This window comes from Mesoplodon mirus (assembly GCF_964341445.2).
Source record: "Mesoplodon mirus genome assembly, chromosome: 9".
NCBI lineage: Eukaryota > Metazoa > Chordata > Mammalia > Artiodactyla > Ziphiidae > Mesoplodon > Mesoplodon mirus.
The window spans coordinates 76,446,264-76,590,442 of NC_138985.1; the positions used below are offsets into that span (position 1 = coordinate 76,446,264).

The 144,179-nt window shown below is 36.0% G+C and overlaps 1 pseudogene across 1 annotated transcript; it reads left to right on the forward strand.

Annotated features, from left to right (window-relative positions):
- Window positions 1–15,845: 15,845 nt before the first annotated feature.
- LOC309810275 (akirin-1-like) lies at window positions 15,846–104,959 on the forward strand (annotated as a pseudogene). The gene is made up of 3 exons: window positions 15,846–15,928; window positions 27,974–28,162; window positions 104,412–104,959. The product of its transcript is annotated as an akirin-1-like (transcript).
- Window positions 104,960–144,179: the final 39,220 nt, after the last annotated feature.

Here is a 144,179-nt window from a genome sequence, read left to right on the forward strand (position 1 = left end):
GACTCACACTGTCACCAGTTTTCTTACTAAAACCTAGAGCTGGACTTGACTCAAACCTGCTCATAAATTTTCAGTGCCTTTTCTGTAATGGTCTTATAGGCAAAATCATCCAAAATCTTACCTGGATGTTTTCTTTCAATCTTACCTTTCACTTTTATCACCCAACTTTACTCCAGTCAGTCCCGGGAAGTGGCTGCCTCCAAACAAAGCCCCTACATGCTGTCAATCTTCAGTGCTTCTACTCAAGCTGGTTTCTCTGCCACAACTTGTATTGTTCAATATGACAGCCGTTAAATCTAAATTAATAAAAATTACATAAATTTAAAATTTCAGTTAAAAAACATCAAGTTCTCAATAGCCATATGTAGCTGGTGGCTACCATAACAGACAGTATAGATATATTTCTATGATCACAGAAAGTTCTGCTGGACAGAGCTGGTTTGGAGCATTCTTTCATAGTTTTTGAATAGTTTTGAAATACTGGTTTTTTTCCTTTAAGTTCCATCTCAGAGCTAACTTTCTGTGGAAAATTCTCCCAAAGTAGAATTAATTTTGTCATGTGCCTCTATTCATTTTTTCTTTTAACTTTAGTTCATTCAATCAATTACAAGACAGGTGCTATGTATTTTACTTATGAATATCCCTGCATATAATCCATTCACACATAGGTATATCCCTTCAAGACAGGATCAGTGCATTCTCCTCTCGGTATTTCTTAAGACACTTAGCACAGTGCTTTACTTATCAACAAATATTGGTTTAATTCTTATGAACTAATCAAACTGACCTAAACCTTTCCAGATATTGCTCATAAAAGCTTTTTGAACCACTTCTTTCCTAATTCTGTATTTTTGCTGTCATTATTTAGAATGTATAATCATGTCTATTAAATTTTAAAGGCTTACTGAAATTATTTTGAATCTTAATTTTATCATCTATCTCAATTAAAAATGGCATTTTAATATTATATACAAATTTGATACACAGTTTATTTTATTTCTCAGGGCACTGATTTTTTAAATTTCTCTCCTGGCATCCAAATACACTGATGTAAGCTTCCAGTTCCTTTTTAGAGTTTTAAGATTCTAAAGAATAGATACCATCTCAGTGTAACTGAATGTGCCTATTTCCTTGCATAAATTTTGCTGAATGTCTCCTTTATTTTGATGCTTGTTGTCATTTGCAGAGCCTATTCATAGAGAGAATTCATGCATACAAGTAGAGCTGGGGTGCTTACACTGTTCTTCAACATAGGAACTGGGTCCTTGTTTAATTTCTTTTCCGTTTATTTAGCTAAACATTAATAGATGTTTTGAATAGAGTTGGACAAAAATAACTCTAGAGCTTTCCACTAGTGGTTGCAATCTTCCTAGATGTGCTTCACAGACACTCTTTATGTATTGCTGTTTAACCTGTTGTATACCTCAAATAACAGTACTATCATCTTTCTCAATCTTTATGATCTTCTCCATACAGATTTTAAGGAAGATTCAAACAAACTTAATTTTCATTTTCATAGGGATAGTATATAGACTCTCCAAATGATCACTAAATTATTTTCAAAATCCTGGCAAACTACTGACAGGATCTGAGCTTAAATGAATCCAAGATAATCTTTAAAAAACACCTATTTATTAATACAGGCTACACATATTTAGTGCATTTTGGCTTTGAGGCATCAAATGATAAATTATTTTTCTTTGAAAAAGTTCCTAAAACCACCGTCAAATCTATGGTGAAATCCCATTTCAAAAGTAAGTGCTTGCTGAACTATATGATACTAAAGAGTATACTTGACTTTCACAGTTGGGATAAATAAACAAAATTTGAATATAAACAGCCTCCAAATACTAATTCTTATCTATTACATGTCTCAAATTTAAAACAAAAGTATGTCAAGAATTAAATTTCAAGAGCCAGTCATTAGTTATCTAATCTGCAAAATCATATGATTACATATGTTTTGTTTTTCATGTCTAGTAACTTTAGATTTTTAAGTTTTAAAATAGAAAATGTAATTTTACTTTCTTTAAGCTTTAATTAAGGATGGAATATTCAGAGGTGTCTAACACCTGCTTTATAATAAGTAGAGTATTATTTCGATGCCAGATGGACCAATTAAAATATTCTTTTAGATGATGCAAAATCTTGTGATGTAGGTAATTTTTTTAAACCCAAATTTAAATTTGCACTATAAGAATGTAAAATTAACTAAGTACATATTAATGAAATACCTTCATTTTTACCCTCGAGAGAGTGCAAAGGATAAAGTCTTTTTTTTTTTCTTTTCCAACATGCCCTCCTTCTTGACCTCCAATTCCACTGTTTTAACATCCATTCTCTTGGTTCCCCATGACTATTGCTGCTAAGAAGCAGCTCATATTTTATAAAGAAATGAGTCCCCCAGAACAAAGTGAAAATTACAGGCTTTTAACCTGCAAGTGAGTGAAAATTAAAATTGATAGAAGATAAATGGTATAGAGAAATACAGACCTGATATCATATGTAAAAATACTTTACAAAGACTATATCCTCAGCTGGCTCCTGTTCTTACACGACCTGTTTTGACACAGTTTATTCAATTCACACAGTAGGAACCCCATTTGTAGCTTCTACCTGAATCATCCATCAGCACGTATTTCCAACACTCTCAGGGCACAAGCTTCACGAATAGTCCCTCAGAAAGCTTTGTGCACAGTCACTAACAACCACCTTTCTTACAACCACAATTGTAAATAGCTGATTTTGCATAAAGTGACTGGGTTTCCCATCTCTAGTCAGAAAATAATTTCACAACCTCATTACAGTCAGGCAAAGACGGTGGTTTTATCTTCTGCTTTCTTTTGGCACTTTGTTCATATCTAGTTGGTAGCATTTAGCACTTTGCTTTTAATTTTCCTATTCCATATCATTCTTCCCCAGTAAACTCCAAGGTCCTCTGGAACCAAGGCCTGGTGTCACTGACCTTTATATCTCTGATGCCTGGAACATCAAAGGTTTCTGTGCACTTGGCTGTAGGTTACGGCATATGTGGTTCTTAGTCTCAACACTATGTACGGCTCAATCTTTTTCTTAATCTTTTTAAAAAAATTTTATATTGGAGTATAATTGATTAACAATGTTGTGTTAGTTTCAGGTGTACAGCAAACTCATTCAGATTTGAAAAATGTACGGCTCAGTCTTTTCATACTGACAAATACAATCACTAGTATCTCCACCAGAGGCCACCTGAGGATGGAGCTACCAGACAGAGCTACTGCCTAAATCCACCGCTTGGAGAAACTCCCCTGCTTGTCAGCAGTAACTGAGAGAGGCCAAGTATCAGTTGATTCATATTCAAACAAAGCCTTTTATCACCTGTGTACAATGAAAGTAGCCTGTCGGATGAGCTTTCACCATTTCAACATAGCACCGTTTTGACACCTTGTTCTGTCCCTTCTTCCCACATTAGACTTTTCATTGAGGGTCCTGAAACACAGACTACTTGTCTGTATTTGGTTTGACTATATCTATATATTCAACCTATGATCATAACCTGATGGCTATAAAAATCATGTTTTCAGACCCATAAGAATCTAACTCCCTCTTGAAAGAACCAGGTCTTTATAAAGTCCTTTAAAGCCTAGAGAGTTTAAAGGACTATTGTTTAACAATTGTCCTCATCTGTAGCCTTCATGACATTAGGAACACAATGGTTGAATTGTATGTCTAACAGCATAAGGCTATAAACAAACAAGATGCTTAATGACATCCTGCCGAGCTACAGAGAAAATATTTTGCCAGTGAGATGGAAGTAAAAGAGAAGATCAGTTTTTAACTTTGAACTTAATCAGGAGGTTAGCTTGCTTCACCAAAGATTCAACACAGATTAGAGAATGCATAATGCAGTCTACAGACCATAACACAGAGCTCTAAGATAAGAGAAAGCCAAAACTCCTGGCTTCTCCTAAATATAGAGAAAAATCAACATAGAGTAATATTAAGCCAAGCAGAGAGCCATAAGTAAGGAAGTAAGGAAGCACTATGTGCAAAAAATTGATAAAATTTCGGAATTCAGAATGAACACTGAGCAAGTGCATAAACAAAAAACAAGAACTGTCTGCAAAAAACAAAGTTATTTTATGTGTGTCTGTGTATGCCATGCGTGTGAGAGACAAAGAAACAAAGAAAGAGCAAGAGAGAGAGAATGCCAGAATATACCATGGTATGCACTTGTCCCTACAGAAACAAAAAGAGAAATATGAACTAAAGACTAGTTCTTTAAGACATTTCAAAAGTTCATTAGTGTGGAGGCATTAGATGTTTATCTCTCCCACTACGTATATACGTAGCTTTTATATATATAAAATTTGGTTCTTGTTATCAAAATTTTGTTTTGCTCTTTAGTTACAATTCTCAATTTAAAAAGCTCTCCTCAAAAAGCTACAAACAACAAATGCTGGAGAGGGTGTGGAGAAAAGGAAACCCTCTAGCACTGTTGGTGGGAATGTAAATTGATACAGCCACTATGGAGAACAGTATGGAGGTTCCTTAAAAAACTAAAAACTGAACTACCCTATGACCCAGCAATCCCACTACTGGGCACACACCCTGTGAAAACCATAATTCAGAGTCATGGACTTCCGGGGAAGATGGCAGAAGAGTAAGACGCGGAGATCACCTTCCTCCCCACAGATACACCAGAAATACAGCTACACGTGGAACGACTCCTACAGAACACCTACTGAACGCTGGCAGAGGACCTCAGACCTCCCAAAAGGCAAGAAACTCCCCCACGTACCTGGGTAGGGCAAAGCGGAGAGATTCCCGCACAGAGGATCGGTGCCAATCGGCACTCACCAGCCCCAGAGGTTTGTCTGCTCGCCCGCAGGGGCAGGCGGGGCTGGGAGCTGAGGCTCCGGCTTCGGTCAGAGCGCAGGGAGAGGACTGGGGCTGGCGGCGTGAACACAGCCTGAAGGGGCTAATGCGCCGCAGCTAGCCGGGAGGGAGTCCGGGAAAAAGTCTGGACCTGCCTAAGAGGCAGGAGACTTTTTCTTCCCTCTTTGTTTCCTGGTGCGCGAGGAGAGGGGATTAAGAGCGCTGCTTAAAGGAGCTCGAGAGACGGGCGCGAGCCACGGCTAAAAGGGCGGATCCCAGAAACGGGCGTGGGACGCTGGGGCTGCTGCTGCCGCCGCCAAGAGGCCTGTGTGCGAGCACAGGTCACTGTCCACGCCCCCTTCCGGGGAGCCTGTGCAGCCCACCACTGCCAGGGTCCGGGGATGCAGGGACGGCTTCCTCATGAGAACGCACGGCGCGCCTCGGGCTGGTGCAACGTCACGCCAGCCTCTGCCGCGCAGGCTCGCCCCGCCCTCCGTGCCCCTGCCTCTCCGCGGCCTGAGTGAGCCAGAGTCCCGGAAGCGGCTGCTCCTTTAACTCCGTACTGTCTGAGCGAAGATCAGGCGCCCTCCGGCAACCTACACTCACAGGCGGGGCCAAATCCAAAGCTGAGCCCCGGGAGCTGTGAGAACAAAGAAGAGAAAGGGAAATCTCTCCCAGTAGCCTCAGAAGGAGCGGATTAAAGCTCCACAATCAACTTGATATACCCTGCATCTGTGGAATACATGAATAAACAACCAATCATCCCAAATTGAGGAGCCCTGTGGATGAAAGGTTCTTAGTGCTGCAGCCAGGAGTCAGTGCTGTGCCCCTGAAGTGGGAGAGCCAACTTCAGGACATTGGTCCACAAGAGACCTCCCAGCTCCACATAATATCAAACGGTGAAAATCTTCCAGAGATCTCCATCTCAACACCAGCACCCAGCTTCATTCAATGACCAGCAAGCTACAGTGCTGGACACCCTATGCCAAACAACTAGCAAGACAGGAACACAACACCACCCATTAGTAGAGAGGCTGCCTAAAATCAGAAAAAGTCCACAGACACCCCAAAATACACCACCAGAAAGACAAGATCGAGCCTCATCCACCAGAACACAGGCACTAGTCCCCTCCACCAGGAAGCCTACACAACCCACTGAACCAACCTTAGCCACTGGGGACAGACACCAAAAACAACGGGAACTACGAACCTGCAGCCTGAAAAAAGGAGACCCCAAACACAGTAAGATAAGCAAAATGAGAAGACAGAAGAACACACAGCAGATGAAGGAGCAAGATAAAAACCCACCAGACCTAACAAATGAAGAGGTAATAGGCAGTCTACCTGAAAAAGAATTCAGAATAATGATAGTAAAGATGATCCAAAATCTTGGAAATAGAATAGGCAAAATGCAAGAAACATTTAACAAGGACATAAAAGAACTACAGATGAAACAAGCAACAATGAACAACACAATAAATGAAATTAAAAATACTCTAGAAGGGATCAATAGCAGAATAGCTGAGGCAGAAGAATGGATACGTGACCTGGAAGATCAAATAGTGGAAATAACTACTGCAGAGCAGAATAAAGAAAAAAAGAATGAAAAGAACTGAGGACAGTCTCAGAGACCTCTGGGACAACATTATACACACCAACATTCGAATTATAGGGGTTCCAGAAGAAGAAGAGAAAAAGAAAGGGACTGAGAAAATATTTGAAGAGATTATAGTTGAAAACTTCCCTAATATGGGAAAGGAAATAGTTAATCAAGTCCAGGAGGCACAGAGAGTCCCATACACAATAAATCCAAGGAGAAATATGCCAAGACACATATTAATCAAACTGTCAAAAATTAAACACAAAGAAAACATATTAAAAGCAGCAAGGGAAAAACAACAAATAACACACAAGGGAATCCCCATCAGGTTAACAACTGATCTCTCAGCAGAAACTCTACAAGCCAGAAGGGAGTGGCAGGACATAATTAAAGTGATGAAGGAGAAAAACCTGCAACCAAGATTACTCTACCCAGCAAGGATCTTATTCAAATTTGCTGGAGAAATGAAAACGTTTACAGACAAGCAAAAGCTGAGAGAGTTCAGCACCACCAAACCAGCTTTACAACAAATGCTAAAGGAACTTCTCTAGGCAAGAAACACAAGAGAAGGAAAAGACCTACAATAACAAACCCAAAACAATTAAGAAAATGGGAATAGGAACATACATATCGATAATTACCTTAAATGTAAATGGACTAAATGCTCCCACCAAAAGACACAGATTGGCTGAATGGATACAAAATCAAGACCCATATATATGCTGTCTACAAGAGACACACTTCAGACCTAGAGACACATACAGACTGAAAGTAAGAGGATGGAAAAAGATATTCCATACAAATGGAAACCAAAAGAAAGCTGGAGTAGCAATTCTCATATCAGACAAAATAGACTTTAAAATAAAGACTGCTAGAAGAGACAAAGAAGGACACTACATAATGATCTAGGGATTGATCCAAGAAGAAGATGTAATAATTGTAAATATTTATGCACCCAACATAGGAGCACCTCAATACATAAGGCAAATACTAACAGCCATAAAAGGGGAAATAGACAGTAACACACTCATAGTAGGGGACTTTAACACCCCACTTTCACCAATGGACAGATCATCCAAAATGAAAATAAATAAGGAAACACAAGCTTTAAATGATACATTAAACAAGATGGACTTAATTGATATTTATAGGACATTCCATCCAAAAACAACAGAATACACATTTTTCTCAAGTGCTCATGGAACATTCTCCAGGATAGATCATACCTTGGGGCACAAATCAAGCCTTGGTAAATTAAAGAAAACTGAAATTGTATCAAGTATCTTTTCCGACCACAATGCTATGAGACTAGATATCAGTTACAGGAAAAGATCTGTAAAAAATAAAAACACATGGAGGCTAAACAATACACTACGTAATAATGAAGTGATCACTGAAGAAATCAAAGAGGAAATAAAAAAATACCTAGAAACAAATGACAATGGAGACACGACGACCCAAAACCTATGGGATGCAGCAAAAGCAGTTCTAAGGGGGAAGTTTATAGCAATACAATCCCACCTTAAGAAACAGGAAACAACTCGAGTAAACAACCTGACCCTGCAACTAAAGCAATTAGAGAAAGAACAAAAAAGCCCCAAAGTTAGCAGAAGGAAAGAAATCATAAAGATCAGATCAGAAATAAATGAAAAAGAAATGAAGGAAATGATAGCAAAGATCAATACAACTAAAAGCTGGTTCTTTGAGAAGATAAACAAAATTGATAAACCGTTAGCCAGACTCATCAAGAAAAAAAGGGAGAAGACTCAAATCAATAGAATTAGAAATGAAAAAGGAGAAGTAACAACTGACACTGCAGAAATACAAAAGATCATGAGAGATTACTACAAGCAACTCTATGCCAATAAAATGGACAACCTGGAAGAAATGGACAAATTCTTAGAAAGGCACAACCTGCCAAGACTGAATCAGGAAGAAATAGAAAATATGAATAGACCAATCACAAGCACTGAAATTGAAACTGTGATTTAAAATCTTCCAACAAACAAAAGCCCAGGACCAGATGGCTTCACAGGCGAATTCTATCAAACATTTAGAGTAGAGCTAACACCTATCCTTCTCAAACTCTTCCAAAATATAGCAGAGGAACGAACACTCCCAAACTCTTTCTACGAGGCCACCATCACCTTGATACCAAAACCAGACAAGGATGTCACAAAGAAAGAAAACTAGAGGCCAATATCACTGATGAACATAGATGCAAAAATCCTCAACAAAATACTAGCAAACAGAATCCAACAGCACATTAAAAGGATCATACACCATGATCAAGTGGGGTTTATTCCAGGAATGCAAGGATTCTTCAATATACGCAAATCAATCAACGTGATACACCATATTAACAACTTGAAGGAGAAAAACCATATGATCATCTCAATAGATGCAGAGAAAGCTTTCGACAAAATTCAACACCCATTTATGATAAAAACCCTCCAGAAAGTAGGCATAGAGGGAACTTTCCTCAACATAATAAAGGCCATATATGACAAACCCACAGCCAACATCGTCCTCAATGGTGAAAAACTGAAACCATTTCCACTAAGATCAGGAACAAGACAAGGCTGCCCACTTTCACCACTCTTATTCAACCTAGTTTTGGAAGTTTTAGCCACAGCAATCAGAGAAGAAAAGGAAATAAAAGGAATCCAAATCGGAAAAGAAGAAGTAGAGCTGTCACGGTTTGCAGGTGACATGATACTATACATAGAGAATCCTAAAGATGCTACCAGAAAACTACTAGAGCTAATCAATGAATTTGGTAAAGTAGCACGATACAAAATTAATGCACAGAAATCTCTGGCATTCCTATATACTAATGATGAAAAATCTGAAAGTGAAATCAAGAAAACACTTCCATTTACCACTGCAACAAAAAGAATAAAATGTCTAGGAATAAACCTACCTAAGGAGACAAAAGACCTGTATGCAGAAAATTATAAGACACTGATGAAAGAAATTAAAGATGATACAAATAGATGGAGAGATATACCATGTTCTTGGATTGGAAAAATCAACATTGTGAAAATGACTCTACCATCCAAAGCAATCTACAGATTCAATGCAATCCCTATCAAACTACCACTGGCATTTTTCACAGAACTAGAACAAAAAATTTCACAATTTGTATGGAAACACAGAAGACCCCGAATAGCCAAAGCAATCTTGAGAACGAAAAACGGAGCTGGAGCAATCAGGCTCCCTGACTTCACACTATACTACAAATCTACAGTAATCAAGACAGTATAGTACTGGCACAAAAACAGAAAGATAGATCAATGGAACAGGATAGAAAGCCCAGAGATAAACCCACGCACATATGGTCACCTTATCTTTGATAAAGGAGGCAGGAATGTACAGTGGAGAAAGGACAGCCTGTTTAATAAGTGGTGCTGGGAAAACTGGACAGGGACATGTAAAAGTATGAGATTAGATCACTCCTTAACACCATACACAAAAATAAGCTCAAAATGGATTAAAGACCTAAATGTAAGGCCAGAAACTCTCAAACTCTTAGAGGAAAACATAGGCAGAACACTCTATGACATAAATCACAGCAAGATCCTTTTGGACCCACCTCCTAGAGAAATGGAAATAAAAACAAAAATAAACAAATGGGACCTAATGAAACTTCAAAGCTTTTGCACAGCAAAGAAAACCATAAACAAGACCAAAAGACAGCCCTCAGAATGGGAGAAAATATTTGCAAATGAAGCAGCTGACAAAGGATTAATCTCCAAAATTTATAAGCAGCTCATGCAGCTCAATAACAAAAAAACAAACAACCCAATCCAAAAATGGGCAGAAGACCTAAATAGACATTTCTCCACAGAAGATATACAGACTGCCAACAAACACATGAAAGAATGCTCAACATCATTAATCATTAGAGAAATGCAAATCAAAACTACAATGAGATATCATCTCACACCAGTCAGAATGGCCATCATCAAAAAATCTAGAAACAATAAATGCTGGAGAGGGTGTGGAAAAAAGGGAACACTCTTGCACTGCTGGTGGGAATGTGAATTGGTACAGCCACTATGGAGAACAGTATGGAGGTTCCTTAAAAAACTACAAATAGAACTACCATATGACCCAGCAATCCCACTACTGGGCATATACCCTGAGAAAACCATAATTCAAAAAGAGTCATGTACCAAAATGTTCATAGCAGCCCTATTTACAATAGCCCGGAGATGGAAACAACCTAAGTGTCCATCATCTGATGAATGGATAAAGAAGATGTGGCACATATATACAATGGAATATTACTCAGCCATAAAAAGAAACGAAATTGAGCTATTTGTAATGAGGTGGATAGACCTAGAGTCTGTCATACAGAGTGAAGTAAGTCAGAAAGAGAAAGACAAATACCATATGCTAAAACATACATGGAACTTAAGAAGAAAAAAAATGTCATGAAGAACCTAGGGGTAAGACAGGAATAAAGACACAGACCTACTAGAGAATGGACTTGAGGATATGGGGAGGGGGAAGGGTAAGCTGTGACAAAGCGAAAGAGAGGCATGGACATATATACACTACCAAACGTAAGGTAGATAGCTAGTGGGAAGCAGCCGCATAGCACAGGGAGATCAGCTCGGTGCTTTGTGACTGCCTGAAGGGGTGGGATAGGGAGGGTGGGAGGGAGACGCAAGAGGGAGGGGATATGGGAACATATGTACAACTGATTCATTTTGTTATAAAGCAGAAACTAAGACACCATTGTTAAGCAATTATACTTCAATAAAGATGTAAAAAAAAAAAAAAAACAGCGTCGTTTACCACAATGTTCATTTCAGCACTGTTCACAATAGCCTGGACATGGAAGCAACCTAAATGCCCATCGACAGACGAATGGATGTGGTACATATATACAATGGAATATTACTTAGCCATAAAAAGAAACGAAATTGGATCATTTGTAGAGACGTGGATAGATCTAGAGACTCATACAGAGTGAAGTCAGAAAGAGAAAAACAAATATCGTATATTAACGCATATATGTAGAACCTAGAAAAATGGTACAGATGAACAGGTTTGCAGGGCAGAAATAGAGACACAGATGTAGAGAACAAACGTATGGACACCAAGGGGGGAAGTAGCGGGGTGGTGGGGGGTGGTGGGATGAACTGGGAGATTGGGATTGATATATATACACTAATATGTATAAAATATATAACTTATAAGAACCTGCCATATAAAAAATAAATAAAATTAAATTCAAAGAAAAAAAAAAAGCCCTCCATGTAGGGGCAAAAGTGGACACAACTAGATGTAACACTCTTGAGAATCTTGCCTTAATAGGACATAATTAATGGGAGTACTCTACATTATACCTTATGCCATGAAGTGAGAAGTCTTAAAAATATGGATCACCTTATTTCTATAGGTATCAGTGTGCACAGACGCACCTAGGAAAGTGAAATTCAAATGCATATTCTCTTTATTCACTGGTGATTTGACAGATATTTACTCCAGCAAATCCACTCAAGCCTCAAAAAGTTTTGTTAAAACATAACCCAGGGCTTCCCTGGTGGCGCAGTGGTTGAGAGTCCACCTGCTGATGCAGGGGACACGGGTTCGTGCCCCGGTCCGGGAAGATCCCATGTGCCGTGGAGCGGCTGGGCCCGTGAGCCATGTTCACTGAGCCTGCGCGTCCGGAGCCTGTGCTCCGCAACGGGAGAGGCCACAGCAGTGAGAGGCCCGCGTACCGCAAAAAAAAACAAACAAAAAAAAACACCATAACCCAATAAGCAAATAGAATTCAATTTTCCACTGAAGGGAGTGTATTTATATCCCTCAGTGTTATATATATTGGACTACATGAGCTGTGTGGTCCTTTCCAATTCTAAATTTTTGAACTAAATGCACATTATAGGTATGTGTATGTACATTAGAGTTTCCAAATTACTCTGGAGACAGGAGTTCAAGCAATAATGGCAATTGTCTTTTTGAGATTATCAAAGAGGTCACTCTAAGGACTTGTGCTGACAATGATAACAAGAATCATCAGCACCATATTTAAGTCAGTTTTTTTATAGCTAGAATCAATGCATGAAAAAAATCACCTTAATTTTTTTTTCAAACACACATGAAGGAAGTCAGGAACTTTTCCCCTCTAGAATTAGTCAATATAAAACACCAACAACTAAGCTTTCTGCTATAGAACTATTTTCTATAAGATTAGAATTTATATTGATATGAATTCAAGGTAATTTTTTTCTTATATGTTCTTGCATTATCTAAAGAGCCATTCAGTAAATCATTTTTCTTTCAATTTTATCAACTATACCATCTAATGGTCTAGCTTCATTTTTATACATTTTAAAGCATTTATTCATTAGTAGTAATACATTGAACATCAACTGTATGCAATGCTATTCTAATGAACAGGAGAGCTATGCAGAAATTTGAAATACAGTACTTTCTTCAAGGAGTTTAAACTGATTTGTGAAGTTATCTTATATATAAATTATATATAAACAATATAATATGTGCAATGTATATATGACTAATGTGTTAATACATATACATGTATGACACTAAAATCACAAACATAAAAAAACATTTTAAGGACCAAATAAGTGGATTAGTCACTAGTGCAATAAGTATGTCAGATTATGCATTTTTCACCATGGAATGAAATGGTTAGGATAAGCTTAACAAACAATATCGGAATTAGATTATGCCTTAAAAGTGAATAGACTTCAAATACAATCAGAACTTCACTAGATCTGGAAAACAAATGGGTTAAAATATAGTGTGTCCACAGGGAGATCAGCTCGGTGCTTTGTGACCACCTAGAGGGGTGGGACAGGGAGGGTGGGAGGGAGGGAGATGCAAGAGGGAAGAGATATGGGGACATATTTATATGTATAACTGATTCACTTTGTTATAAAGCAGAAACTGACACACCATTGTAAAGCAATTATACTATAATAAAGATGTTAAGAAATAAAAAAATTTTTTAAATTAAAAATAAAAATGGTAAAAATATATATATATATAGTGTGTCCAAAACATTTTGAAGTTACAAGAATAGACTGGACTTGTCAGGAAAAAGGGAAGAATTGAAAGATTCACTTGGAGTGCAAATTAAATTCAGATTCTGGAGAGTTTTGTGTTCCTAGTTCAGGAATCTTTGGTTGCATTATTTTATATGAAATGAGAAACCATGGCATGTTTTTTCCAAAATAAATTATTCTGGAGAAAATTTTATGAAGATCAGTCATACAAGAATTAGTATTAGGAAAATAGAAACTAGAGATAAAAAAAAAAGGCTCAGGGACTATTTCAAACTCTGTACCTGATGTGATTAGAACCTAAACTATATGTCATTATTAAGTGGAAGAAATGAAAAGGAAAGAACGAATACTTTCAACAGATGTTTTTTGAAGAATTGGCAAGTTTTGGTAAAGGATTTAGCATGGTGGGGATAAAACAGAATAATTCAGGTTTTAATCGTGGGTGACTGAAAAGTGCTTCTATTATTAATAAAGAAAATGTTTGTTTTGAGAGGTAAGAACATCTACATTACAAAAGTTGAGTTTTGGGTCATAATGGATCATCCAAAGGGACACAACAATGAAAAATGATGAAGATACAGAATGGGAGATCAGAACCATAGATACATATGGATAATGACGCCTGAATAAAAGGAAGGGGATTTACTAATAAGATCATTTGTGATGACCAACACTGCAGGCTCCATGGAGGGGTAAAAGACAAAACAGATTTGGGGCAACAAGGAAAGGGAGAAGGGGTATATAGATCATTTGTATTTAAATGACTTAGCAATGAAGACAAGAAATAACAGGAAACACAGTAAGCAGAGATAAGCTTTTAAAATTTTTAACACACTCTATTCATCCAGCACTTACTCATGAGTGAAGATAAAAATCATTCTTATATATGCACGGTCTTAGAATATCTACCACATAGATACTCTGCTGAATATATCGTTTGAAATTTCAGAACAGGTGAAGATTAACTGAAATCCAGGATTTAAGGATAGCAAAATACCAGGAAAAATAACTTACAAATATTGAAACTCTTTAACATATAGGCACATGTCTAAAAATTATACATGTGTGTATGTGTATATACATATATGTGTGAATGTATATCCACATATGTTTATGTATATGTTGTGTCTATGTTTCCAGAGCTTTTAAGAGTCATGAAAAATTAATAAAAAATAGAACTGAATCTACTACCAAATGAGTCTAAGAAGAATAAAAATAACATATCAGAATTTTTTAAAGATGCTCCTGAGGTATAGAGTTGTGACTGTTTGTACATAAAAAGCCCATTTTACATGGTGGTCCAGGACTCCCCAGGTTAACCTGCCTACCCTTAAGCTCTCTTGTGAAGAAGTGTGTGGCCATCAGGACTTCAGCTGAGGAACCAATTCCTTTGATATAATGTCCTGTTATAGCAAATTAAAAGAATAAAGGCAAAAACAAGCAATCTCAGAGTTTGGACTACAGTTTACTCAACTTAGGTATCCACCGTAACCCTAAAACATAGTAGAGTCTTAGTTAATAACTTTTAAGTGGAATTAAAGAACTGGGCCCTATGCTAGCACGATTTAACATTAGAGTGTTTCTGCAAATGTACCATGAAATTAGAGTCTCTTTTTTTTAAATAGTCCTTTCTTTTCTATAATTAATTAAAACTTTAAAATTCTCTTTGTACGAGTTTTATTAGGTGATGTGGCTACACCAAAGGGAGTATTTATTTGGGGAATTTAATGACATGAAATTAATTTCCATTGATATGATTCTGATTTAAAATTCAAGGACATCTGAACAGTAGGTTTGTGAAATGGTGTTAAAGACCTTCTGGCTGTTTCTATCATCAACTTTTTTTTTTTTTCCTTTTACCATCCTACTTCATATCTAGCAAGCATGCCATACATGACCAGGAGTTTGAAAAATAAATGACTGCAGCTGTCAGTGCCTACTGCTTGAATTCTTGAATTCCTTTATGAATATTTGGGCTGCACTGTGTTTTCCAGTAGCAAGCCATTTTGAAAGCAGGCATGATGGTTCTTTCATGTAAATTAATTTCTACAGCGGTAACTTTCACACTTACCCTGGGGCTCTTCTTTGTGACTTTTGCATTTATTTTAAACATTGGATTTTGAAAATTAAAATGTATTTTATTGAGTTTAACTTTTATTGGAGACATCTTGAAATTATTACTTGATCTGCATTTTATTTACTTTTATTTATTTTTTTTCAAAGAAAACATTGCTTTATTAACTGTGTTTGCCAACACACGCGGAGTGCAGAGGGGTCCTGAAGACACAGGCCCTGGTGGGGTCTGGACTCTGGAAACCCCCAGGAGTGAGCAGGACAGGATGGGACTGGGAGCTACCAGGCAGCAGCAACACAGAATCGTGAAGGGCACCCGGGCAGCGGATCTGCATTTTAAAAGCAACTAGTAAACAGGTCCCTCTTAAATAATTGCTTGTTGGTTATTTCACCACTGTGGCATTCTTTATCTGCATAGATGCTTCCAGCACCACTCTCATGTTCACCTCTGCCCTGTCACACTTCATTCCCTTTGCTGTTATTTTTTTCCATTAACCTAAGGAAACTTTTATTTGCATCCATGATCCAGCCCAAATTAAAATGTTCCCTTTTGAGTTGTTTGGAAATTCAGGTTTTTCAAAACTGCGGTGCTCACCCAAGATACTTTATTCTGGTAAACCAAATGTACTACATAATTAAAACATTCTTTCTGGCTTTTATCTAGTTAATCTCAAAATTTTGTCAGTGCTAGGGACCTTAAAAATGTACTCTGGTTTTACTAAAAATAGAAATTGCCATAGTCATTTTATCCTGTTTATTTTCTGTTTATAGTCTTGAAAACTTCCTAAGGACATGAAATCTAGTTTTATTATTGATTCTCTGATTTCTATTTGGAAGAAATATATTTTCAAATAGTCAGATAATAGATATCCTTGAGAAATCTCTCTTTAGAGTTAAGATTCATCAACACACTGTAGAAATGTCTATTTCAGACAGTGATGGTGCTTTTAACTCAGGATTGGCAAATATTTTTTGACAGCAAACATATGACCAAAACTTTACTGGTAACAGAAAAAAATAGATTTGTATAGGTGTACAGTATTTAAAAAAGAAATATATTCCACTTATGGAAGTTTGTTTCATACAAAAAGCATAACTTGGTATCCAGGAGTCAGGTGGAGGAGGGTTCAAATCCTGAGACTGCCACTTAGCTGTGTGACACATGGGGCAAGTTCCCAATCTTTCTCAACTTCATATTTTTCATAGGTAAAATAGGATCTAAAACAGTCCCTATCTTAAAAAGTTTATAGGGAAGATTAAATGAAAAAGTATCTACAAAGTGCCTGGGTAACACCTAGCAGAGTTACATGCTCACCAAGAATAGAAGCTATAAAGAGTTGTAGAGTTACTATCTACACTGATTTGTCAGGCGTGTACTCAAATGTATGTAAACATGCACTAGATGTGCTTACCCAATGATTTTCTATTGAAATATTTTGTCAATTTATATCTCTATGTAGAAATTTATTAATGGTAAATAAATATGATGTCTGACTTCTAGGAAATTCAACTCTGCGGGAATAAATCTTTGAAACAATAACAAGTAAAAGCAACTGGTGTTAGGAGTATTATTTACATTTAGTGCTTGGATAGGTATAATTGATATCTCAGGGTCGCTTTAACTGGAAAATCCCTAATTACCAGTAAATTAGAGTGTCTCTGTTTATATTTGCTGACCATTTGGATGTGTTATTCCATATAGTATCTAGTTATGTCCTTTCTGTCCTATTATGCTACTCGCTTCCCCTCACCATTTTTGTTTCACAATTTGTACAAACTCTTTGTATTACACAGATAGTAACCCTCTCTCTGTCCTTTGTTTTGTGAGCTATTTCCCCAAAAGCTACTGTTAGTCTATAGACTTTGTTGATGATTTATTTTGCTACAGAAGTTCCTAGCTGTGTGATCTGTACCTTAATGTCCTCATCTGTAAAACAGAAATGATAATAACTACCTCATATAGCTGCTAAAAGAATTAAGTTATATCAGGAAATTGCTCAGACTGGTGTTGAGATGGTAAATGCTAGTGTGACTTCCTAAAGAAGATGTAATCAAATATGTATCTCTTTTCCTACATAGATTCTAAATTTCCACTTTAATTTTTAAACACCTCTTATTTTTTCTACACATTCTTGCAGTTTTTTAAAATTTTATATTTTACAGAGCTTTATTTCCAGATGCCTGGACAGTTGTGCTAATACTATTGATGATATAATCTCTTTTTATCCCACTGAGTTGAAATGCCACCCATGTCATTTAATAAATTTGTATATCATGGAATCTGTTGCTGAATTCTTTTCTGTACCGCTAATCCTAAGTCAACACTGTCTTGATTTGATTATAGTGGCTTTATAGTTTTTTGTGTTAGTTATCTGTTAAATTATACCAACTTTTCTTAGTTATTTTTTTAAATTTGTAATTAACATAAATTGTAACAAAAATTGTAAATTACTTGCTCAGTTTTCTCACAAAATCTAGTTTGCATTCCAATTTGAAATGGAATAACATACATATATTTATTTTTGAAGTGACTACTGTAGTTCCTAATAAATACTTGAAGAGTGGGTGGAAACATCATTTCTCTTTTTTTATTGTTATTTATTTTCCTCTTTAGTCTCAAATATATCCCATTCTTAATTTTGCTTTATTACGCTTGACTGAAGGAACTTACTTCCTAGTTAATTCTCCATATGATGTTTTCTTCACCTCATTTTTGTTACCAAAATTTTATTTATTTGACCTGTTTAACTTCATAAGTTGCTTTAAAACTTTTAGGGAAAACAAAGTTTGATGCAAGAAATGCCTGCATATATCCTCACATACATGAAAAGATATGAGAACTTGATAGAGAATTCAATTAGATTTGCCATACATCCTTTACTGGAAAATATATTTAATGGAAGATGGAAACTTTAATTGAAAATGGAATATATGAATCAAGAATATACTAAAAAGTTTGTTATCAGGGAAGGGTACAAATGCCAAACCTAGATTTTAGATGATAACCTAATAACTGGAACAAAATATAATAAAATGTGGGTTGTTAAATAATGAAATCAATTGGGTAAGTGTAAATGAATTTAGTCTATTTCTGTTTTCCTTTATATGCAGTTTTAAATTATATTTTAAAAGCATAAATAAAACCGTATATTCTAAGAAACCCTCTATTGTTTATTAAATGATATGCATGATCACCGATTTCTGTGGTTTTAAATCTCTCTCTACACACACACACACACACACACACATACAAACACGCACACACGTATAGCTAAAGAGACAGCTTAAATTTTCCAATAAAATTTCTACTTTAGCCTTGAAAATTGCCATCTCATTTAAAGAAAGAAAATTTGTGTGAGAAGAGGCAAATTCCCTAGACCCTTCTGCAGAGAGATGAATTCAGGAGGTCTGGTGTTGAAGCACAGGAATCTGAATTTTAAGAACTTGTGGTAATTTAAATGATGATTGAGTGTAACCACACCTTGATAAATAACACACTGTTTCAATTCCTTGGTGAGGTCAGTTTTGTTTTTTTTCTATCACCAGGTCTTTGTTTTTAACTGTGTAGTAGGGATGATAAAAGTATAAGTTTCCTCATTCCTGTGAAAGTTAAACAAGAAATAATGTGCATAATTAGCATAGCAGCAAGCATATAGTATGTGCTCACTAAGGATTAGCTTCTGTTTTAATTAGTCATTTACCATTATGGCAATGTTAACATTACAGTATGATCTATTTATGCATTTATTCCCCTTTGTATTATAATTTCCTGAGGGAAGAAAATATTTCTTTTCTGTATTTGTACCTCTAGAAACTGGCTTAATGTCTGACGTGTCATACATGCTCAGTACATTTGTGTTGAATGAATTAATGAACTTAAGTGTACACACAGAAAATTATCAAAGTTAGCAGGAAGGATATAGAGTGAAGTAGAAGGCAAGTGGGATATAAAAGAACCAAGTGACAATTTGAGATAACAAAATGAGAGGATGGATGCCCTGAGGCAATCCTGCTCTCATCTCCACTCATATTCTGGTTCAGTCCCTATCTGTTCCCTCTGGTCTAGGTCAGCATCCTCATCTGCTCATACAAGTGGACCCCATTCAACTTTGCAGCTTCATTCTGCTTCTGTTATCTCTCCTTTACCACCCTTACTCCCTATATTTGCTGTAATATGGATTTTGTTCCCTTCTACTAAAATAATTATGTCTTATTAGACCAAACATACTACCATTGTTCTTTAAACCGAGTGCCTATTAAAAGCACATTAATGGAAAATTTCTGTAATATAATAATGTTACTAGAAATGTTTCTGTAATTTTATTTCTTATTTAGTTTTTTTTTTTTTCCTTCCAAGAGTATCCTCTATGATACTTTCTTAGGGCACAAGTACAATTAAAACATTTATTAAAATGCATAAAAATAATGAGTATCTATTTACACAACACTAAATTTCCTCAGCTATAGGGAAATATTAAAAGTATTTCATCCATAAGCCCTGTTTTAAAATAAAATACATCTTAATTTTAAATATTGCCCCCAAGCAACCTTAAATATTTTGTTCAAAATTCAAAGAAAATCTATAGATTAATACATGCATCTTAAAATAATTAAGGCGTTTACATCATTTGGGTATTTTTTTTGGTTTTAACTTTTTGGCTGTGCGGCATATAGGATCTTAATTCCCTGACCAGGGATCGAACCTGTCCCTGCCTTGGAAGCACAGAGTCTTAACCATCGGACCACCTGGGAAGTCCAAGGTGTTTACATCATTTGGAATGACAATGAAATTTTTACTAAGAATTAGACTTTGCTTCTAAAAACATTACCAGTAATAAAATATCTGATAATTTGAGTATATAAAATAAGCTACCACTTAATAAATTATTTTTTATTGCACAGAATGATGAATTGAAAGAATTCTTGGAAATTTCCAAAGTACTCTCAAGTGTATATTATAGGCTAGATATATAAATTTAATACATAATAAAAATGATTTATTGAAATTCTCATCTCCCCCTCCATGATGACAGCTGCTGGAAGGAGGTAAACTTGAAATGTAGCAACTGTTCAATCTCTCTCACAAAAATATTTTTCAGCTTTCTCTATGTATATTTTTGTTGTCATGTTTATCACTGTAACTAGTTTATTTCAAAGGAGACTACTTGATATTAATATTTAGTCAGCAAGAATTTTCTCAATGTATATTTTTAGAGGATATGATAAAATAAGGCACTGAACATATGCACGTCATATGCATGTCATATGGCAGATTCAACTTCTAAACCAGCTCCCAGATACTAACACAAACAGAGCTGAGTGGGCAATCATATTGGTGACACTGTGATATGATGTGGTGGCACATTAGTTAGGCTGTGAAACTGCATAACAGATGCAAAGCAAGATAAGCACCTCAGAACAGTAAGCTAAATATTACCTCTAGATCATCTGAGGATGATTTAAATTATGAACAGAACAAAGTTATGTTTAGAGTAGGATTCATTCGTTTAATACATATTTATTGAACAACTACTATGTGTAAGGTGCAATTCTGGGTGCTCATCAATCAAACCTAAAATTTCATCATCTCTGTTCTCAACAGAGCTGTTTAGTGACTAACTACCAACATATCAATCGTTTTTTCCTCTCTTTAACTAGGCATAGGATGACCAACTCATGCCAGTTTTAAAAGTGACCTCCAAGCTAACAGAGTCCAAAATTGTAAGAAGAATAATCAACAATTCTACAGGTAATTTTCTAGGTCCTAGATCTTGATTCTCAGACCTGTGCACTCTAGTTCTGTGAGAAACAGCATCATATATTGGCTGCTAGTTCAAACTATGTACAGCATCCTTTAGGAGAACATTCTGAATTTTATAGAGAATAATGTTACAGAGTGAAAAATAAAAGAATTTGTTCAATTACTACACGGCCCTACAATTGATGTAATGGTTTCAATTCTCAATAGCCAAAAATAATTAATTGTTTTGAAGACACTTACATGAAACCCTTAAACAGTTGGCTTGGCTTTCTTAGATACTTAATATACACAGCTGCACTGCCACAAGATTATTCCTGTGTTCACATACAGTGCAAAGAAGAATCTGGACAACTTTTCTCCCCAGCCCTTGTAGAACAGAAGTACAGGCCAGACAATATGGGCTTAGAATCCAGGGGGGTACTAAGGTCTTTGGAAAACTTCCCATCCACAGTGAATGTACCACTATCTTGTTAGTTTTCACCCTTTTTTTTTTTAATCCTCTGCTGCTGTAACATCTCTCCATTTCTTTCTTCTTTAAAAAAAAAATTATCTTTATCCTCTCATCTGTGGCTTCTTTTTAGGCCTGCCAGTAGCAGTCAATGATACTCATAGGCTTTGTGAATCTTTTCACAAAGGTTTATATTAAAGAGTATTAACTGAGTATGATTGCTCAATTTCATGTTGATTATCATAAGCTTTCCATATATATCCAAGTGTATTTTATGGCCTATTTCCTCAGCTTTACTGACAGCAGGAAATTTTTGGTGAAATTATGCTACCTTGGAATATAATATGTAAGCATGTATATAATGTTATATGTTTGCTGTCCACTTTAGCTAACTAATGATACATTGCATTAGTCTAGTGGCCTATCAGACTGCCCAGGAAGCTGTTAGATAAAGCAGGCCTTTGTTAAATCCACACTGTAAAAGACAACTTTCTATCATTGTCCATCTAATCCACAATCATGCAACAGAAACCTGTGGGCAAATTATAGATTACTTTAATACATTCTAAAGCTTTAGTTTTACCATTTCTTTACTATTATCATTAATTTATAAAACACTCAGTCTTTACAAATTGTTGTTTGTATTTTCTTAAGAATGAATGTTTCTTTTAAGTATTTTTTTTCCAAATCCCACAAATGTAAATGTAAATCTTAGTTCTGATGAATCTTATACACAGCCCATAGGCAAGTGATTTTAACCTTCCCAACCCTCAATTTATTTGTTGATTAAAAGAAGAATAACTATAATAGCTAAACGACAAGCAATGATGGTAGATTTCCATACTATGCACCACCACCAAAGCAAGGATGTTGGAATCTTCTCTAACCCACACACCATCACGGCTTCTCTGCACATCAAGGAGTTCAATCTTGGTTCGGGAAGAGGCACAGAGTGTATATGAACACTGGACAACTCAGTCTTTAATACAACAGAGTCCTGAAACATTGACAGAAATGATCCACTGATGGCTCTAGAAGTTCCTAGCCTGCAAATGAGGAGGAGAGCAAACCAGACTCAAAGAGCAGAGGTTGGTATATAGCCAGATGATTGGCTTCCAAGCATTCCCTGGAGGGCTCTTAGAGTTGATTCCTTCTTTTCCACTTAGCAACACCACCAGGTCTTTAGATCCCCTTCCCAACACATCCTATTCTCCAAAGTTAAACTCTTTTCCTTTCCCTCTCTTGTTGAGCAAATGGGGTACAGACAGAAATCTTTATAGTCATGTTGAGTAAATGTAAAATATAATTTATTAAGAAAATATGTACAATCAGAAAAGCAACCTTGTGTTAACCATCACTCCAGTTCTCATTTTCAAACATAGCAGCAGTCATCGGTGAGGCTTCCTTGTAATGGACATACCATGGAAAGGGTTCCTGGGGTGGGACTATTTTGATGCTGCACAGACTTGTAGGGACAGGCAACAAGGAACACCTGCAAGATTATAAATGTTCCTAGTTGAGGAACTGGCCTTGTTTGAAACGTGGAGCATCTGAGATCAGCAACTGGAACCTGTCATTGTTTCCTTGAACTAACTCAATCTGTTTCTGCTGAAACAGATTTTTACTCAGGTTCTGAAAGGGAGAGGAAATGAGCCTCTACTGATATCCATACTTGTTTTTACTCACTATTATAGTTCATCTACCTCATTTTCTATCTGTTGAGGAAGGAAATGGGAAAAGGAGTATCATCAGTATATTCTTTCTGAGATTTTATTTTCAATCTTCTTTATCAGTGTCCTTTGATTCTCAAGAGCCTAATTAGATTTTTTTAAACATGACCAACAGTAGTTTCTTTTTAATTGCATTCCTCTCTAGACAATGTTTAAAGGGGCTAGAAGTTCCAGAAACAAGGAAAGCATGAAGATAAATACGTCAAGATTTTATCTTGCTATTTCTATTTCACAAAGTTTTTCTTGAGAATTAAATGAGATAAAGTATGTAAGGCATTTATCCTAATGCTTGTTAAGCACAAAGTAAGGGCTTGATTTATTGAAGCTTCATTTCTGTAGCTATTAGTTACAAGTCAAGTTTGTCACGAAATGTCCCTTACATACAGAAATTTAAAATGAATACAAGAGCACGTTTCAGGCTCATTTTAATATAGCAATTTGGTAATAACAACTTCTTTAAATTCAACCACTTTAAGATGATTTGTTGATTTGAGGTGCATCTGTTAATTATCAAATAAAACTGGCTTTGTCATTCAGCCTCTAATACTGCTATTTAATGTCACTGAACTGTATGGAATATATGGGATGCAACACAGAAAAATTAATAAACAACTTAAAACTGTGTATTGGCAATAAACAAGAGTGATATGCAAAGTAAATCAAAATCTAATTTAGTAATAATACTTGTAGTAATAATCTATGGGTTTTTAAGGATTATAAATAAGATATATTTAATACCCTTAAAAAGATCCTAAATATTAGGAACATTTAGTCTCATTTCTTGGGAAAGGAAAGTAAGGGTAGGAGAAAATAAATAAATGGCCCAAATGCCACATAAGTAATAAGTGAGAGGGGCAAGACTCGAGTCTTGATCTACCTCATTCTCTAACTTAATCTCTCACTATTAGACCAAACTGCCTGACATACACTTCGTATTTCCCCAGAACTAGTAGCTTAGAGAAACATTCACTGGCTGTGTTCACAGTGTATTTATTTTCTGATAGTTATTTATTGTGAAATTCCTTATCCTTGTAGTTTTTCTAATGGAAAAAATACACTGGGATGAAAATACCATGGGAATACTGAGGGGTATTTATCTTAATTATTTCTTAGCTCTTTTGGCAATAAATAAGCAAGATCTTTCCCACCTGAAATAAGTATTAAGCATCAGGTTAAGATTAATAATAAAATGATGCCTGAATTCTATGCACATACATGCTTTTTTCACCCATGCTCACTATTTCCACATGAGAGTTGAAGGTATCCAAAATATACACACTATATTAGTCAAGGTTCTCCAGAGAAAGAGAACCAATAGGCTAGATGGATGAATAGATAGATAGATAGATAGATCTAATAAGCGATTCTATTATAATATATTGGCTCATGCAATTGTGGAGGCTAAGAAGTCCCATAATCTGCCATCTGCAAGCTGGAGACCCAGGAAATCTGGTAGTGTAGTTTGAAGGTCTGAGAACCAGAGAGCTGATGATTCCAGTCCAAGTCTGAAGGCCTGAGAACCAGGAGCACAGAGCACAGTAGAGAATCAATGTTCTGGTTCAGCCAGTTAGGCAGAGAGGAAATTCAACAGTCTTCCACTTTTTTGTTCTATTGGGGCCTTCAATGATTGGATGATGCCCATCTCCTTTGCTAAGTTCACCCATTCAGATGCTAATCTCTTCTGCAAACACCCTCACAAACACACCCAGAATTGTTTAACCAGATATCTGGTCATCCTGTGTCCCAGTAAAGTTGACATAGAAAATTCACACACCAAACCTTAGTTCCTCTATTAGTAAAATAAAGATGATAATAATAGCTATGTAATACGTGACAAAGGTGAGTGTACCCACTGTTTGGGACCACCAAAGTACTTGTGAACTACTTTAACTGTTATATTAACTTCATGGATGTTTGAAACTGGGAAAGTACATGTAAAAAATGTTTCAGGGGCAGATCAATGGAGAAAAGTTATTTCAGTAGGAATGTTGGATTTTTGTTCTACCAATTTGAAGGGGAAATATAAGTAGGCATATGTACCTAGTTTATCATTATGATAGATACTATTTTTTCTTTAAGAACATCAATTCCTAAAACTTGCAGAGTTATACTTAGATAAAATGACATAATTATTGGTTTTATACAGAAAATAAAAATGTCATGTTATTTAAAGGTGGCTGTAGGCTATTCTGAGTCATTACATCCAACTCTGAATGACACCATGAATAGGAAATTCTGGGCATTCTGTGGTGACCACAGCAACTTGTTATGGGATGTAGCTATGTGCACAATGCCAACAGGACCTATTTTTGACCCCTTGTGAACATTACCAACTGTCCTTTCACTCAGACCTTTCACTTCTAGATGAGGAGACAGAGAATACATACCCCAAACCCTCACCATTATAGAATTTGGGGCTTTGTTTAAAGATTGATTCTCATTCTTGGCATGTTCTGCACTTACTATTGCACTAAGAGGGATCCTGCAGTCTTAGCATTAATAGTAGTGTTAGTGTCTTGTGATTGCTCTCATCCTTCCCCAAACAGTGGCCCATAAAACAAAAACAAAGAAGAAAAAATTATATAAGCAATAATAGATTAATATGAACCAATTATTCAATGAGAAGGTCCTCTCTTTTAAAATAGGTGCTTGCAGGAAGCAGCCGCATAGCACAGGGAGATCAGCTCGGTGCTTTGTGACCGCCTGGAGGCGTGGGATAGGGAGGGTGGGAGGGAGACGCAAAAGGGAGGGGATATGGGAACATATGTATATGTATAACTGATTAAATTTGTTATAAAGCAAAAAAAATTAAAAATAAAAAATAAAATAAAATAAAAAAATAATAATAAATAAAAAATAAATAAAATAAAATAGGTGCTTGCAGAGGTGACTCTAAAGTGAAATTCTGCACTCTAGGCCTCCCTACATACTGCCTGGAGAAGACTTTCCAGTGTCTCTCTCCTAAATCACATTTGATTGATGAGATCCCATAGTGGAGTTAGAATGCTGTGATGAAATGTTTATGTGAGGTTTTGAGAAGGCTAGGCCTAGAAGAAGAGAAGGTTTGTATTTTTAATTATACAATGTGAGTATAATCTGAGCACTAGAGTGATCAAAACTGGGAACTTTCAGAAACTCAATGGGTTCAAAAGTGGGGTGAGGAATAAGAAAAGTAAGAAAGCAAGCTTCTCATGAAGCTGTTCACTGAAAACAGAGCTGAGAATAAATTCAGGCTAGACCCAAGGAAAGAAGTGAATCGACTAAAGAAAAGCCAGAGTCAAGGGCTTGTCAGGATCCTGGACAGCACCAGAAACAGAAGGCTCTGGCAGGAAACCATGGAAGATTATTGGCCTATTCAAAGCTAGTTGAGGAACATGAGCTGTGAACCTATAAGCAATTCCTGCTTGGAATGTTGTCTGTGCCCCAAGAAGACTTTATTTTGAGACATGTAAAAGCATGCTGGGTATCAAGAGGAGTTTCTAGGGGGAGGATTTAACCTACAAGTTTTTTTAAGCCCTTTAAATAGGCCTGCAGTTGTAGCCCACAGACAGAACTATGTGTCAAGAAAACAGATCCTAGCCCTAGATCCGTTACCATCTGCCTAAGCACTTGTGATTGTTATTAAAACTTTCTGTACTACTTTTCTTATCTCAAAATTAGGAAATTCTTTATTGTTCTAAAATGTCATAATTCAACATCAAGTCCAACTATTGTATGAGTATAAGGGGGCAGTAATTCATTTATGCATATATGACAACTTCCTCTTCAATTTCCACTTTCATTCCCACACCTGTGAACCAGTAGGGGATATTTATATGGTTTAATGCAATGCAGATTCCACTGCTGGTCTTTTTACAGTTGTTAGAGTTGTCTAAAGAAAATTTCAAATGATAAATTACAAATTGATCCTTAGAAAGCAATCTCATAAATCAAGTGTCAATAGCATTAAAGACCTTAACAAGGAAAATAAGATGAAAATTGTCTTCTTGATTTAAAATAGGTTAAAAGAAAAGGTATCTAATTTCAAATTGGTGCTGAAGAAACATATTTCCTCTCTATATTTCATATATTCATTCATTTATGCCTTCATCTAACAAATATTTATTGAGCACCTACAATATGTCTAGGACTCTACTAGGCTTTGGTGATAGAACAGGGAACAAAACAGACAGAGATCTCTGCACTACTGCAGCTCACGTTCCAGTGGAGGGTCGGGTCAGAAGATAATCATAGAATGTGGAGGGTGACACACATTACAGAGAAAATTAATACAGACAAAGAGGATAGGGAGTGGATGATGAGGAGTGGGAGATGCCTCCTTTTACACAGAGCCATCAGGAGATGGGATTTTAAGAAAGGAAGGTAACCTGGGAGTCTGACTTCTTGAGATGACTGAAGTATCCCAGAGTAAATGACATAATTGACATAATCACTTTAGTTCTGATGATCTCACAGTGGTCATTCTGGTGAAGCTGTGAAAGTTGGGGTGAGGGAGCAAGACTCAGGGCCATGCCGGAAGTGTGCAGAAGTCCAAGTACCTCCCTATCCTGCCAGAGTTGATGTGAAGGCTCTTAGGGAGGTACAGGCACTTCTGAATGGTTTGAAAACACTCAATAATCAAATACTTGAATGGATAGGGAGAAGGTAAAAAAAAATTATACTGAAAGTTATTTAAATCAGTTTAATATTGAGGAATAAAGAAGGACATTTACAAATGTAACTATTGAGAGGCTGACAGGAGGACAATGATTCTTAAAACTTTCACTTTAAATGATGTATATACTTTGAATTTAAGTCAGAACTAATGTAAGAAATTAGTAGGCAGGCTTTAAGGTATTAGAAGCTAAACTCTTTCTGCAGGAATGCAAGTTTAGTGAGCATGCAAATTTTTATTAAAAAATAGAGTAAGCATGAATATCTGTTAGGATTTTTAGCAAGGTCTAAGAAACTTCGACACAACATAAAATGTACACTTAAAAGAGCAAATGAGGATCCAAATCTCAAATCTACATGTCCTTTCTATCCACAGAGGGAAAAAGCACATCAAACAAGGCTCCTACTTCTCCCCAGTACTACTATTTATTAACACTACATGTGGACTAATTTCTTGTAACCTGAAGGAAGTAATCATGGGATCCATATTTAATATTTATACTGATTTTCAGCTACCATTGAGAGAGGTTTTGAAGACTTTAGAAGGATCGGAGTGACAACATGCAATTTCCTGATTAAAAACAGGGAAGTAAAAATGTTTCAATTCTCCTACTTCACTGTTGACATTATTCACAAGAGGAAATATTTTGGGGCAATTCAAGAAATAAACTGATCAACTAAACCAAGCAACAGATTTATTGAGAAGCCCGTACACAAAGGAACAAGAAAACAACAAAACAAACAGGCAAACAAATAAACAGAAATACATATACATGCACACACTCACACAACATAAAAATTGCCCCTCTTTTTTTCATGCTTTCATGCTTAGGTATTTGATATCCTCTGCATAACACTCTTCCAAGTTCTAATTAATGCTTTGGTCCTTTGTGAAATTTCGATTTTATGATATGATTTGGTATAAAAGGAAAGGAAACTATGTTTTAAAAGTTAAAGAAGTATACTAATATATATTTCAAATCTTCCAAGATAAAATTGGCTTTTATTTTACCTCTCCACTCACATGTCACAAAGTTGTTTTTAAAATGATGAATTACAGCTCCATAGAAAATATGTTAGATTTTCACACAGAGATCATTCCACTAATGTGATTCAGTCAAGAGATATTTCATCTGTTGTAGTCAAAAAAGAAATGACAGATTGCTAAAGGAGGATGAAATTTTGATTAACAGGAATGCACACATGGCTACATAAAAATGATTTGTTGAGAAATCTAAATAAAACTAATAGCAAAAATATTAAAAGACACAAGAAAACTCAAGTTTTAAGAATCAGTCTGTACTTGATATTCAGGATATTAATTGCAATTTCTATTTTTTAACTATTTTAAACCTTTAATAATTGTGACTGTTTAAAGAATAGTGATAAAGAATAATGATAAAAGTAAAAAAAAGTATTAAAACACCCATTTCTTTCCTCATGATTGCATTCTCCTTTTAAAATTTTGCATAAATTATTATCTTGCTTCTCCGTATAATTTTACCATATCTGTAAGTGCTAAACAATGTATCATTTAGTTTGCCTGATTTTGAAGATGGAATCATAGAGTATATACTATTCTGTTACTTTTTATTTCAATCAACATTACATTTTTGAGATCCAACCACATTGTTGTATGCAGTTTGTTCATTTTCAGTGTCATAGCATTCAATTATATGAATATACAATAATTTATTTGTTAGTTCTGTCAATAAACATTTTGATTATCTGAAGTTGCTTTTTTCATTTTTACTTATAATTCTGCTGTTAACATGTATATACCTTCTGATACCATGAACAAGAGTTCCTCTGTGGAATTTATCTATGATGGAATTTTAGGGTTGTAGGGTACATGCGTATTTAACTTTATTAAGTAATATCAATTTATTTTCCAAAGCATTGCTAACAAACTATATCCTATACCTACAATGTATGGATCTTCCTCTTTCTTCACATCCTCACCCACACTTAATAATGAGGAAAGCTAAATGCTGACAATCTTACAAGGTTAAATCACACCTTTTCATTATTAATTAGCACCATTAATATTAATAACCCTAAGCATATTTTCCCTTGTTTATTAGACTTTAGTGTTTCATTCATGAATTGTCTGTTTGTACTTCTTGTCAATTTTTTATTGAGTCATTTTCCTTTTTATTTCATACATTATGTATTCTGGGTACACTTTGTCAGTCATTAGCATTACAAGTGTCTTTTCAAAGATTCAGCTCTGCCTAGTAACTTTCTTTATAGTGTATTTTGATGAGCAGTTGTTCTTAATATTAAGGTATTTTAAATTAAGATTCATATGTTGAGATAACTTTAGATTAATATGTAGGTGTAAGAAATAAATAGAACAAATAGAATAAATCCAAAGAAATACATATCAGAACACATAAATAGTCAAAGCTTTGAAAATGAAAGTCTTGAAACCATGAGAAAGGACACCTATCTACAAGTCAAAAACAATTCAAATGACAGCAGATTTCTCATCAGAAACCACGGAGTGCAGAAGACAGCGGTACAACATTTTTTAAGCACTCACACACTGAAAGAAAAAAAAAACTGTCAATCTAGAATTCTGTAGCCAGTGAAGTATCATTCAGGAAAAAATCAGCAATCAGTAAATTTTCAAGTAAAGGAAAGCAGAAAACAAAGAATAAAATGGCAGACTTAAGGCCTAGCATGTCAACAATTACATTAAATTGTAAATAGTCTAAATATGCCAATGAAAAGACAGAGATTAGAAGAATGAATTAAAGAGCATAATTCAACTATATTATTTCTATATAAAACCCACTTCAGGTATAATGACATAAGCAGGTTAAAAGTAAAATGAGGAAAAAATATAGCAAGAAAACATTATTCAAAAAAAGCAGGAGTAACTATATTAATATCAGATAAAGTAGACTTCAGAACAAAGATAACCAGAGACAGGGAAGGGCATTATATATATATATATATAAAAGGGCTCAATATACCAAGAAGAAATGACAATTTTGAACAACAGATTTGCAAATTATGGGAAGCAAAAATTGATAGAACTGAAAGGAGAAATAGAAAAGTCCACAATTATAGTTAGAGACTCCAATACCCTACTCTCAACAATACATAAAACAACTAGACAATCAACTAAGTTTCATATTTTATACAAAAACTAACTCAATGGAGAAGGTGTGGAGAAAAGGGAACCCTCTTGCACTGTTGGTGAATGTAAATTGATACAGCCACTATGGAGAACAGTATGGAGGTCCCTAAAAAAACTAAAAATAGAACCACCATACCACCCAGCAATCCGCTCAGTGCTTTTTGACACCTAGCGGGGTGGGATAGGAAGGGTAGGAGGGAGACGCAAGAGGGAGGAGATATGGGGATATATGTATATGTATAGCTGATTCACTTTGTTATAAAGCAGAAACTAACACACCATTGTAAAGCAATTATATGCCAATAAAGATTAAAAAAAACAACTAACTCCAAATGGAATCACAAACCTAAATGTAAATGTGTAAATTTATATGTAAAATATACAAAATTTTTATTTAAAACCATAGGAGAAAATCATTGGTATCTAAGGCTAGTCAAAGAGTTCTTAGACTTGATTCCAAAAGGATGACCTATAAAAGGAAAAATTGATATATTGGATTTCATCAATTTTTTTAAATTTGCTAAGTAAAAGGCTCTGTTAAGAGCATGAAAAGACAAGCTACAGAGTTAGAGAAATATTTTTAGAACACATATCCGACAAAGAACTGGTATCTAGAATACATAATGACCAAAAAAACTGAACAGGAAGAAAAATATGCAATTAGATAATGGACAAAAGATATGAAAAGACATTTCACTGAAGAAGCAATATAGATGGCAAATAAGAAAATTAAATGATGCTAAATGTCATTAGCCACTAGGCAAGTGCAAATTAAAACCATAATGAGATAATCACTACTTACCTATCAAAGTGGCTAAAATAAAAAATAGTAGAATACCAAATGCTGGTGAGGGTATGGAAAAACTAGATTATTTATACATTATTTGAGATTGTAAAATGTTATAGCTACTCTGGAAAATATTTTGGCAGTTTCTTCAAACATTCAAGTGATATACAACCCAAAAATTTCACCGCTAACCATTTATATTAGAGAGATAAAAACTATGCACACACAAAAACTTGTACAGAAATGTTTACTGTAATTTCACTTATAATAGTGAAAAATCAGAAACAACACAGATATCCTTCAACACACAGATTCAGAAAAAGGAATGTTGTACTGTTTCACACACCAGCCTAGATATCTCTAGAGAACTAAGCTAAGTGAGAAAAAGCAACCCCCAAAAGTTATATATTGTTTGATTTTATTTATAAAACATTCTTGAAATGGAAAAAATACAGAGAGCTTGAGAGCATAAATTAGTAGTTGCCAGGGATTATGGGTTGGGAGGAGAAGTTAAGTGTTGTTATAAAAGGGAACATGAGGAATCCTTCTGTTGTTGGAACTGTGGGGTTTTTTGTTGGTTTTTATTTGAAGTGTAGTTGATTTACAATGTTGTGTTAGTCTCAGGTGTATAGCAAAGTGATTCAGATATATATATATTTTTTCAGAGTCTTTTCCATTATAGGTTATTATAAGATATTGAATATAGTTCCCTGTGCTATACAGTAAGATCTTATTTATCTATTCTCTATGTAGTATAATATATAAAACTGCCAAACTCCTAATTTATCCCTCCCCCCTCCTTTCCCCTTTGGTAACCATAAGAACAATAATAAATTTTATCCTCGATATCTTTTGATTATATTTATAGTAAGTGACATTTTTAATTGCATATTCTAAATTTACTTTCCTTATTGAAAAGCAATTAACTTGTGTGTGGATCTTATATTGAGATAGCCTGCTAAACTCACAAATTAGAAGTATATATATAGCTATATATATTACTATATACATATATATCACAGAATTCTGAGTGAATCCTTATAGGATAGCATTATGCTATTTTCCAGGTCTTTCCATCTTTCTCTTCTAATTTATATCTCTTAGTCTCTCTATTCTGGATAATTTTTTTCATAAATAGATATATTAAAATTCAATAACTTTTCTTTTGCTTATATTTAATCATTGTTTAATCCATCCATTAAACTGAATTAAATTTTGAATTTTGAATTTCTAGAAGTACTGTTTAGTTCCTGTTCAAATCTAATTGAATTTGAATATATATTGGAATTTTCTGGTTCTTATATTACTATATTTTTATTATTTTAATCATATCAAACATACTTATTTTATATTCTGCATCTGATTTGTCCTATATCCACAGTTTTTGTGGGATTGGTTCTGAAGGCTTTTGGTATTGTTACTCTCAGTCATGGTGGCTTTTCCCTCACATATTTAGTGCTCTTTGATTGTGATTTCATCTTTTTTGAATTTTACCTGTGCCATATTTTTTTCTTTAGTACTAGGTTTAAAGTGTTAATTTGCCTCTATCTGATGGGTAGGAAAAATGTTGGTATAGGATCTCTTTATAATTTTTGTTTAAGGTTTTCAGACAACACAGCCCATGGGATTATTTCCCCAAAAGTGCGTAAGTGTAGGCTAGTAGTTAGGAATTTTCAAAGGATTCTTTTTCTTTTGCTGCCTTCAACTAGACTCAGTGTCAAATTAGGCAGACATTGCACTAGATGTATCTGCAGGACATGGGCCTCATGTTTATAGTTGTATAGATGATGGGTGCAGCCTCCTCTCACTTGCAAAAGTTGACAATGATCCAACAACACATAAATTTAATGCTTATCTATATTCGCGCTGTTTATTCAGCCACTTGGTTATCTATAAAAGAGTTCAAATTTTTCAACAATGTCCATTTATCTTACAATGATGATGTTTGACTTTATCTGTTCTATTTAACTTTGAATTTGATTTTCTTATTAGTGGTTTGTACTAAACTTAATGGGTCAAAATTTTAAAGTCAGAAATGATTTTAAACTCATCTCTTTACATATACTCTAAATTACAAGATTAAGTGATGTTTCCTAAATGTCAGCCTCATACTCACCTTTCACTCCAGCCTCTTCCCTCAACCTAAAATACTGTCTTAACCTCACACTCCACACAGTCCCACTTGGTAAAAATCTAACACCACCTCAAAGCCCAAGCGAAACATGAAGTTCAGTAAGCACTCCCTTACTGTCTGCTCCCACAGTCACACCACGCTGCCAAGGTTATTTATTTTATTCATATATTTTAAACATTAATAAAATTTATTCATCCTCATTTCAGTGTCAAATCCATAATTAAATACCTGATTAGAGAAATCTTGACCTTTCTTGTTATATTGTAAAGTAACATGGTATAATCTGTTTCCTCAGATGAGAAAGTTAAGATTTAAAATATTATATATAAAGTAAACAGAATCTTTATTTCAAAGCAATGAAAAATGACTAATGGCACAAAAAGGAAGTTGATGAAGAATGACTTGAAGTAGTAACTATGTAACTTAAAATCTCAGGGCATACATTTGGGGAGTAGTTTTTTTTTCATAATGCAGTTTTGAAATGACAAATAAATGAGACTTGGATACAATTCTTTTCAACTATGGCTCTGAGATGTACACTCAGAGTAAAAAAGTAAAAAAGTTATGTTTTAGAAATAGATTAGAAAAACATGAATTAATAGATCTGATAAAATTACACCAGAGGTGTTAATATCAAGAAGTAAAAACCTATAAAACACCCTTCAAAGGGGTACAAAACAGAGCCCTCCCAGATGTTATTTGGAAAATGAATTATGCACCAAACAAGTAAACACCTGAAGGAGAAATATAAACTGGGTGCAATTTAATTATACCAATCTCACTGTGACAAATATAGCAATGGTTTTTCATTAAAACTTATAAAATAACTACAAAGGTTACAAACAGTTCATAGCTTTAATGTTCCTTCATTATCCACTTTTTTCACCTTCTTCTTGTACTTCTTTTATATTTTAAACCATATTCATTTAGCATTCGGCCAAAAGAAACAGCAAGGCTCTCTTGAACCTGCCACCAATGATTTATTAAGCTCATTTTCTATTCATTTGTTTATAGATCAAATGTAGAAAGAAAGGCTCAACATTATTGAACATCTTTAATAAAAAGCACACACACCAAGTATTTAAACTTTGCATTGTGCTACATTAGACATTTTGGAAGAAAGACAATAATTACACATAAGTAATTGCTTTGATGTAACCTCTCAAATCAATACAGCTACTTAGTACAAGGTAGGCATTTATGTATGTTTAGCATTGGCACTCTTTCCAGAGTATGATATTTCAGGTAAATGTGCTTTATTGCAGACATAAGAAAGCAGATAAATGAAGTTCTTATTGACAGCCTCTTTCTCACTTGCTAGCCTTTATAAGTGGGATGTCATTAATCTCCCACTTGCTACAACAGAAGTCTCCACATTGTTGACCATGCAGCCCATTAGTAAAAAGTTTTTGTTTTGGCTACTCTACTTTATAATTTACAAATAATAAAATGATCTTATGTAGATTACAAAAAATAAAAAGTTTTCCAAAGTAGAAATTTTAAATGAATGTGATAAACACTAGCAAAAGAAAGACCTAATATTTTCTTTCTGTAACTTTTTGGATCATCTTGCTTATTCCCTGAGGTATGCATGCACCATTCTAGAGACCATCATTCTAGAAAACCTATGTGTCTCTGTTAGACACCACATGTAGTATATCTACAGAATGTAGGAAACTACAATAAGTGCTTTTCTGGTACTTTCCCATAGAATCAGAAGGTTTTTATTAAGTAATCTTCACGTTTAAGTAAAATGAATCTTTAACAGCATTGCCACATAATACTTTTTTGCCCAGTCATAAAAGCTAAAGTCTCACCAATAGCTGGTGAAAGGATTAATCTTAGGTCCAGCATAGTTATGGGATACTCTACACAGTCCAGCCTATTTTTCATTGTATCATTATTTTTTATATAATGATTGATTTTTCCATTCTAAAAATAAGCACAGGATATATGATCAAGCTAGACTCCAGGGTTCTGGTATATTTAATATTCACATGTGGGAAATGAGTAACTAAATTTTGTCATTTACATGGTTTTACTGTTGGTTTCAGTGGTCCAATATGCAAAATATTATGAGGAACAGTGGTCAGCTGTACCTGTTTCCATTTAACAATGACAAAAGTGATTCTATAAGTTGAATTACTAAAGAAGTACACCTGCTTAGAAGTAAGTTTTAAAATACAAGTTATCAAAATCTAAATTATCAGAATAAGGGGCTTTTAGGGGTAGCTGCATTTCCACTAAAACCTCCCAAAGTTGTGCATTCCTAACAAGTGGTGGAATGATAAAAGCGGGTGTTGGGGCTTCCCTGGTGGCGCAGTGGTTGAGAGTCCGCCTGCCGATGCAGGGGACATGGGTTTGTGTCCCGGTCCAGGAAGATCCCACATGCCGCAGAGTGGCTGGGCCCGTGAGCCATGGCCGCTGGGTCTGCACGTCCAGAACCTGTGCTCCGCAACGGGAGAGGCCACAACAGTGAGAGGCCCGCATACCGCCAAAAAAAAAAAAAAAAAAAAAAAAAAAAAAAGCGGGTGTCATGTAGACTATTCCTGCATCTTAAACCCAGTGTCCTGTGTCAGGGTTTCATGTTACTAATGCTGCTTTTTCATGATAAAAGTAGATCAATGACTCTGTGCAGGTCATACGTCTTAGAGACCAAGATCTCTCTGATGAGTCCTTGATGTACTATTACAACGTCGATGTGATTACTAAAATATACAGTTTAACCAGAGAAAATGAGGTATTTTAGCAAAAGAGAAATACTGATTTCTAACTGCATTTTGACATCAACAATGCAAAGGTAACCAGAAAAAAGAAGGAGCTTATTGTGTTTTATGACAATATATCACTGTATTCCGAAATCCAATTGTGACCATGGGATGCTCCTTTCATACAAGTCCCTTGCATGAAAGTTTTGAGGCACCCACATAAGCAAATGATGCATTGCATTAGACACAGATGTGAGAGTTAATTGTAAACTTGTGGAGGCAACATAAAATCAAGGAAACAATGATTTTAGGATGCAAACAACAATATGTTAGTATGATATTATGTGGTCTATTAAATTTTTTAGGAAGCACCTAGAACCCTAGAATCTTAGAATTTAAAAGTCAGTGTGTGCATCAATTTAATTCAATCTTCTTTTGTTTTTATAGATGAGGAAACTGAGGGCAGAGAGGTGTAATATCTTACTCAAGGTCACAAAGTGAGATAGCACAGAACCTAGACCAAACCCCTGGCATCCTAGTCCTTAGTCTAAAATATTCTATTACCCTACCTACAGCACATTTCTTAGACTATTAAATGATATTATTTTATAACATAAAAGTAAATTATTTTTATTTTAACAATGAAAAGCCACTTGAAGTCCATCTTGGCAAACAATGTTGATTATTTTAAAAATTGCTCTAACTATAAAATAATGAGAATAATTTCTTTCTTATTATCTTATTTTGAGAGGAGTTTCAAAACAGAAGGAATCAACAGAAGGAATATATATTAATATAAAATCAAATATATAAAATAAAAATATATGTTAATAAAGTAAATATAAATAAATATATATATGATTATATACAATACATATATATACCTATACATGTACATATATACACATATGCACACAAACGTATACTACATTCATGAATATCACATTCATTTGAGTGATTATATTTCTATATTTTCAAGAATCAGGTTTTATTGTTTTATAATCAGTCTATAAAATAATAAATGATGAATCTGTGACATATTGAAACACAGAAAAATATATGGTGAGGCAAATTAGGTTATTATTTACAAAGGAGAATTTACCAGAGAAAAAAATGAGGAAAACTGATAAAATAGAAGATTCTCCTCCTGATTAGCAATATAAGAATCTCAAAACTTTTCAAATGAAGCAATTCTTAGAGGTCTTCACTATACTACAAATTATATTTCTAAAATTTCATAACTATGATTGGTGGGAGCCTTCTTGCCAAAAATGAGGCAAAATCAGGCATCTTTAGCAAACTGATAGATCTCTTACACGCACAGCAATTTTGAGGAAACATGAATATAACATTTCTGCAGTTTGCTTCACTATATTATTTTGATACATTTTATTTTAATGTCAGCTCTGATTCCTTCTTTATATTCCAGTGAGATTCATGGCTGCCTTGCTGGAGAATCATAAGCTTTGTTATTGTCCTGCCTTTGAAAATTAAAGAAAAATTTGTTTCAACTGGAAACTCCTAACAGAAAAGAGTATGAAAAAAATATTGCATACATGTATTGTGTGTCACAGGGATTGTATCAGAAAAAAAAATTTCTTTGTAAAGAAATCTAGGTTGTTCAGGTGGGGAAATACTATCTTAATCTAAAGAAAACATTTCCAACAGGTGAGTGAAAATCGTAAGTTAACCTTTACAGTTTTGTGTTCCAAAATTATATAAAGCTGACAAAATAATATTCAGATAGCATTATCACAAAAGTAATGTATCCCTCCATGAAAAATGAACATAACAGGGGAGTACTGTAAGACAAGTGAGCAGCTGCCAAATCCTCCAGTGACACTACTTGTTGACATTCTCCTCAATCCATTTTGCATGGTCTCTCGGCACTTAATGTGCAGAGAACATTCACATTTGCTGGCCCGATGCTTTTCAATTACATCCCTTTGCTTGGCCTGATACTAAACATGCCACCGGGTGACAGGCAGAGCAAGATGAAAAAGACTCCTATTCCGTCTCACTTTTCCTGACCTGCCATGCCTCATGCTCATCCCCCTTTTCGACCCTATTTTATGCTAGAAAGATCACAATCCTTGTGGTGTATTACCCTGAAATTTCTTCAAAAATGTCCCAGTCCCTAAATTGGTCTCCATTCAACAAAGATATATATCCCTATCCCCTAAGTGACTAACAGATCTTTAGACCTCTTATCTATAATTTCCATAGAATATGACCAGTACCAGGAAAATGGTATACTGCCAAATGATTGAAGCACTGCATATAACATCAGTAGTAAAAGCAATACACTGAATTCAGAGGATCCAGATTTTCAAGAGAGACTAAATGAATTATGTATGTCAGTTAGTCATACTGTTCATTGATTTTTATTTTTAAAAATTTAGTAGGTACTTTCACATTTGACCTTTAAATCAATGGACATAACCTCTGGTCATGGATTTCTTTCCCTTGGGAAAAGAAAAATTATGGTACATAAAAATAATCATCAAGAATATTATAGTTATTATCAACTGCTCTACCAATGTAATCAAGTATTCATCTATTTATTTTTATGTGAGAAATTAAAGCACACGTGTTGCTATCCATGTAGCCCATATTAACTAGAAAATAAGAAGACTAAACTGAGATTTATCTCACCTTCAGTACTGGCCCTAATATCAACACATGGATAAATGTTATGCTTTACAAAGCTTTGTTCTTTTTCTTGAACATAGCAATACAAGCTTAGTTTATGAAATAGAATTCTAAAGTTACTTTCTTGCTTGTAAGCTATTCAGAGTTCAGTCTTAAGGCATGATATTTGTTCTTATTTCTCTGGGGGTCTGCAATGATCCCATCTAATTAATTAGAATTCATTATATTAGAAATTAGGGGATAGTTCTTCCTTTCTGAACAAGATCACATAAATTCCAGACTCCCTGTTCTATAGGGATATTATACAGGGGGACTCTATAGCAAACAATGGCTAGGATTTTTAGGTTATAGAATATTCTTGCTTTTTACTCATCTTTATGTCTCTATGGGGAATCGTAAATATTTTAATTTTTATTTTTGGTTAATTCTTTTTTTTTTTTTTGGCTGCATTGGGTCTTTGTTTCTGCACGCGAGCTTTCTCTAGTTGCGGTGAACGGGGTCTACTCTTCATTGCGGTGCGCGGGCTTCTCATTGCAGTGGCTTGTCTTGTTGCGGACCACAGGTTCTAGGCGCATGGGCTTCAGTAGTTGTGGCGCCAGGACTCAGTAGTTGTGGCTCGTGGGCTCTAGAGCACAGGCTCAGTAGTTGCGGCACACGGGTTTAGTTGCTCCGTGGCATGTGGGATCTTCCCAGAGCAGGGCTCAAACCTCTGTTCCCTGCATTTTCAGGTGGATTCTTAACCACTGTGCCACCAGGGAAGACCTTAATTTTTATTTTTAATCAAAAAATGTTCTCTGACCCTCAGTGAGAACTGGGAGTCCCTATAATCAACACATGATTTGGGAGGTCCTGACAGAGCTTTTGGAAGAGTGCAGAAAGGTGATAGAGAAAACACTCCAGGCATTTAAAATTTTTTTTCTGTATTGAAATGCATAATTGCTTTGTGAAGTTTCTGATGTGTTTTGCTTTGCAAACATACTATAATATGTATTTCTTAGGAGTCACTTTTAGTCTCTGTGAGGCTCAACTTTAAATTAATTTCTAGAATCTAATAAATTGTGTTTTTGTTTTATATAACAGTCTAATTTCAGATGATTTATAAAGTTGTATTACCAGAACATTTTGTAGCAATTTATTCAGAATTTTGAAAAACTGGGATAATTTAGAACAATGTATGCAGAATAATCAAATTAAACACAAAAATACATTGGAAATTTAAATTCCATAACTATCAATTAAAATAGTTATTCAATACCATTCTGCTTAACAAATTGACAAAATTAAGTAAAAAGTTAATTCACAATGTTAAATCAATGGTAATTTTCATACATTGAATGTGAACTGAACAATACTAGAAGTAAAGAAACCAGAATGCCATTATAGTGACTGAGAGGTGGAATTATGGGACTTTTAATCTTTCTGCTTTTCTTTGCTTTACAAATGTTCAAAAAACATGAATTAGGGGCTTCCCTGGTGGCGCAGTGGTTGAGAGTCCGCCTGCCGATGCAGGGGACACAGGTTCGTGTCCCGGTCTGGGAAGATCCTAGGCCCGTGAACCATGGTCGCTGAGCCTGCGCATCCGGAGCCTGTGCTCCGCAACGGGAGAGGCCACAACAGTGAGAGGCCCGTGTACTGCAATAAAAACCCAAAACAAGGGCTTCCCTGGTGGCGCAGTGGTTGAGAATCCGCCTGCCGATGCAGGGGACACGGGTTCGTGCCCCGGTCCGGGAAGATCCCACATGCTGCGGAGCAGCTAGGCCCGTGAGCTATGGCCGCTGAGCCTGCGCGTCCGGAGCCTGTGCTCCGCAACGGGAGAGGCCACAACAGTGAGAGGCCCGCGTACCGCAAAAAAAAAAAAAAAAAAAAAAAAAAAAAAAAAACCAAAACAAAACATGAATTAATAAGTTTATTAAATTTTATTTTAAATATAATACAGCTGTTATCTAGGGTAATTCCTTGATTACAGAGTCTTTTAGAAATGATCATTCTTTGGGTAGGAATAACCAATTTCTGAAAGTCATCCCAAGTCAGCATAGTTATGGTTCATCCCCCTGTGTGCTCTTCCCACTCTTTCTGGTCCTTGATGTCCTTCTGCTCCCAGAAGCCGCCTACTCTTGTAATGAGGATAAATTGGACATGTTGGTAACCAAGTGAGCATTTTTCACTATAAATTAGTTCCAATCTAGGTTCTATCTCAAACTAACATTAGGCCTTAAATCAATAAAGACTTTCACATTTAGTTTTCTAATTCCTCATTGTGAAATTTAAAAAAAGCTTTCTCACTGAAGGATTTAATAATGAGCTCTGCTACCAAAAACAAATGCATAAGGTAGTGTTTCTACCTCAAGAAATTCATGCTCTAGCTAGAAAATTAGATACACTAAACAAATAATTACAAAATGGTGTGAAAAACATCAAAACAGATGTCTATTTAGAAGTGCTAAGTGAGCACAACAAAACAAACTATTTTACTTAGGAAGTTTGTGTAAGAAGATGACATTTGGGAAAAAGGAAGTACAAAGAGGAGTGAAATAAAGGAATCTACGCAGCAGGAACAATCCAGGCAGAGGCACAGAGGCTCAAATTCATGAACCATGTTCTAGGGAACAACAAAATTTGTATCGTCGAGGTTGGTGGAAGAGGAAGCTAAAATTTACTTTTAGTTTGCTTCTGATGAATTGGTACAGCATGCTAGCAAGCTGACTTTTGTGCTATAGATAAAAGAACAAATATACATTTTGGAGGTAATCACAGAACAAGGTCCTTTAAAATCTCAATACACATTACTAAATGAAGTTTGCCTATTGAATTGAAGTCTTTTAGGCGTCAATGAGAGGGAACAGGTCCACGGTGAAGACTAGCCACAGTTCCCCAATGCCTATCACTGTGTTCTTCTGTGTAGCAGTAGACACATTTATTCACAGAATCCTTGCTCTCCTATGTTAAATGAACTGGGACTAGGCAGATGATTGCAACTGTGGCAGAAACTGAAACCTTCTCAGTCCTGGGGCACATGTGGCTGATCAGTCCATTGCTTTTTGATTCCTATCTCGTGGGAGTTGTTGTCGATATTTTATCTCATGATAACCACATGATTCATGTTTTAATAATTTTGTTCCTTGTTTTGGTTAGTATTAAGTATCATTTTGGTTAAATAATTCCAGTCAAGAGAATATTCATAGCTCTATAAGAATTGCAGTATTAATTTAAAGATATCATAGAGAAGCTCACCCAACTTTCTTTTTAACTGTACCATTAGTTTAGATAAAGTAAGTTTCAAGGTTCTGTTTACTTCTATTCTTTGATTATGGGTATTAATGGGGAGATATATATATAGATAGATATATAAACATATACACACATATTACATATCAGCATAAAATTGAAGTGACTGAATAAAATCACCTTCTTACCCTCCTACCCAGTGTTACTAATTCATTCATTCAAAAAATATTTATCAAGCATTATTCTAGGCCAGGTAATTTTTCACCCTGGAGGAATATCAGTGAACAGAATGAAATCTCTGTCCATGTGCAGCTCTAATGAAGGAGACAGAAAACAAACAAATACATAAACATATAGCTCAACTCATAGTAGTGGTAAGTATTATGAAAAAAATAAAAGCAAAATTAGGGAATCAACCATGCATGGGAGGGAGGGCTACTTCAGATTGAGTGGTCAGGTTAAGACCTCTCTGATGAGCTAACATTTCAACTGTGTCATAAATGGCCTGGTTTGCAATTTTTTTCAAATAATACTGAGAGTGGAAGAAGAGAAAAAGGCATTAAGAGCATTACAGAGAGCAATTATAATGCTGAACTATAGAATAAATGATGGCAAAGAAGGAAATCTAGGAGCTCTTGCAGAGGTCTGGTGATTGACAATGAAAAAGTAGTGGGGAAAATAGATGGGAGGTCTGAGAATTGCTGGAGCCATAATAAGTTGGCTAGAAAAATGGGAGGTGCTAGACAGCACAGACTGGTTGAATTCAAGGTTTCAGAGATAGTACTGTTTTTTTTTAATTTTCAAAGGCTTCATGTTTATTTATTGAACATGTAAGAGACACTTTCACCACTCCAGAGTTAAATTACATATGGCCTAATTAGAATATCCATAAACAGAGGTAGTAGTCTTATTGGTGATTGTGTTAGTCAGGATTCTCCAGAAAAATGGAACCAATAGATGACTGATAGATAGATAGATAGATAGATAGAGATAGAGGTACAGTCATTTCTTGATATCCACAGGGGATTGGTTCCAGGACCTACCACAGATACCAAAATCTGTGGATACTTAAGTTCCTTATATAAAATGGTGTAGTATTTCCATATAATCTACACACATCCTTCTCTATATTTTAAATCATCTCTAGATTACTTACAATAACTAATACAGTATAAATACTATGTAAATAGTTGCTGGAGCACAGCAAATTCAAGTTTTGTTTTTTGGAACTTTCTGGATTTTTTTTTTTTTTTTTTTTTTTGCGGTATGGGGGCCTCTCACTGTTGTGGCCTCTCCCGTTGCGGAGCACAGGCTCCGGAAGTGCAGGCTCATCAGCCATGGCTCATGGTCCCAGCCGCTCCGCGGCATGTGGGATCTTCCAGGACCGGGGCACGAACCTGTGTCTCCTGCATTGGCAGGCGGACTCTCAACCACTGTGCCACCAGGGAAGCTCTGGAATTTTTTAGAAGATATTTTTGATCTGCAGTTTGTTTGCAGAACCCTCAGATAGGATAGCTGACTTTAAAGATTTAGATATAGATAGATATATAGATATATATATAAAGACATAGATAAAGAGATTTATTCTAGGAATTGGCTCACACAGTTGTGGAGACTGAGAAGTCCCACAGTCTACTGTCTGCAAGCTGGAGAACCAGGAAAGGTTGTGGTATAATTCAGTTTGAGTCTGTAGGTGTGAGAACCAGGGGAACCATGGGTTAAGTTCTGAAGTCTGGACCTCCAACGTCCTAGAGTAGAAGAAGATGGCTGTCCCAGCTCAAGAAGAGAGAAAGGATTTGCCCTACATTCATCTTTTGCTCTGTTTGGGCCCTCAATGGATTAGATGATGCCCACTCATATCAGTGAGGGCAGGTCTTTTTTACTTGGTCTACCAAATTAAATGCTAATCTATTCCAGAAAAACCCTCTCAGACACACCCAAAATAATGTTTTACAGTAAGTCCCCTACATACGAACGAGTTCCATTCCGAGAGCACGTTTGTAAGTCCAATTTGTTTGTAAGTCCAACAAAGTTAGCCTAGGTACCCAACTAACACAATCGGCTATATAGTACTATACTGTAATAGGTTTATAATACTTTTCACACAAATGATACATAAAAAACAAATAAAAAATAAAAAAACATTTTTAATCTTACACTACAGTACCTTGGAAAGTACAGTAGTAAGTACAACAGCTGGCATACAGGGGCTGGCATCGAGTGAACAGGCAAGAAGAATTACTGACTAGAGGAGAGAAAGGAGGTAGGAGATGGTAGAGCTGAAAGATTGTCAGCAATAGGAGATGGAGGGCAAACTGCAATTTCACTCACACCTTAAGTGATTGGGCATGAGAAGGCATGTTCACATCTTTGAAAGTTTGCAACTTGAAGGTTCGTATATAGGGGACTTACTGTACTAGCTATTTGGGCATCCTTAGCCCAGTCAAGTTGACACATAAAGTTAACCACCACAGCAAAGCAGTAGGGACTACCCACAGTTCCCCCAAATCTATTGTCTCCTTCTTTCCTGTAGCTGTAGACTCACCCCAGTTTCACCTAGGCACATAGATACCAAACTACAGTCTATACTTCCCAGCCCTCTCTGAAGCTATCTGTGGCTACAGAATTGATGAGTGCTACCTCTAGATCACCTCTGTAAAAGAAAACTACCTTCCTGGACTCTACCCTGTCCATCTCAAAAAATAAACTCTTGTAGTCTATAATGCAGACATGTGAAATTCAGCTTCCATCTTGAGGATGAGGACACCCCTACAGAGAATGGTATAATGGCATCATGGAAAAACCTGGGTCCCTGAGTGACCTAATGGGCACAGCTGTCCCTCCAAACTAGATCATCTATCTCTTAATTGTTATGTGACAAAAAAACAAAAACTTCTTTTAAACACTGGCAGTTGTGGTTCTTTTATCAAGTCAACTGCTAGTAGTTACCCAGACACCATGCTTCTCCAACTATGGAGTAGCAGCATTGGTGCCGCCTAAGATCTTGTTAGAACTACACACTGTAAGACCCCACTCCAAACTTACTAAATTGGGCTACATTTTAATCAGGTCCTAAGGTGATGCTTATACACATTAAAGTTTGAGGAGCATTGCCCTAACGCTTAAGATTTTGAACATAGAAGTCTAATCCTTAGGATTTAGGTATGAACGTGTCCAGAAAGTGTTAAAGTGGGATGGATAGAAAATTATTGTAATTAAGGAGATTAAGTAAATGAGAATCTAGAATGCTAACAATATATCTATGGGGTGGCTGAATAATCACCTAGACTGATCACATAGAATGATGAGAGGAAATGTTAGAAAAAGGGCGATCCAGATCTAAAATTTTTAGTTAGGAGAGTATGATCCTTAATTCTATGTGGCAACTTGACTGGGCCACAGGGTACCCAGAAATTTGGTCAAATATTTTTCTACATGTGTCTGTGAGAGCATTCTAGATAAGATTAACATTTGAACTGGTAGACTGAGTAAAGAAGACTGTCCTCCCCATTGTGGGTGGGACTTACCTAATCAATTGAATGGGATAGGAAAAAAAAAATTTTTAAGGCTAAGATGAAACTCTCTTGTTTGACTACTTGAGATGGAACATCAGTATTTTCCTTTCTTTGGACTTAAATAGAAAAATCAATTCTCCCTGGTTCCCAAACACGCCAGCTTTCAGACTGGAACTTACCCCATCAGTTCTCCTGGATCTCCAGCTTGCCTACTGCAGATCTTGAGGACTTCTCAGCCTTTAGAATCACAGAAGCCAATTGCTTATAATAAATCTTCATTGGTTCTGTTTCTCTAGAGAACCCCAACACAGGAAGGAAGTCACCAGGAAGACATCATAAATGATGACAAGGAAGGATCATTAAAAAAATCTGAATATATACTTTTTGGAAGAGCTGGGATTTTTGAAGTATTGAGGAAAAATTACTCAAAAGCAATAATGAAGAACAAAGATTTTTACTACCACTAAATTGTTTTGGAATAATTGTGCTATGAGTGAAAAAAAGCAAATACCCCTTGAAATAATTGCAGTGGAGCAATATCTTTGGGATATAGTAATATTTTAACTAGAGCACACTGGTGAAGGGACTATTAATAGAACAGTTTAGGAAATAGGGCTGGTTGGTGATGAGAAATCGTGGGTTCCAAAGATGACCATGGAAGTATTTGAGGGTGAGGGAAGAGAGGTAGGTGGAAGAAGAGTCTGGGTTAGGGGCTATACAACTCAGTATAGTAATAAATGTTCATATCATGATGAATAATAAAAGAGAGACTTCTGATAGTAGTTGAAGAGAACTTAGAGAGTAAGAATGATACACCTCCAAGAAAACTCTTAGAGGAAATAAGAGATCAATTCAAACACAGATGTTTTAATTGGAGAAGAGGGACGATTATTTATTCCAGTAGTTCAAAGAGATTAAGTACACCTAGAGAAGGCAAGCTCTCTTAAGAGGCTTCTCAAAGTACTATGTCAGCTTAGGAATGAGACCTAGTAACCAATATGACCCGCTGCAGGAGGCACTGAAGCTACAGGGAGTTATCAGTGATCAAAGTCTTGTGGTGACCCAGAAGCACTAGGAGAGTTGAAAACTTAAGGGAGGCTAAGAATTCTAATGTCGTTGGCAACTGGACTAACATATGCCAAATACCTGGAAACCACTGCTCTAAAACACTATATAAGTGTATTTGTGTTATCTATAAAGTATGTCAATCCAGAGTGATTTATTCCTGAATAATTCCTGAGAGTTGTTTTGCTCTATAATACATCTATAGGCACATCTTCCTATAATCACTCAGAAAGTAAGTTTTCAGAATGTACTGTTACTTAAGGAACTTCATGAATTTATGAATGGATGGAGAAACATGTAAACACCCCAAATCACATTTTTATTTTGCCAATTATTTGAATTATGGATAGGTAGTTTGGCAAGGATTTTCTTATACCATAAAAGATATATTTTAATTGGAAGCTAAAAGCTATCACTCAACCTTGGCAAGTGGAAGATGCCAGATAATTTACTATTCAGTTAAACTAACTACTTTGAGATATTTATAATAATTGTGCCAAAACACTGACAGAATAATTTTGCTCAAAACTTTCAGCCTTTATTTGTGATTAATCTCATACAGGATTTCTGCAGCAGATGGATTTTTTAAATCATTATTATTGATTTCCCAATCTTCCTTAATATTTATGTGCCAACAGAAACATATTTCTGACTAAGGAAACTAAAAGCTTCATACTTAAGTTATAAGATTAGATGAATCTTTTCACTATCATAACTTACATACCTCTAGTCTTCTGAACCTCACCTATGCCTTGTCTTCATAATTTAAAATACTCAGCTTAATGACTAGTTGACAACACAAAACACTGAACAAGTTTTCAATTCATTTAAAAAAATTATCACAAGGTTATTGAATTAATTGCATGGTTTGAATTTGTAAAATACCACTCAAGGCAACAAAAAATGAGTAATGATTCTAGTTTGTAATAAAATTTATTTTCAAATATTCTCTGTTTGTTTATGAAAAATGAAGCACTGAGGTATTCCCTCAAGTCTTCACTCTGAGTTTAATTGTATTGGCTCTCAATTTAGAAAATCCTTTGATCTTCCCCTTGACATCACCAAACACACCTTTATTTCAGTAAAAGATGTCTTCATAGTGAAATTTTCTATTTATTTTACTCTTTCCACTTCTCTTGCTACACACACAAGCACACACATGCACATAAACACAAACAGATACTCAAAAACAGAGAAAACATAATTTCTGTCTGAAATAAGAAGAAAATTAAAATGAGGCTTGGGTTTATTTTCTCTGCCTTAAGGCCTTATTGCCCTTCCCAGTATAAGTGTTGTTTGGCCAAACAAAACAAAAACATGGTCTTAAAAGTCTGATAGAGTTGGGTTCAACTTTTGGCTGTATTAATGACATACAGTTGGATAAGTTTTAAAACTACTTAGAATCTCAGTGTTCTCCTATGTAAAATGAGAATATATATGACTTCTATTGATACTTGTGACAATAAATTGTTTTGAGATTCTCAACTTTTCCTCTATGGTCCTCCCAAAGGTAAAAGAGAGTAAGTGCAGACAGACCTCTGAAAGTAAAGCTAAAATAAATTCAAAATTTATTTGAAGTTTACATCAATATGGAAGGATACAACATTAATATATGGGAATTCTTAGCTTTCTTTCCCTTTTCCCACTGCATGATTATCTCATCCTCTGCTCTATAATCAATAAAAGATCAAAAGCTATGAGGAGCGTTATACTTAAAAATCAATCAGAACAAAGACTACTATGTCATACCTTCACTTGGAGAGTTGCACGATAAAGTATAAAAATATTATAGGAAGCATATTGTGCATAACTCTGTTGATAGAAGCTTAGATTTGGGGGAACATAATGGCATGAACAAGAAGGTTCTTTGGGGCTTCCCTGGTGGCGCAGTGGTTGAGAGTCCGCCTGCCGATGCAGGGGACACGGGTTCGTGCCCCGGTCCGGGAAGATCCCACATGCCGCGGAGCGGCTGGGCCCATGAGCCATGGCCGTTGAGCCTGCGCATCCAGAGCCTGTGCTCCGCAGCAGGAGAGGCCGCAACAGTGAGGGGCCCAGGTACCAGGGGAAAAAAAAAAAAAAAGGAAGGTTCTTTGCTTTCGTAACTCCCTGGAGTTTTAAGATTTAAGACGCCAAGGAATAGGAAAGGAGCAAAGGTATTAAGAGTAGCAGTAAGAGTTGCATTAATGTTGTAGTGTTGTATTAAGAGTTGTAATGTTTGAAACATTACTGAACTACAGGTCTCCTACTTTCTAAGAATGCTAAGATGATTATGTATATTGCAAAGTGCTCTATATATATTCACTTTTATTTTAATATGAAGTTACTCATAAAAGTCTTTGTAGAAAATTGATATCACAGGAAGGTTATGATTTCAAAGGCCAGCATCTTTGTTAGTAAAAAATTTTAATGAATATCTTACCTGCTTAGCATACTGCTTGCCACACTATAGTGGATTATAAATATTAGCTCCTATTCTGAGTCTATATTTGTGATGATTAATGGTATGTGTCAACTTGGTTAGACAATTGTGTCCAGATAACTAATTAAACATTATTCTGGATGTTTCTGTGAGGGTGTTTTTGCATGAGATTAACATTTCAATCAGTGGACTTGGAGTAAAGTAGATTGGCCTTTATAATATGAATGAGCCTCATTCAGTCAGTTGAAGGTCAAATAGACTGACCTCAAAGCAAGAAGGAATTCTGCAGCAGATGGCCTTTGGACTTGAACTGCAACACTGGCTCTTCCTGGGTCTCCAGTCTGCTGGCCTACCTTACATATTTTGGACTTGCCAGTCTCCATAAACACCTGAGTCAATTCCTTAAAATATATTTATTTAATTATAATATATTTTAAATAACAAATATAAATAAATATATGTATTTATTTATATTTTAATAGATATATGAATACATATGCATATTTATGGATTTTAATATATTTATATACATATTTTTAAATAAATAAATGCATATATATATATATATATACACACAACCTATTGATTCTATTTCTCTGAACAAACCTAATATAATAGTCAATGTCAAAATCATTTACAACCTATTAGAAGACATTGATCCAGTAATCTCATGTAATTTTCAGACTCCTGAACACATTTGAATTAAAATTGGGACCTTTTATGGACTGAATTATGTCTCTCCAAAATTCATATGTTGAAATCCTAATCCCTAGTACCTCAGAATGTGACTATATTTGGAGATAGGACCTTTAAAGAGGTAATTAAGATAAAATGAAGTCATATGTGAGGGACCTAATCCAATATGACTGGTGTCCTTACAAGAAGAGAAGATTAGAACACCAACACACACAGAGGGAAGACCATGTAAAGACACAAGGAGAAGTCAGCCATCTAGGAGGCAAAGAGTGGCCTTAGAATTCAACCTTGCTAATACTTTGATCCCAGACCTTCAGAACAGTGACAAAACAAATTTCTGTTGTTTAAGCCACCCTCTCTGTGGTCTTTTGTTATGACAACTCTAGCAAATTAGTACAGGTCCCAAAATCATTTTGGGTAACAGGACAATTATTCCCTGACCCATATCACAGAGCTCCATACCAAATTTAATCAGCAAAATATGTAGGTATTGAGTAGATCTGAGGCAGGAGACAGATGGGCCCCAAGGGCAAATGGTTTGAGTTGGTTCCTTGTGGACAGATACTCTGAGACAGAAATAACAGGACAATTGAGAGAGGAGGCTGGGCTCTGCCCAGACAGAAGATAAGAGACCACACATTCCTCATTCTTGAAGTCAGGAGACCTCCCCGACTACCCACGCACAGAAAGGCACCTTGGAGGTCAAAAGGGGAGTGATGTCAAGTGATGGCAACTAATGCTCACTACCCATAGGCCTCTTTGGTAGAATCCATCTTGGCTAAGAGATGCGTGTGCACACGTGGGAAAATCCTGAGCTATACCAAATACGGACTTTGAACCAGGCAAATCAAAATGATTGGCCAGAGGAAACCTGAAAGAAATGCCCCATAAAAGTTATTCCAACTGCCATGAGGGTGCGATTCTCTCTCTGAGCCCACCTGTGTGTCTATCCACACGTACTGTTCTCTTTTTTCTCCTAATAAATACTTCACTTGTTTCACTACTTTCTGTCTTTGTGGGAATTCTTTTTCTGCAAAGCCACAGGGCCAGGGCCTTGTCACTGACCACTTGTCTAGTGGCTAGGATTCGGTGCTTTCACCGCCACGACCCAACCTCAATCACTGGCCAGGAACTGAAACCCTGCTTCAAGCCGCTGCAGGCCGAGGCCACCTGAGATCAGATCCAGCAGTAAATAGTAGACTCTGAGGCTGTTTAAATATGCCATTTTTTAAGACATAATATATTTTAAAGCATAGTTTTTAAGTTAAAGCCTTAGGTAACACTCCAAAAATATTAATGATAACCTCTGTAAGTACAAATTGCATGCAGATTTCATTGCCTTCTGCTTCAGAACATGGTCTTGCAGTTGGACTGAGGTAGGCAGGCAAGGCTACTGAGAAAACGATAAAGGATGACCTGATCTTTATGATCTGCTATTTAAGGAATTGCTACTTATCATTTCTGAAGCAGCCAGTCCTTTTCCCTTTAAGATGAAACAGTAAACATTGAATCGCTCTCTTGACAGCCCTCCTAATATCAAAATATCTTTTATTTCCCCTGGTTACCAGTCCTACTAAGGTTTATAAAATGTTTGAAGCATTTAAAGGTCTCACGTGGAGCATACAAGTCGCTCTGTTTGTTGAATGTGCCTAAGAAGACAAGTGATGTATCACTGCAAAAATTTTATAGGAAGATTATTTATTTAATGAAATGGCCCTGAGTGTAAAAGTATCTCTCTCTCTCTCACACACACACACACACACATACAGAAATCTCAGTATCACAAGCTGTAGTCCTAAATCAAATGATCTAAAATATATTTAGTGAAAACTTTTTTTTTCATGAGCTTTGAGCTTTCATTTTACTTTACTATTGAGCATAACTTCAATCTTAGGAAATGTTTATCATTTAACTAGTAGCATTTTCAAATAAACCATACACAAAATACAGAATTGAACCTGACTTCTTCCAATAATCTTTCAATAAAAACTTTTCTGTACTTCAATTTTGCAGGAAATCAAACTAGTTTGCAAATACTGACATAAATAGCATTATGGAGTATATCCCATCAAAAAAATTTAAGATACCTTTGTGTATCAGAAAATGTACTATTTAACATCATAAAACTTTACCGTTTTACTAAACATTTTCATTTTAATTAACCTCTTCTGATTTTTCTAAAATTAAACTTTTCCTCAAAAAGTTTACTGCTTTTCAATATTTCTTTACCCTAAAACTATGTCTCCCACTACATTCTAGTCTATTAAGAATGTTAGTTCGCAACTCCCTCTTAGGGGTTTTTAAGGAAAAAAAATGAAATACTTATTTTTGTTTAGATTTTGCATTTAAGTTAAAGACATTTTATATTGTTACAATAAATTTGAAACCTACAGTTCTTAATAGGCAGTCTGAAGTAGGTTTAGAAGTCATAACGTTTATAGTCTGGTATTTATTTGAGTGTACCCAAACCACTAGACTAGCTTATTCAAATCCTGTATGTAATCAGCAGTTTTAAATGTAGGGGAGGAAATGACTAGCTTTACAATTTACTGTACTGTCCAGGTTATTATATTATACAGCATTTCTCTCACTTTTTTTGTGACACTTGCAGATATTAATGACTAATTATTAGTTTTAAAAAATTAGATCCAATACTCAACATCTATGATATTTGCTCTTCTGTGAACTTACTGAATCATTTCGATTACATCACTTAACTTCTCTGTGCATTTCATCTTACTTCCATAAGAAAACTCCTTAAATAGTTTAAATAAATGTGGGTTCATCTGTTTGAAGACTGCCGAATAAAATGTACCAACTTATTCTATATAGAGTTTATAACTAAATTTAAGGTAATTTAATCATGTCTTGTATCAGTTCAAAGAAAATCCTATGAGCAAAAATCTATTATGGTTTTTAGTTTTTCAAAAGTTAAAAAAAATTACATTAAAGATTTATTTATGTAAGTGCTTTTTTCAATTCCTATTGACTTTATAGAATCCAAACATTTAGTATCACTAGTTTTGAAAGTTGTTTCAAATCTGTTATGTAAATTAATTCTACAAAATGCATACTAATAATGCAGACATTATAATCTTTGTTAAATAAATGATTAATAAATGAACTGACAGCTCAATAAAGAAGAGGAAGAAAAAGTAAAACCACTATAGAAATGAAAGTTAAATTGAAAGGAGAATTAAGGAGAACAAACATTGCTGAAAACTGAAGTAAGGTAAACAGTGGATAGAAATGAAAGAAAAAGAAATAAAAAGTTAAATTCACATGACTGATTTGGAATAATTTGAAAGATAACTATGATACATAAAAGACATCAAGGAAAGAAAAGCCAATGTACTCGTAATTGTTATTATGAGACAATCATATTGATGATGAAAAATATTTACAGTTATAATCAAAGAAAATATCCCAGAAATGAAAGAAAACGTGAATCTATAGACTAAAAAAGAATATTCCATGTGTCAGGAAAATCTTGACCATAGGCCAGTCAGCGAGAAGCTACTAACAGGTTGAGAAAATAAGAGAAATAGTATGGCTTGTATGGTGCTGGGAGATGTTGAGACTTCAGTTTGGGAATGAGAAAGTTCTTTTTCTTGATCATAAAACATTGCAGTAGAGAAAGAAAGATGACTCAATGAAATCCCCTTACAAATACGCTAATAATATTATTGCCTGGGAAACACTGAGTGGAAAAGTCCTTATCTATAGAATGTATTTAGCAGAACGTACTTCAAATGAACTAGGATAGTTCATAAAATTTAACCCTGAAATCTATGGATTTATGGAAAATGACTTCTTGGGATAATGTTATTTAAGGTTTGTTAATTATCAGTGAATAAAATGGGGATGTTTTATGACCAAATTAGTTCTCCTTTGTTCTTCATGTGTAATTTAGAGTCCTCATATATTAAATCTGTGCCAGAATGCATCAAGAAAGACTCTAAAGAACAGCATTGGTGGTCCTGGATATCTCTACCCTGTTTTTTCAAGTACCTGTATCCTTGAAATGATTAGAGTTTAACACTGGATAAGATCTCTGATCCATGTGACTATGATTCGACAATCCAGTCTTCATATTAACTCCAGCTGGCAATGGAAGCAGAATTTTCTTTCAGTCCCAGGAATCATAATGGCTAGGCATTTTTGATAAAGAAAAATAAAGGATTTAAAAATGAGGATTTGGGGCCTCCCTGGTGGCGCAGTGGTTGAGAGTCCGCCTGCCGATGCAGGGGATACGGGTTCGTGCCCCGGTCTGGGAGGATCCCATATGCCGCGGAGCGGCTGGGCCCGTGAGCCATGGCCGCTGGGCCTGCGCGTCCGGAGCCTGTGCTCCGCAATGGGGGAGGCCACAGCAGTGAGAGGCCCGCATACCGCAAAAAGAAAAAAAAAATAAAAATAAAAAAAAAAATAAAAATGAGGATTTGATACGAAGATGGCTGTCTAGCTAATCTTTATTTAAAGTAGAAAAATTCTTTGTTTAAAGCAGCAAAATCTTTGTTTAAAGAGGCAGAATATGGGGACAAGTCTTTCCAATGGGATTTTGAGGAAACTGACCTAGAAACATGAGACCAGCTTACTGGATAGTTAGAGTGTGTTAGGCAGAAGGAAAATTAGTGAAAATTTCTATTACCTGTCTTTTGCTAGCAGCCCTGATAAAACCTAAACCAAAGAAGTAGGAAGCTGAAGCAGTGGCAAAAATAACAGTAAAGGCAGTTTTTTCTTATTTCTGGAAAGTCTTTTCATGCTTCAGTGGATAGCTAGGCAGATGTGATTTTCACTCACAAAGTAACTCAAGACCCTTGATTAATTTTTAAAAAAAAAGCAATACCAAAAAACTATACAGTTTGTGGTAGCCCCAGCCAAATACCCATGGAATCCTGAGAGTATACTGATAAATGTTAACATTTATGTTAACAGATCAACAGAAACTTGATTAATCATTATTGGTACAAGTTCTGAGAATTAATGATTAAAGAGACCATCACAAACTTTAGAAACTGATAAATGACAACAAACTTTTGTGAGCAGATGCTTCTGATGACATGACAACAAACTTGCTAAAATGAGCGAAATAAGGAGTTTGGCAGACTTAACCTGAGAGAGTTAAGTCCCACCTATTGTCAACTCTAATGGAATATTCCTTCCTAAGCAGCAAGAATATCATGAACACAGTAGACCCTACCCTACACTCTGACCAGATGCATGGATATACCTAATTTAGTGCCCTTGATGCTATGATACATACTGTGATAGTCACATCTCTAGAGCTACCTTAGCTACCTGAGTTCATCAAATCTGTGAAAGTCACATCTCCAGAGCTACTTAACTACCTGAGTTCATGAAATAAGCAAGCATGTGAGTGCTTTAGTTTATGCACTAATGGGAAAAGAGTGGTAACAACTAATGTGACAAAGAACTTTCCCAGTGTCAATGGAAAAATAATTGCTTGAAAATGGCCATGGGACGAATCTACCATGGTCAAGGGAACTGGCATATCTGTCAAGTGAATTTTGTTGGCCCTCTATTGCTAGGTTCAAATGACTGCGAAGTGTTAGCTAGGATTAACACTCTAATCTAGGCTTTCCTTACCGTGTGTAACAGAAGCAATCTCAGAGAATATTGTCTAACTGCAGATATCACTTTTGATGACAATACATAGTTAACTGTTATCAATTTATATAAATGGGCAAGGAAATACATTACACAAACCTACCATTCATTATCAGAGCAGTGGTCTCACTGAAAATTGGAATGGGCAACTTTAAAACTAGTTATTAAAACTGGTGATAAAAAAGATCTGAAGGTTTGGCTTCATTGTTTAAAAAACTGTCATTAGGTTGAATATGAAGAGAAGTAAGATAGAGACTCCACTAATATGATTTCTAAAAGTAAGTAGTAGAAATAAAGGGACTAGGAAGGAGGAAATTGCATACCTTTATTCTTAAGATTCACAAAATCTTTGGCTTTGTTACGGTATACCCAAGGAAGGTGATATAAATGGTTAAGACACAATATTCATATCATAAAATTTGATATCAAATAATCATAATGTATTTTAGGATGTGCCAAAATGTTACTCTTTTCACCAAATTAGGACAAATGCTGAATTTATTCCATCAGCAAGCAGTGAGAAATCATCTTGTGAATTTTCCCCTGTCAGATTTAATATCAGCCCAGTGGTGAGGCCAAGGAGAAATGATAGTGAGTCTGCTGTAATTGTAAACCCTATTGTTAAGTATTATGTTAAGCTATGCAACCTGACCCAAAGAGAACTTTGTGGCTCAATTGAAAATATGCTGATATTATAGAAAACAGAAGAGGCGCTTATAAGTGGATCATATTTCCTGGGCAAAATGAACTCACACTATTTCTATGAGAATGTTCCAGAGCAAGAGAACAATACTTTTTGCTATATCTCAGATCTGGTACTGATTATTGGCTAAGCTGGGAAAAATAAACAACCTCTCCCCCCGAAGATACCTGTTTTCCTCAGAAAGGTACTGGACTCATACTAATTCATATATTTGCCCCAAAAATCACATAGAGTACTGGAGAAAAGTAATAACTTAATGATTTCAATAACACTTAATAACTCAATTTACTGATAGCCAAATACAGTAATCATTGGACAAATATTTTATAGGCTATACTTATTATTATGAATATTTTTCCAGATGACCCAAGAGAAATTACCAGTGAATCATATAAGATGGTGGATGTTGAACAGCAGAGTTTCTTAACTTTATCAAGTCATAATTTATGATGATATGTTGCTAAGACGGTAGTGTTCGGAAATGAATTGCTGCTGCATGGTCAATATATCAGAGCTTGACTTGCTCCTTTTCATATACCAAATGTACATAAGGATGGAATGCATTTAAGGAAGGTATAAATATCACCATGGCATTCCTAGAAAAATTACACATACAGTTAAATATCTACATCCACACATACTAAAAAGTTTGAATAACTACAGATGATGAAAGCAAAAGAATAATTAAGTTGGAATTCTTACTCCACAATAGGAGTAAGTTGGATAGTTTAAATACTAGTGTTCAATGGAAAGTTTGTAAGATTATTATTTTGCACAAAATGTTTCAGAAAAATGGTGTAAAAATTATTAAAATAAACCTGAGAAGTATGTAGCAATGAGATATTGGCCAAGATAAGAGTTTAGACTGGGAAAAATAAGAACAAGACTGCAATTTATTCTTTCCCTTCATTGGAAGACACCTGGGTAAGAAAGAAAGACAACTCAGACAGATCCCTGGTAAACACACTAATAACAGAAACCTCCTGGAAGACACGCTAATTGTATGGACTAGCAGAAGTGCCCTTATCTATGGAATACTTAAAGTGAAATGCACCTGAGTCCTGGCTTTTGGTAAATGTCACATAAAATACATAACTATAAAAAGAAGATTATTTAGTGACTGAAAGTGCTCCCTTTTAGATAAGTGATGTCCCGCATAATAAATTATGGAGAGACCTCATATGTTAAATCCAGGCCAGAGCAATTCTAATGTAGGAAAATGGATCCAAGAAACTCTGTTATGATCCCAGATATCTCCGTGTTTTATCTATGTCTCACACTAGCAAACTGTGATACTCTGTGAGACCTCTTTTCTTGCGAGTCTGATTTGACCCTCTGATCATTAGTGTTGTGTAATGGGCCAACCCTGTTCACATACCATGCATTCAACTGAGACAAGAAAGGCCATGCCTTGGATATAAAGATCATGCCTTTGAGGAAGGACTACTCTAGAGTCATTCTTCCAAAATGCCTACAAAACTTAGTTAAAAGGCGTCATTCGTTAGTTAGAAGAATTTAAAAGATTCTTGCTTTATAGGCAGAGCCAGCTACATGATTTGCTGGCCTCAGTGCAAAATGAAAATGTGGGGCCCCTTATTCAAAAAGCAGGAAAAATGCCATTAAATGTAATAAAACATGAAACTTAAAAAAAAAAGAATTTAAAAGATTCTTGTTATTACAAAATCAGGTATTAATAAGAGCCTTTTTATGCTACATGTTTTGCATCCTATTCAGGTGTTATGGCTAAATGACATAGAAAAAAAATAATTCAGCTCCCATATGTGTGTTTTATTTCTAAGTATTTAATAAAATTGTATTGAGAGGGGCTTCCCTCGTGGCGCAGTGGTTGAGAGTCTGCATGCCGATGCAGAGGACACGGGTTCGTGCCCCGGTCCGGGAAGATCCCACATGCCGTGCAGCCGCTGGGCCCGTGAGCCATGGCCGCTGAGCCTGTGCTCCACAACGGGAGAGGCCACAACAGTGAGAGGCCCGCGTATCGCAAAAAAAAAAAAACAACTGTATTGAGAAATAATGACAGCACTATCAGTTTTTTTTTTTTTTTTTTTTTTTTTTTTTGGCGGTACGCGGGCCTCTCACTGTTGTGGCCTCTCCCGTTGCGGAGCACAGGCTCCGGACGCGCAGGCTCAGCGGCCATGGCTCACAGGCCCAGCCGCTCCGCAGCATGTGGGATCTTCCCGGAGCAGGGCACAAACACGTGTCCCCTGCATCGGCAGGCGGACTCTCAACCACTGCGCCATCAGAGAAGCCCTTCCACTATCATTTTAACTGAAAATCTGCTAAAGATATTTTATAGCATCTTTCTTTCTTCTAGACTTGCTCAGCATAAAACATTACATTTTTAAGCACCTTAAGGCTTTCAACAGCTCTACATCCTTTAGGAGGAAGAAGTGGCCCATTTAGCCTAATTCTATTGATTCACTGAAACCAAGAGAGCAGTGAATCTTGACTTACCTTATGCCATGGTATATATCCCTGCATTACATTGCCACCCTTCTGCCAGAGACATAATCCCTCCAACCCCCTGGCTCCTAGACAAAAAGTTCTACAAACACTTTTAACTACGTAGCAGCTGCTCCCCATTTGAGGTTGCGGACCTCTGGAGTTTATATATGCTGCCACACTTCTTCCCGCAGCATAACAAACAGAACTGAAGTGCCTCAAAAGGCTCTCAGAACAAGGCAGAATACACCTGTTTAGAAAAAAAGGGATAACTGCTGCTTTGAATGGGGCAATTAATGATCTTCCACTGTTATGTAAATATTAATAAGCCCACTTGCCTAAATAAGTGTTAATTTAAAAACTACAGTCCACACCTCTTTTATTATCTGTCCCCATGCTTCCTATAACTCGGAACGCATGTCCTTCTACTTGTTATGGAGTATTCTCCACTTTAAGTGGCTTACTCTTGGTTTTAACATTTATGAAGTTCCTTTATACATACACAAAACAACCATAAGGAAATGCAATAGCAACAATTACACTGGGTATGGTGCTCTCTAGGTTTTGATCCCGAGTGATCCACTTTATTCATCTGGTATCTGAATACTCCCCTCCTTTTTTCCAGAAATTTACTCAATTAGGACTCAAATCTTAGTCTTTAGTTTAGTGTGTCTTGTGTTAACAGACACAAGTTAACTCTCCTCTGCACACCAATTTGGCTAACAAATTACTGAAAAACCAAGTCATTGAATTATGGTTGACTTTTTTTCACAAGTACTTCCATATTACCAAAAAAACTTAGCTGGGGATTTTTCAAACCAGCTTGATTCGACTTTAATTTTACACGTATTTTACACTTTAGACTCTAAACCTTTCTCAGATATTTAATGCTTTTCATCATGTGAATGGATGGGGTTTCCCTTGGAAGCATGTTACCATTTTCTCTATTTTTATATACTGTATCTGAATCTGAATCCTCCTCTCTGGAGGCAAAATCATGATTAACCATCTTCAATCTGAGTGTAGTTCTTTGTCTACAATTTTTCTGCTTGTTATTGGGACATTGGTGAACTGATCATTGAACAGATATATTTCGGAAAATTAACCTACAGCAAGACATTTGATGATATTGCCAAGGGCATATATTATAGTATTAGATTCCATTGTCAAAGAGGGCAGAAAGAACATTCATATATATACACACAAACACATATATATACACACACACATATATATAGCTATTTCTGAAAGACAGAAGTCTTTATCACTAGAAAAAAAATGTACTGGGGCATAATACACATACCATAAAATTCACCATTTTAAAGTGTACAATTCACTGTTTTTTAATACATTCACAAGATGAAACATCTCCACCATCCAATTTCTGAACATTTTCATTACTCTAGAAAGGAACCCTGTACCCATTAGTAGTCACTTCCCATTCCTCTGCTACTAACCCCTGACAACCACTGACCTAATTTCTATCTCTATGGATTTGCTATTCTGTACATTTCATGTAAATAGAATCATATGATACATGGCCCTTTATGACTGGCTTCTTTCATCCAGCATAATATTTATAAGGTTCATTCGTGTTTTACCATGTATGAATGCTTCATTCCTTTTTATGGCTGAATAATATTTCATTGTACAGATGTATCACATTTGTTTATCTATTAATCAGCTGATGGACATTTGGATTAGATTGTTTCCACTTTTTGGTAATTATGAATAATGCTGCTATAAATATTTGTAATTTATTTATTTATTTTTGCTGTGTTGGGTCTTCGTTTCTGTGCGAGGGCTTTCTCTAGTTGTGGCAAGCGGGGGCCGCTCTTCATCGTGGTGCGCGGGCCTCTCACTATCGCGGCCTCTCCTGTTGTGGAGCACAGGCTCCAGATGCGCAGGCTCAGTAGTTGTGGCTCACAGGCCTAGTTGCTCTGCAGCATGCGGGATCCTCCCAGACCAGGGCTCGAACCCGTGTCCCCTGCATTAGCAGGTAGATTCTCAACCACTGTGCCACCAGGGAAGCCCTGCTATAAATATCTGCATATAAGTTTTTGTTTGAACATCTGTTTCTAATTTGTTTGGATATATACTTAAGAGTGGAGTTGCTGTGTCATATGGTAATGCTAACCTTTTGAGGAATTTCCAAACTATTTTCCACAGTTTGCACCATTGTACATTCCACCAGCAATAATGAGGGCTCCAATTTCTCCACTTTCTCACTAACATTTGTTATTTTACTTTTAAAAAATTTTATAGCCATACTGGTGGGTATGAAGTGGTATCTCATTGTTGTTTTGATTTCGATTTCCCTAGTGACTACTGATGTTGAGTGTCTTCTCATGTGCTTATTGGACATTTGTATATCTTCTTTGGAGAAATGTTTATTCAAATCCTTTGCCCATTTTATACTTGGGTTATTTGTCTTTTTCTTAAGTTGTAAGAGGTCTTTATATAACTGGCTATTAAACCCTTATCAGATATATGATTTGCAAATACTTTCTCCCATTCTTTGGATTGTCTTTTCACTTTCTTGATAATGTCTTTTAACATGCAAAACTATTATTTGTTATTAAAGTCTAATTTACCTATAGTTTATTTGGTTGCTTGTGTTATTGCTGTCAAATCTAAGAAAGCTTTGGCTAATTCAGGATAATAAAGTTTACCGCTATATTTACCTTTAATAGATTTATAATTATAGCTTTTACAGTTAAGTCTTTGGTCCATTTTGAATTAATTTTTGCATATAATGTGAAACAGTAGTTCAAATTCATTCCTGTGCATGTGGATATCCTAGTACCATTGGCTGAAATACTATTCTCTCCTCATTGAATGGTATTAACACCCATGCCAAAAATCAATTAGGCACTGATGAGTTTACTTCTGGAGTCTCAATTATATTCCATTGATCTGTATGTCTATTCCATTACTATCATGGAACCATAGTAACTATGACAGTCATGGTAACTATAACTTTGTAGTAGGCTTTAAAATTGACAAGTGTGAGTCTTCCAACTTTGTTCTTCATTTTCCAGATTGTTTTGGCTATCCTGGGACCCTGTTTATGGATCAGACTTTCTTATTTCTTTTCATGTCTCATAATCTTGTTGAAAACTGGACATTTTAAATAGTATAATGTGGCAGCTCAGGAAATCAGATTATCCCTAGCCCAAGGTTGGTTTGTGTTGCTACTTGTTTTAATTGTTGTTGTTTGTTTAGTGGCATTTCTGAACCAATCCTGCAAAGACTGTATATTTGTCAAGTGTGCCACTAACATCTGTACTCAGCTTGCTTAGTAGTCAGTTAATAATTGGACAGATTTCCTTACATATCTAGAACCAATGAGTTTCTGAGTCTTTTGCCAAGGGGCTCTGGGTGGATGTTGGGATATGCTTTCCTCACTCAACCAGGTAATTAACAATTCTTTCTTAGCCTCTACTTCCTGCTTATAAAGAGCACTTAGGTCGGTCAAAAGTAAGAGCTTAGAACCTTCTTAGATCTTTACTTAACATGTGTACAAACCTATCTATACATGGACATGGCCTTCTAGATTCCCAAGAATTTTGAAGCTTTCCAAGGCACCTATGAACAGCCCATCCTCAGCTTAACCTTTTTGGTTAGTGTACTGTTTGCCCCGCTGCCTTGAAGGGCTTAATGTCAAAACATTCAACAAACGTCGCAGTAGGAGAAGATTTTAACACAAGGGTGAATCTGATACAGTCAAATAAAGTCAGTTCTTTCATGTGGAAACTTTCAGGGAACTACAGAACAGGGCAAATCATGACTCCTTCCTCAGAACAGGCTTTTGAGAGAGCTCCAGCTGTGCTCTGCTCCCTCCCGGACTGAGAATGTGAGCTGTTATTTTTCAAGGCTGCTGCAGAGCTGAGGAGTGGGACATTGAACTAAGGCAAGTTAAAACACCACAAAGCTCTCTGTTTAAACCAAAATTCAGCCAGTTTTTTTTATTAAATGGTCCCCAGGTTGCTGCAAGCCTTTCATTAATTTCTAGAGTTCTCTAAAAGTTGATTCTGATCACTTTTGCCAGGTTTATTTTGTTGTTGCATAAAGGAGTGAACTTTCTGGGGTCTTTACTTTGCCATTTTCACTGATGCCACCACCTATAACTTTTTATTCCTTAAAATAATGTATATATTATAATCTTTGAAGTCAAATATTCAACTCTTGGTTAAAGACCAACTCAAAAGATGTCAAAGTCTTTTTGAGGGTAGAGTATGCATAATTAAAAATAAATGTTTTTAGGAAATTTTATTCAGAATAAATTTAAAAACTAAAGATTTCTATTAGAATTGTCACCTGAAAAGATAATCTATATTCAGACTGAATTTGGATGATATAGTCAGTGACTCTCAGTACAAGTCTGCATAAGATGTTTATTTAGTAATAAATATGTCATCAAAGCCAGGCATAGAATTTTTAAAAGAGTTGCAGTAGAGCTACATGATTTCCATAGGGGACTCAGAACCTTTTAAGGGTAATTTTGTCTGACATTTTCTCTGTCAAGTTATTATGTATGCCAGATAACTGAAATATTTTACATCCATATGGCCCTCGGATTTTTTTTACAAGTTCTGAGTTACTACATGCTGAGTAAATCATCCTTTATGTTAAAGCCAATCATACAAAAAGCATAAAAACCGCATGTAGAACCTAAGGATTTTCATGCTTAAAACTGACACATTACAATATTTACTAAGAATCTTGAAAAAAATCCAGTTCAAATTTTTTGTCTCTTCTTCTAAATTTAGGCACTATGTTCTACGCTGAGTAAGTAAAGATGATTGATATAGTTGGTACTTTCTGAGAGCTTCTAGATGGAAAGACAAAAAATCATGTCATTTAAATATAAATAATTTATTATAGGCATTCACTATATCCTAGGTGATCCCAGAAAAAGGAGTACGTGTCATGAAATCAGGAAAGGTTACACAAAGGAGAAGACATTTAAGCTAAATTTTGCAAAATGAACAGAAATGTGTCATCAGAAATCAAGCCAAGAGTATTCCAAAAATAGGGAAAGGTATACATATATAAAATATTATTGTTTTCTTATGCTGCATCCATTTATTTCTTTCCCTCCTGAAAAACCTGATTTTGTTTTCAGATACTTACCCCACTTCCATATTGTCTCATGGGAATCTGAACTAACATGTACCTGGAGAAGTGGGCCTGACTGATCTAAGTTTAATGAAATGGAAAATGCGGCCCAAGTCTGACCAAAGAGATGCAAAAGAAAGTTTAATGAGGGGCTTCTCAAAAAAGTTTTGTAGTTCCTAAGTGAAAATCAAGGGAATAATGATCATTTTTATTCCTCTAGAAATTGTCATATCTGAATATAATGTTTAGAATTTATGCAGCATCTTGCCATGCATCTAAAATTATAGCCAACACTGAAATTGATGAAACTGAGAACAGAAAAAATACTAGATCCTCAATGATATCTTTGAAGCCTGAATCAATCAACACTGAAGGAAACCTATCTCTGGACCTCTATATCTACTACTTGATATCCTCCTAACTCATATATGCTCTGAAATACACATACACAAGGATATATATACACACATAAATAGGGATATATATGCATATATTTAGGGATATATTATGTATAGCCCTAAAGAGGTATGTCCACTGGTATGCTAAATGAGGCAAAAGTTAATTATAATATTTTTTACAAAGATAATCTGATTTCACATTGAGCAGAAGTCATAATTAATTTCAATATCCAATGACAATACCCTATTTCTTTCTGAATCAGTATTGGAAAACCTCATCTGATAACCATCCCCTCTGTCACCTGCTTCCAGCATCATACTTTGACATATCACATGACATATCAGAAAATTGAAGATTTTGACCATCATGTGAGTGACTGAAAGAAGGAAATGCATTATGTAGGTTCTGCATGAGTAATTATTTGATAGAAAATCAAAGATATATTAAACCCTTTGACTCATACCTCCAAATATCCTAAAATTTCCTTCTCAAAAATTTTAAATAACCAGGTAGAGACTAGCACAGGAAGTGAGAGGCATTTCCAAATCTGTCTGACTTCGGCATTATTTTTCAGAGATATGGTGATAAAATACATGCAGATAATGGCTCATGTGTTACAACTTCACAAAATGTCACATTACTCATCAGCCTAATTGATTAATTAAACACTTTCTGTGCTTCTACCAGATATGTGGCATTTTTGCTAAGCATTGGTAATAGAGGTTTCAATAAAATAGTAAAATTCCTGTGATTATGGATTCTAAGATCTAATAAGTAAGATAACCATTAAACAGATAATCACAATTTTTTAATTATGATAGTCATGAGTGGCAAAAAATACTTTCAGAGCTTGCTTGTGGTCTTGTAACTAGAAAGGTAAACTAGTTGAAGAAGAAGAGAAAGAGAAGACACCTTCTACTCCCCAGAGTCCTTCAGAATTACACAGCATGAAGCATAGTGTAAAGAGAGAGAGCTACAACATCTTCAGTCACTTGAGGATACTTCTGTTAAGCTATTTTTAATATTTTCCTAGCTTACGAATTGTTTATGGAGGAATAGATGAAAGTATTCTCCTGGACTCAGGAGGTATCGTAAGTCTTATTAAAATTATCATTTATAAAAGTGAAAAATGATTTATTATACTCTTGGAGATAAGTAGCAAAAAATTACCACCTGGCATCCTTCTGGTTTTCCAACTAAGTAGCAAAATTAAATAAAATGAGTCTCTCCATTAGTAATTTTAAATAAATCACTGCTCACTGCAGTCCAAGTATACTATACTATTTACAAGACAACTCGGCTAAAGAACTGATTAAAATTTACAAAGGAAATGAATGAGAAAACAAAGTGTTGTTTTGTTTCTTTCTCTGTTTTTGTTCAACAATGAAGATTTTTCAGAAAATGTACCTGATACCAAAATTTTAATCAGATCTTTTTGAAGTAGGACTAATGAACTGAAATGAGAGTCTACACACACACACACACACACACACACAAACACACAAACATATGGACACACAAATCCATGGTGTTAATTCTTCTGTGTTCTAAGAGGTAATTAACATAACCATTATTCTATCTTTTAGTGTTATCATCAAGGCTACCCTAAAGTCAGAGATAAATAAAGGCAAGTAGAGACTGTAAAAGATCTCCTAGTAGATCTTTCTTGCTTCAAAAGGTCCTATGACATTTCTCTTTTATTCTTTAGTGAAACTACCAAACTAGTTAAGACAAAATATTTTGCACTTTTAAGACTTTTCAATGTCTCCTCCAAGAAATCAGGGTAAAAAATGTTTAGCCATTTCAAATGGGCAGAGTGTAAAGCCATATACTACTACTCTTGTATGCTTTTACCGTTACCTCCAAATTCCTCTTTCCATCTGATAACTAGATGTGGTGGTTTAAGTAGCCTTCAATAGAATAAATAATTATGCCTTTAGGTCATACCATCTAGAATGATTATCACCACTTCTCAAGTGAATACCAAATCCTAGGCGTTATTCCACGAATTTTTATAAAATATCTTTAATGCTCCAAATTACACTAGAAAACAAATAATATTTTTCTTCTTTATGAAAATGACAAATTCAAATATTCAAAAAAGCTAACTTACTCATGGCAACACAGTACAGACCAGAGAAGGAAGAGCCATACTTCAAATGCAGGACTCCCCAAGCAAACTCTCCAAAAGTGAAAAGAGGTAACAGTTTCATGGGAAAAAAATTAAGGATGGATTTCTATTTTTAAAAAAGCACATATGTCTCTAACTCTTTAATCACATTTTTGATATAATGGAACTTTTAAAATGTATCAGAAGTGATTTCCCAAGAAAGAATATAGACAATTTTTCAAAAAGTCTCTGAAGTAATAAATAATAGAGAACGTAATATTTAGGATTAAAATGAGGCTAAAAGGTGAAGGAGAAAGTTTTGTTTGATTTGATTTAGAATGAGGATAGTGGCAATTTAGAATGAGACTGGGAAAGCTGGAGGAAACATTTTAGGTATTTGGATGAAATTGAGAATAGTTATTAAAGAATGTGGAGAAAACTAAAACGTAGTTTTTAATAATTAGAAATATAAACCAGTTATATTTTGGATAGAGGGACAACAGCAACAATACTTTGTGTGGTAAGAAATAGATATATAGTGCCGAATTAGAGAATTCCAAGAGCAAGGGAAAGAGACTAGTGAATAGCTAACATATGACAGAAGCTAGAGTAGCCAACTTTATTGATACACTAGAATGTAGTCATGTATACTTCTGAAGCTTCATCAGGTAAAAAAGGGCAGAAACTTGTAAGCAAATAGAATGTTTAAATTCAAAGGCTGACTACTGTCCAGGCAGAACTTGTAAATCCACTACTAATTCTCTCAGTCCCATGTAAACTAGTTATAAAACGACTATAAATTGCTGCTAAATATTCCCCCTAAAATTCATAATGAACCTCTAGGTACCTTGACAAAAGGGCCATCACAGCACACAGCAATACACAAAGCTGTTGAATACTTACATGACAGGGAAAATAGGAGTGATGACTATTCTGAAACCTTATATCCATCAAGATTTAGACAGAGCTCTGTAAACTATACTGCCATTTCAAGAGCAATGTGACACTGAAAACCCTCAAATTAAAATGCTAGGCATTTAGCAGCAATTATCTAATGGATTTTCACTTCCATGGATTTATTCCAAATTTCTTATTTCTAAATGAGAATTGTGTAGCCTGATTTTTCTTTGGGAACTTGTGTGAAGCAGGGGCCCTGCTGTTCTGCTTCTCTGAGCAGAGCTTAGAGGAAAGCATTTCACAGGATGATACAGAAGAGAAGGTGGAAGTGTGCGTGACTATCACTTGTTGTCATCCAAGTTGTATTTTATGTATTAGCTGTGCTGAATAATACATGGTTGGAATAATACACACTAAAATTCTTATAAAAGGCCCTCACTCTGCATATGTACTGGCTGCATTTCAAGATAAATTAACTGCCCCTCTTTTTTTATTCCCAAGTAGAACGCCTACAAATTGAAATTTGTATTAATGTGGTATATAAACCATACTTAAATTCCATGGAGATTTTTTTCCTTATTAATACTAGAAGCCTTCTCAGATGACTAAATAATTTGGTTTTCTATTTTTAAGAGAAATAGAAAGTAGAAAAATCATAAACTCTTATTAGTCCTGTCTCTTGGTAAGAAAAAGATGAAGCTTTAAATTTAAAAATTTCTTAGTTTGGATTCCAGGGAAAACAGAGCTGGAATGGAGAACAGATCACTGACACTTTATTTGGAAAGTGTAAAGCCAGGGCAGCAAGAGTGTGGAAATGGGGAAATGAGGTAAGGGAAGATATGAAGCAATGTGTAGTTATGTGCTACCATGCTGGCTACTGCTTAGCAGGTCACCCAGCAGAGATATACACTTGGCCTCAAGAGTCATCTATGAAAAGAGAAAAGAAATGCATTGTATCTGCCCCTCCCATTCTCCTGTTTCCCACTGGCTGAAGTTGCACCATTGGGAAGTAATTCCCCTACACTTCCATGTTACATCATTGGGCCCTTTCAGCTGCTATTTCAGATGTCAGATATCATGTTCTACATGTGTTTTTTCATCCAAATCCAAAAAAAGTGGAAGGTGATAGAATCTCAGGGCATGTGGCTGGTCACTGTGCTACATGGAAGCAGCTAAGAAGAACAGCCAAGCACCCCTAGGGGAATGAGTGGTCAGCACCACATGGTACAAACTTTTGGGTTCAAAGGAGTTGGTTAGGCACTTGAAGCAGAGCAAATAACTGAGGAGATGCCAAGGAATCGCAGAAGATGCATAAAATTTGAGTCTGATACAAGGACTAATAAATTACAACACACAAGAATTCATTGATAATAATGAGGATTTATATTTGGCGAATAATAAGTAAAACAGAGCCCAGTATTGCTACTTTTTAAGGGTTTGTTGAATAAATGACCAGAGTCAGCAGACACAAGAAAAATTGCTTCCTGAATCATCAATGAAAATAGGAAGTGATTTGATAACTCTTGTTTTGATTTGGAGGAGTGACTGGTTTGGGGTGTTATATTTGTTTTATCTTTTGGAGTACAGTAGTTTGATTGAAATGTTTACTGTAAGGAATCATAAGAAAGGATGGAAGGTAACTGTCACTTTATGGAAAATAATAGTTATAAGTAATGCAACTACAGCACAACTGGATTATACTTGATAGCAGATAGTGAAAATAAAAAGTGGAAAGTCACCAGAGGAAACCTCTGTTATAAAAATTCTTTCAATTTCATCATTCAGCAAAACTGTTTTGAAATAAAAAACCTGCCAGGTTAAATACCTCACAAAAATTGTTTTAAGTTTTGGCACTGTGTTGGGATTTTACTTCCACATATAAGTTAGTTTTGTTTTCTCTAGTTGGATATTTCTCCAGAGATAAAGTTAGAGACAGAAAATTTTATAAAGGCCCTCACTTGACTGGCTGCTATGTTGAGCGAAAATATTAAGCATTTTCAAAACATGTATTTGTAATTCTATTAGAATATTTTGGAGGTAGGCAAAATAACTCTCAGAAAGTAGATAATATATCATTAGGAGTTCTGCCTAATATACACTAGAGCCTTATTATTCAGACTCCATATTTGTGAATTCACCAGCTCACTAAAATGTACTTATAACTCCAGAAGCAATACTCAGAGCAGCTTCATGGACATTCATGGACATAACACATAGTGGCAAAAAACTTGAATTGCCCGGTGTGTACTCTCCCAGCTGAGGTCAAACCAGGCAACATTCTGCCTTCTTGTTCCAGCTCATTCTGTAAACAAGTGTCCTTCTCACAATCTATTTAGTGTCACATTTTCCACATTTTTGTGCATTTTGTTGATGATTTCATTGTTTTAAACAGCCCTGAAGCATACTGCTGACCTACCACCTAGTGCTACTAAGCACAAGAATGCTGTGACGTGCCTACTGGAGAAAATGTGCGTGTTAGATAAGCTTCGTCCAGGCATGACTATAGTGCTATTGGCCTTGAGCTTAACCTTAATAAATCAGCAGCATATATTAAATAAGGTGCCTTTAAACAGAAACACACATAAAATAAAGTTATGTACTGATCAGTTGAAGAACATGTTGCAACCAGAGGCTCACAGGAACTTAACTCTGAATTTCCTCTAGGAGCAAAGATTCCGTATTTGATAATTCAGTGTTCTTGGTGATGTAATAGAAAAAAACTCCCACGAATAATGAAAACTGACTGTATTTGGAAAAGAGAAACAATTGAAAATCTATTAAGATTATTCCAAACTCTATTTGAAGACTTGATTTGGGGTGAGATCTGACAGTGACAGGTTGAAGAACAGTAGAGAGCAAACTTTCAGTCAATTCCACTCTTCCTTTGTTCTCTTCCTTACAAGAGTTCATAAGTTAATCAGTAGAAAATACTTAGGATAATGATAGGGTAGAGAAAGTCCAGTAAATGGCATTCTTCTCAAGTTCAAAACTAATTTTGAGACGTAAACACAGACATCAGATAAACAGAATTCAAAATGTGAGCTTTATTTCTGACAAAACTTATATGAAAGGACACACATTAGATGTTCAGCTAAATGGCTTTCTAATTCTGAACTCCCAGATTTAGATGCACACATACATCTAGGCACAGGCAGTGCTAACAAATTTCAGGGAACCCTTAAACAGGGTCAGAGTCTCTTCTGCAAATGTATAGGCTGAAAGAGAAGACACGAGAAAAGTTCCTCTAAAATAAAATGAGAGAAGAGTAAAAGTCAGAGGAAGGCTAAGCTAATACTGCACTCATCAAACAGATAATTCACCCCTTCTGCCCTGGGGAAGAATAACTGCTGCAAGGTTCTAGGAATGTCTTCCTCCACATGGAATCAGGAAATGAGGGAGAGGAGGGCTCTTACCACATCAGAAGCCATTTCGCTGCATTGTAAGAACAAGTCACTTAACAAAATTCTGACTGCATGAGGGTACCATACAGGTCTACTCACCTCTACAGAAAAAGCTGGAAATCGTCATGAAAAGAACGATCATTTAGAACTTTAAGTGTCTTAAAATGCCAAGTCACAAATCCATCTAGATAAATCAGATTTACAGGCTTGCTTTAATTATTACAGGATGAAGAATTCCTCCATATTATAAAAATTAATATTACTGTAGTCTAAATATGCACTATGCACCATGAGAATGCACGGTGCAACATCAGTAACTATCATCTAAACTAGATGAGGTTTTGTCCATTCAAACTGACTGGAAATGCATCCTAGAAGGAATTTATTCTGTCCCAATTACTGAATTTTTTTAAGGTCACAACATTAGAAAATATAGTTGGGCATTCATGGTTTTTAAACCACAGTTATAATTACTACCCCCAATACTTTAAGGCTAAATTTTAACTAATACTTCATAAATGTAATTAATTAATTAAGTAAGTAAGTAATAGAATATGGCTTTGCTAATGAGTCAGATAGATAAGTACCTTTTGTACAAGAGTGTAATTGCACTCCTACTTTTTTTTAACTGCCTCAGCCATGTCCTGATTTAGGACTTCCTAAACCCATCCACAAGCGAGTTGCTGATTTATATAACTATATCTAAATTAGATGTTCCATAGAGGTATTTTTTAGAGTTCTGTTTGCAATATCTCATATTAAGTTAAATATTAAGTATGTTTTGGTTTACAATGGAATATGCTGTGAAAGAGATAATTCTATAACAATAATCCAGAATTCATTAGAAGAATATTTTTATTTAGTAACTTACCTTTCAGAGTACAATGAAGTGATTGAGCCATAGTATTAATTAAGCTCCTACTCCTTTAACTCTATGTAAAAATAATAATAAGGCCATAAAACATAAGCCTTCTCCTCGTGATATAACAGAGAAAAGAGGACCACAATATAGTTGGAGAACAAAAGGAGCAGTGTACTCTAGACACAGACTGGAGCTGCTGGATTTCAATTGACTTCCACCACGTTTATATGACATTCATGAGACATACAGCTCACCTCTATCTTTAATCTGGCAGCCAACATCACAGAGACTATATGATAATATAGTCCTCTGGGTCCAGGGGTTGAAGAATCGGGAAATAGTAGTAATTGTTACTTTCTCTTTATTCACATTATCTCCATATAAAATGTTGTCTTCCTTTCTTAAGTGTCATGTGCATTAAAACAAAACAAACAGATAGAAATACAAAAAAAAATCCTCAATTCCATTTGAAATATGTAACAGGTCCAGAAAGGAGTTGGATACTTTAGCCCAGAAACCATTTGTGATGCTCATTCTTTGATGTAGAGTTTAGTACAGATTGGAGCAACTTCTTAAATGAAGAAAATGATTGTATTGATCAGAAAGAAATCTATCCAACTATTATTCCTTTTGATTCAGATTGGAACTATGATGTTAGGAGAATCTCAGAAGACCATTAAAATTTATAAAGAAATCTCAGTTTAGTAAATCTATTAAAATATTATTAATAAGAATGAGTTAAATTATATATTTTAAGTTTTATACATATTCAATGGAAAAATCTATTTTTATATTATTTTGAGATTTTTTGCAAAATTTAATTGAAATATTGAATTGAGTGCAGACATAATTTCCTCACTGCGCTGTAGTGAGGACTTTGTCATAAGGCAAGTGATCTTAAAGTGTGGAATTATTTCTGTATTATCCATTCAGTTCCACTGGTATATTTGCTTATACTTACACCATGCAGTTTTAATCTTTACATCTGAGTATGTAAGAATTCTAATTTTGTTCTACTTTATCAAGATGGTCATTTTGGCACCTACCATTTGCATACTAATTTTAAAATTGACTTTTCAATATAAGCAATGTATAAGTAATCTGAAAACTTGACTAAAATTGTTTGAAATTTATATTTTATTTTTGTAAGATTTGACATATTTAAACTATTGAGTGTTCTTATCTATGAAAATGATATATTCTGATATTTTTGATAATATAAATGATGTTTCTAAGTTTTCATTTTCTATATATTTGTTGCAGTGTAGAGGATACATTTGATTTTTTACATTGATCTTATATCCATAAATCTTGTAAAATTCACTTTTTGATCTATAAACTCTTTCTGTAGCTTCTTTTAGTTTTCTTTATACAATCATATTTTCTGCAAAGAATAAGTATATTAATTCTTTCTAATCTTAATGTCTTATAATGCAATGACTAGAACATGCAATATAATTCTGAATAAAAGTAACAATAGTGGACATTCCCATCAAATTTATATCTTAGGAAAAACTTTTACTATCTCACTGTTATGTTGGAAATCTGCTATAAAATTTGTACAACAGGGACTTCCCTGATGGCACAGTGGTTAAGAATCCGCCTGCCAGTGCTTGGGACATGGTTTTGATCCCTGGTCCAGGAAGATCTCACAGCAGGTGGAGCAACTAAGCCCCTGTGCCACAACTACTGAGCCTGTGCTCTAGAGCCCGCAAGCCACAACTACTGAGCCCACATGCCACAACTACTGAAGCACACGCGCATCGAGCCCATGCTCCAAAACAAAGAGAAGCCACCACAATGAGAAGCCCACGCACGGCAACGAAGAGTAGCCCCCGCTCGCCGCAACTAGAGAAAGCCCATGCACAGCAACAAAGACCCAAAGCAGCCAATAAATGAATGAATGAATGAATGAATGAATGAATAAATAAATAAATAAATAATTATATGACAAACAAGTTAGAAGAGCTCTTTTTTGATTCATTTTTCTCCACATTCCCTGGAGGGTAGGTAATGCAGGATAAACAATGTTACAATAAGTAAAGATAAAGATTAAAATATCCTGTCAAGACAAGACATCCCTGGTTCCATACTGTTTATGGCAAACTAAACTATTATTTGTAGACTTCTGAGTCATGGTTTCTGTATAATATCATGTAAGCTCTAGATCTCTGGGCTATAATAGACATGTATTATAATCTAAATGATCCCTTCTCTGAGGAGTGCCCCATTAAAATTACTTAGTATATGAAAATACTAATATACTGGGCCAGAGAACACTTGTCCAAGAGGAACACTGCTCGATGTCCCACATCTCTCTCTCTCTCTGTCTGTCTCTCTCTGCTTCATCTGAACCTCCTCATTGCCTGTATCCTTGAAATATTTAGTAAAGTTGGTACCGTATAACATTTCTGATTCATCTGAGTATGATTTGAAAATCTGATCCTGCTTAATGTTAAAATGGCCAGAAAGAAGGAAAATGGCTGTCATAATCTGATGCATTTTACCATAAATTACTTTTTCTACCTCTTTTGGGATAATCATGTGGGTTTCCTACTGTATTCTGTTAATGAGGTGATTTACACTAAATCGTTTTCAGATGTTAAACTGACCTTACATTCCTGGGATAAGCCACATCAGTTGTAATATGTGTGTGTTTGTCTGTTTCACTGCAATCTGATCACTCTGTGTCTCAACTGACATAGTTAATCTGTTAACATTTAATGTAATAACTGATATATTTGGATATATATTGGGATTTAAATTTATCATCTCATCATTTGTTTTCTATGTCTATATTTTCTGTTATTTATTTATTTTGGACTAATCAAGTTATTATCATTGTTATCATTACTATTATTATTTCATTTTGTCTCCCCTTTACCTTCTTAGTTTTACAAACTTTCATTATTCCTTTGGTGATTGCTGTAGATATTTTAGAACACAACCTTTAACTTATTACAGTTTACCTTAAATTAATAATTTTAAACTTCTCAAATAATGCAAAAGTATTACAGCATTTAACTCCATTTACATGATTTCTGCCTTATTGCTATTGTCACCATATATTTTAATTAAATGTGTATTTTAAAATCAGAAAAGACCTTATATTGTCATTGTTTTAAATAACAATACCCATTTTGAGTTAACCCCATATTTAATTTTCCTGTTTCTCTTTATTACATTTCTGTTTCTCTTACTACATTTTTGTGTTTCCTGCAAGGCTCATTTTCTTGATTGAAAAAAAAATCCCTTTAATATTTAATACAAACAGCTTTTCTGATTACATATTCTCTTAGTGTTTCTTTGTGTGAAAATAGAATTAAGGTTTGGATGTTATTTAAGTGCTTTATAAATATGTGATTTCATTGTCTTCCAGCTTTTGTTGTTTATGTTAAATAGTCTTTCATTAGTCTTATTTTACTTCTTTGAAAGTAATATGTCAGTTTTTCTCTGACTGCTTTAAAATTTTTCTCATGGTATTTGGTTGTCAGAAAATAAATTTTGGATGCCTAAGTATGGTTTTCTCCATATATATCCTGCTTAGAGTTTAGACCATACCATATCTATGGATTTGCTTGTTAGTATTAAAAGCTTATCTTTCAGTGCTTATTAAATATTAATTCTGTCAAATTCTGTCTCTTCTGCTTCTAGGCTCTCAAATATACATACATCGGAAATATTCACCATGTCCCATATGTGTCATATGTTAAGTTTTATTCCTCCACATTTTTTTTCTTGCTTTCCTTCAACCTGGATATTCTTTACTGACTGAACTTCCTCTTCTCTATTCTCTTCTGTCACATCTAATATTCTTTGAAGCACTTCTGTAAAATACTTAATTACATTTATTGTATATTTTAGTATTGAATTTCCATCTGATTCATTTTTTTAGGAGATTATAGATCTTTGAGAAAATATTCCCTATTTTTTATGCCAGATTTTATCATAGTTTTATTTTCTGTGAAATAACTTCAATATCTAGATTTCTTATAGATTTTTTTTCTTTTTTTTCCTCTTGGTTTTGTGTCCTTTGGTCTTGTTTATTGTTAAGGTTGGTAATTTTATTGAATTGAAGTATTTTGCAGGAAAAATATTATAGAGACTTGATGATATTATATTCCTTTAGATAGTATTAAATTTACTTTTAGCAGAAGATAAAAAAAATAGGCAGATCACTTTGATCTAGCTGTGTTGGATTTTAGCCTTTCATTGGGCTGCACTATTTCCACTTTGCACTATTCTCAATGCTCTTACTCTTACTCCTAAAACATGGTAGTTACTCTGTGAGCAAAATTCTCTGTGGTCTAAGCTAAAAGCTTGAAGTATTTAGCAAGACCCCTGTATTTCTGAAGGGTTCTTAAACTCAACCTACATATTACCAACATTGTGAGATTATTTATATACGTGATCATATCTCTAAGCATGTACCTGGTGATTTCTACTTGTTTTCATACAGTGTTCTTTGCACCTGCAGTGTTCCTTGCATAGACAAGAAACAACAAATGTGCCAGGGAAAATTGTGAACAGTATTTTGAGCTCATTTCTATATGGTTTCCTTCTCTTTGAGATCTCAGCCCCTGAAAATCCTGAATGCCTTGACTGCCTGGAAATGCATGCTGTGTCTCCTCTGGTAAGAATGCTTCAGATCCTAAGCAACATGCTTTTGGATTGACCTTTAGGCCATGCATTAAGAATTATCATTTTCCTGAGGGAAAAGAATATGTGAACGAGAGAATCTGTGAGAAATACATCAGTGTATTTCTCATCTCTAGCAGAAAAGAAACCAAACCCCGCCCCCTTCAAGTTCTGTGTGCCTTAGTTAATCTCTTATGCTTTGAAACATTTCTTTTATATTTTGTTTCCTACTGTTCTGTTTTACATTCATGAAAGACCTAATCAGATACAAACTGTTCTGTCACGGCTAGATGCAGAAGCTATCATTATGACATTTTTATTGTCAGATTTCTCCTAAATAATAATACAACCAATGACCTCAGATTTGTTAAGTAAATTAAATAACACAGTAGATTCATTTACCCAAAGGGAAAGCTATAAAAGTTAAAAGTCGATTTTTATTTTTATTTTCATTATTTTTATACTTTCTGATTTCCCAGATATCTATAAACTGATGCCTCTGATTTTTGTGAGGGATGTAGAAATAAAAGAGACCTAATTTTCACCAATCTAATATCATGTCTGTTTTTTAAAAAAAGGTCATATGTTGTATGATTCCATTTGCTTGAAATATTCAGAATAGGTAAATACATAAAGACGGAATGCAGACTAGTTGTTGTCAGGGACTGAGGGAAGGGTGAAGTGAAGAGTAAGTGCTTAATGGATATGAAGTTTTATTTAGGAATGATAGAAATGTTTTGAACTAGATAGATGTGATGGTTGCATAACACTGTAAATGTACTTAATGCTACTGAACTGCTCACTTTAAAATGGTTAATTGTAGCCAGGTCATGGAAGCAACCTAAATGCCCATTGACAGATGAATGGATAAAGAAGATGTGGTACATATATACAATGGAATATTACTCAGCCATAAAAAGGAATGAAATTGGGTCATTTGTAGAGACGTGGATGAATCTAGAGACTGTCATACAGAGTGAAGTAAGTCAGAAAGAGAAAAACAAATATTGTATATTAACACATGTGTGGAACCTAGAAAAATGGTACAAATGAACCAGTTTGCAGGGCAGAAATTTAGACACAGATGTACAGAACAAACATATGGACACCAAGGGGGGAAAGCAGTGGGGGTGTGGGGTGGTGGTGGTGGTGTGATGAATTGGGAGATTGGGATTGACACATATACACTAATATGTATAAAATGGATAACTAATAAGAACCTACTGTATAAAAAATAAAATAAAATTCAACAATTCAATAAAATAAAATGGTTAATTGCATGTTATGTGAATTTTATCTCAAACACATTTTATATATGGACATATATTAAAGCTGTTATTATTTTCAAAAAAATAAATAAAAGTGAGTTCTTTTAGAGGCAATACTAATCAATAAATTACCAAAATCTGAAAAGCTACAGTAATCCTAGAACCATAAAGAAAATATAGAGAAAAAAATTTTTTATGCATTTTGTTTGAGGAAAAAGGCAAAGACCATCAAGGGCAAAGTACATAAGGAAAGACTTCTTGTGAAGAAAATAACAAAAGGAATATTAGCTTGCAGTAGGACCTTGGATTGCTATTGGGGGAAACAAAGAAAAATATCAGTATTTAATATCAATCTGAGCCTTCTTATCAGTACTAATAACTTATTATAATAGGACAGTTAAGCTTTCTTATGATGCCCTGGTTAATACACAAAATTTCCAGAGAGAAAGGACATGGCATGTATGACTTTACCCATATGTAAAATGTCTTAGTACAAAATGACTATAGAAAAAAAGCCATGATTGAAAATATTCAATCAACAACTTCCACCACTTCCATTTTCCATTATCTATCCCCAAATTATCCTCAGAAACTCACAATTTAGGCTTTCCAAATAACCTACATTTTATGAATACTAACATGATTTTTATATGTATTGTGCATACCTGATCACACAGACACAATCAGAAAGCGGCAACATTCATTCCTATTTAAGAACCTTCTAAGCATTATACAAATTGGCTACTTCACTACTTTTATCCAAGAAAAATTATTAAGTCAAACTAGAAATTGGCACAGATGCAGATATAACAGTCAATCCAGAGACAATATATGAGAAGACTTAGGTTAACTCCCTAGAGAGTTTAATAAGCAAGATAAGTTACAGGCTTCCACAGAATGCATTAGAGATATGTCATCCATTGGCAGATGCTTTTAAAATGAAAACCTTGTTCGAAATGAGGGATCTGTGTGATACTAAAAGGATGCCAAGTAACACCAGAATGTCCTGGAATTGCAGAAACTACTTTTATCTCAACGGTGGGAGCATCTGACTTCTTGGAAGAGCAGTGGTTCTATCAAAAACATTGTTTGAAAATTATGGAAAAAAAAGAGAACAGTACAACATATTAATGCTCACCATATGACAAACCATATGCCATCTATATTCCTCAAGCCATATTTCCAAAGAACACTGATAGAACTAATGTAGAATATTGCAGCATATTTTATTTAGGAAAACTCATAGAACCAAATTTTTAGGTTAGTTGTCACTATGGTTAGGATATTCCAGCAAGGCAGAGCAATTTGTCTGGTATAATCTATATACTAAGCATCTAAATATTTTTCATCACAAAAACCAGACCTTATCATGAATTTTAAGGTATAAAAGTGAGGTTTAAAACTAAAGGAAAAGATCACCAGGAATCAAGTCATCTTCCTCAAGTCCTCATTTATTTCAGATTCTCACAGAAGTAATTAAAGAAATAAAAATATCAGGGAAAAGTCTGTATGGGCATTCTAAGCTTAAAAAGGGCATCATCCACTTTTCAAACACAGTATTGTATTAGTTTTCCACTGCTGTGTAACAACTTACCACCAACTTAGTGGCTTAAAATAGCACCCATTTGGTATCATAGTATCTACAGTCCAAGCCAGGCTTAATGGGAGTCTGCTTTGAATCTTGCAAAGCTAAAAATAAGGTGTCAGCCTGTCTTAATTCCTTTCTGGAGCTTGTGTTTTTGTTTTCCCAAGCTTATTCAGCTTACATCCTTCCTTTTCTATATACTTGACCTTCTCTGTAGGAAGTTCAAAAAAGTTCTCAACATAGCTGCCCCTTTCTTCTAGGTTAGCAGGAAAGTGCCTCTCTCATGCTTCAACTTCTTTTAAAGGGCTTGCCTGATTTGTCAGTCTCACCCAGGTTAATCTCACTTTTGATTAACTCAGACTCAACTGACCAGTAATGTTGTAATAGGAGTGATATCCCATCATATACATAGGTCTTGCCCACTTTAAAGGGGAGACCATTTTATAGGGTGTGTTCTCCAAAGTATGGGAATCCTGGAAGCCATCTTAGAATTCTACCTACCATAAGATCTTAATGAAGAGTGCCCGGCAAGTAAGACAACATTTAGGGAGGAAGTAACTAGTCTTGGATCCACTGTATTTGAAATAAGTAGAAAGAATAAGTAGTGGCACCCATTATGAAATTTAGTTTGGTATGTAAAGGGACCACATATGAGAATGTTTAAGGGGGCCACTAAAAAGTACACCATGTGATAGAGCTCAGAGCTTGAATACAGAGAGAGACAGGATCTCCCAGTAGAGTTCACGGTTTTTCCAAGACACTGGGATTCCATAAAGAGGACAGGACTGATGAAGCTGGATTACTTTAACACATTCTTCTTCCTTTGCTTAAGAACTGGTCACCATCACCTTTCCCATGATAATTCTAAGAACCCTAGAATTTTATGGCTTAACTTTATCACCAATTTCCTTGCTTTAACTTGTGCAATTATTCTTGCAGAGGGATGGTTAAAAGTGATTTTCCATCTATTACTCATATATTCACTGGTATATTATGCTGAGACTCAATAGGTGAATGAGGATGATTGCTTGTTAAGATTAACTCTAAAATTCCCTTATTTAACATCTCTAAACGTTTTATGACTTTAAATTTAGAAAGATTCATTTTCATTCTAAGGCTTTCAAATTTGCCTGGCCCTTGAACAAGCTAAGATCAAATTTGCTATTTTAACTATCTAAATAAATAAGGAGAATATTGGATCCCAATATATAAATGTATTATTGGGATTTAATTTGAGAGATAATTAAGATTTATAGGTAAATCTTTTAAAAATTAAAACCCTTTCATCATTTCTGCTGGAGAGAAAAGAAGAATTATTTTTTCTATCATCTTAAAAATCCCCTTTTAGACAGCAAATATTTGAATTGCTAATCGCTTCATTTTTGTTTATAAATACTTCTGTACAGAAGTTAAAATAATAGAAGGATGATAGAATAACCTATTGTTTACATCATCACATTACAGAAACAGAACTACAGTTTAGAATTATTAAAAATAAGCTACTTCACATTTCTTATTTGCTATCAGAAAATTGAACATTCAAATAATAATAAGCTCTTCAAGTGAAGGCACTGAGACAAGACCAGTGCACATATGTAGAAATTATCCACATCTAACTTGTCTAAAGAAAGGATCCTCAGGTACAACAAATTACTTAAAATCAATAAAATATCTTGAAAAATGTTGATTCCATCTTATCCTACAAGATTTATGATTTTCTAATTCCATTTGGATCTGGTTTTCAGAAAACCAGAAATCTTGCCCAGTGGAATGTTCAGATGAGTCAAGAGCAACCTAGCTTTCTGTTAAGTCTCTACCAGTTTGGTCTTAGCATTTAAGAGCTCTGATGAGCACAAAGAAAATAAGAATAACTAGAAACATTAAAAATCAGCATAATTCCAGCCTCTAAGTAGTGGCAGAAGTGTATACTCTAGGCCAACAAGCAAAATTTTGCCAAAGCTCCCCACCCTCTGGCTCCAGTTAATCCTGCTAATACCATGGGGAAAAGAGGGGTAGGGGTGGGGGTAGGCTGGGTCCTCAAATACTCTGGACTTTGATGAAGGAGTTGGGCCATGAATGGTCCTCTCATGAAATAATTTTTCGTGTAGTAATTTGATTGTACTTTGTAGAATGACAATTCTGTAAGACAGAGATAGGATCTCAGGCAATAATTCCTTTAATCCTCAAAGGTTATCTGATGTCCTTCAGAGATGCCACTGAAAGATCATCAGTAGTAATCAAGCTGGAAAGATTACTCTTGACTTTATAGGAAGGATGAACTTCATTTTCATTTCATTTTCTAAATAAGAATCTATAGGACTTAGAAAAAGTCAACTCTTCTGAAGGATTAGATTCTTTTCGTGGTGACTTAGAAAAAGTCAACTCTTCTGAAGGATTAGATTCTTTTCGTGCTTCTTTATTGACCTCATTTTCAAAAGGCTGTTTGATTTCTAAGCCACAGTTTCTGTATGGTTGTTTTTACGTGCAATGATTCATCAACTGCCATGTGCCCCTCAGATAAATTTAACAACTGTTCACCATAACAGGCAGAGCCTTATTTTTAACGGAAATAATTGAAAAGGCACCAGGGGCTTCTTGAGAGCTCTGACTAAGCCATTGCAAGAACACCATTTCCTGAATCAAGTCAATAATACAGCAGCATGAGAAATAGGTTCTGAGCAACATAATTTTTTAGGGGAACGAGAGACACCAGGTAATATTTGGAGTGTACTTTGTGATCTTCAAAAAAAGGGGAAGTATATAAAATGTCCTTCCCAACCAAGTACAGTTGTTTACCACCAACATTTCAGGGCTCCATCTGCTTGTTCATGATTCCAATTATTGTAGGAAAATAACTCATGCCCTGCTCATTTAAATTCCTTGTTTTATTATATAGTGACAATATTATTTATTCTGACCAATCTACTATTAACCCATACTGATCTGTGGGGCAATGATAATTACCACGGTATGAGAGCTAGGTTTTAAAAGGCTTTGCTATTACTTTAAAATACATGCATGTGCTTTTTGTGACTCCTTTATTTCAGCTATTCAAGCAGGCAAGCATATACTCTAAATATGGTAAGGGGAATGAGTTTATTTGAATGAAAATGTAATATTCTGTAACAAACAAAGCAAAAGAATAAGTTTGTTCTTGCACATTTAGTTATTTATGTGAAGAAAAATGCACTCCTGAGAAAACTGGTAATGGGGACAGGCACAAGCAAAACATAATTCCAAAGCTGCAGTTTGAATAGCAGTTATTTTTATTGACTCTTGTGCATAAAAATACGTAGCTCTTGATTTGTTGAAGATTGTGCCTTGAACCACTTGTTTTGTCACTTCAGTTCTTCATTTCTCTTGCTTTGCTTATACCTTCCTTTTCTCCTTTTTTTTGGTTTTTTTTCCTACCTAATTCACTGTAAAGACTTATTACTGGGAGAGAAGATTGTAAAATGAAAAGTGGTATTGGTGAGAATAGGATTATTTTTCCTTCCTAAGGCTGAATTGTGACTTCAGAGTGGCATAGTAGAAAAACGTAGGAATACCCTGTCCTAGTTTTCTAAGAAAATTGCTTTGGAACATTTTCTAAGATCAATTCATTAATAGTAGAGCTTATTAAGAAACACTTTGCTACCCTTAGCCCATATTCTTTTAAAAATACAAATGAAATGGCCTGTCAGACTTTTCAGTCTGTTTTCTGACCAGATAAAACTGTTAAATTATAAAGTTTCTTTTCATGGTTAACCTGTTTTTGCATGAACAACCTCAGTAAAATGGTTTACTAAGGATATCATAGTTATAAAATGTCCATGGGGGTTGTGAAAATAAAAATACCCCAACTATCTCACGGTAGTCACCTCTGAAATTATACTATTTTATCCTGTTAAAACTGTTGCAAATGGGACAAATACACATTTTATTGTAAACAGTATTTTGCATTTTATTTTAAATAGCATTTTGCATTTTATTTTGCTTTTTTTAATCAATAATTGATAAATTTTGAGTGTTTATTTAATTCCTTATAATGATGCCATGGACACGCTATCATTCCTAAATTGTTACTGCATGTTTATATAGAAACAAGAAATAAAATGGATGACGTGAAGCATATTGAAAAAACTGCAAGTGACTTCTTGGATATGTAAATAGATAGCTGAATTAATTTCTGACCATCACAATGATAAATTATGTTCTTATTTCAAAGGCTTATGTCAAGTAAACAAAATTCTGTTTGCTCCCTTTCTTCTTACACTTTGGCTTCTTTCTCATAAGTTCTATGTCCTATTATTAGAAGAAAAATTAAATAATTCCCTTGAATCTAAATTAGCCAAGTAATAAATTGTATTTTGTCATGAGTTTTCCAGGACTCCTAAATAGATCTAAAAGTAAGTATATTTTACATGTCCATTTCATCAGTTATATATATACGTATTAACTTTTTGTTAGTAGTTCTCTTTACTATAGCAACAACAGAATCCCTCCTCTTTTTCTTACCAAGTTAAATGTCTGCCTATGCTATTTTTCTAAAAACCTGTGCTTAAGCTCAAGTTCTTAATAATTTGTTACTAGTTAAAACAACACAATAAAACAATCAATATATGAATATTTCATGTAGTATATAGGCATACCTTGTCTTACTGCACTTTGCTTAACTGTGCTTCACAGATATTGAATTTTTTACAAATTGAAGGTTTCTGGCAAGCCTGCATTGAGCAAGTCTGTCTGCATCATTTTTCCAACAGCATTTGCTCACTTCATGTCTTTGTGTCACATTTTGGTAATTCTCATAATATTTCAAAATTTTTTGTTATTGTTATATTTGTTATGGTGATCTGTGACCACTGATCTTTGATGGTACTATTGTAATTGTTCTAGGGCACCATAAACTGTGCCCATAATAAGACAGCAAACTTAATCGATAAATGTGTGTGTTCTGACTGCTCTACCAACTGGCCGTTCCCCCATCTCTCTCCCTCTGCTCAGGCTTTCCTATTCCCTGAGACACAACAATACTGAAATTAGGCCAATTAATAAACATACAATGTCCTCTAAGTAGTCAAGTGGGAGGATGAGCTGCATGACTCTCACTTTAAATCAAAGCTAAAAATGATTAAGCCTAGTGAGGAAGGTATGTCAAAAGCTCAGATAGGCTGAAAGCTAGGCCTCTCTCATGCCAAAAAGTTAGCCAAGTTGTGACTGCAAAAGAAACATTCTTGAAGGCAATTAAAAGTGCTACTTCAGTGAATGCACAAATGATAAGAAAGCAAAACAGCCTCATTGCTGATAGAAGAAAGTTTTAGTAGTCTGTATAGAAGATCAAACCAGCCACAACATTCTCTTAAGCTGAACCATGATCCAGAGTGAGGCCCTAACTCCTCTTCAGTTCTATCAAGGCTGCAAAAGGTAAGGAAGCTGCAGAAGAAAAGTCTGAAGCTAGCAAAGTTTGATTTATGAGCTTGAAGGAAAGAAGCTGTTTTTGTAACGTTAAAGTGCAAGGTGAAGCAGCAAGTGTTTATACAGAAGCTGCACCAAGTTATTCAGAAGATCTAACTAAGATAATGAATGAAGGTGGCTAGACTAAGCAACAGCCTTACATTGGAAGAAGATGCTATCTAGGACTTCCATAGCTAGAGAGTAGAAGTCAAAGCCTGGCTTTGAAGCTGACTCTCCTGTTAGGGGCTAATGCAGTTGGTAACTTTAAATTGAAGCCAATGCTCATTCACCATTCCTGAAAATCCTAGGGTCCTTAAGAATTATGCTAAATCTACTCTGCCTGTGCTCTATAAATGGAACAACAAAGCCTGAATGACAGCACATCTGTTTAAAACGTGGTTTCCTGAATATTTTAGGCCCACTGTTTACTGCTCAGGAAAAAAAATCCTTTCAAAACATTACTGCTCACTGACAATGCACCTGGTCACCCAAGAGCTCTGATGGAGATGTACAATGAGCCTTATGTTGTTTTCATGCCTGCTAACACATCATCCATTCTGCAGCCCACGGATCAAGAAGTCATTTCTACTTTCAAGTCTTATTACTTAATAAATACATTTCATAAGGCTATAGCTGCCATAGATAGTGATTCCTCTGATGGATCTGGCAAAATAAATTGAAAACCTTCTGGAAAGGATTCACCATTCTAGATGCCATTAAGAACATTTGTGATTCATTGGACGAGTTCAAAATATCAACATTAACAGGAACTTGGAAGAAGTTGAAACCAATGCACATGGATGACTTTGAAGGGTTCAAGACTTCAGTGGAGGAAGTAACTGCAGATGTGGTGGGAAAAGCAAGAGAATTAGAATTAGACGTGGAGCCTGAAGGTGTGACTGAATTGATACAATCTTAGGATAAAACTAACAGATGAGGAGGTACTTTTTATGGATGAGCAAACTAAGTGGTTTCTTGAAATGGAATCTACTTCTGGTGAAGCTGCTGTAAATATTGCTGAAATGACAATAAAGGATGAAGAATATTATATAAACTTAGTTGATAAAGTGGAAGTAGGGTCTGAAATGATTGACTCCAATTTTAAAAGAAGTTCTATTGTGGGTAAAATGCTACCAAATAGCATTACATGCTACAGAGAGATCCTTCGTGAAAGGGAGAGTCAACTGATGCCACAAATCTCATTGCTGTCTTGTTTTAAGAAGTAGCCACAGCCACCTCCGCCACCTTCAGCAACCACCGCCCTGACCAGTCAGCAGCCAGCAAAAAGATTATGACTCCCTGAAGATTCAGATGACAGCACTTTTTAGCACTAAGGTATTTTTTAATTAAGGTAGGTACATTGGTTTTTTTAGACGTAACGCTATTGCACACGCTAGACTACAGTACAGTGTAAACATAACTTTTACATGCACTGGAAAACCAAAAATTTGTGTGACTGGCTTTATTTTGATATTCCCTTTATGACATATACCTATAAACATCTCATTTGAACCTCATAACAACCACAAAAGTACATATTATTATTAAACCATTTGATAGATAAGAAAAGTGAGGTTATAAGAGGTAAATGTTATTTTTCTTAATGTCACTTAGCTGACAAATATCAGAAGACGAACACAAATGCAGGTATTCAGACTCAAAATTTCAGTATGCACTAGTCTCTGATAGGATTTGCAAATATAAAGATGAATGAAATATGTCCTGTCCTTCAGGAGCTCACAATTTGTTGGCTTATAATTATGCTTAGTGTTCTATGGGTGGAGGAAATGGTGGAAGCTTTTAATTCAGTTTGACCTAGTCTGAAAGAATTACTGAAAACTGTCATCCTGAACTGAGCCTTTAAGACTGAATAGGAGTTTGCCAGATAAAGTCTACTGGAATGGGATAGGGATATTCTTTCCCAAATGACAAAACAACATGAGGCAGGAAGGAGAGTAGACTCAATTTCAGAAAGATAGAAGAGGAATGAAATAGCAAGTGTCAGTAGATGAGCTGGAGAGTTAAGGTAACTGAGGAATTTGAATGAAAGGGTTTATTATCTGGTATGTTATAAGTAACTATTAAAGGGCTTTAAGAAAGTAAGGATGACATTGCATTTTTTCAATAGATTTCTGGTAAGTGTGAATATATTTGAGGAAATGAGCCTAGGGGCAGGAGGTCCAGTCAGTTGTCTACAAAAATTACCCAGTAAGAGTTGTTAAAGGCCTGGACTAGGATAACAGGAGTAGGATTGGACAGGAAAAGATATTTGAACAAGATTAGGTGGGTAGGAGTTTACAAATGATTGGATTTGGGAATGAGTGATTCTAGGTTGATAGAATGAATGGAAGATAATGGGATGCCCAACTGAATAAAGGAGCACATGAAAAGCCAGTTTTAGAAAAGAAAAAGTGTTTAATTTGGGACAGAATTAGTGATGTTAAACATGTTCTTATGAATTTAGACCTGCAGAACAGCAGGTGAAAAACGTGGTACTACATAAATCTGGAAGTCACCTAAATATCTGTGAACATTAAAAATGAGAGTAAATTATATCTTTCAACAATTGTCACGTGAGAAGGGCAATAGCAGAAAAAATAAATCTGAAGAACACTAAGAATTAAGTATCAGAGCAAAAAAAAAACCCGGAAAATATGAGGAATAAATGGCACGGTATCAGTAGAGTTCCAAGAAGAAAGGGATGGTCAACAACTTCAAATATAGAAAGTTTCAGTAACTGAAGGTGATATTTGGATTTGGCAAAGGTTAGAACATTTTTGGTAAAAAATCATCTTCAGAGGTTTGTTCTTCCTTTGAATCCTCTAGGGAAATTCTTCTTTTCCCTAGTACTACAGAATTGTGATTGTTTTTCTTGCTTTATTAATTCTGCAATGAAGTGCAGAGAATGACATCAGTAAAATAAGGATTCCCTGGCCCCCTCACTGTCCACTTCCGTCTTGGCAGTTTCCACTCTCAGTTTGAATCCCTGAATGGAAATATAATGCTCAGTAAACAACTTCTGACTGTGGAATACTTAAACCAAGCTAGTAAGTCAGATGCAGTCTGTAATTCAGTTCTGTATGAATGGAGGACTACGTATCCCAAAACACTGCTGCATGTAATCCACACACTCCTCTTGACTTTTTGCTTGTCGACAATGTTCTCTCTGCATAGACTCTTCCTCCTAGGAGGTACTGCCATTATATTAACACCTATTTCTGTTCCTGGTGGTTAGTGCAGTGAATATACACTATTTTTTTTTTTATTGCCTGGCACCTAAAGTCCCTCTTTAAAATGGAAAATTCATCACCTTTTGAATCCTGGTGAGAGGAAGAGTTCAGAACTTCTACTGAAGTTGACAGTTTCATCTACTTGCTCTCCCAGCGTTCAGATGACTTGTGCCCGATTTCTCTCAGATCCATTTCCTTCCTTTCTCTGCTCAGCTAGCTCTGTATCACAAGAAACTACAACAAACTTCTGGAGAGGTTAGGCCAATGGAAGGCATTGATGGATGTTTGGAACTTGGAAGGCATGCAGAAGCTAGGCAGGGTAATTGTGTCTCTACTATTCTGTCTCAGGCAGCATCTCTGTCACATCTCGTCCATAGCTCAGTCTCCTGGGACAATTTATCCCTCAGGGTCTCAACTTTCTCCAGGCATTCCCTAATTTATTTTTAGTTCCAATCAAATCTCCTTCTCTTCTGAGCTCTGGTAACACCCATTTTTCCTCTAGTTCCAGGAGTGTTACTAGCTTCCTTTTGTTCCTTAATTTCTGGATGGGCTGTCTTCCGTTTGGCTACTCAGCTCTTCCAACCCTGCATTACAGATCCAATATATTTGTAAGACTAAATGGTTTCTTGGTCTTATAACTAGACTAGACCCTGACTACCTTACTCAGCCTCCTTTGTAGCTGGGGTGCAGGTCTGTGTCTCAGAACCCATCAATCATATGCATTTACTCTGGACTTTGGAAAGGTTGCTGTCGCCATGATAAAGAGACAACGAGACAGAGAACCCTCTCTGGCTGTTATATGAGTTTCAATGTTGGCTGCAGTGTTAGTGATGGTGTCCATTGCCCCATTCCATTATTTTCAGGGGTACAAGCTGCAATGTCCTGTGGCTTGGGGCATTGTTACCTCCTTACCGAGTTTCTCAGCCTTCTAGGAAATTCTATACACTACACTTCTAATAAATTCTTTGCCTAAGACAAGAGAATTGGTTTCTCTTGCTTGCCACTAAGAACACTGACTGATACATATTGAATCTTAGGAGTTACAGTCTTAAAACCAATATAGAATAAGAAAATGTAGGCAATTCCCTGGTGGTCCAGTGGTTAGTGCTCTGCACTTTCACTGCAAGGGGCCGGGGTTTGCTGGGGAACTAAGAGCCCGCAAGCCCACGGTGTGTCTAAAAACAAAAATGTGAGAGAAATAGTTTTAAGAAATGAGCCTGATTCTGGCCAGCTCTGACAGTTCCAGTGCAATCCTACCTGACAACATCCTTGAGTCCCAGATTTAGGTACAGCAATTTGGGATGTTCTGGGTCAGAAGGCAGAGCAGGTATAATACAGAGGTATCTGTAAATCTCTCCAGACACCAACTTAGCTCTTCTCTTTAGTTGGTAGCATTGTTGCCCAGATTTGTGTATCTACATTCAGGGCTATTTCAATGGAAATTTAGGAGATGACTTGGCATTGCTCATTAGCCAAAATGTCACCACAGTGCCCAGTCCCTGTAAGTCATGCTGCAATTGATTGTTTATTTGGCTGTCTCTCTAATGGGACAATGAGATCCTTAGCAACAAACATTGTGTCACTTTGTTCCACATTCTAAGACCTAGCAGAGAACAGGAAAGATATTCAGCAAATATTTACTGAACAAATGAATGGATTCTGGAAAACCAGACTGAGAAACTAAAACTTTGTTCTGTATTGTTTCTGAAAATACAGTCACTGAATTTAGAACATTGTGTTTGGAAAGAGTACACAATGCTTTTTAGTTCAGCTGTTCTCAGACTCCTCCAGGCTTCCTCCCTCATATTTCTTTACAATATCCCTCTTGTGATTGTTCAATAAAATGTCATCTCCACGAAAATCTCCTTGTAAAGTGTCAAAGTTATTCCTTCCTTTATGGTACAATATCACTTTGTACTTATGCTAATTATAAGAATTGTTGTATCACACTGTGTAATTCGTCTAATTGTCTGTATCCTCTATTAGACTTGGAATATTTCAACGACCAGAACCATGGTGCAGAACCTGCATCAATCCTTTGCACAATCTCAGGCATATTTTAGGACCAAGGTTCTTCATAGATTACTTGCAGGGATTCAATGAGACTGATTTTCTTCTTAATGCATATGTAAAATTTCATGCAGACACATGCTCTTTTTTGAAGAAAAGGTCCGTTTAGTGTTTTTAAATGTTTGTTGTATTTAATTTAATCAATCTATGTATCAAATATGTTTTTGTTTTATTATATTTTAATTTTTTCAATACAAACTGCAATACATTACAACATTAAATCTGATACAGTGTTGTTTTCATGGGCATTCTTTCCATAGTAAAATGTAAAATGTTGGGATAAAGGAAGAGAAAGAAAAACAAGGAGGAAGTAATCTGTTCTCTAGATCATTGTTCTACAGATTATTATTTTTATTTTAATGTTCTACCCCACCTCCTTTCTCTCCACTAGGCAAGAGATTTCTCCACACTGTGCTAAGATGTTACCTATTATGAAATGAGATGGAAAGAAAAGCACTGAAGTAATAGTTCTGACTTGACTCCATTGAGGCATTAAAGTCATTTCAACTAAATACTCAATTTAAAAATATATTGCTGATTTTTCTCGCCAGAGTTTTTCAGTCCACAGTTCTTTATTTGAACTTCTTGAGGTCAGATGGGTTTTCAAATACTGTATTTTTTCTAAATACTAAAAAGGTAATAAAATGCATTTACTTCCTATTAAGCAGTACCCTAGCAGAATCTGGGACAGCATCCCAAGATCCAACACACTAAAAATGCTATAGAAAACTGTATGGATATTCAGACTGAGAAAGATAAGTAAGGACTATAAATAAACCAATGTCATTCTTTGAAGTCAAATTTTGAAGCCAAATTAGGTCAGGTTTTGCAGACAAAAAAAAATTAGTTTTCAGAGTTATTTGGATCTTGGAAATCAAGGCTTGTATTCAACTTGCACTACTGGGCTCCTTATTATGAATTTTTCAATTGAATTATTTTTCTTAAACTATATCAACTTCAAACTCATAGTGGAGCTTATGGAATGCTATCACTGCCAAAATAAGAGTAGATGAAAAATAATGAGTTATAGGGAGCGTGGAGAGAAGAAACCTCAGCATCTTAAAATGTTAACTACTACAAAAACAATTCAGAGTTTTAGAATTTACGTATGTCACATACATAAATACACAAACATGCACACACACACCCGATAAGCAACAGTAAACATAGAGCACTAAATGCCATACAGGCATGGTCAAGGTTACTTTGGATGCTGTAAGTTAGAGGTTGAATGAGAAAGTATGGGGGAAAAAATGGGATATGCAACAAGGAGATTGTCATGGTCCCTATAAACTTACCATAAGGATATCAGACTCACCAAGCAGTTTAAAAAAAAGAAAGGGCCAAAACCTTCTGAACATTCACAAATGTTCAGTCACAAACTTCTGTTCATTGTGGACTTAGTGGTTAAACAGTCTTTAGCAGAAAGTTAAGGTGCAGTTTCTGGGTCAGTCATTCTAGTTAAAGTATCTCTTTTCCCTTGATTTTCATAGAAGGACCCACTCTGAATGATGTTTTTAAAAACTACTGGGAAAAATTTCACTGAGAAAGTAAGAGATAAGCAATATAGGCATCCTATTAAAAAGTAATTTCAGATGACTAGAAGCAAAATATACAAAGACGGGGATGTGAAAAACAAAAGAGCGTTCTTTCATGCCTATCATGAACATTTTAAGTTAAATGCTTATTTTAAAAAAATTAATTGTACTGTCAACAATAAGGACCTTCTCAAGAGCATATTAACCAAAACATGGGGACCTAGTTCACTCATTAAAATGTTTCATTATTCAGACTATGTGTGTCACCTATTGATTATTATCAGTTACAATTCCTAACACAAATAAAACTTAGTCACATTTAAAAATCAGGTTTAGCAAAGTCATTTTTGGTAATAATGTCCTTATAAAAGTATTTCAAAATCATAAATTTTATACATATATATATATATCCCTTCATTGGTATTATTTGCCTGAACTCAAATTATCAGGTGGATGTAACCAAACTAGCATGGGACATAACCAAATTCTACTTGCTCCTTACAGAGAGGTGAATCATACCGCTGGGATCTGGGATGCTGGAGACCATATTCTCCACTGATACAATTTTCCCCCAAATATCCATTCTTTTCCTCGGAATATCCCGCCATATTCTTTCATCATGAGTTATTAAAAGAAACCCCTCTGAGGAAACAGCAGTACCTATCAGATCACTGATGTGACGGCTTGAGCAGAGTGACAGATGGCACATGTGCTTTACACATTCTCAGAGTAACATAATTATAATTGATGATTGTCCTTTCGTCCACATTTCCCCCAGGGAATACTTCTTTCCTTGTTTGACTTCTTTTCTGGTTTGCTCAGCCTCTCTCTGGAATTTTTACTTTTTCAATTCCCTGACTTCATATTGTTCCTTAATTCCATACCCCTTGTTCTTCTGCCTCCTTAGGAGTCCAGTCTAAAGCAAGCATATTAGAATGGGGAATTTAAATACAATGGCATTAGAAGATAAATAAATAAATGAATATAGCCTTTTTAAATGACAGGATTCTTGACTGAGAAACATTCTAAGATAAAATGCAGCTTACTAATTACCATAATTATGTTGTTTATATACATTAATACATGTATACAATGCGTGAAAGACTTTACTTGAACTAGCGTTCACCGTAAGCAAATATTAGTCAACATTTATTTTAAAAAGAGCTATATTAAAATTGAAAATGAAAATTAATACAAAACAGAAATAGAGAGAGACTCAGAAAAGGAAGAGAAAGAATGTGGATGGCATTTATAGAGAAAACAGTATCACTGAAATGGTTACTATATTGTATCATTTTGAAATCATAGTAGAAGATGCTGCTGATGACTCCACCCCCACAAGTCTGGGAAACAGAAATATTACAGATGTTTTTCAAGTAAATTGATGAAACACTGAAGCTTCTGAAAATTTCTGGATAGTAATGGTTTGTGGAAGTGGTTGCTCTCACCCTTTCCCCACCACTCTCAACACACACATCCACACACATATATACAACATGAAGTGTCATCACACCATATTACAGCATATCAAGAAGCCACTCTATGTTTGTTAGCTTAAACAAATGTATCATTGAACTCATCATTTTTATTATAAAATAATTCATCTCTCTTCATAGTTTCCACAGACTTCCATGAAATTTCTATGGCAAGAATTCAAGAATTTAATAGGCAACTCACTGATAAAAAAAAAATGAAAAGAGAAGATAAACTTTTTTTGAGAAGCATAAAAAAGTACTAGTCTAAATTAATAGAGAAATTTCTACCTGCTGTGATCAGATTCATCTATTTAAATATTACTTAAGAATTCATTTTTAAATTTCTATTATCAGGATTAGTTTCATTATGTAAACACATAGTTCTTCTCCTAAGAAAAGGTTTAACATTAGTGTATACAGTTCACAAAAGTGTTTGCTAATGATTCAGAATTTGTATGTAAATATGCATAGCGTTATAAAGCTTGGGGAAAGGTAAAAGCGAAAATAAGAATACAGCTACCAGGGACTCCCCTGGTGGCACAGTGGTTAAGAATCCGCCTGCCAGTGTAGGGGACACAGGTTCGAACCCTGGTCCAGGAAGATCCCACATGCCGTGGAGCAACTAAGACCGTTCACCACAACTACTGCACCTGTGCTCTAGAGTCCACAAGACACAACTACTGAGCCCGCATGCCACAACTACTAAAGCCCACACACCTAGAGCCCATGCTCTGCAACAAAGAGAAGCCACCGCAATGAGAAGCCCGCACACCACAAGGAAGAGTAGCCCCCGCTCACCACAACTAAAGAAAGCACACGTGCAGCAATGAAAACCCAACGCAGCCAAAATTAATTAATCAATCAATTAATTAATTAAAAATAATACAACTACATATATTCTACTTGATATAAATCTCTGTAGATTCAACATTGTCTTACCAACTGATAGATGATAATGCCTTTGAACATTTGACAAGGTCTATAGGCAATTGAGGGGGGCACACTGCAGAAAGTTAAAAATTGGTCTAATCCTAATTATTTTGATAGTTCAGTTGTAACCAATGCTATGTAGATTCCAGACAAGCACATGAAAATGAAGTGATGTGGAATATGTAGATAAATTGTCATGAATATGTAGAAAAATTGTCATTTTTTTCCCATTAGGGGAAAAAAAAATAGATTACAGTCTCACCAAACACTGGCCCAAAAGGAGGGAATTTAAAAGAAGCTATAAACCTCCAAGTATTTAGACAAGTTATAAGTAAAAGTTTATGGTATGTTGGGTGAGTATCAAATAGGGATCACCACAGTAAGCAAGTTGTCCATTTAGCACAGAACTTTGAAGTCATGAAAAATGGATATTATGTACTATCATTCCTGGTTGAAATTATTCCTGATAATCTGGAAGGTGAAATGAGTTTTTTTCAATTAGAATTTGTTGAAGCACATTAGATTGTGACAGATAAACTAGTATCTTTTCTTTTAATCTCTCAGCTGAACTCAAATTCATCCACTTGAAAATTATCTTCCACTAAAAATCTATGCCTCTTCCTCCATCTTTCTATCCACCTCTAATGTTCTCCACGTAAGATTACAGCACTACCTTCAGACAAGTCACTGTAACCCCACACCACTCTCTTTTAACAAGCTCTGCTCTGTCTTATCTATCTATACCAAATATTTGAGGTTTTTCTGTAGGTTTATATTCTAGTAATTAGAGAAGAATATTAAAGATTGAGCATCTAAAAAAGTTATACAGTTGCTAAAAATAATAAAGTTCATAAATGAAGTTAGCTCATTATTTCCTTCCTTCTCCAACAGCATCTTAATTTACTTTGGAGCTACTCCTACACAGCACGTTTCTCTGTCTTCACTCACAGATGTTGCATAGTTTTCCCTACATTCCTAGGTTCTCACCCACTTCTCATATTCTCTCTCTTTCAGAACCAGTACACACTGAGGTTTATTAATAATAGTCATAGATATAAAGTATAAAAGGCCTCAAATGAATTTCAGCAACACCTTTTTGCAAGAAGGACAGACATCTGAGGTCATTCCAGCAGAGATCTTAATTTACTTCATAAAGAAGGGTAGAACAACTGTCCTCTGGCTTAATATTGTAATCTAATCACTGGAAATTCTGTTTTCCTCCGTTTCATCAGAAAGACCATTTAACAAACCTGAGCTTAGCTCACTTTTTTAAAATATGGAAAGGAACAAATATAAAGTTGGAAGCATTGTTAACTTATAAACTTCAAATGAAAAAAAGAATGTAAAAATATTTCAGATTCTGAAATGTTTCACATTCAAAAAGCAATATATATTTCTATAATTAATATTTTTATTGTTGAAATTTTTAGACTTTAAAAAATCAGATATTCCATTATAGTTTGTCATTGTTTTTGCTTATAACTAGATATTAATCACTATAAAGTCTTTAAATTTTTCCATTTAGTGGTATCATTTTAGATTACTAAGTTAAAGTTGCTCTTTTACATGAAATCCTTAAGAGAGGAGATTATTAAAATATGGGTTAACTCATGTTCTGCATAAGTCTAAGAAGCAAGCAGAAAGAAGAGCAGGATGAAGTACACTTACAACATGAAAGAGCTGGAAATTATGAAGTGATTTGTAAGCGATTTTAAATCATACTATAAAAAGGGACCCTTGAGTTAAGAAAAAAATTCAAATTAGTTATCCTATTAGAGATACAGTACAGGAAAAAATTGCAGATAGGGCAAATACTTTATTCATAACATGCTAACTAAAATTTTAAAAGCTGAAGTAATATCTTATACATATGTCTCAAAGATAAATATTAATGAATAAAAGAAATTTCCATACTGGTGAATGGGAAAAAATCTATAGTAGCAAATCAGCCTATGTTTTTTTGTTTGTTTGTTTCCTTTTCTTTTGTCTGCTATGTGATTTCAATAAAATTAAAACTCTTTGAGCATTTTTCCTATGCTCATATTTTATGACAATGTCTAAGTGAAGTGCAGCTGGCATGCTCCAAGTTCGCAGCCACCGCTGATCACACCAGTGTATCTAAACAGTCTTTCCTCTTCTCACATATGAGTAGAATCTCACTCTTTAGTGGACCAATACAACAACTGATTAACACATTTCTAATGAAATTTATATACCATTTTTATGTATTTATCTCATATCCTATCCCTGTGTATTCCCTACTTCCAAGAACAATAAGTTTAATTTAGTAACACTAAACTCAAGTAAATCAGTATGTCTAACTGACTCTAAGTTCTGATTTATAAAAAAAGTCTCTTCACTAACTGAATGTGTTTGTGTGTAGAACTTTTTGGGACCTCACGCAAACTAAAGTCACAATGATATTTCCTATTACATATTGCTGAAAGGAAGCAACCTCAGTGATAAGAACAGAAGGGTCTATAAAGAATAATTCATAATGCTTGAGCAATGCAAATGAAAAAAAGTCAGTGTCACAATCCCTAAGTATTTATAATTTTGTGTGGAAATTATATTACTATTAAGAAAACATTTTAGGGGGCCTCCCTGGTGGCGCAGTGGTTGAGAGTCCGCCTGCCGATGCAGGGGATACGGGTTCGTGCCCCGGTCTGGGGGGATCCCATATGCCGCGGAGCGGCTGGGCCCGTGAGCCATGGCCGCTGGGCCTGCGCGTCCGGAGCCTGTGCTCCGCAGCGGGAGAGGCCACAGCAGTGAGAGGCCCGCATACCGCAAAAAGGAAAAAAAAAAAAAAAAAAGAAAACATTTTAAAATACACTGCCTGGTATCAAAGTTGTTTGATTAAAAGTGTTCATATTTTAGACTCAGAATGATGGATTCAAAAAACATTTTATGAAGCACAATATTTTTTTATTTAAAAGAATAAGTAAAACATAAAAGTTTAAGATATATGTTTGTTACCACATTGCTGCTTTTTATAGGGGATGAGTCGTGCTATTTGGATTAAGCCATGGAATGAATTAAAATTTAAAATGTCATTTTCAACCAATATCTTATTTATCTTTACAATCCTTCTTGCCCAGTACATAGCATAGTGTGGGTTTTTTTCGTTTTTTGTTTTTGCCATAATCGGTACCTCTAAATATTTTTAAATTAAAATCTGTTTAGGGAGTAAGAAAAGTTCATTTACTATAAATGATTAGAGATGGAGAAGTTTTAAAGATAGCCTCTGTATCTATGTGACTGGGAAATAGAATCACTTGAAAAAAATAAACAAAAAGTTTCTGGTGGACTGATTATTGACTGAAAGGCAGCTTTATGTACTCTGCTCTGTGACTCCAGGGTTGAGAATTTGCAAACTATATTTCCCAAATTCTCTGAAAACAGGAACCACTAGAAGGTATGTTGACTTTCTCGCCATGGTTTAAGATGCTCAACAAAACTGTTTATATTCCATCCCACTTAGAGAAAAAAACTTCCTTTTAAGGATGTCATAAATATTTTGCCTATTTTTGAACTTTATATAAATGTTTTATGGTTTGCTTCTTTAGCTCAACATTAGGTTTGAATGATTCATCTATCTTGTTTTACACATAGCACTAGATTATTACTTTTCACATCTTTAAAAGATGTCATTATATAAATACATCACTAGTTATTTATTCAATGTAATGTTGATAGTCATTTGGGTTGTCACCAGTATTAAAGTATTCCAAACATTACGTTTATGAACATTTGTGTTCACTGTTTAGCAGACTCTTCTACAAAGTGATTGTACAAATTTGCACACCAATTCAGCAACATATGAAAATTCTAATAGCTCTATATCCTCTAAAAGACTTTTTAAATGTTGGTCAAATTTGTAAGTGTGTAGAGCCATCATATTATAGTTTTAATCTGCATTTCCAAAAATATAAATAAGATTGAGAACTTTTTAATCATCTATAAGAAGTAAGTTGCAAGTTCAACGGGACTAAATATATTAAACATGTTTAAAATTCTTGAGCTACCCAGGAAGAGATAAAAGTACTAACTCACATATGAAAATTCAAGAATGCACACTGTAATTTGTGCATATAGTGAAAGCACATACAATTACTTGGCTGCTAGAAGAAAACCAGAATAATAAAAATAATTCAAAGTAAGTTAAGAAAGGTGAGAAAAAGGAACACAGCACAGGTGGGAAAAATTCATAAAATTGTACAATGGCAAATTTAGATATTAAATACCAATTATTCTGCTAAATATAAAATTCTATATATTCTAATTAAAATGCAAACATGTTAATAAAAATTTATTAACAATTAATGAAAAAGCAGTTTCCACAAGACATATAAAATTCATGGATTTAAAATTTGGGAATAAAAAGATAGAAAAACATATACCATGTATAAACTAACCAAATGAAAGCTGAAATAGCTATATTAGTATCAGTGAGCAGTATACTAATATAAAGTCCTAAAAATAAATTTTATTAATATAAAAATTTAATTCACCAAATACAGGTAATATCCATAAATTTGTATGCAACTAATAGCAAAGCCTCAAAGCATATAAAGTAACAAAATAGAACTTTAAAAAATGGCATAAATAATTCCATAATTACACAAGATATTTTTAACCCATGTTTCTCAATAATTGAAAGGATAACCAGACGAACAGTAGTAAACATATAAAAGATTTGGAAAGTACTATTAACAAACTTCATCTAATCAACATAATATAGAACACTACTGGTAACAACTACAGAACAAAATTTTTTGCAGAACAGAAATTCTTGCCAAACAAAATTCTCAAATGAACATTAAATATTGATCAGATCTGAGCACATGCCTCACCAAAACCAAGTATCAATAAAAACTAAAGTACTGAAATCATCTTGAATATGTTCTCTGGCCAAGTGCAAAGTTAGATAACTTTTAATTCCTCGTAAGTTTGCATATTAAGAAATGCACTTCTAAATTAATCAACTGGGTCAAAGAAAACATGACAAGAAAGATTTAGGAAATAATTTAAATCACATTTTACCATTTTCCAATGTATGCAGGAGTGTGAAAAAAGATAGGGTATTAGAGTAAAAAAATTAAAACAACCATAATAAATATGTTTGGACCCTTAGGGAATTAAAAAAATAATATTATATTCAACAATACTATTACATAAATAAAATTTTAAAATTATTTCATAGATATGATGATGTTTCAGTTAAATAGGAAAATATTCTTATTATTAGAGGAACATAGCTTTAATTTTTTTCAGAGAGTACTGTCATAAAATTTTAAATTATTTTCAGGGGCTTCCCTGGTGGCGCAGTGGTCGAGAGTCTGCCTGAGGATACAGGGGCGCAGGTTCGTGCCCCGGTCCAGGAGGATCCCACATGCCGCAGAGCGGCTGGGCCCGTGGGCCATGGCTGCTGGGCCTGCGCGTCCGGAGCCTGTGCTCCGCGGCGGGAGAGGCCACAGCAGTGAGAGGCCCGTGTACCGCAAAAAAAAAAAAAAAAAAAAATTATTTTCAAGTAGTTCAGAAAATAACAGACCTACCTACTGATGAGAAAGAGAGGACAAATAAGACAAAAAGTTAACAATTTGTAAAAGGATACCTCTACTTCTTATATTATTCTTTTAGTTTGTCTCCATCTTCATAACTTTTCTTTTTTTTTAAAAGATTTTCTTTTTGATGTGGACCATTTTTTAAGTCTTTATTGAAGTTGTTACAATATTGCTTCTGTTTTATGTTTTGGTTTTTTGACCTTGAAGCATGTGGGATCTTAGCTTCCCAACCAGGGATCAAACCTGCACCCCCTGCATTGGAAGCCAAAGTCTTAACCACTGGACTGCCAGGGAAGTCCCCACAATTTTTCAAGTAAAATTTGAGTGAAATTTTTGAGGGATAAAGCTCAGGCTGTGGTCAGAGGCAAATTTATAACCTTCAGGTAGAACTAGAGATGAAGAATAAAATGTAAAAATCTCAAGAATCTAACCAAGAAGTTAGAGAAAGAAAAGCAAATTATACATAAGACACAAGCAGAGATGAGTAACTTAGAATACAAATATCCAAGAGAGGGTATAAACAAAGTCAAAATATGATTCTCTGAAAAGATTAATAAAACTGAAAAACCTCTGACAATATAAATAATATAAATGTAAAATGTAAATGTAAAACATAAAAAACCACTTTAGGAATAAAAAAGGTATAACTGTACATTCTACAAACATTAAAAACTAATTATTAAGGATAATTACAGATATTAATTCTACAGATATTAAAAAGTAATACTGTTATGGATTGAACTGTGTCCCCCAAACTTCATATGTTGAAGTCCTCTTTGCAGGTATAGTCAAGTTAAGATGAGGTTATTAGGGAGAGACCTAATAGAGTATGACTGGTGTCCTAATATAAAGGGGAAGTTTGGACATAGAGACAGACGTTCACAGAGGGAAAACAATGTGAAGAAACAGAGAGAATGCCACTTACAAGGAAAAACTGAGCTACCAGAAGCTACTAGAGAGGCATGAAACAGATTTTTTCCTTACAGCCTTCAGGAGAAGCCAATCCTAATAATGCCTTGATTTCAGACTCCTAGCATCCAGAACTGAGACAATAAATTTCTAAGACACAAAGTTTACAGTACTTTGTTATAGCATCCCTAGCAAACTAATACAGGTTGTATAAACATATTTTGCCAATAAATTTAAAATGTTCATAAAGTTGACAAATTCCAAGAAAGAAACAATAAAAATTAAAACAAAAATAAATATAAAATCCGAATAGTTTAATAATTTTAAGGAAGTGAAACCTAAAAATAAAACATTCCCACAGAGACATTTCAAGGCTTAATCAGTAGATGGATTCAGTAATAAATCCCAGGAAATATTTCTGGAAAAAAATTATACAAATTTTTGGTTTTCAAATGTGATATGCTTTTTGCTCTCTAATATGATGATATTGTGAATTACATCATTTGTTTTTCAAATGTATATCAGGCTTGAATTACCAGGATATATCCCTCTTTGTCATGATATATTATCCTTTTATATATTGTGGGATTTGATTTGCTAATATTGTGCAAAGGATTTTTTACATCTAAGTTTGTGAGGGACATTGTTGTATTAATCTTTCTTTGTAATGTCTTTGTTTGGTTTGGGTTTTGGCCTGATAAAAATGAATTGCAAAATGTTTTCTCTCTTCCTTTTCTTGGAAAAGTTAATGTAGAAACAGTAATATTTCCTTTTTGAATGTTAATTAGAATTTTCCAGTGAAGCCCTTTGGTCCTGGGGATTTATTTCTTGAAAAACTTTATTAATTTGGTTTCTTTAATAGACACAGAATAATTCACATTATTTAATCTTGAGTAAGGTTGGTTAGTTGGTGTCTTTTAAGGAATTTGTCCATTTCACCTAAATTGTTAAATTTATGAGCATAAAGTTGACTGACTGTAAAGCAGACTGTTTTCTTATCTTTTTAACATCTGTAGGATCTATAATAATATCCTTTTTTCATTTCTCATTTAATAATTTGTGCCTTCTCTTTTTTTCATGGTTACTCTTTCTAGAATTTTATTAATTTTTAATATTTCAAAGAACCAGCTTTTGGGTTTTTTAAAACATCTCTTTTTTTTTCTGTCTTCAATTTCATTGATTTTTATTTTGTTATTTCTTTCCTTCAGCTTGCTTTAGGATTAATTTTTACCTTCATTCTCACTCTCCAAAATGGTGACCCTATCTTCCTTTCATGCACTACTGTAGGTAAGTCAAGACTCAAATAACATCTTCTAAGAACCTGTATTTTCTTATACATCAGGGTAGTTGCCTGCCTAAGACCTCAGTTTTCTGATGGGTTCTAAAGTAATGACTTTGTAGATTATCTGGAGTGATGATGCTCTTTCCAGCTTTCTACAACCTGGGAAAAAGTCAGAAACTCTTTTAAAAAGTATTGTTCTCACTCTTTTTCAAATTAGATAATTTCTATTCATTTATCTTCAGGTTCACTGACACTTTTCTTTGTTACCTCTATTCTTACGTTAAGTTCATCCAGGGAATTCTGAAAATTTTAAATATTATTATATTTTTAAATTCTAAAATGTCCATTTGTTTCTTCTTTATAATTTCTACTTTTCAGCTGAGATTTCCTATCCTTTAATTTATCACAAGTACATGCCATATTAAGCACAGTTAATTTATATTCTTTTATGATAATTCCACCATTTGGGATATTGCAGTTGATTTTCTTCTCCCCTGAGAATAATACTATTTTCCTGGTTCTTCTTATGTTAATTAATTTGGAATTTTTCCTGGACATTGTGAAAATTGTGTGGTGGAGAATCTTGATATAGTTATATTCTTCTGACAAGCTTTGATCTATTTTTTAGCAAGCAATTACCTTGATTAGGCTCCTACTGCAATCTCTATCTCACTTGAAACAGGTAGCAACTCAATTTTAAATATATATATATATATATATATATTTTTTTTTTTTTTTTTTTTTTTTTACCTTTTAGCCAGGATGCCTGCATGTGCTATTTTTAGACCAGGTAGACACTTAGGTAGTGATTGTACACAGAACACAGGGTTCTCCTTCTATACGCTCTCCTTTCCAGGACACTTCTCATTCTCCAGCACAGGCAATGCACTTTTATTACAAGTTCAGCTGTCTTTCTCTGTGCTGTGAACATGGCCCACCCTCAGGCCAAATCCACAAAAATGGACTAACCTATGTCAGGACTTTTCTTCAAGTCTCAACTTCCCTCCAAAATCTGCCTTTTTTTGTTCACTCTGGAGCCCTCAGAGTGGTTGGTTTTTTGTATTAGTCCAGAGTCGCTTCATATCATTTTGGAACAATTAGAATGTTAGAGGTTTACTCTGCCAAATGGTAAGAGAACTCCACAAATTCTCTTTTTAATGCAATCTTCTATTTAGCCCATTAATGCATTCTAAAATTTGATGATAATCTCTTTCATTTCCAAATCTTTTGTTGCTTTTTCTTGTTATTCTTGTTGTTCTTGTTATTCTTTTATGATTGGGCTGATAATTTTTGATGGTTTCTTATTCCTTTTTATGTTTATGATTTATGGTTTTTAAATCTATATTTTATTTCCTGAAGCAATTTTTTTTTAATTTTTTTTATTAGTTTCTGCTTTATAACAAAGTGAATCAGTCATACATATACATCTGTTCCCACATCCCTTCCCTCATGCATCTCCCTCCCTCCCACCCTCCCCATCCCACCCCTCCAGGCGGTCACAAAGCACCGAGTTGAAGCAATTTTAAAACAATTATTTTATATTTTGTATTAAGTAATTCCAATATCAAGAGTTCTTAGAAATATATGTATGCTGTTTTGTTAATTTTGTTCACTCTTACTCATAGGGGCTTTATTCCTTGTACATTTGGTTAACTTTATTATGTGCTCATATTAGACTTTTTAAAGGGAGATTATTTGCATTTGTTTCTGTCGCATGTCTTCCAGTTTTATAAACTCAGGGCCACTTCAGTTTTTCAGCTTAGGATTCTCTGGACCTTGAAATTAGAGTAAATTTAATTTACAATTAATGTGAGGAAGTCCTATGGTTACAAGTTCTCATTGTTTTTTATTTTCCCATTCTGAATCTGCCTAAAATAGACAAGTTATCTTGTCATTTTCCTTTGCTGGCAGGTTAGATTTTCTATCACACTTTCATTGGCATTATAGCCATTTGAGAGTTCTTGCTTTATATGTGGGTCTCGATTCCAACTCTTCATTTTGTAAGAGTCCCAGACATTGTATTAATTTCACCAAAGAGTCTATAAAAATCAAGTCTAGTTCTTAGCAAAAGTAAATGTCCCAAATGTCCCAAAGCCACAGATTCTGTGTCCTTACTATTTTGGTTATGTTTCTCAACTCTTTAATCTCAGCTATCAATTTTATAGCCTATTTGCATTAATTTTTCTGCACCTAAATGTTTTATGATAAGAGTGTCTTTCAGAATATCTAGTCACCCACCATATTGGTAGTAAAAGAAATTCTATACTTGGCTGCCGGTGCTGGAGCCGCCACTGGAGCCGGCTTGGCTTGCGAGCTCCTTTGAGGAGAGGGAGGTTGGGCCGCAGTTACAGCCTCATCGGCTCCCGGTGCCTGACCCTTCGGCAGCACGGCGTGCGGGGCGATGTGGAAGCGGCCCATGGAGTTCGAGGAGGCGCTGCTGAGCCCCGGCTCCCCGAAGCGGCGGCGCTGCGCCCCTCTGCCGGCCGCACTCCGGGCCTCAGGCCCCCGGACGCCGAGCTGCCAATGCTGCTTCAGGAGCAGACCCCACCGCTGACTCTGCAGCAGCCCGCCCCGCCGTGCCTGGCAGCGAGCGGCGCCTTCCAACTGTGGGGCAAATTTTTCAGAACATAAAACAAGAATATAGTCTTTATCAGCAGTGGAGACGTTTAGAAGTTGTTCTTAATCAGAGTGACGCTTGTACTTCGGAAAGTCAGCCTCACTCAGCGCTCACAGCACCTAGTTCTCCAGGTTCCTCTTGGATGAAGAAGGACCAGCCCACCTTTACCCTCTGACAAGTTGGAATAATATGTGAGCGTCTCTTAAAAGACTATGAAGATAAAATTCGGGAGGAGTATGAGCAAATCCTCAATACCAAATCAGCAGAACAATATGAATCTTTTGTGAAATTCACACATGATCAGATTATGCGATGATATGGGACAAGGCCAACAAGCTATGTGTCCTGAATCTTTCTTGCATATCTGGGTACCAGGTTTGACCTCAAGAGATGACTGCTGTACACTTTTTGCAACTAGTTTGATATCACATTTCAGCTCCAACTCTGCATCCTGAGAACACTTAAATGTTTCTGCAGGTCCATTTTATACAACTTGAAAGACCTTAAAACTTTCCAGTTGCCACAGGCATATCTTTCTTTTCTGCTCATCCAAAAAACAGCTGTGCCCTGCTGTGATAGATTTTCCAAACAAAAATACCTGGAGCAGCAGTTTAGCAAAATATGTCCTCAGTGGCACTCAACAAATGGAGTTTCCCCAAGTACAGTTCTGTAAGAAGTGTGTGTGAGAGTGTATCTGTATTTTGTTATTATTTGTATTGTGCAAATTTTTTTGACTTTGGGGATTCTGACTGTGAATTTGATGCATGACAATTATGGTTAAAAACATTGCTTTGGTCTACAGAAGATCATTAATGTTTTGTGACCATGTAAGTTGTAACAGTGGATTGTTTTATGTGTAGGTATTATTGTTAAATACAGGGACTATTTCCAGGCACAGAATATGAGTCATAAGTTAGGATGGACATTAGATGTGATTATGACGACATAGCAAAGGTCTGTGGTCCTAGGTCTACAAATGCGTGGTGAGGAATTAGAACAAACCCTAGACAGGCCATTTGACACACGACTCTGCCTAGCTGTGCTAGAACATTACTTTGACTCCAAGCCTTAAAATACCCACGTGGAGTCTGTGCTCACCTCATTCACACAAGGAGCCCCTGGACACTGAACCTCTAAGAAGGAAAAGAGTCTCCTCTGGAGCAGGGGCATCAGGCTTTGCTTGGGAGCATGACAAAGGCGAGCATGGGGCTGGGCCATGCCCCAGAGGCACTGCTACTTGGGAGGCGCCACTTCACCTTTGTATCAGTTATTAAAAACAGAATTTGGATCCTTTGGTCAGGTTCCCCCAGATTGTTTTAAGAGATGTACATGTTCAATTGCTTGAGCTTTGTTTGGGCAACCCCCTGCCCGAAGTTGCTTACAGACTGTTCTTCACCTTATTTCCAAGGCTGAGGAACAGAAAGTAGCCTCTGTTTTGAGCAGGTGGAAGTTAAGTACACATTTATTTTTTACTGTGACTTGTTCAAGACCATGTTTTACAAAATGCCTTGTTTCCTTTATTATTTTTTCTGGAAAGGAAAGTTCTATTAAAATTGTTTTAGTTTGAATATAGAATAGTTTTTTAAATTAAGGCTTATTTTGAAAAAAATGAGTTTAATTCAAATGTATGCCAGTACCTTCCAAAGTAAGGTAATATTCAGAGACAGTTGTCCTGATCAGATGGCTTAGAGAAGTTTCTGGAATATTCACATTCGAAGATTCCTTATTAATGAGTATCTTTGACTTAAATCTAGCCAAAAACTGGAACATTATTCTTTGTACATTTTCATTATATAGTGTTAACAAGCTTAGTTGCAAACAAATAAAATACTTAAGCTACTTAAAAAAAATTCTATACTTAAAAGAATTCATGATTCTCTGCCTACTCTTTCAATTTAGTATTTTCCTTATTCCCTTTAAATTAATAGAAAATATTGTGAAACTAGACAAATTGGTCTTACTACAAACTCTTGCTAACTCATCAATTATTTATTCATATCCACCTGATTGCCTTTTCTACTTTCCTTAAGTTCCCTATTCCTTTCAGCAAATACTCTAGTCTATTATTGTCTGAGGCCATTCAGTATTGTTTATTCTTCCAATTTTCCTGCCTCAAAATATCTGTATTTTGACACATTCTCTTTTCTTTACCTTCACTCTACAAGATTGACACTTGTGCCCTACTTTCACCCTCCCTATCATCTTCATAACCATTATGCTTTAAAGAGTATTTTCACCATGCTTTTGAATATTCAATATTTCCAAGGTATCTCACTACACAGTATAATCTTCTTTTAAATTTATTTATTTATTTATTTACTTTTGGCTGTGTTGGGTCTTTGTTGCTGCGCGTGGGCTTTCTCTAGTTGTGGCGAGCAAGGGGGCTACTCTTCGTTGTGGTGCACGGGCTTCTCTTGTTGCTGAGCACAGGCTCTAGGCACGCGGGCTTCAGTAGTTGTGGCATGCAGGCTCAGTAGTTATGGTTTGCGGGCTCTAGAGCACAGGCTCAGTAGTTGTGGTGCACGGGCTTAGTTGCTCTGCGGCATGTGGGATCTTCCTGGACCAGGGCTCGAACCTGTGTCCTCTGCATTGGCAGGTGGATTCTTAACCACTGCGCCACCAGGGAAGTCCTACAATATAGTCTTCACTCTTCTAAATCTCTTCTTGAACTTATTACCCCTTCAAGCAATACATTCCCCTTTCTCTACTTCAAATGTTTTGAGAAAGTAGTCTTCCCTTCATAATCACCCACTTCATTTGAAATTGTATTGACACAACTTCACCAATGATTCACTCCATCCAAGTCCTTTGGCCTTTTTCTCATATCCTTAATCTTGCTGCAAATTATAAACCTCATGTCACTAGCTCTTCTACATTTTAGAAATCTCCATACTAATCTAGTTTCTCATTCTTGACCTTATCTAAAGTGTAGACATTTCTCAAGGTTCCAGGTTTTTTTGTCAAGCCCCTATCCCCATAACTGTCTATACTACATCGCTTATTGATCTCTTATCATCCCATACTTCAAGATATTACCTCCATGAAATCAATTTCTAAATTTATAGCCCAAGGTGCCCCCTTTTCTGGTAGTCATTTAAGCAGAAACTGCCTAAGACATTCTTTATTTCTCCCTCTTTTAACACTGCCATCTGAGCAGTTGCCCCACTGAGACAATTCTTCTTACTCAAAACATTTTTCATTCCTACTGTCATCACTTTACACCACAATCACATCACCCAATCAGTCTCTCAATTTGTCTATTTCACTCTCTTCCCTCAATCCATTCTGCATATTAAAGCTGAGTTAACTTTTCAAGGATATAGTTCTGATGTCCCCATCATCATGCTCAGAAAAATTCTTTCATTGTTCCCAAAGTAGAAAAACTGATTGGCATCAGGGAATTCTGTAATATGAGCCCCATTTATCTCAAAAACATTTTGTACTGATTCACTTTAGGCACTCTGGGCACCAATCAATCTAGACTCACCATTTGATCATAATATGTTTGTCAAGACTGATTTCAAGGAACAAAAACCCACTCAAGTAGTTCAAATAAAGGAGCGTCTATTGAAAGGGTATAGTGTCTTTAAATAGCACCAGAACAGAGTTAAATCGCATGAAACCTGGAGATGAGACTTGGGAAACTACTCAGGATTGAGGCAACCTCTTGAAACTTTCTTTGCTTCTCAGCAGCAAATATACCAAACATGGCTTTCACTCTCCTGACCCCACGTGATATTTTTATGAACTCATCTCTATCATCCTACCGCAGTGCCTTGGTTTCTTAGTTTTAAGTTTTGAAGGACAGACTCCAGTTGGCAGTTGGCCAACCAGCAGTATAACTCTAGATAGGTACTATGTCCAGAGAAGGAGTCAAACTGTGCAGGCAATCAAAAATATGTTAATTCAAGAACATACACTGTGTTTCCTGTTCCTGAGCTATTTTTTATATATGCCTTCTACTTGTGACTCTATGTACTCCCCCCAACCCCATCTTTCCAAATACCCCAAATTACTCATCCTCCCAAGACTTCACACAAATACTACATCCTCCTTGAAGTTTTTCCTGATTTCTCAACTGAAAGTAATTGCTCCCTCCTCTGAACTCCCAGAGCTTTCCTCTGACTCTGCTGTGGCAAGTCTCATCTCCCAAATTCAGCTGAAAGCAGAAGCTATAGTATTCCCCAACGATGCTTAGATCAATACAAGGAACACAGTAACCACTCGATAAGTGTTTGCTGAACAGCAAAGAGTATTCTAAAGGATAACTAAAGGCAGGAAGTACTTCTAAACCTTAAAGTGAAGCGTTTTTCAGAAAGTAGGTCATGTACTGTCATAAATATTCTTACAAGGGAGGAAATATTGATGGACATTAGAACATATCCAAAACCAATTCAATCTCAGTTAAAAGAAGATGAGACTGCATTTATGTCCTAGGTGGGAGACCCAAATGATAGATTTACTTTTAAGAAGAAAAACAAGAACAAACAAACAAAAAACTATCCAATCATTGAATAAGAATTTGCTGTAGACTTAGAGCACATTACTTTTGGGTTGACACCTTACTTGTGGTAGTAACATTCTTTGTTTCCCAGAAACAAGCCTATCACTAGTTAACCATTCTATTACCTTCCCCTAAATAGAACAGTTGTTAAACTCTGTTGGATTGCTAATCAGTATATTATCTTCTTCAGAGAGGCAAACTGAAGTAACAAGAAATATATTTCAATTCTTTAGTTTCCACTAGTCTTTTAAACTCTGAAGTATACACTTACTACTCAAATTATCTAAGGAGAGAGATCCTGTGCTAGCTAGGGATTGCAATATATCATTAAGCAAAGGCTATGGAGCTACTAAAGCATCTCTGTACCAAAATGCTAAGATACATTAAAATATTAAAGTATTAGCTATTATTGCACTTGAGAATGGGGACAGAAAACCTCTCTGCTTCAGAAGAGTTGCTCAGTTCCTCTATAGGCTAAGAGTTTGGTCGAGTATTCTGTTAGCTTTTAGGGTTAATAGTTCAACATGACTTGATCTCTGCAAAGTTCACTCTGCTCATTCTGATATTTTTACTCAATATTTTGCCTCCTTATCCAGGTCCCTCTCTGGCTTATTAGAGCAGTTCATCTTTCTCACATATTTTGAATAATAATTTTGAACTGTACACAATGAGATGTATTTCTGGTTTCTGTACTCAAGGGCTTTAACTGTGAGACATCTCCTCTATGATTCTTAGGTAAATAAAGATAAATAACCTCTCAGGGAATCATTTATAAATTACAGTAGCCCTTCGGTTTCTAGGAATTCTCAAATAAATTGATATTGACGTCTATTCTTGCAATACTTCTGCCGCATATTTGTTTCCCTATCCAGACTAGAGCACTGTTTAGCATTATTATTTAAGGTGTTTGTATTTTGCCTAGCCAATATTTCATCATGGGATCCTTTTAATTGGATTTGTCCTAGGCTTACTGAATAAAATTCCAATGCATTTTTCTTTGATTTTTTTCCTGAAGTAAATGTTTTGATTGTAGTCAATGATGTCACCAAAGAACGACTTTAACCCCATAAACCTCCATCAGCCTCTCCAAAGTTCCCTCTCCCAAAATAAGCACACAATATAAGTATAAATGACAGTTTTACTATGCAGACACAGCTTCCAGAAACAACTCCTCAGGATGCGCCCTTTCCAACTAGATTATCCTTATCCCCTTCATACATATGCATCCTCTTCTAATACAGCTTTACACGCACTCTTTCTTTTGAAGAATATGAAGAGACAGCATTTTATCCAAGTTCATGCCTATCCTTTAGCATCACTCAGTGTCAAGCACATATACCAGATACTCAATAACTGTATGTTAAACAAAACTATATTTGGAGTTCATTTTTCCCCCCTGGGCTGAAAAACTTTGTATATGGAGTGGTCCGTGTATATGTTGTCAATCTGACCACTGAATTGTACAATTAGATGTAATTACAATTTGATTCTGTTACAATTTGATGTAATTAAACATAGAACAAAATTTTAAACTTTTCCTTTAAAATAATGCTGAAATTAATTGTTTTCCCTAAGTGTAGCATACATAGGTCCTGGCCAGATGTAACATCTTTTCCACCATTAATATGTAAAGGTACTAGTGAATCTTTAAGAAATGTAAAAAAGCATATCTTGCTTCAGAATTAATTAAATTACATTGCTTCTAGTGACTTGGTGTTATTAGTCCTTTAATTTTTCAGGTTAGGTCATGATATAAACCTAAATGAATGCCAAACAGAACCTTAGGATCCTGAAAATTCCCCTCAAAAAATAAGAGTTCCATTGTCATTGGTTGACCCTCTTGTTACATGTATAATATGCTGTTTCTTCCTGCCTGCAGTGCTCTCTGCTTGCCCTTTTCTTTGTGAGGAATAATTTAGCCATCCCATGCTTAAATAGTTTGAGACCCTGTTTAAAGAACACTTACCCTAATGAGCTTTTCTTAACTCATTATTTTCATCTTCCCTTGTCTTACCCTCACCAATTTGTGATAACACATATATTTTATTAAAGTTGTTTTAGATATCTGTCTCATTAAACCAGAAACTTATTGGGGTTAGTGACTTAGTTTTATTTTCTTTGTATTCCAAAAGCCTTGACTAATGGCTGGACAACAAAATGAACTCAATAAATCTATGTTGTAGGCATATCATTTTACATGTGTGAATATTTTAGAAGGTTGAGCTAATACTATGTCTATATTTAAAGCATATGCATATATTGTAACAGTGATCTTTTCAAATGTCATTTTAGAAGCACCATGACAATAAGTGTCAATGGTGAACTGCTAGTTCAGGAGTGATTTCTGATTTAAAAATAAGATCACTCATCCTTGTCATCATTGTAAAGTAATTAATGTAAATTTCATTTGCATATTCTTGGCTCATTTCTTTTCACTCTTTCATCTTGTAATCACTCTGAGTTACTTTTCAGAGTAATACTCTGAAAAGGTGACCTTAAGGAGCGATTAACATATTTGTTTAGAATAACAGAATAATTGTTTATTAGTGTAGAGTTTGAACAAATAAACAATAGATTAACTGAGGAAGAATGGTTCTCAAACTAGAAAATTGCTGGACAATGCTAATACATGTCATCTTTTTAAAGAACAGGTAATGAATTTATTAAAATACTAAAAGAATATAAGCTTTTGGTAGAAACTGACATTTAACGGTTAGACTTCAATACAGCATTTCTTTATCAACTTTTGTTTCTTTATATTTTTCCCTTCATTTTCTTCCTTGATATTTGTATCATTTATTTCTGAAAAATGATATTCAGAAATATCATTTATTTCTGAATTTCCCATGAAAGGCATTTTTCCCTACCCTACAGATCTTACCAAGAATCTATGTATATTTTTACATGACAAAAGCATGGTGCTTTCTGGAAAATCAAGTATACCAGGTATCATTTTAGTACAGGGACATTTATAGGATTAAACAAAATTTGTATAGGTTTTATATATAAAAAATATAAAAGGCTCAGGCCTGACACCTGGCCGGAGCACCAAGACCCTGTCAGCCACACGGCTCAGAAGAAAAGGGAGAAACAGAAAGAAATAAATAAAGTAAAATAAAATAAAGTTATTAAAATAAAAATTATTAAAAATTTAAAAATTAAAAAGTAATAAAAAAAGAAATGAGAGCAACCAAACCAAAAAACAAATCCACCAATGATAACAAGTGCTACAATCTATACTAAAAAAAAAAAAAAAGACAGATAGAACCCTAGGACAAATGGTAAAAGCAAAGCTACACAGACAAAATCACAGAAAGAAGCATACACATACATTTTTTTTAAAAAAGAGGAAGAGAGCAACCAAATCAATAATCAAATCTACCAGTGATAATAAGCTCTAAATACTAAACTAAGATAAACATAAAATCAGAAACAAATTAGATGCAGAAAGCAAACCCCAAGTCTACATTTGCTCCCAAAGTCCTCTGCCTCAATTTTGGGATGATTCGTTGTCTATTCAGGTATTCCACAGATGCAGGGTACATCAAGTTGATTGTGGAGATTTAATCTGCTGCTCCTGAGGCTGCTGGGAGAGATTTCCCTTTCTCTTCTTTGTTCGCAGAGCTCCTGGGGTTCAGCTTTGGGTTTGGCCCTGCCTCTGTGTGTAGGTCACCTGAGGGCGTCTGTTCCCCACCCTGACAGGACGGGGTTAAAGTAGCAGCTGATTAGGGGGCTCTGGCTCACTTAGGCCAGTGGGAGGGAGGGGTACGGAAGGCAGGGCGAGCCTGCGGCGGCAGAGGCTATCATGACATTGCAACAGCCTGAGGTACGACGTGTGTCCTCCCAGGGAAGTTGTCCCTGGATCACGGGACCCTGGCAGTGGTGGGCTGCACAGGCTCCTTGGAGGGGAGGTGTGGATAGTGACCTGTGCTTGCACACAGGTTTCTTGGTGGCTGCAGCAGCAGCCTTAGCATTTCATGCCCGTCCGTCTCTGGTGTCCGTGCTGATAGCCACGGCTCGTGCCTATCTCTGGAGCTCATTTAGGCGGTGCTCTGAATTCCCTCTCCTCACGCACCACGAAACATTTGTCTCTTGACTCTTAGGCAGTTCCAGACTTTTCCCTGGACTCCCTCCTGGCTAGCTCTTGTGCACTCGTCCCCTTCAGGCTGTGTTCACTCAGCCAACCCCAGTCCTCTCCCTGGGATCTGAACTCTGAAGCCTGAGCCTCAGCTCCCAGCCCCCATCTGTCCTGGCGGGTGAGCAGACAAGCCTCTCAGGCTGGTGAGTGCTGGTTAGCAGCAATCCTCTGTGCGGGAATCTCTCCACTTTGCCCTCTGCACCCCTGTTGCTGTACTCTCCTCCGTGGCTCCGAAGCTTACCCCCCGCCCACCCACTGTCTCTGCCAATGAAGGGGCTTCCTAGTGTGTGGAAGCTTTTCCTCCTTCACAGCTCCTTCCCAGAGGTGCAGGTCCCATCCCTATTCTTTTGTCTCTGTTTTTTCTTTTTTTCTTTTGCCCTACCCAGGTGCGTGGGGAATTTCTTGCCTTTTGGGAGGTCTGAGGTCTTCTGCCAGTGTTCAGTAGGTGTTCTGTAGGAGCTGTTCCACATGTAGATGTTTTGATATATTTGTGGGGAGGAAAGTGATCTCCACATCTTACTCCTCCACCATCTTGAAGCTATCTTTAATGTTTTATTTTTTTATTTTTTTTTTGGCCATGCTGCGCAGCATGCAAGATCTTAGTTCTCTTGACCAGAGTTCGAACGTGCACCCCCTGCAGTGGTAGTGTGGACTCTTAACCACTCTAGTGTGTTCATCTTTAATGAACATTTTCTATTTTCACAGTATATGTGTTTTAACAGAAAAATGTAGATTATTCACATTTTGTATAATGATAGATTTAATTTTATCTCTTGATCTTACTTTATATTTACTATTCATTTCCTTGGTTACGTTTTTTCTCTTCCTTTTTTTAATTTTGCCTAGTTTTATAGAATCATTACACAACCCCCTTTCCTCTCGTTACTCTGGAGATGTTTTTCCTGTAATGTTGACCTTCTTATTCTGAGGACTCATTAAGGAATACATGTCTCTACTCTTATATGAAAGAAAGATGAGAACTGTTTTTCCCCACTCAGGGCTCTATTCCCAATTTGCTTTTCCCACCTAACAAGATGAGGCTTGGGGTGTAAGTACTTCCCCCAACCCACTCCAACCCAGTGTCAGAAGAGACCTTTGCTCGCTCTTCTGTCTTTTCCTCTTCCTTCATCCCCAATCCTTGGTTTCACGGGATACAGTGAGAATAGTTTAGCACTTTTCACTGCAGACTCTTATTAGGTCTGCTTTGCATGATGCCTCCTCTACTTTCAGAATCATCATTTAGCCTCATTAACGCTTCTTCTCCTCCTTGTCTTCCATTCTCCTAAGGCCACTGCTGTGATTCATTCATCATTTGGGTGGAATTCTTAGCAAGGATTTTCTTCAGATGGACTGTGTGGGTCTTATATACTCTGAGTCTTTACTTATAAACTAATATCTTTCTTTCTCCTTGATAGGTGAATTATATCTCATCCACATGTAGGATTCTCGAGTTGCAGTCCTTTTCTTTCACTAGTCAGCAGAAGTTATTAAACTGTGCTTTTAGCTTTCAATATTAAAGATAAGAAGTCCAATGAAAGCTTGGCTTTTTTTCTTTGTATGTAACTTTTTTTCTTCTGTTTGGAGCCTTATAAGAATTTTCTCTTTATTTTCTGAATTGGAAACTTCACTGGGATATACCAAAATATGTCTTTTTATATGAATCCTGCCTGGAACCTATTAAGTCCTTTCAATTAACAAACTAAAAATCATTACTCAAACTAGGGAAAATTTCCTTTGTCATTTCTTTAATTACTATAATTCCTCCATGTATTCATTATTCTCCTTCTAAATTTCTATTATCCAACACTTTCCCAAGTCTCTAATCTTTTCCTTCCTGATTTCAACGTCTTTGTATTTCCTTTCAGAAATTTTTGTTATTTCTTCTATTTGATCTTCCAGGCCACTAAACTGGTTCTCAGTAGTGATCATCCTATTCTTTAAAATAATTTCTCAATGAAATATTCTGGAAATTTTCACACTTATACATAAGTTGAAAGAATACTATAATAACATACACACCTTTCCTTCCCACCTCCCATGTACCCACCACTTAGCTTCAACTACTACCAACACATGGCCAATTTTGCTTCACAGAAACCCATACCCACTACCTCCTAACCCAAATGGACTATTTTATAACAAATCTCAGACATCACATCCTTTCATCCCTAAATATATCAGGATCTAAGGTCATCTTTCAATGTCATCTTATGTCTTTATGTGTCCGATTATTTTCTGTTAAAGTTCTTATTGTCTCCTTCACAATTCCTATTTCAACAAGAGGCAACTGTTCTGGGTGCTCTATTTCCCTTTGTATACAAAAGGTTCTAGGCACCTGAAGTCAAGATGCTGCAGTGCTTTACACTGTAGGGATTGTGTGTAATCAGCATTCTTATCTGCAGGCTCAGAAGACAAAAGTAACAGAATTTCATTATCTGCTTTCCTTCCTTTTTCCCCTTCTCTGACCTCTCAGTCTCTGCCTCTGTAAACTGGCAATCTGACAGCTGGTAAAGTGTCACTCTCTTACAGTGGAAAGAGGAAGAAACCTCTATTCTATTCTCTCTTCAGCTGGAAATCTGTGGTCTGCATGCCCCAGGATAGTGATGGGTTAAAGCCATCAGTTTCTGTCTTCTGTAAATCCTTAAGGTCCAAAGAGACTAGCAAGTCTTCCTCCCATGACCACTCATGAAAGATAGTGTTGCCCTTCCTCTCAGGGGTTAGTGGATCTCCACTGGCCAGTTTTTTTCCGATAACCAGTCTTGACTCTTGCCTCAGAGCTCTCTACTACCATCCCAGAGCGTAGTCAGTTCTAAAGGAGAACCAAGCCCTAAGTCCCCAGTCCCATCTCCTTCTGAAAACTAGGGAGGCCATTTCTCTCATGAACTTGTCAGACTCCACCTGCCTGCTGGCCCTGGTATCTGTGCTTGTGGATGGACTGTAATTCACACTGGAGGATGATAACGCAGTGCAGATGAATCACCATCTCTACAGAACCACTCTTCTTAGCCCTCTGTTCATAATACATTTTTTCTCAAACCACATGTCATTTTAAGGAGTCTGAAGCATACCAAATGTCTTGTGCCTAAAAATCTGACCTTAAGCAAACATTACCAATATCAAGTCTCCATCCTATGCATCTTTCCTAAGCAGATATCGCCTCTTGTAGAAAAGAGGATAAAGTATAAAGGGAACAAAATTTATTGAGGTTGTTCTGGACTCTGTTTCTAAGAAAACTCATAATGTCTAAATGTAGGCTTTTATATGGCTGATCACTAGTATATGGGCTCCACAGGAAGATGACTCGGTCCAACACAAGACTTGAGTCTTAGAAACCTATATAGTATAACGGAATTATGCAGTCTTAGTACTTCAAAGTATATAAAGATCATCTGCACGCAAGCACACACACAAACACACACACACACACACACACACACACAAATTCGACCTCCTCTTCTATACTAAAGGAACCATGTGATTTTTCTCGAGGTGATTGATGCAAATTTCTCCAGGCCACCAATATGTGTTTTACAATGTACACAAGGAAATATCACTTTCTCTGAATACAGACTTGTCCAATTTGGTTGTCTGTTATATTTGGCTAAAAATGTGTGACAAAATAGCACCATAGGTGTCCAATCATACAAAAGAATCTATGAAAATTAAGTCTGGCAAAAAGAAGCATAATACATAGACGAGGTAAATCTATGCTTTAAGAAAAACATTCTGTAGAAGTATTGTGGGCATTTTTTATAAGTATAGAGCAAAATTAGATGGATGACACTATCTACTTGCTAATATTTGAAATTGAAGTACCTAACTAAGCACAGAAAATCTGTGTCTACTCATCTGAATTGTTAAAATGCAACACCTCAGGGGATTTATATTAGAATTAGATTGACCTTTATACCAATCAGAATATAATACATATGGGGAGGCTATATTGAACCCTACAATATTTCTTCTTTGGCTTTGCCAAAGAAATTAAGTCCATATTATTTTCAAATAATGGAAGTAACTGCATGTGAGACCATAATAAAATCATAAAGAGAAAAAAGCAAGATACGTATATTAAAGTGAAGTGAAATGCAGAGTTAGGAAGGCACAGAGGGTTCTTTTGGAAACAGAATGATGGCTGGAGACATCTGTGTGTGTGATTGGCAACTAACATCAGCCATTATTTGTCATATCTGTTTCATCAGTGAATGAGAAGTCTGATAATTTTTAATGAAATTGACCAGATGAATTCCCAGAGTTCACTATCAAAACTCTTATACAATATACTCGCTAAATTACAAGTCATCTCTTCAATACCTCTTTTACAATACAGTGTGGTGTACCTTTCAGGTGCTCTCAGTAAACTAATCTGATGACTATAAAGTGAATTATGAAAAGGTAAAAACTATCTACAGCAGGACATACATTTATTTTTAAAGAAAACAGTCTTACATCAAAGATGTCCATTTTTTATGTTTGATAGGTAGAAGCTGACTATGGATACTACTTTAATAAATAATCTTAAATACAGAATAAGGCCCCATTTGTGTTAAACACATTTTTAGATTTCTAAGAATTCTTCAGTATTAATGAAATATTATAATCAAAAGATATAGATCAATAATTGAAATAATCCAGTTTTATTCTAATATCACAAATGGATGATATGTCCTAAAAACATCTGAAATTTAGCTTAAAAAAAACCACACAACCAAAAAATCCACATGTCATTCCTGCATACCTTATGGAGCACAGGGTTATTTTATCCCATAATCTAGTGTATCTGTACTAGTATTTAGGACCATGGCCCATATAAGAGATAGTTAATTTTTTCTCACCCATCTGGGACAGGTAGGCAGAGAGGAGCAAAGAAAGAATCCTATTGATGATCAGTTTCAGAACCAGTGCCTCCGACTGCCCATAAAAGAGAGACATAAAAAACAAAAACTGTGGCTGCTAGGCATGATTTTTTTTTCACTATGGTATCAGGAGGTCATGGTATGAGCCAACTGCAAAATATAACAATGATTCTCATTTAAAAAAAAATTGGGGTAAAGGACATAAACAGAAACTTAAAGAAATCTAAAGGGTAAAACACCACAAATTAAACATGTTTAAACTCATTTTAATAACCATAAATAAAAATAATAAAATATTATTGCTTCTTATCTTCCAGATTAGCAAATATAAAAAGACTGAAAATACCCAGCATTATAGAGGGCACAAAGAACTATCTATCCCATGTAGTGTCAGTAGGAAATTAAAGTGCTTTTTATCCTGGAAATTCTATCACTAAGAATATATCTTCCGGAGATACATCAGTAAGAGTACAGAAGCAAGAATATTCACAGAAGCATTTTTTAACACCAGAAGTTTGGAAACAATCTAAATTTCTATCAGTTAGGAACTTAACTTTCCTGAGTTATCTAAGTTCCACTTAAGAATGACCATGAATATCAATGTTCATTTGAGCCTCTGCATTTACAGCTCCCCATATACCCATGTGCTCCTCTAATATATCCATGGATTCCCCACACTTCCCAACACCCTTTCAGTTAAGCCAGGGAATATGACTAATTATGGACAATGGTGGTAAGCAGAAGTCATCAATGACACGTCCATGTTAAAGCATTTACAGGCCAGTGTGTGAACATCCAACTCCCCCTGCTGCTGACTTAGAAACTACATATTCTAAACAGCATGTCTGCAAGGCAACTGTCTGAATCATTGAGTTACTACTTGGAAAACAGCTACTGGACCCACAACAGACTGTGAGAACGAGAAACAAATAGGTTGTTAGGGAAATCTGGGGATATATTAATTACCATCATAGAGACTAGACTAACCTGAGTAATAAAAACATTATGGCAAAAGTGAGATTCTGTTTTAAGAAGAAAAAAAAACGCTAAAATTTATGACACTGGCTTAGTTATCATGTGGAAGGTAGTGAGAAAACTATTTCCAGACAGCAGTGAGATACAGATTCATGCTGCACAGCAGCAAAATATTTAATAAAACTGAAGACTTGATAACTTGAAAGAGGCTATATAGCTAATGAACTTGTAGCTCTAGGCTGATGATCATGATTAAATAAACTTAATAGCATGTGTTAATTGCTAATTGATTGTGTATGGCAAGATATTACAAGAAAACAATGAGTTCAGGATAGAATTAGTAAATTTACAAGAAGAAATAAAAGATAACTTGGGGACTTGGAGACTTGGAAAAGACATTTCTTCTAGACACCAAGTATTTGGAAATGAAATTAAAGATGGCTTTGATTGACACTATGACCTGGGTTGCGCAGTAAGCTGAAAAGGAAGGTTGTGCCCCTGCAGCTCTGCCTTCATGGGTCTTTGCCAATTCTTAAGAACAGCAACAAATGAACAAATCATAGGGGTCAGTAACACTCAAGAATGTGATTATTTATTCCTGGACCCTACTCAAAGAACCTGGTCAGAGAGGTGATAATGGAGATCTAGAGGACCATTTTATCAGTGGATAAACATAAAACCAAACAGACATTTCAGTAGGAGCAAGAAGCGCTCAAGGTAGTAGAGGGAGAATTTCCAAGTCAGAGCTACCCAGAAAAAGTCTGGAGAGTTAATGATTTGATGATAGCAAGATTCCAGAGAAAGCCACCTGATCATTCAATGTGTTCACCAAGCAAAATTTTGATATGTTCAGTAACAGCAAAGTGCTGATAGAGATACTCTATTTAAAAAGTATAAACACAGACATTTAATCTGAGTATAAGACCTCTTCCTTCAAAAAAAAAGTAGACTGTGAATATGACTCCTGTAAAAAGGGAAGGAAATATAATTTAGAATAAATGCTTACAAAGAAAAAAAACTTTAAAAAAAAAAGCTCCAGTGAGATTAACTGACCTGGAAAATCAACACTTGATTCCAAAAGTGAGAAAATACATATTGGAACAAATCCCTATAGATATACGGGTTTTCTCTGATTCTGGAGCTGGGACTCGGCAAACTACATTTATTTATCAGCTGGCTTTGTATTTGATTCCAGTAAATGGAGTAATCAAAGGAGTCGATAAGGTGAGAGAAATGAAAAGGATTTGCTTCTTTCTATGAGCTTACTGTTACTGGCAGCATTGTCTCAGCAACTGGTGCCAGTCTCGAGAATCTTTCAGCTCTTTCAGAACGAGCTTCATTGCACCCTCTCAATGGTTACTAGCAGAATCCATCCAAACAACAACCGTCCCCAGAGTCTGAACTCCAGCTCCATAAATTGCCTCCTCCAAGTTCCTGGTGAAGTACTAACAGCAGCCAAGTTGTGTCCCCTTCTAAGAGATTAGAGCCTTAACTGTTGGGCCTCTTCTCTGGGCTTTCAGGTATGATAATGCCAACCAACTTTTCTGTTTGGTCCTCCTACCCTAGGAGTAGCAACAGCTCCTGCAGTTCCTACCTTTGTGTTTCTTTCCTTTTTTGCTGTTTAATGTTTTAATTGCTGAAACACCTGCTAGCCTATTCCCTATATTTAACTCTCTCTTTTGAGGTACTTAGTACGGTTTCTGTTATCCTGTCTGAACTCTGAATGATACAATGCATGGTATCAAAAGAGGTCCTACAAAGCAAGCCCTCAAAATAAAATTCTAGGACAATTAATTTTTACCTTGGCTGTGAAAACAGAGCTGGGTTCCTTTTTTAATAGAATAGGATGCTGGTAATTCATGATGTTCCATGGTATTCACAATTAATTAAAAGATCACCTGTGACTGATTGTGAAGGTCTGTCAATTCACGTGCTTTGAGATACTAAGGGGTGCTGCATGTTTCTGTCATGTAACTATAATTTAAAAACACTAGTGAGGAAGGGATAATTCTGCACTACAAAGTTTGCAGAAAGAAATGGCAAGCTTGGGTTTTGAACATCCTGTCTTCAATGCAAAAGATGATTTCACAGAATATTAGTGGACAAGTGGCAGTACTTCCACTGAGAAGGTAAGTGGCAATTACTGAAATATGCCTCAAAAATGAAGTTGTGATGTGAATGTTTTGAACATGGATTTTGGGGGGTTTGTTTATTTACCAATGTGTAATTGATCATGGTGTCTTTAGAAGTAAAATACATAGGCAGCCTACTAAATATTACTTGCTATAGTCTGAATGTTTATATCTCCCCAAAATTCATATGTTGAAATACTAATGTCCAATGTGGTATTAGGAGGTGGGGGCTTCGGTGATTAGATCAGGAGGGTGGAACCCTCATGAATGATATTAATGCACTTATAAAAGAGGCCCAAGAAAGCCCCCTTGCCCTTTCCACCATATTAGGACACAATGAGAAGTTTATGAATTGGAAGAAGGTCTTCACAAGAACCCAGCCTTGCTAGCACCCTGATCCTGCACTTCCAGCCTCTAGAACTGCGAGAATTAAATCTGTTGTTTATAAGCTACCCATCTATGGGTATAGAGCCTGAACAGACTAAGCCATTACTTCATCTATATAACAGATAAAAAAACAAAAAATAGGTCTTGTGGCCAAAAACCAGACTTGAGTCAGCACAACTGATGTCATAGCTACTTACCTAGTTTACAGACCTAAAGTTTTTGACTGATGGGGAGGCTAGTTTCCCTTTAGGACTGACCCTGAATAACTGCCATACATATGTACTATAAATCTCTTAGTCTGCTCAAAGGTATTTACCACCATTTGCTTTGATGACTGGTACACAGGAAAAGTGAAGTCCCTAGACCTTTAAAAATTTATTAAATACAGGCTCAAAATTGGTGTTTATCCCTGGAGGCCCAAAATACCACAATATTTTCCAAGTCAAAAGAGGGCATGTGGGCTTCCCTGGTGGCGCAGTGGTTGAGAGTCCGCCTGCCGATGCAGGAGACACGGGTTCGTGCCCCGGTCCGGGAAGATCCCACATGCCGCGGAGCGGCTGGGCCCGTGAGCCATGGCCACTGAGCCTGCGCGTCCGGAGCCTGTGCTCCGCAACGGGGGAGGCCACAACAGTGAGAGGCCCGCATACCGCAAAAACAAAAAACAAAAACAAAACAAAAGAGGGCATGTGGTGGTAATTTGATATACCGTGTTTTCATTCAAGTCACGACAACCTCAGTGGACCCAAGGACCCATATTATGATTATATTCCCATTTCCTGGATAAGTGATTTAAATAGATATACTCAGTAAGTGGCAGAACCCACAGATTGGCTCTCTACCTCATGAAATGAAAGCAGGACAGGGCTTCCCTGGTGGCGCAGTGGTTAAGAATCCTCCTGCCAATGCAGGGGACACGGGTTCGAGCCCTGGTCCGGGAAGATCCCACATGCCGCAGAGCAACTAAGCCCTGTGCCACAACTACTTAGCCTGCACTCTAGAGCCCACGAGCCACAACTACTGAGAACTATTGAAGCCCACGTGCCTAGAGCCTGTGCTCCGCAACAAGAGAGGCCACCGCAATGAGAAGCCCGCGCACCACAATGAAGAGCAGCCCCTGCTTGCTGCAACTAGAGAAAGCCCGGGGGCAGCAACGAAGACCCAACGCCGCCAATAAATAAATTAATTAACTAATTAATCTATTAAAAAATAATAAAGCAGGACAATGTGAAATCCCCTAGATTTTCCTCTACCATAATAGTAAAACATAGCTATAGCACACCTGGGAATTTGGAGAGATAGCCACCAGCAGTAAGCAGCTCGTCTCAGCAAATAACTATGCACTATCATAAACTTAATCAGGCGATTACACCAATTACAGCTTCTATTCTAGAAACAGTATGTTTATTTGAGAAGATTATCAAAGCCTCTGGTACCTGGTATGCAGCTGGTATAGGCGAATTTCTCTGCATTCCTTTTCCAGGCTGTGGGAGGTGGGGATGCAAGAAGCCATTTAGGGCAGTAGAACAAGTGACACAAGGGAGGAGTTCCAAGCATGCGTGTGCTGATACCTGAGACACATTTACCAGCTTCCCTCTGGTGCCTTGGCTCCCTGCAGCCAAGCTGGGCATCTGAAGGCCCCAGGCTTCCCGTGTCAAAGGGAGACTCCTTGCTGGGAAGAACACTGAGGCCACACCACATCATATTCTGGCTCTCTCTCCAGCCAGGATTATATCAGTAACAGCAGTCCAGAATATATTTTGCCTAATGGCGTTCTGCATTTTCTTTCCTTTTTTTTTTTTTTTTTTTTAATGACTAATAGTACGTTGATAGTTGATCGTGCGCTAGAAACTTGATGTACCTGGAATTCAGAATGAGTACAGACAACATTCTGCCAGGGGCTGCGTTGAAAGTCCAGGAGCGAGTGCTGGGAGGGTAGGCCGCCCAGGACTGTGCACTTCCTATCTGCGAATAAGGAAGGGCTGCCAGAGAAGCGATGTTGGTGTTCACTGCGTGCTGCCTCCATTGCCGTAACGGCTTTAGTGCTCTCATTTCCAAACGTGTCAACTTCATTACTTGTCTTCGTTTTTTTAAAATTCAATCCACTTATTTAAATGTATATTGTACATAAGTTACAAATCCTCACTTCTGCCACTCCGCTAGAACTTTCCACAAAAGCCTCCATTTCTTCCTTGATCTTGTTTCTCACAAGTAGCACAACGTTACTGTCTGTGATTTGAGGGTTACAGCTGACAAATGCCTGTTTGTTGGTCTTCCGGGCTAGGCGGTGGCAAGGCCAGCGGAGGTCGCGTGGGAAGTGTCTCGAGGAGAAAGGAGGCGACCACCGGAGAAAGTCCTGGCGGTACCTCGTGGCCAGTCGACTGTGCGCAGGCGCAGCTTGGCCCCGCCCACAGGAAGGGCTACTGCGTCAGCCGGGACGTGGACGCACTGACGCACTGACGCACTGACGTCGATTAGGGAGACGGCCAGGCGGACGGAGGTCTCCGTAAGCCGCCCTGCAGGCTCGGCCCACAAGCGTCCAGAGCCTTCTCCCCGCCTCAGTTGCCCGTCATGGCCAGACCCGAGCAAGCGAGCGCCGAGAGGCCGAGCGCACCTCTGCTTAAGGTCAGGGCGCGGGGACCTGGTCCGCAGCTGTTGATGGACAATTGTTTTTTTTCCCTTACAGTAACTGTGAAGAAACCTGAAGTCGGCTTTTACGCACCAGGGTCGAAAGTAATTTAGAGGCAAATTAACTCTCCAGTTCTCTACCAAACTCTAGTCTGACTGGGTTTGGGTCTGAGTGAAATCCTACAGATTACATTTCTTCACTACACTGATGACATGAAAATTGGACCTGATGAGTAGGAAGCAGGAATTACCTCAGATGATTTAATGAGACACATGTTAACAGGAAGTGGGAGAGATAAATCAAACGAGATTTCATGGGTTAGTTACTTCATTGATGCTTCTGGGATCTAGTTATTGGGATAGTCCCTCCAAAGTAAAAGATAAATTACTGCATTTTCACTTTTTTGGTATTGAAAAAGAGGTACAATGGTTAGAAGTCATTTGGATTCTTGAGAGGAAGTATACCACTTTGGAATGTGGTATTCTCACCAATTTACAGAGTAACCCATAAGGTTAACAGTTTTGAGTGGGATCCAGAGGAAGAGAGGGGCCTGAGATTGGCCCAGGTTTTAATGCAAGCCCCTCGACTACTTGAGCCTATTGTCACAGTAGATTTAATGCTACTTACAATGTCTAAGAAAAGGATATTATGATATACACAGCTCTGGTAATTTTTCAGTAGGAGAAATGCAGTGCAGACACATAGGGATTGGGAGTAAAACCACTACTCCCTGGTGCTCTTACGTAGAAAATCATTTATTTGACAACGACCTCTTCTGCCTTGTCCCTTCTTCCTCATCCTGGGACGTTCCAATAACAAGTTGTGTAAGCCATTCACCCTGTGCACAAGAGCTGACTGTAGGAAAGAGCTTGGTTGTACACAGTGGGGTGCCACACACCCTCACAAAATGCACCTCACAGGGCAGAACGATGCTGGATATGGGAAGAGTGGGGACAGTGGGCTGCAGGCCCAGAGGAATTGACTCATTCCAGTGATAAGGCCTCTGGATGCAAAATGTGAGCACTTGTGAACAGAGGAGAATTGAAATAGGAGGAAAACACTATAAACATTTGAAAGTGTGAATGTGTGCAACAGTAAATTGAAACTTCTATCGAAGAATTCATAGTAGGGAAAATCTTATCAAATGTGATAGTAGGGGGAAATAAAGCTTTTCCCTTAGGTATAATCTTGTGTTATAAACCATGTTTCAGATGTGATACCAAACATTTTCTAGAAAAGATTACAGAATTTTTTAGTAATAAGTTCAGTCACTGTAGAATATAAAGCTATTCAAAAAGCAATTGAATAATTTTAATAATCGGACCATGTACATTAGCATAAATACAAACTTTCCCTGGAAAAGAAAGGGTTTATATAACTGAAAATGTTGATTAGACCTTCTTATTAATCTAACATAACCATAACAATGAAATTAATACAGTAAATATTATCATAACTCATTATGGTAAAATATTCAGTGGAAATAGCACATTTAGAAATTTAGCTATCATTCTACAAACCTTTTCTCCTATTATTTCTTGGCGATTATAAATAGCTCTGACACTTGTAACTGAATAGTTCTTTCAATAAAAAGCTATTATTTTGGTTAAGTTGCAAAAAAGGACTTTGTGTGAAACATAGTAAAACATATCAGCAGATTGAAAAGTTTCAGGTCTCAAATTAGGCTAAGGGCATTGTCAGGAAGTGAATATTTTCATGTTAAGGTTTTAGAAATGCATTTTGCTGAAACTTGAGTTAAGGGAAAGACTTGGAAGTTAATAGATAACTGAATAAACAATATACCTCAGGGAAGGTTTAAAGATTTGCCTCGCTAGAAGTCTGTGTTATCTATCAAAAGGGAATGAGGTCTGGGCCATAGAGATATTCTAGGAGCTGTAGACTGGAAGAGGCTTGCCTAATCCCACCCCCATGCCTCCAGATGTTTATTTACATTCTAGAGAGTAAGATCCAAGGGTATTGTGTTTACATGTTAAAGATTAGTGCCCCTCTCTCAGGAGGAGAAGAGGAACAGTTATCTTCCTGTATAAACTCTCAGCTTCATATTTTGAGTGTTCCTCATTTAGAAATCCAGGTACATCAAGGTCACCTTTATCTGACTTTCATCACGTCACCGAGAACATGGGGAAGAACTGAGGCAAAGAGAACCAATGTAGTTATTGCTAAAAGTAATAATTAATATGTCCCTGCCTCAGAAACCTCGTACCTATTTTTGGAATAATACATATAAATACACATATTAAAAACTTAATAGGTATGACCTTCTTCCTTCCTTTTCCAGTCTCACATTACACACTATTAAATTGAGAGAGAAAGACCTTTGAAGGCAAGAAAGAAAAGAAGTAAAACAGATGGAAGGGCTATTATAGATTATTACAGATGAGGCTACTGGCACGTGGAATAGAGTAATCTGAAAGATAGGAAGTCTTTTAAGATTATGAGAGAGCTATAGTGCCAAAAAAATTATGAGTTTTGCCTTAAAAAGCCCATGATTGCTCAACACTTGAAACAGCCCTTGGCTCCACAGTTCTCCATCGTCAGGAACTAGACTAACAAAGGTATGCAATTACCAAAAAGAGCAAAACCCTAACACCCACTTCAAAGGTGCCCAAGAAAGTTGAAAGGAAAAAAAACCTCATGATAAGTGGAGTCTGGGAGCCTCAGATTCAACAGCAGTTCCAGAAGCCTAGTCACTGGCCTCCCCACACTCCTAGGGTAAAAGATTTTCACAGTGTCTGCCCAGCAGAATTCTAGAACTGCTTTAGACCGGTGATACTTGGTGCCTAGAAGTGAGGCAGAAACATTTATTGATCACCAAACATCTCCGTGTTCCCCCACTTTCCACATTCCCTTTGCAGTTAAAAGAAGTTGTGTTCTGCCCAACAGTGAGCAGAAGTGACGTGAGTCACTTGGGCAGAAGCATTAAGGTCTAGTTCTCTCTTCCCTGCCATAGTCACCTGAAAGCCAGATGGTGTCTGTACAGGATGCACGCCACCGGGATCCTACAACTTAGAAAGAAGCTAACCTTGAGAACTGTTAGACTCTGCAGATTTTGCATGAGGGAGAAATAAGAACACTGTGTTCAACTCCGGAAATTTGGAGGGTTTTATTACCACAGCATTGCCTTTCCCAGTAGTTCTCAATCAGGGATCATTCTGCCCCAGCAGAGATATTTGGTCACATCTGCAGGCATTTTTGTTTGTCAGAACTGGGAAGAAAGGGCTACTGGTATCTAGTGAGTAGAGTCTAAACATCTTACAATGCACAGGACAGCCCCCCCGCAACAAAGAATTATCTGGTCCCAAGTGTCAATAGTACCACTGGTGAGAAGCCCTGGCCGAGCCTAACCTAACCCATACAACATTGAAATGGTCCACGATGTATTGTTAAATGAGAAATAGCAGATTTATTCTCCTCACCTTATACTACATTTTGAGACTGTGTAAATCTCCTCGAGTCCACTTATGCCTATAGTTCATTCTTCCCACAGTCACTACAGTGATCTTTTTTTAAACAATGTAAAGCAAATCACATCACTTCCCTGTTCAAAACCTTCAAGAGCTACGCTCATACTTATAATAAAAACTCTACTCTGTACCTTGGCCTACGAGGCACCCACCCTCCTACCTCTCCAACATCATTGCTGTCCCTCTAGTCTGTCCTCAGAAGCCTTCACGCTGTCCTTCTAACCTGCCAAGCACATTCCTGCCTTGGAGCTGGAGGACACTATCTCTTCCTGACGTGTTTATCCTCTAGACATTTGATGGCTCTTCCCTCAGTGGAGGGCTCTGTTCCAGCGTCTCCTCCTCAGAGAGGCTTTCCATGATTACCCTACCTGGAATAAATCCCCCCTCCTATCATTCTTTATCCCCTGACCCTACTCTGTTTTCCCTCACAGAACTTATCGTACCTGAAATTTTGCTATGTATTTTTTTTGTTTGTTTACAATTGCCCTCACCAGAATCAGCTCCACAAAGTAAAGGTTTAATATTTTCCCTACAACATTTCTGAGTGTAGAATCATGACTAGATCAAAATAAGTACACAATGAGTACTTGTTGAATAAATGACTAAATGCATGGATGTCAATGCATTGAGAGGTATTAGGAACTATGTCAAAATGTTAATCACCTTTCAGTTGTACAATTTCAGAAGATTTTCATTTTCCTACAGTTTTATACATTACCTCATTTTCTACCTATGTTACCTTTATAAACCAAATTTTAATTTTACTTTCCAAAGAAAAAATACAAACATGAATGTATGACATGAAAATATGTTGTGCATAGTGAACAACAATTATGTTGTACATAATGAACATGAGAATACGAACATGCAAGAAGATTGAGTTTTGGAGGCAATTTCTTTATTATATACATGAATAGAGAAATTATATAGCAAATCTACATGTTTGCCTATTATATTCTCTTGGAATCAAATGGAATAGCCAGATTCCTCTAATTTTATACTTTAATAAGAATTTTTCTTTTGGTTGATACTAAGTCCACCTGAGGAAATATAGGAGTAGGAGAAATTTCCCCTAATACCTCAAAGGATTTCAATTCAAATTACCAGGATGTCCCACAAATAACATGTAGTTATAAAATAATATGATTCCTACCCAATCTCAACCTTCAGAATAGCTCTTAGAAACTAAAAGCAGGGACTGCCCTGGTGGTGCAGTGGTTAAGAATCCACCTGCCAATACAGGGGACACGGGTTAGAGCCCTGGTCCGGGAAGATCCCACATGCCGCGGAGCAACTAAGCCCGTGCACCACAACTACTGAGCCTGCGCTCCAGAGCCCATGAGCCACAATTCCTGAAGCCCACGTGCCACAACTACTGAAGCCTGCGTGCCTAGAGCCCGTGCTCCACAACAAGAGAAGCCACCACAAGGAGGAGCCTGCGCACCACAACGAAGAGTAGCCTCTGCTCACTGCAACTAGAGAAAGCCCGTGCGCAGCTACGAAGACCCAACACAACCAAAAATAAATTAATTAATTAATAACTTAATTAATTTAAAACAAAAAAGAAACTAAAAGCAGTCGTATATTCATCACTAGTGGGCTCTGAATGAACTGCAAAGCAATGATAAAAGAAAAATCTGAATTTTCCTAATGAGAAACTCTGGGTACAAGCCACATTTGAGATAATTAAAAAATAATGGGCATTGAGTATTGAGAAAGGATGTTAATCTTCACTAATGAATGAGACTATATTATGATGTTATAATTAAAATGTCTGTAGTTTATATTTGAAATGACAAGCATAAACAAAATAAGGAAGCTGTGAGATGGGCTTATGAAAGTCCAATCTGAGTGAATCTCTAAAGAAAAATCTGTAGTGGATATGTGTAGTGAATAGAAAAGAATATGCTTTCTTCACATACTAGAATGAGAAATTTTCAGGGGGTAAAAACAAATAGTGTATGAAGGCATTTTATGTTTTCAGGTTATAAACAGTTTCAATAAAAACAATATCCTAAACAAATAATATAACACTGAAAAACGTTCAACTGGTGTTCTTTAAATATCTCTCAGTATGTTTGTTTTTGAACTATGTCCAATAGGAAAGGAAAATACAAATGGACAAGTGGAAAGTATTTCAAAAACTGAAACACTAGATACTAATGACAAAATTGATATAAAACTTTGAATAAGTAATATCCATGTTAGCACAACTATTTGCTTTGTATCTTAAAGAACATGGCTGACCAAAATACTGAGTCATTTATAATATCCATATCTCCCTTTAAGAGATAAAATGCCTGTTCATATAAATGGTCATTCAATCAAGATAGCACAAAAAATATTGAGATAATATATCCAGGTATCTGGAGAGTGGGTAATGAAATCAAGAGTAATAAGCCAGTAATGTGACAAAGTTACATTTAATAGATTTTCCTTTACTAATAGCTTTACTCAGTTGAAGAGTGTGACTATGAGCAGAATACAATAGATGTTTTATATTAAGGATTCATTAACAATTTTGACATGATGTCCCCTGACTTCGAAAATTAATATAAATTGGTTTGGATATGAACATAATCCTGTAGATAGGAAACAGATTTTTAGATTAAGTAAAAGTTAACCACAAATTAATATTAATGGGGCCTACTGGTTAAGGGTCCAATCAGCTCACATAGCAGTGAACTTATGCGTTGGAAGCCATTGGGTTTAATGGTAAACAAAGTATTTGAGTACTTACTAATGGGTAAAAAATGAGCTTTAATTACATCTGCTGATTATATTAAAATGGAAGAGTAGTAAAAAATGACAGAATGTGTTGTGCTGGGCTTGAGCAGGAAAGAAGTCAGGGTGTGGAGGACAGGTGATTTAGACAAGTATTGCTTGGGATTCTGTCTCAGTGAGATGATATTTGGGCATTTTGTTTATGTGTTTTTCTCCTAAAGCAGTCACTTTCTTTGCCTGAAGAAAGCAGCAACCACAAAAGAGTGGGAAGATTTGGGGATTCATGGCTGTTTTCAATTATATATTTTGTAAATTCACAAAAATTATTTTAACCTGGCAGTTGTTTGCCAGGATTTAGCTATTATACTTGAGAAGGGTCAAAATGGATAACCATGAAAAAATGTGAAAATATAATTTGATAATTTTTCATTCTACACATATTTATTGTGCTCCTAATCTGTGCCATGCATTGTTTTAAGAGATTAGAGTATTTGTGAACAAAAGATTAATCTTTGCCCACTCCCCCATGTGAAATTTACACTATAGTAAAATTACTTCCTGCTGGATTTTTTTTTTACTCCTTCAATTATACTATAACAAAGTTTTACATGAGAGCATAATAACCATCCTGGGTGCTAGCAGAGAGAGTGGGAGAAAGGAATTGGCATTTATGCAGCACCTACTGGTTTTCTGTGTTGTGGCTTGGAGGATACAGAGATGAAAATCCTCTACAGCTGCTGGGGAAATATATGGGGCAAAAAAGGTTGGGGGGGATGGGGGTTACCTGAGACGATGAAATTTGTTAGACAGATGAGGGAGCAGCATGTGAAAAGACACTGAGGCAAGAGAAAGCATGACATTTTCTTTGAACTTAAAGATTGGTAAGAGATGAAGGTATGCAAAGGCCAGATCATAATGAGCCTTATGTATCATGCAGATAGGTTTAGAATGATATCATGGTGAAAGGGGACTCATTGAAGGATTCATAGTAGCAGGGAAATATGAACAAATTTGTATAAGGCTCATGCTGGCAAAGAAGAATATGAGCCTAAGTACAGGGACACTGATGAGTCTATTGCAGTAGCCCTGGGGACAGATGAAAAACCAGTGCTATCTAATATGGGAGCTCCTAGTCACATGTGCTATAAAAATGTAAATTGAAATTAAGTAAAATTAAGAATTCAGTTCCTTAATCATACTAGCCATGCTTCAAATATTGTGTAGCACAGATGTAGAACATTTCCATCTTCCAAAAACGTTCAGTGGCACCATTGGATACCTAACTATGGACAATAGTCACCTCTTCTGGGGAAGAAAGTGAGATTAGACTGAAGGAGGAAAGGTGAGCATTTTAAGTGGAGAGAACTTTAGAATTTACTTAATATGTCTCTATGCTTTTTATTCTTTCACAACAAGAATGTTGTGGCATTCACTACTTGTAAAAATTGAAAAAAAAATCAAACACTAAATTTGGTTTGAGGGGATGAAAAAGAAGGAACAGGCAGAGAGGTAGACTAAATCTCTCTTGAAATTTTGTTGCCTATTTTTAATGCTCTCTACTTGATCTTGGCTAGAAAATCCAGAATTTAGAGTATAAACTCTGAATTTGTCAAATGCTTAGTATTAATAATAGAATATCTACATTTAACAAAAAAAAATTGATGCTGAATGATATTGAACATTATCATTATTGTTGTTATTGTTATTTACTGGAAAAAAATAACACTTAAAGGCATGAAATTACACTGACCATGAATTATACATGAAGAAGATTCAGAAGATTCAGAGAGAAGACACAGGACTATCTCTCCCTACTTACTACCTAGAGAGCGAGCAGAAAGACAGCCTGGCGGTGGAACAGCCGTTGGCCGAAGACAGATGTATACTGGCACAGTGGACTGCCAGTGACTTCATCCTTCCAGGGCAAGTGTGCCAGGCTCATGGTGTATTTGGAAGATGCCCAGAGAGCCCAACCAGAGTGGGGCACCACAGTCTTCTAGCTCTCTAGCTGCCAGATTCCCAAGCTGCCAGATTCCTAGGCTGCCGAGTCAAAGAAGCCTTCACAACAATCTACCCAGGAAGTTTCAGCACTTGGATCTTGTCTAACCTGCCTGGTGCGGTGAATGTGATGTTGCTTCTTTAGCCAAAATAAAACAAACCAAACTTAAGGATGAAAACAAAATTAATGCACACACTGGAAAAATCAACTGTTTTCAGAGCTAAATTACAAAATGGTGTCAAATGGTTTTCAATTTGCCACACTTCCATTCAAATTGTAGAAGTTATATTTTTAAAGACATTAATTTTTAAATCCCTGAATTGAAAATATGAGGCAGACGTTCACAGGAACAAATCTATATAAATTAGCCACTATTTATCAATGAACTGCAACAGTTTGTTTATCAATAAACTGGAAAGCTTAAACATTCCCTAACTCCTGTCAGCTGCAGAATTGCTTGGATTTAGATTGCTGCTATCAGGAGAGTTCTAATTTTTATTTTGCAATAGAAACAAGATAGGCTAGGAATGCAATACAGAGATTATATATTACATGGTTATCCTAGCTGAAATCTTCTGTGGCATGTTTTGTCAGAGTTATTTCAGAAGTGCTGAAAGTCTCTTCCACTCCCAAACTTGCTGGCAGCCCCAGACCTGCAATTAACAAACGGGTGGGAGCGGGTGGGAGAGATCTGCACACTGCTCATTGCAGGAACCCAGCCCAAGGAAACTCTCATTGTTGGCCTTGGGACCTTTTGTCACAGGGAGCAATGCTGTCCCGATGGGAACTGTCTCTTTACCCCCTAGGCTTCCACTTCTTTTCTTTCTAACAACTTTACAAAGTCTCCAGAGAATATGAAGAGGAACTGGACCAAGAATTTGACCTGGAGACTGAAACTTTATTTGGAGGATTAAAGAAGAACCCAACCGACTTTGAATGGGGCTTCTGGATGAAGTAGGGGAAGCAGTGGCTGGTGTGGTTCTCCTTGGCCACGTGACTGGTCTCAAATGGCCAACGTGCATGCAAGGAAGATTCCTAGTCTAAAAAAAAAAAAAATGAATCTGTGCTTGGAAATTTACCCAGTAAAAACAAAACACAACCAAAAACTGACTTGGAAGTCAACCCAGGAAAAATATTTATTCTTAGAGGTTCACAGAGGTGAGGAAACTGAAGGGACAGAAGAAACAGGAGCCTCTGGGGGAGAGAGACCAGAACATGAGACTGAGAAAACAGGGTGCCATGTGGATAGAGATATGCAACGAACTTGGGCAATTTTTCAGCTCTTTCCTGCTACCTTCTGGGCCCGCTTCTCATCCTGGAATATAAGAAATCCCAATAGCATACTTTCTATGCTTTAAATATAATATTGATTACTTTTTTGTCCTCAAGAAATTTTCATCTTCTGTAGTGGCAAAAACTAAAATATTAAATGCTGTCAGGTCTGGATGTATTTAAAATTTTCATACAACTTCCCTTTTGTTCAGTTTTACTGACATCAGCACTGTAGAAGTGTAAGGTATACAGCATAATGATTTAACTTATATATATTGGGAAATGATTACCACAATGAGTTTAGTTAACATAATCATCTCATATAAACACACAAAAAAAAAGAGAAAAAAGAATAAAATGTTTTTTCCTTACGATGAGATAAAGAAGTGCTAAAAGTCATTTATATCTACCACATACCAACATACTATATTTTATATATTTATACAATTATATATAATAATAGAAATTATATATCATATATCTGAAAGGACATGAACAGTGTATTATTATGTATTATCTTATATCCACTACGTACCTATTTTTTTTTTTTTTTTTTTTTTGCGGTATGCGGGCCTCTCACTGTTGTGGCCTCTCCCGTTGCGGAGCACAGGCTCCGGATGCGCAGGCCCAGCGGCCATGGCTCACGGGCCCAGCCGCTCCGCGGCATATGGGATCCTCCCAGACCGGGGCACGAACCCGTATCCCCTTGCATCGGCAGGCAGACTCTCAACCACTGCGCCACCAGGGAGGCCCAACGTACCTATTTTTGCCTAAAAAACTGGAAATGGTATCTAAACATGTTAGAACTGTATATTGTCCTGGCACATCATAGCTTTTATTTCTAATATAATAATTCTGTGAAAGCAAACTAAATATTACCACTGAAATATTTCTTATTCTATAGAAAAGGAAAGAGACAATATTACATGACTCAAAAGTGAACACCCCTCATGTGATGTGAGGAATAGAACCCAGTTCAGATTATCTTTTGATTGAGAGTAAACCTTTACAGAAAATAATCCCTTAAAAGTAAAATTGAAGATTGTTATTCTTTTTGTTCTAACACTGTAATTAGTACAGTGTTTTTCCCAGCTGTCTCAAACCAGGTCCTCTTCTGGCTTTTCCAAATAGTGTACCAGCCCATTTTCATTCTCCCAAGGTCTATTGGTGTTTCTGCACCTCCAGGGCCCATCTTTCATATCCAGAACCTGCTGCAATCAAAGACACACACCCCAGGCCAATTTGTATAACAGTGGTTTCCAGCAGTGTTAGCGGGCTTTTTGGCTAGTTCTATCTAGATTTCTGGGCCAGTGGCTCACACTTCCCCTGCAGCTCTGTCAGACAGAACTGAAGTTTGAGGAGTTCTGGAAGCCTATGCCTTAGGTTAATTATAATTTGCTGTGAATTCAAAGGAATTTCACATAAAAGACAAAATATGTTTTTTCACAGTGATATGAAAAAATGTGTGTAGAGATATATATGGCACACACACATATGTATTTGGTTCAATTCCATAAATATACATTGATGAACTCCTGTGTGCAAGTACTAGATTCATATGTGTTTATAAACTGTGACCGATGATTTTTAGGAGCTTATAATCTAACTAGCAGATCAGCAATCTTGGGTTAAAAGGTTGCCTGAGGTCATTTTATTTTGTTCCTAAAATGGGATATAACTTAAGCATAATATTGTTGAAATACAGATGGATTTTCCTGCGTAAAGCTTCCTATCGTTTTTTGAAAACATCTAAATGATAAAATCCTGATTTCCCCAATTAATTCACAAGCATGAATAGCTTTTCTTATTTATGTACAAACCAAAGCTTTAAAGTGTTGTGCTGCACATTAATTTTACATTTATCTAGACCTCTCACTTGTTGGGACATCTGTAAGATTAGTAATGAAGAAAATCTTTAAAAACTTAATTCACTATTTACCACTCTTGGTCTCACCAAGTCAAGAATGTGCTAACTCAGGGCTTCCCTGGTGGTGCAGTGGTTGAGAGTCTGCCTGCCGATGCAGGGGACACGGGTTCGTGCCCCGGTCTGGGAAGATCCCACATGCCGCGGAGCGGCTAGGCCTGTGAGCCATGGACGCTGAGCCTGCGCGTCCGGAGCCTGTGCTCCGCAAGGGGAGAGGCCACAACAGTGAGAGGCCCGCCTACCGCAAAAAAAAAAAAAAAAAAAAAAAAAAAAAGAATGTGCTAACTCAAGTGAGTACTTTTTATATTGTGCAGTTTCCAAATCACTTACCAATAAGAATAAGAAAACAAGAAAAAACTGAAATAAAACTGGAAATAAAAAAATATGCCATAAAGTAGGTTAATAAAAATAGATGATGAAAACTTAAGATTTAAAATTATATAACACTGTGACCACATTTGTTTGGTCGTAAGAAATTTAATTACTAAGTAATATTGAGTGCTACTTTCCCTACCCAGTCGTCTCTCACTCTCTGTAAATCAACTTTCCTTGGCTTACTCATACTCAAAAACAGTGCATTAACTCTTTTCACCTTCCCCATACCATACTGAAGTGTTTGTACAGAAGGGTCTGCCAGTTGATCTTCTAGAGGGTGACACATTTTCTCTCTGCTCACAAGCATCATACACCCTCCTAACTCTATCCTCACTTCCTCCTTTGCATTTGTTTTCCAGTCTTTAGTAGCAAAATCTTCCCACTCAAGCACTATCTAATTACATCCATTACCCAGAACACCTCAGTCCATAGTGATTTCATTCCCCCTTGTCGTCACATTAAGTCTTGATCACATGTTCTATGACCCCACTCAGTCTTGTAGTGACTTATTTTTTCCAGCAGAAAAAGCCTTTCAAACCTGCTACACTGTGTATTTCCTGATTCCATATCTATACCAACTTTCACAGTTGTAACATGCTATAAGGATGTCTCCATTTAATGTCATAAAGTACAGTCAAAAATCCTTCATATTGGGCCTCCCTGGTGGCGCAGTGGTTGAGAGTCCGCCTGCCGATGCAGGGGATGCGGGTTCGTGCCCCGGTCTGGGAGGATCCCATATGCCGCGGAGCGGCTGGGCCCGTGAGCCATGGCCGCTGGGCCTGCGCGTCCGGAGCCTGTGCTCCGCAACGGGAGAGGCCACAACAGTGAGAGGCCCGCATACCGCAAAAAGAAAAAAAAAAAAAAATCCTTCATATTTCACCTGCTTGATAAGCTCATGTTCCTAACTATGTGAGCATATATACGGTATTCCTTAAAATTTTGTGTGCCAGCACCCAGAGAATCAAACCACTTCCAAGCTAAAAGGAACTTATAGATTACTGGGCAGGTCCAATCATTCTTTTCTTCACATTAGGCTCATTAACCAATTTTCTCAAGTAACTTGCCTAAGGTCACACAGGTTTCAAGGGAGCTGGTTCCAAAATCCTAGCTTCCTAACTCTGATTTCACAATCTTCCTTCCCAAAAAGATGCACATCAGAATAGATTCCTGTGGTTCCTTTCTTGTGAACACCAACTGCACTGTGTTTTTCTACCCTTCCTCCCCGCAATTACTTCACCCTCCTCCAGCCCCTCACTTCTGTGTGTTTTTCCTTCTATTCATGCCCTCTATTAACTATTCCAAATTTGGAGTCACTCAGTTCTTGGTGGTATTTATTTCCTTTAAATACCTATAGTCTTTCATCTATATTTCTCCTGTTGAATTTATCAAAATCTACCACACATGACAGTTATTTATATTCTTGTTGTATCTTGCTATGAGAAAGTAGGTTGCTTGACAGAGAACTCAGTGTCTTACAGATCCTTGTAACCCTTGTGGTTCTTAATAAATCAGTGTTCACCTGAATATAATTCCACCTATCATAGGATACAGCTGGATGAGACGCAAATTAGTTATCACTCAACATTTAATCTATCTGATTTGCCGTGGTTTAAAAATAGTTTTTTGAGTTCAGTATTTCTTTTTTGTTTGTTTGTTATTTGCAGGACTACAATAATAAACTATAGCAAATAGAAATTGAACTTTTTCAGTCACAGTTCAATCAAGTTGTAGATCATATGCTCCCAGAAATAAAGCATCTCTTATTTTTCTTACTTCATACCACCTATAACAGAGCCACATTTGGAAAAGGACTGGGCAATATTTGGGCTCAAAAGTATCAGAATCCCCATTTCAGTATTCAGAATTCTGAATTATGATACAAAAGTTTTACTTTGTGATTGTCTTGATTGGCAGAAAATATTTTATATGACCCAAATTTTGTGATTTTCATGGTGTTGTTTTAACATTATGTGGTCACGTAATATACACTAAAAGTGACCACGATTTTAGGATATGAATAGCAGAGTTTAGTATAGAATTGATACTCAATGAAAGCTATATGAATGAACTATTGACTAGTTTACACTAGCCTATCCCTGAACTTATTCTTTTGGTATAATATTTGATGCTTATTTCCTCTATGAGAAGGGGAATTTAGAAATTCATATTCCATTTATTTTGTAGCAGGTGAAAGTAATGTAAATAATTTTCCTCAAGCACAAAAGCTTTCCTTTTAGAACATCATACATCTGAACTTCTTTCTTAACATTCCTGGATAATCATCTTAACAGTTGGGTTTTCCATTGTTCTTAACACTGTGTGAACATAACAGCTGCTTCAGGATGTAAGCTACCACTTCCTCACTCATAGATGTCAGAGCCCCATCATCTCAAAAGTATGGGTAACCCTTATAAGAAAGAAACTGTTCTATAATCCTCATAAACCAAAGCACTACTTATATTCAGAGTCAGATTTTCTGGAAAAAAATAACCTAAGAGGCATTGTGTTGTCCATAGCTCAAAAACCTCAGCTAATGAGGAGAAAATATGAAGTATGTTCAAACTGGTCTTTGATGACCTGCTGCTATGTGATGCTTACTAGCATAGACAAATGTATTTCAGCATCTGATTGCTATCTGATCAATCTCTTATTGCTATCCATTGGTCCACCTATCCCTACAGTAGTTTTTGTGGCTGACTCTGTACTTGGTGTACATTATCTTACTTTGTGCAAAGTAAAATTACGTGGGTGTTACTTGGAGTAGAAAAGCCCCACAAGCACTCATTAATGACACACAATTTAGATACTTATAATCCCAATTATACTAGCAACCATGTTTGCAAATGACATTTCATGAAATAGCAAAAGAAACTCAGCGTGCACAGGCTATGACTATTCTATGTCTTGCCATTTCCATTCCATTCTATTCTACCTTTACACATACGTAGATATTAATTTCAAAAAGTATTTAATAGTGTACATACAAAATGAAAGGCATTGTGCCCTATATTGAAACATTTAATAGTATCTTGACGCTATATACTTAGATTACTCAGTTAAACAAAGCCCTTCTTTAAGATAAACTTCTCTTATAACAGAAATCCATTAAAATGTTATTAAGAAGTTACTGAACCAGGAGTGTCAGACTTTTATACTCATGAATCTGGCATATATGGAAGGAGTTATAAGGGTAAGAAATACCCAATGTCAAATGGTACATGAAAAATACTTATTCCTTTTGGGGTGTTATAATGTATTTCTCCAAAAGTCATTTTTACTACACTGCCACTCTTCACACACATATAACCATAGAACTGACAAATAATTCCAACAAGTAGTCAATGGATTTTAGTAATTCACGGCTTAGAAAAGGCAAATTAGGTAGTTCATCCTAAACATCTCCCCTAAGGGTTAATTATGGGCAGTAATACCTGCATCCAAAGAGTCTGTGGAGACGCAAGGATGGGTTTGATTATGTCTAGAATAACTCTTTGAATTGCCTAGTGAATAAAGCTATAATAATTTACAGCAATATTGTGTTATCTATTGCCATGAGACTGTTAACTTGTGTTTATGTAATGTCTTTCTTAGATTAATTGGAAATGCTCCATTTGAAATCAGAACAGTCTCTAGAGAACACTGCTAAAATGTTTTATCCATTAAAAATAATTCAAAGCCAGTTAACTGGCCAATGAAAAAATTTAATGCTTTAGGAAGTCTCTCCTAAACAGTTACTTTGAGCCACCATGCATGTCTGTATTTGGCTTTTGAATTAAACCTCCATGTAGTATATTCCATGTTAGGAACACCAGCAGAAATGAATAGACTCTGTGTGATGCAAGGGATTATAATAATGATTGAAATGATCAATCAGCTCTTTTTCAGTGTGTGCAGGGAAACAACTTGCTAGAGATTGGCCTCAAAATGAACCACTCATTTTATATTTTATAGCATTTAATAATTGTTAAATAATGTGTATGTAGTTCCATAGGTGCCTCAGAAAAATTATATAATCCTCGTAATTATATGAATCCTAATAACTGCAATGTAGAAAGCATATGCTAGGCATACGCACAGGTCTGTTTTTTTAAGACAACTGTAGTGCGCACTGTAGCATGCCACCCAGTCCCGCCTCTCAGGAACCAGGCATTCATTTGCCAGCTGCCAAAAGTGTTGGCTTTTAAGCTACTTCCTAGGAATTTCCTTTGGCCAAAGAGAGCTATCTCCCTCAAAATTACATACCTTTTTCTCAGGGCAACCTGCACCCAATGATTTGTTGATGAAACGTTACAGAGGCCTGAATCACTTACCTCAATTCAAGACACCTTAATTCAAGGGATATTCTATTTTAGAGCCCACCACAGGCTTGGCAGAGGCCTTTATTTCAAATGTGTAGAAGTTCAACCTCCCCTGCTTCCCTCACTTCTTCACAGATGCCATTCCTGAAAGCACCTCTCCCTGTCCAATATACCTCCCCCAGTTTAGTGTCTGTTTCCTCTCTAACATGACCTAAGACATGAATCTCAGTGTCGGGGACGAGGAAACTGAGGATCAGAATGAATGCAAGAAATAAGCCTCAAAACCACAGCTTTTTTATAGCTCAGTGTTGTCTGGCTAGGAAGAAGCTGATCCAAACTCTAAAACCTCCTATTTCCTAATGGAAAATTATTTTGCCTGTGGGAGTAGGCAGACCTATGTTCAATCCTGAAAAAATAAATTCTTTAAGAATCCTAGAAAAAGGAAAGGTTATTAAAGTAATATGGTCACCTTTTTAAAGTAATATGGTCTAAAAATTTTAACTTCCTACTCATTTTGTTTATGAAGGTAGCAAATTTTAGTTCATTCATGCACTATTCCATTTATTTAATATTTTAAAAGTTCTAATACAAAGAAATAGAAAGTAAGGAAATAAAATTTATGCTATTCTGGAATACATGAAGTGAAAAACATTCTATGAATGAGCAAGTTCCATCTCAAAGATCTATAGCTATTGATTGACCTAGTAGTTGTATAACATTGAAAGCTGATAACAGAACTTTGGTTAATATGTTTTTAACTTTTGCTTTCTGTCCACATGTTTATCTAGAGAGAACATTTGCTATTCTGTTGATATAAGTATGTTACTAGAACAAACTAACAATATCCTTTTCCTACAAAGTTTACATTCAAGAGGCAAGGAATTAAAATATGCCTAGTACAAAAGGTACAAACTCCAGTTATAAGATAAAAAAGTACTAAGGATGTAATGTACAACATGATAAGTATATAATGAACACTGCTGTATGTTATATATGAAAGTTGCTAAGAGAGTAAATCCTGAGTTCTCATCACAAAGAAAAAAATATTTTTTTCTTTTTCTTTTATGTTGTATCCATCTGAGACAGTGGATGTTCATTAAACTTATTGTGGAAATCATTACATGATGTACGTAAGTCAAATCATTATGCTGGTACACCTTAAACTTACACCGTGCGGTATGTCAATTATACCTCAATAAAACTGAAAGGAAAAATAAAATAAAATACACCTAACATCTTATTTTGCATAGTAGTCATAGCCCTACATAAAGTAAAGCTGAAAGTTTTACATAGTTCCATTTCTGATAAGGTGTTTTTGTTTTTGTTTTTAATTCTAAAATTACAGCAGTAAAGGCCTTCCAAAGCAATGAGATACTGCAATATATAGGTCATTTGCATAATAAATTTGAAAACTAATACCCCATGTGTTTTCAGAAAACATAATAATTTTCCCACATGTCCTTATAACAACATTCTAATGCTATACAACACTTCAGATTTCTTTTACTTATAAAGGTTCTATTACTTAAAAGGTCCATGTCCCTGTGAGAAATAAAAGCCTTCATATTCTAGATTATATTCTTTTGTTCCTTCTTTTTCTAATGCCTTAGACATTAGACCCCTGCACCTAACATTATAGGAATTAAAAATTAGGAAAAAGTATAACAGCAATGTGATTAGATAATTTGGCTAAAAGCTGTTTGATTTGTTTCCTATGATTTTCTGCATAAAATACAAAACTGTGGTCCATGGCAGAAAATAAAATAGAATTAGACAAGAAAAAGTCAAATATACCATAAATTCTTAAAAACACACAAAATTTGAAAGGTGCATTTTGCCAAACCACCCCCCTACCAATCCCAACTACGTATGAAATATCAGGGATTTAAAATATTTTAAACTGACCAATTTGTCATTTTAACCAAATTATCACCCAAACCAACTGCTGTAACACAAATCAAGAATCATGATGATAATGCAAGAGTCGTACATTAGCTCTGGGCACAAGAGCTACCCATGACTTGAATCTGGGCTAGTGAGACACTTGATATACACATTATCTTTTTCACTAGTACTTGGTCAAACCAAGGAGCTTCTTAGAAGAAATATACTCATATATGCTTTATGGAATAAGTCTAAGACAGACTCAAACTCAGTAGTAAAAACTATTCCAGCTGATGAATATACCTGCTAATAAGTAGTCGTTGGGAATGGTAAGTCATAACTTGTAGAAAAACCCAATGTTTTCCATGTAATAACTTCTGCTGGAAACTTTACTGAAAAGCTTCTACTCTAGGAAGCTTAATGAATATAAGCAGAAGAATACTAGCACTTAGAGTGGAAATAGATGTAAAACCCATGCAACCACAATGATCAGACTGCTTGTCCTTTTTTTTTTTCTTTTTGCGGTATGCGGGCCTCTCACTGTTGTGGCCTCTCCCGTTGCGGAGCACAGGCTCCGGATGCGCAGGCCCAGCGGCCGTGGCTCACGGGCCCAGCCGCTCCGCGGCATATGGGATCCTCCCAGACCGGGGCACGAGCCCGTATCCCCTGCATCGGCAGGCGGACTCTCAACCACTGCGCCACCAGGGAGGCCCTGCTTGTCCTTTTTATAGAATCATTAAAATCACCACAATCTTAACAGCCACAAAATGAGCCTCTTAGCATTTGGAACTTTCTCACGTGCCTGAACTCTTGTGCTGACACCAATATTCAGAAGGTAATATCTGGTTGTATGAAAATAACAAGCACAGTGATTTAAACAAGAAAAGAGCATTTATTGCTACATATTAAAACACTACTATTTTTGGTTCCTATTAGCACCAGCAAGAAGACAAATTTTCTAATTAGCGGCTGGGCTATAAGAACTGTTGCTGGTAGATATGGAAACTTCTGGGTTGCATAACTGGAATACAAAGGTAAAGAATCTCTGAATTCTTGTAGCAAAGCTAGGGAATTGTTAGCAATAAGGAGACCAGAATTACCACCACATTTCCAGATACTGAAGACCATTTTAGGTTTGTGTGCATAGAACTGGCTCACTCAAGGTGAAATAACAAGAGACCTCTACAAGTCTTCCATCTGTGTGTTTTGAGTCTTTGATCTTTAAACATGGCCTAAGTAGTTACAAACATTACAGAGAGGGGAGCACAGTGCCGCATTGTCCCTTTCTGGGATACTTTTCCTTCTCCTTTATGTCACTCCCTGCACCCTGAGATCTTAGAGCCTTTTCCTGTGTTACACAATAACTAGAGGATGAGGGCAGAAGCAGCACTGCCCTGTGGTTTTTGCTTGTTTTTATCAGGATACTTAAAGGAATATTCTTCCCAGTACACACATTTTCTGGGCAAGAAAATTACCTACATTCATTTCAGAGAGAAAGAAACAAAATTACAGAGCCAGGTAACCACTGTCCTGAGGGAATTGTTGTTTGTCAACCTCCCAGTTGTTCCTCTGGACAGGCGAAAACTCAGAGAGACTCGCTCCACTTTCAATTGTGGGAAAAGCTTATCTATGGCAGCTTATAAATTATCGATGCTCTATACATACTTGATGTCATTTTTTTGTCTTTCCCTTCAAAAATCTATCAGGTCTGTCATGCTTCATGGCCACAGATTTAAGAGGAAAGCAGGAGAAGGAAAGAGGAATAAAATGATAATAGACCTGCAGCGACTTTATAGTCTATTCTCTTCTTCCATTCCCCTGCTGCCAGTCATGTAGGAATTATGTCATAAGAGTTCTAGAAAAATCAGTAATATCTGGTCCTACCTCTATGCAAGGTGCTTAGTACTTGAAAGATGACAAAGGAACCCTCAGATAGTTTTCAAACAGGCAATGGATA